The sequence below is a fragment of the Elgaria multicarinata genome, chromosome 10 (genome assembly GCF_023053635.1).
Source record: "Elgaria multicarinata webbii isolate HBS135686 ecotype San Diego chromosome 10, rElgMul1.1.pri, whole genome shotgun sequence".
Classification (NCBI taxonomy): Eukaryota; Metazoa; Chordata; class Lepidosauria; order Squamata; family Anguidae; genus Elgaria; species Elgaria multicarinata.
In genome coordinates, this window is record NC_086180.1 from 13,213,094 (window position 1) to 13,336,651 (window position 123,558).

General features: G+C 44.0%; 1 protein-coding gene across 2 annotated transcripts; it reads left to right on the top strand.

Moving 5' to 3' along the window:
- The first annotated feature begins 10,903 nt into the window (after positions 1-10,903).
- Positions 10,904-117,570, top strand: SEPTIN11 (septin 11). 2 transcript variants are annotated; one of them, XM_063135292.1, is made up of 10 exons: positions 10,904-11,066; positions 54,633-54,747; positions 65,003-65,198; positions 75,186-75,372; positions 78,789-78,950; positions 83,249-83,345; positions 84,043-84,211; positions 90,766-90,898; positions 91,440-91,627; positions 117,096-117,570. In XM_063135292.1, exons 1-10 carry the CDS (start codon positions 11,040-11,042, stop codon positions 117,109-117,111), a joined length of 1,290 nt encoding a protein of 429 aa, XP_062991362.1. In that variant the 5' UTR covers positions 10,904-11,039; the 3' UTR covers positions 117,112-117,570. The 2 variants fall into 2 exon arrangements, with proteins under 2 accessions (XP_062991362.1, XP_062991361.1); XM_063135291.1 differs by lacking the exon at positions 117,096-117,570 and adding an exon at positions 101,632-102,130.
- Positions 117,571-123,558: the final 5,988 nt, after the last annotated feature.

Sequence of the window (123,558 nt, forward strand, 5' to 3'; positions counted from 1 at the left end):
AGACATTTAGGCGGTGGAACCTTTCCAAGCATGGGGATGCAAGGTGGATGAGCTTTCCCGTGTTGCATTTCTGCCAGGCATGCAGATGTTAAACGCACAGGAGCCCTGCCTGGAAAATGGTGGCAACCCTCCTGGGTGAAAAAGATATAGTAGCTTGCAAGAGGAAAATTATCATTACTCCATGATGGGGAGACCCTGAGAATGGCTGTTTTGGAAGGCTCTTGGTCTTGCCAGAGGATCAAATTTACATGTGGGGTGTGTGTGTGCTGGGGATAGAATCATAGAATAGCAGAGTTGGAAGGGGCCTACAAGGCCATCGAGTCCAACCCCCTGCTCAATGCAGGAATCCACCCTAAAGGATTCCTGACAGATGGTTATCCAGCTGCCTCTTGAATGCCTCCAGTGTGGGAGAGCCCACAACCTCCTTAGGTAACTGATTCCATTGTCGTACTGCTCTAACAGTCAGGAAGTTTTTCCTGACGCCCAGCCGGAATCTGGCTTCCTTTAACTTGAGCCCATTATTCTGTGTCCTGCACTCTGGGAGGATTGAGAAGAGATGCTGGCCCTCCTCTGTGTGACAACCTTTCAAGTATTTGAAGAGTGTTATCATGTCTCCCCTCAATCTTCTCTTCTCCAGGCTAAACATGCCCAGTTCTTTCAGTCTCTCTTCATAGGGCTTTGTTTCCAGACCCCTGATCATCCTCATCGCCCTCCTCTGAACATGCTCCAGCTTGTCTGCACCCTTCTTGAAGTGTGGTGCCCAGATAGAACTGGATAGTAATGACAAGGACAGGGTTAATCCCATTGAGATCTGTAAGCATGTAGGCATAAAGTACTTGCAGGCAGAACTATATTGCCGGGTTAACCCTGAGATGATAAATACCTTTTGGCAAAGTTGCAATTAACATTTTTCTCCCCACATGCAGTTTAAATGTGATTTACTGTCTTGAAACCATTTCTGCATGCCAGTCAGGAAGAGCAGGTTAACCTGTTCTGCCTTAAAATGTCCCTTAGGGCGCTTAATGCAGACTAGGTCTTCCTTAAACCATTTTGTGTGTGCATAATCCTGGCACCAGAAGCATCGTTTTCCCTTTCCATTCTGTCAATGCATGTTTATGTGTTCAGTGGTGAATAAAACATACACCAGAGATTTCAAGCAGGCCCACAACAAAATGTCAGTCCGTTCCTGGCATAGTGATCTGGTTTGCATGGAACGGTGGGAAATCATGAGTACACACAATTTGCCCTGGAGTGTGCTAGCCCTGTTTATTTAAAATTATTTATTTAAAACATTTCTTGGCTGCCTTTCAGGGTAGAAGCCCTCCCAAGGTGGCTTACAGCAATAATCCTTGGCATAGTTATTCCATAGCCTTTTTGAATATTCATCCTCTGATCAGGCTGATCAAGGGTTGCTACATGACATCTGAACCTGGACACTGTAGGTTAATCATGGGTTAACACTCAACTAATCCATAGTTGTTAGGTCAATCCCCCAATTGCTCAATATATTAAAAATGTTGCATAAACAAAATGGTGCCCGAAACACACTGCAATTCACCGTGGGTTAAATAATCCCCAATGAGCCTGCCTTGTTGTGTAAACTAGGCCACTATATCTGGATTCAGACATCACGTAGCAACCTCCAATTAGCCTGATTAGGGGCTGAATATCCAAAAAGGCTTCAGAATGTGCTCTACAGGCATCATAGCAAATCATAGGATAATTTATCCACAATTTCCCACAATTACGTGCAAACAGGAAAACTTTGTGTTACCTGAGCCTGTGGCTGAAGAGGTTGAAAAAAAACAACCTCTTACATGTGGTTAGCATCAAAGACAGGAATTCCTGGTCTAACTTCAATCTTAGTTTAGAGACACCAATCTTCCATTGGCACCAATGGACACTCAGGGATTTGGGGAAACTATCCAGGGCCCTGGTAAATGGATTTCCCCCCATTTAATTTCATTCATTTATTACATTTCTACACTGCTCAATAGCCAAAGCTCTCTGGGCAGTTTGCAAAGATTAAAAACCATTAAAAATAGATTTTAAAACCATTTGCATACAGATATATACTCAAACAGCACACACCGAGACACATTATCTACCTAAAACAGTTTAAACAGCCAACAGCAAGAAACATCATCATCATCATCATCATCATCATCATCATCATCATCATCATCATATATTTATTTATTTCTTACCCGCCTCTCCCTTTGGATTGAGCAGACCCACTGAAATGAATGGGACCCAAGTTAGTTGTGAATCACTTAAAGGCTCATTCCTTTCAATGGGCCTATTCTGCATAGAGCTAACACGGAATCGTACACTTGGGTTCTTGGGTGGCTTAAAAGTTTAATTAATAAATACATTAAGCCACACCTAGACTGCGAGGGTAAACTGGCTTGAAACCCCAAAGGAAGGGACCTCCAGGGGTCTGCCTTGATCGTGCCAGCTTCCCCGCTTTTAGAAACAACCCTGCAGTGGGGTGGCATCAGGTAATCCTGATACAGGAGGCAGCATGGGCTTTCCGGTACCCATGCAGTTCGCTGGGCCCACCTTCTGCCCCTCGCCTTCCATCCAGGAACACCCCCGGAGTGACACCGGAGCTAGGTCAGATGGCGGAAGAGCCGTAGTGATGTCGCTCCAGCAGGAAAAGCCAGGGTATGTCCCAAGCTTGTCCAATGCGCAGCTTCGCAGGAAAGCCCCATGGTGGCTGTGGGGTGACTGTTGTGTCATATAACCATTGCAGGGCTTTTAACCCGTATGGTTGCCCAGAGAGGGGGCAAGGAGCTCCCTGCAGCTGGGCAAGGGGGGGAAACTTGCTCCTTTGGCAGGCAGCTCCCTAGGGAAGGAATGCAGGGGGGGACATCAGCTCTGTAGGGCAGGGAAGGGGGGATGGCAGCTCAGGCTCCTTAGACCTCTCCCCATAAGAAACTGTCCACTTGCTGGGTGTCTCCCCCACTGGGGCTTCTCCAACCCATGCGTCCACCCCCTTTCTCCCCCCTGCCACCCCGGGACTCCCAGCCCCCCCTAGAGCTAGACCCCCCCCTGCACAGGCTTAGTAATACCCCTGGGAATGACTTCTGTCTTAATTCGGGAGGAACTACTGTTGCCCACTCAAGAGCGTCACCAGATGGGTGGATTTTCATGTTTCCCTTGCTGCTGTCCCACAATAGCAATGGTCTCTTTACATGGGGAGAGAAAGAGGAAGTAAACAAAGACCACATGGCCCATTCAGGGGCAGTTTATATTGTGCTTCTTTTCCTGCACACAGCAGGAAACGGCGGCACATTCCATTATTATTTTTAAAAAGACAGATTAAATTTTGCGATGGAAAAACAAACAGAAGAAGAGGGAGGTGTGTGGGAGGTGGACGTCATCATCTAAAGGATGCACAAACATCCGTAAATGGGCAGTAGCGAGTGTGCAATAAAACACTCATCTGATGATGCTCTCAGTGCTGCAGACAATACGGAGCTCAATGGGCCCATGACGATTTCCTATGTTCCGCACTGTGGAATTTATTTTTGTAAATAAATAAGTTGCCATAGTTATAAAGGCTCTTCTCCTTGCAGCAGAGACATCCAGCTCTTATAAAGAAAGGGCACAGAGTAGCACCTAACTACCAGTGGATATTAATGGATTGGCACTGAGAGAGATTTCTTCAAGGGGCAGAAATGGAACACAACCAAGTTGGAAATGGAGGTATGTTTGTCAGGTAGCCAGGATCTATCAGTCAGGCTGCCCACATTTCAAGGGGTCTGCACAGCTGTGCTACTAACAGAGGCCATTTCTACACCTGCCTCCCCCCCCCCCCCCGGATCATCCCTGTGCATCCAAATGACACACAGGGGATCCCGCGAGCAAGCAGGAATGATCCCTCCATTTTCCTGGGATAATCCTTAGGTGTCGCAAGGGCTAGAAGTTTTGATGGGCAGGAATTGGGAGTTCTATGAGCAGCAGTTCTTATCCCAGCAATGTTGTCTGTTGTTAATATCTGCATATTGAGCTTCTCCACAAGAGCAGGACAGGGCTGGATTGGACCGGTCAGTTGCCAACCCTGTGAGTTAGTGGGAGCTTCAGCTGTGGCACCGTTTTCTCATGGCATCCTTCCTCATCAAACTGTCTTCTTCCGGCATCGATGGCTTCTATAAATAGCAGCAAACAAGAGCAACAGGATCCAGCGCACTCCTGACATCTTAGCATCACTTGGCAGAAACACTCTCATACCATGGCTATCAGCACTCTGATCTGTCTACCTGCATGAGGGACAGCTATGTTTTTATGTGAAACTACACAGGGGAAAAACCAGGGTTCTTTTCTTTTTCTGCTTCAGATGAGGCATGCTTTGGAAGCTCAGCCCATAATACTCCACTCCCTCCTCGCTGTCTTATTATGCAACATTAATCACAGCGAAACCTACATAAACCCTCACTGGCATTATGTAATCTCCTCTGCTAGACCCCATCGCAGCAAAGGAATTCCACTCCACCTCGGTGAGCTTATCACGGAAATGACTTTGGGTGTTATTTCAGCAGTGGCTTTAACTGTTTTCCTTGCGCTTATACATGATCATATATAAATGTGTAGATAGGTGCTCTAAAGGCAGAGAAAGACTTTAAATACAGGTGGGGATGGGTAGGTAATCCCTCCCCCCTCTAAATTAGAGCAAGGGGTGTACAAGGAATAAAAACAGAAAAGTAAAAATATGGAGTAAAAATAGCAAAATGCTTAAAGAAAAAGACTGAAGAACACAGGACAGCACATGCATATTAATAGGGAAAAGAGAGCCCTTACAATAGGATCCAATCCTTTTTTTTTTCTTTAAAAAAAGACAAGTCTTGCAATGTCATTTACATATTTGCATGCATGCATTAAATTTGGGTTGGGGAGGGAAGGAGAATCGCTGGCCAAGGCATTTTACAACTTTGGGGGCACAATGGAGAATGTCCTCTATTCACTAATAGAAGGCCAAACAGGAGATTGGTGATTTAAGAAAAAAGGTACCAAATAAACAGCGATGTATGTGTGTGTGTATGTTGGGGAGTGAGAATTTAGATCACAGAATTGATGCAGTGGGAAAAGGTTACCTCACCCCACCTCCCTATAGCACTGCTGCTCCCGTCAAATTCGAAGCCTCTCACAGCTGCCTTTCAGTGGAGCCTGGTTACATTTTTCATGCGCAGCTCGGCTTGGAAAGCACTTTGCCCAAGGTTCGGCCTGAGGATCATAAAACACAGGAGGCAGAAGCAGTCCGGATTGTTTCCTTCACGGATGTGCCTTGTGTCTTTTTGCTAAACACAACATACCTTTGAGGCCAACCTTCCTCGCCAACTCAGAGCCCCACAGCACGAGGGGCGGTTGACATGGAAGGCCTCCCTACCCCAAGAGAGGGGAAGCTTGGGAGATGGTGAACTTTGAGGCTCCACTCTCAGGCCGTGAATGTCTCGCCCGATAAAACAACGGCATGAGGACGGATTAGAGAAGATGCCCACTTAGGTTTACCCTTTCCGCAGACTTATTAATAAATGTGACCCTGTTTAAATCCCAGTCTTGTGTCCACCTTGTTATTTCCCACACTCCCCACAAAACACAGCAGAGAAAGGGGTTTTCCTGTTTTCACAGAATCAGGGGTTCATCAGATGAGTGTATTATCACATGCTCGCTACTGCCCACTCACAGTTTTTCACACGTCCTTTAGACGGTGCCGTCCACCTCCCACTCCTTTTTCCATCACAAAATGGATCCCTGTTAATCCAACTTTTTTTTTAGGAAACGGAATATGCTGCCATTTCCTGCTGTGCGCAGGAAAAGCAGCGCGATAAAAACAGCCTCTGAATGGGCCACGTGATCTTTGTTTACTTCCTCTTTCTTCTCCGGGAAGAAAGAGGAAGTATCATGGGACAGGAACGGGGACGGAGAAGCAACGGTAGGGAACCACGATTCCCCCCCTCCATCTAATGATGCTCTCTGTATCCCAGTAACAAATGTGGGACCATCTCAACACTATCTTAAAATGGGCTCTATATTCTCACAGGGCCAATTTAAGTTTAGTATATCTCCAAAATACTAATAACAACGCATTCAGTTTAGACTAAATTCCGGGTGAAATAACCACAGGTTAGCTTTTTATTCCACATACCCTCTTGCTACTTTTAAAGTAGTTTCTGATACCATTCCAGGAAGTGGCTTGGAAATGGAGCTGGAGTAAAGGAGACCAGTGCATTCTCCAATGTTAGGGAAATGCACAGGGAGTGGAAATACCTGTGCAGTAAAGTATTTACTTTTGCTGAGCACAATTGAACCATGGGAGACATGAGTTTATATATTGGGGGGAAATATATATCCTTTTGCTTGGCCACTAGGTGGCTTCCAGACATAAACTTCTCCAGTGACTCCTATGCCACAAAAAGAATTTGCTAGTCTTTAAAGTGCCACAGAACTTCTTTTTGATGTTTGCTACAACAGACATGGCCACCCCATTTCTGGTATTGTTTTTCAGTGATGGTAGTTGCACAACCAGAAAACAACAACAACAGGTACATCTCATAGAAAATGTACCTATGATCATGATGGGTTGAACGTAACCACCCTGGTTGGATGATAATTGCTGTGTTAACCTGCCTATGTGACAAACAAACAATCTTACACACAAATCAAGTAAAACAGACTAGTTTTATGGGTTCACTCCCAAAATTTATTCCTCTCCCCCTTTTTTTGGTACTTTTAACATGGAAGACAGTAGCATCATGTTGACTAAACCTTAACAATCATTATTAATATAAGGGTGTATTCATTCATCACAAAATTCCTTAGTCACATGATTTAAAAAATCATTTTGGAAAGAGTTGCAAAGCTGATTCAGGAATTGGGGACGTTGCTGGTACTAGCCAATAGGCACCTGAAGCTGGATTTCCCATTGTTGAAATTGATCCATAATGAAAAGCTGCAGGACTTCCTTTATTTCCCCCAGGGCTCACCTTGACAACAGAAGTATACATGTGTTTTTAGGGCAGTTTCTGTGCTATCAAATTAGTTCCTCTTCTCCTGAATCGTTATGTCTGTCTTCAGTGTTAGAAGCTTTGGTTTCTGAGACTTCATCAGATGTGACTGACCTGTGTCTGTAACCAAAGGACCTACATATCTAGTGTTTCTTTACATGAACACCCCAAACCATGGCAGCTTTCGGAAAACAGCCAGCTCTGACTGACATCCAACTATATCAACCTATGGCAATGCAGTTGTGAGTGTCTTCACATGCATGTCAGGATGCAGTCTGAATTAAGTTTCTGGAACTACTGAAAGTTTCAAAAGCAGAACATTTGCTACAAATACTTGTTACTTTAGCATCAGAGGCAGTAAGCCTATATGCAACAGTTGCTGGGGAACATGGGTGGGAGGGTGCTATTGCACTCACGTCCTGCTTGTGGGTTCCTGATCAATAGCGGGTTGGCCACTGTGTGAACAGAGTGCTAGACTAGATGGACCCTTGGTCTGATCCAGCAGGGCTCTGCTTATGTTCTTTAGATGCTACCAGATTGCTTCAGCTTGAAAGAAGAGAGGGATAGGGAATAGCTGATCAGATTTACCTTGCTAACCAAGCTCCAACTGATATGCACCATCACACCAAACTGCTTACAATTGTTCCATCTAGGGACACCTACAAAAAAAATGGCAGGGTATTTTCTGGTGACTGAAGACAGTTTGGGAGTGGGAAAGAGATTGTAAGGAGGGTGTAAAAGGAGTGGGATAAGTGAGGGGGCAGGATGAGGGAAGGAAGTGTTTTCTGTCTTTACGTGAGTGTATCTGAACTTTACAGACTTTCTTGCTTCCCTTTTCCCTCCCCCTCCCTCCTTCCTTTAGTGCCATGTGACGTCATTCTTTTAGATCGGTCCCTACCAGGACAGCTTAGTTTTTTCCTTCTTTGTAGAAGTCCTGGGTTTGAATCACATCCTGATGAATTTACATGTTTACCATATATTCGCCCCCTTGGGGGAAAAGTGAGTGGGAGAGTGATTTTGAGTTGAAAAAAATAGCCTCCTGCTGTTCTTCTACTTAAATCTGTGGTCTCCCACAGCTACTTTTGGTTTTTTTAAAAAGGTGTGTGTGTGTGTGTGTGTGTGTGCACGTTACACAGAATTACATGTGATATCTGCTTTGGACTTTAGACGGTCACCTACAAAAGTTTGTTTCATGAACATACAATTTTGTTGTTGTTCTTTTACAACATGTGACCTTTTACAGTTGGAAAAATTCAGGCAGAGGGTGATTTTGATGATCCACCCAGTGAATCAGCTAAATGTATGCAGGCTTCCCATAGGCTCAAGCCCAACATGTTCCAAATCCACTAAAGAGAAATGGCAAAAGTGGAAGAAAACCCACTTATTTCAGTACATCCATGAACATGCATCCTCCTATCAACACACATCAACAATCTCAATTTGAGCTTTATTTATGGTTGTTCACAATTATAGCGCTGAATTGACTATACCAAGAAGCTAAGCAGTGATCAAGACCATGAAGGAAAGTGACTTGGCAGTCTCAGGCAAAGGATTCTGGGTGACATAAAGAAACAGCAGAGCAATTTGATCTGGCCACCAGGGCATATTCCACCAGGAAGTTGTCGTGGAAAACTGAAATGAACGGGAGCAGCGGATGCCACTGCCTGGTTGCTCACTTGTGTTCTGCCACAACAAGTAAGCATGGTGCAAGTGTCAGACTGGGTCCACGAGGGCAGTGGACAACCCAACCCACCCCGTATCCGGCCCTCACGATGTGCTCGGTATGAGTGTGGACCCGCACCCGAGGGCTGGTGAGCCTCCCACAGGTGCTCAAGCATGGGTCTGCCCTGGCTTCTGGCCCTTCCACCCCCCAACTGTGTTAATGGTGGCCGTCATTAAAGCAGCAGCGGGTAATGGAGAGGAGAAGGAGGATTCTTTACACCGCCTTGGGTTCAGGTCCAGTGCCAAGACTATTTTGCACCCTAGGCAAGGCGAGCTACTTGCACTCCCCCCCGCAAATTGCCAACTTCGATTCAGCTGTTCAAGAAGAGTTTCTGAACTATTACATTTTCCTTTTATTATGTTTTTTTTTCTTAAAACAGCTAATTTGTATAAAACTGTGACTCTTAAAGGTCAGTACTGTGCCCCTCTGAGGTCTGCGCCCTAGGCGGCTGCCTAGTTGGCCTAATGGTAGCGCCGGCCCTGCTTGGGTTCCTTGGACGAAAAAAAGGTGGGATATAAATGTAATAAATAAATAAATAAATGCGTTCTTCCCCACTTCTGCCAATGGGGGTCTTAAAGGCCCTATCAATACAAGGCCCTCATTGGCGTGCGGGATGGGGGAAGCATGATTTCCAGAGGCTCTTTAATGGTGGCCACCATTAACGCAGTGGAGGTGGGGGTGTGGGAAGGGCCAGAAGCCAAGGTGGGCAGCTGTCGAGTGCTTGTGTGGCCCGGTTAGCAGGGGAGGGGAGGCAGGCGGTAGCAGCGATGAGGCGAGTTCTTGCCATTTTCGGCTATCCCTAATGTCAAGCAAACAAACGGTCCCAATGATGAGAAATAGGAGAATGAGGAGCAAGAGAAGTGGATGAGAAGATGGACTCCTTGAAGAAGGGGGCTGCCACTACTTGCCCCATGGTTAAACTTGCTGCCTCAGGCACCAGCCACCATCTGTGACTGGTTGCTTGAGAAGTCCGTTGTGTTTTGGACCAGCCCAGCGTGGAATCCACCTTGCAGAACTGTTGCACACATGAGAACTCCTGGGGCTCTTCTACACCAAGCAGAATATTCCACTATGAAAGCAGTATATAAAAGGCAGGAGCCACACTACTGCTTTATAGCGGTATGGAAGTGCACTGACAACTGTTGGGGCCCAATGACACGTACCATATAACAGTTGTCAGTGCACTTCAGTACTGCAATAGTGTAGATCCTGCAGTGCACTGCAATACTGCTATAAAGCAGCAGTGTGGCTCCTGCCTTTTATATACCGCTTTCATAGTGGAATATCCTGCTAGGTGTAGTTGAACTCCTGGAGGAGAAGCCCCGCAAAGGCTATAAAGGGAGCATCCATGTTCAGGGTCAGCACGGCCTCCCCCCAACCCCGAATACCCGCTGTGGGAGGGCTGTTGCAGTGGGGGCTCTTGTCAGCGGATCTCTGCTGGGGTGCGGGCCTTTAGCAAGGCCTTTAGCCATACCTACCCTTGACGCCGGTCCTGGATGCCGCAGCAAGAACTGTTCGTGTGAAGGAGGAACGCGTTTCGACAAGCTCCCTGTCCAAAGCGACACCAGAGAGAGGGCGAGAGAGGGAGCAAGGCCGCCTCTGCCAGCCCCGTTCGGCGAGAGCTCTTCCCCTCGGCGGCCTGCGCTGTCATCCCCATGCCCATCTCCAGCCGTTTTGTTTTGGTATTATTATATTTTTGCGCGCACTCGGCTAACTTCGCATAAGCCGGGGCATTCCACCTAGGCCACCCCACCCCGCGAGGACGAGCGAGCCGAGCCAAGCCGCCTGACCCCCACCCCCACCCCCACCCCCACGCGCAGCCCGGACTCGGGCATGAGCCATCCACGGAGTGGGGGGGGCGCCGCGCATCGCCCTCGAGCCCCGCCAGCCGAGGACGGAAGAAAGCGCCCGGCGCGCGCTCGCCTTCGGGCCCCGGGGCGCCAGGCGCCCACCCCGGGCGAGGTAGCGCCGCACGCCTGGCGAGGGGCTTGTGGGCTCCGGGCCCCACCAGCCAGCCAGCCAGCCAGCCAGCCATCCAAGCCCCCGCGCCGCCTCCCACCTCGCCGCCGCGCCACCTCTCCCCGCCCCTCGCCAGCGAATGGTCGCTTCCAGCCGGGTGGCCATGTTGCCGCTTATAATCGCGAGCGCAGGCGAAACCAGAGGCGGCTTTTCAGGCGAGAGGGGAGGACACCCAGAAGGAGTGGCTGCAGCGGCAGTCGCGTCGGGCGAGGGGGAAGGACGGGCAGAAGGCAGCCAGGCGAGGCCGCGTGAAGAGCTCCGTCGCCCTCGCAGGCTCCACCAGAAGCAGCATGGCCGTGGCGGTGGGAAGACCTTCGGTGAGTCTGCAATGCTCTCCCTCCGGGGGCTGTGGCGGTGGCGTGAGGGGGAGACCGTCGGGGCGGCCTTTCTCTCCCCTTCTTTCCCCCCCGTTGTTTGCCATTGCGGGACGCGGAGCTTTTCGGGCGTGCGGGCGTGCAGCTCCTGCGTGTCTGCGGTCCTGTCTGGGCTGAGATAACGGAGATGGGGATGCGCGCGAGCTTGCCCAAAGCTTCCGGGAGGCGGCGAGGAAAACGGCGGCAGCTTGTTGCTTCGCCTTGATTGAGAGAGAGAGAGAGAGAGCGCGAGAGCGCGGGAGAGAGCAGACGAAGCCCGCTCAGGTTCGGTGTTTGGAGCCTCAGGCGTTTCTCCCACCCCTCTTTCTCCCTCCATTCATTGCAAAGGGGGAGTCCCGCAAGGCTGGGCGCGCGTGGGATGGACGGACGGATGGATGGGAGGCCGGCTGGCTGTGGGGTTTGCCTCGGAGGCAGGTTCAGACGTTACGTTCCCGGGGGGACCTTGCCCTCATCCCCGGGCTTCTTTTCTCCCCAGGCCGAGTCACAAACAGACAGACAAAACCGGGAAAGGTTTTGAAAGTGGCCCATTCTGGCCCTGAGCATTTACCCCCGTTTCTCTAAAAATAGGGTATGCCGGAAGGAGGGGGGAAGTGGAGGCGGGCGAAGAGGTGCCCTCCGTGGTTACTCTCGGAAGGTGTGATTTGAAAAAGAAATGAGAGGTGTTTCTCTGGCTGCAGATTGTGAGTGGGTGGGGGGGGGGGAAGCAAACTTTCCCTCCTGGGTTGAGACACATGTTTGTGTTGCGGGGAAAATCTGTGGATCATAACCTGATGAAAGGTCGTCTCCCCACCATTCGCGTCCTGTGGTTTTGTTAATATACTTGAGCGGCTTCTTGATAGTTACAAATTAATCATCCCCCCCCCCCCGCTTTACAACCATATGCACACCTAGTCTTTGGATAAGGCTTATGCTCTAATAAATTTGTTATTCTTTAAAGAGGCACAAGGCTCTTCTGTTGTTTTGATGTGACACAGGAGGTGGTTTTATTTCTTTGTTTTTAGAATGGAAGCCTTGAACCTTTCCATACCAGAAAGATACCCCCCCTTAACCCCCCATAAAGGAACATGCTACCCTTTCTTTCTACCTTTTCTTCTCCTGTCTCTTTGGAGCTGGGCCGGGAAAGAGAACTCAGCCCTAGACAACAGTGAAAGCAACAATCCAGCTGTGAAGCAGAGCATTTTTGGTTCAAAACTTATCTCTGCCACGCTGGGGGCCTTCGACAACCCCCCCTCTGCCATTGTACCCCTGCCCCATCTACAATGTAGGGGGGGGGCAACAATACTGACCTGCCTTATAGGATTGTTATAAGAGTGTGAAACACTTTGAATACTCAAACAATGGAGCATACTTGCTTAATAAGAAGAATTAGACCAGGGTGGGGCTTCCCCATGTGGATCCTGACCCAGAAGTTGAAGAATACGTAGAAGAGAACAAAATCTTGCCCCTGGCCTTACATTTCTGGATTGATTTGTCCTCTCTGGTATTTATACAAGGAAGTGAAAAATCACTGGGGACTTAACACAGTTGAAATTGCAGGCTAAAAACTGCTGCTAAAACTGATGAGAAACAGGCCATATGTCTGTGTTGATTCCCATGTTTTGCTTTATAGGGAAATAATATTTCAGCCAACATTTTCAAGAATTTTTTTTTGGGGGGGGGAATGCTTTAGGTGCTTAGGACTGTGTCTATAGGGTTCTGGTGGCCCCTTTAGCATATTTCAAACAGGGGCAATCTGTTGCGTATAGTAGGAAGTCTGTCTTCCAGGACTGCATTCTTGGGTGGTTTCTCAAACATCCTCTGTTTAAGCAGCACTGATGGTAACGGAGTACCGGATGGAGATGCCTTAACCTAGCCCTCTCCTTCTCTGCCTCCTCCTCCCAGCCTTCCAAATTTCATGCAACAGTTGGGCAAAGAGTTATAATATTCTCTGGGGATCAGAGGCAGGGTTGTGTAGAAAAGCAGTACAGGCAGCTAGGAAAAGGACTGTAAAAACCTAAGTTAGTTTAATGTAAATGATAACTCCTTAAACATCTCTCTCTGGCTCCCTAAAGAATAAAGGCATTCTCTGGTGACTCAGTTAATTTGGCTTCTTAAGATTCTTAATGGCTTCTCAAGAGCAGTTTCCCACGTGCTGAAACATCCAGCTGCTGTACTTCCACTGTACAAACTGCTTTGCTAAGGCGAGAAAGCAACAAAAGTTCAGAATTCCAAGATCTGGATGAGAAGCCGCGTTTATTGTTGCAGCAAAGCTAACAAAGGCCATAGCTAGACCTAAGGTTTATCCCTGGATCGTCCAGGGGTCAAACCTGTTCATCTAGGTGACACACAGGGGATCCAGTGCTCAGGCAGGGGCGAACCCTGGATGATCCCAGGATAAACCTTAGGTCTAGCTGTGGCCAAAGAGTCCTGTAGCACCTTAAAGACCAATTAATGCTTCTTATGGCAAAAGCCTATTTCAGCAGATGCATGAAGTTGGCAGAGAAGGTGTTGGTGGTTGTAGACATGTATTTAGGGTTAGAGGAGAAATTCTTACACAAATGGAGGCTAAAAGAGTAAGGGACATATACTTTCAATGTGTGTCACTTGAGGATTTTAATTGTTACAAGTGGGGAGAGTGCCCTGGAGAAATGCTGAAATGAAATTAGATATCTGAAGGAGGCTTTTATTATATTTTGTAGTCTTTTGGAACTTTTTGAATAAATCTGTAATGTTTGAGAGAGTGTGGTGTTGGTTTTGCAGACTTGCCAGACGGCTTCACATAAAGCGATCTTTACCGAAAGAGAGAGAGAGAGACAGAGATCCTTTTTATTATGTCTATAATGTACAGAGATGTTGGTGAAAGTAAATGCCGACCATATGAAGAAACTCATATACATCACCAGAAGGCGGAAGGGGGTGTGGGGAAGAGGGGCTTGATTGACTTTTTCCTGTTCATTTTTAAAAAGTGCATGCCAGTAAAACAGATGTTGCAAATGACTTCAGTGTGGCTACTTTCAGTACGTGAAAAATAGTGTCTGCATTCAAGATGTGACCTGGATCTCTCGTCTAGTTTCTGTTACCGTCTTATAAGACAATTTGTGGTTCTGATAGATGCACTAATGCACTATATTTTTTTCGCAGCCATCCTCACTGCCCCAGAAAAAGCTGTGCTGAGGATATAAATGCAGAAGGGTGAAAGATACATGCATAAGTTAAATGAACAAAAATACCACTACTACTCCCATTGCTTTCCCTCTACAATGGGTACCAGTTATTAGGAATTAAACAAAGGGCTGCTTACTGTACAAACCATCATTTGGATTCTGAACTACTCTCAGTGCAAACCATGGTTTGGCATGATATCTGAATTGTACCTAAGGCAATCAGGGTGATTTGAAAAGTTTCACTACTTTGTGATATTGCAGAAGGGCTGCAGCTCAGAGGCACAGCCATTGCTTGCAGAAAGACCCAGGTTTATTCCCTAACATCTCCAGCTAAAGGTGGTAAAAAATCTTGCCTTTTGGCCCCCAGAGACTTGCTGCTTGCTAAAGGAAATAGTTGGAGAAATGGACTAGCTCAGATAAAGGCACTCTTTAGTTTTGTTCATTTGCTATTAAATATTTCCTTGACAAAGGGCAGTATATCACTGAGACTTTTGGGAACAGTGGTTGTCTTGGTGCAGTGCATTTTCTCTGCACATCTTAAGTGTGTGTGTGTGTGCGTGTGTGCGCGCGTGCGCATGCAATACACACACACATATAGAGTAGCAAGGAAATTGTTTCTGAACATGTACAGGATATCATCTATCACCAACTCATCACTGCCAATTACCACATCTCTAGAATTAGGGACCATCCATAAAGTCTGTTTCATGTTTAAGGGTGCCATGTTTAGACAGAAAAAAAGTCCTACAACTCCTGGCATTCCTCAGCCAGCCATGTTTGCTGGGGAATGCTGGGAGTTGTAGGACTTTTTATCAGTCTAAACATGCATTGGATTGCACCCTAAAATCTGCCCTCTTTTGCCCCATTGTTAAACAATACCAAATCCTTCCTTCCTTGCAACTTTCCTATTCCTCCCATGTGTTGACATATTTTTTTAATGGTTCTATAGAGTAGACAGTGTGAGTTTTGGGCACAGAAGCCAATTTTTTTTCCATTCTCCATCATAGCTGTTGGCAGGAGCAAACTGTGGCCTTGTAGCCCATGGAGGTCACTGTATACTTTCATGTCTTTTGTCTAACTTTGGCCGTTTCTACATCTGCCTTTTTTCTAGGGATCATCCCAGGATCATCCCTGTGCATGCAAATGACACACAGGGGATCCCGGGAGCAGGCAGGGACGATCCCTCCATTTTCCTGGGATAATCCTTAGGTGTAGAAAAGGGCCACTGTCTTACTGTACCTTTACAGGAATCTGGCTATTGTATTGCTAGTCTGATGAGCAGTTTAATTAGGTTAACCGTTAACAAACTGCTAGGTACAGGAGAGTAGAGAGTCCTCTTTTGCCTTTTATGTAGGTTGTGAGGAGGGGGTATGAACCCAATCCAGGAGCAATCAAACAACAGTCAGTTCAGCTTGATTAACAGAACTAAGATGACATTCTTGAGTCATAGAATTAGTCAGCTGAGATGGCTCTGGCAAGATGACAGTGCACTCATTATGAAAGCACACATATAAAGTAACGAGCATAAATGTTATCAAGGAAACCACTCATTTGCTCTAGTTACTTTTACGAGTAACATTATCTGAAGTATAACACTTTCTACATTTGTAACAGAACGATTACTATTTGGTAATTGTTCTGCAGTGAGTGTTCAGGCTATGGATTCTAGAAGACAAAAGCTTTGTTATTTTTATTGAAGTTTTAGTCTTCAGCCTTTTCAACCAGGGATCCACCATTCATTTCCAACCTGCCGCAGGAAATCCACTTCATATTTTTACCATATTGTCCTTCTTTCTCCCCCCTCCCTCTGCCTGCCTTTTACTTTTCTTTCTTTCCTCCTAATCCCCCCTTCTTAAAAAACAGCGATGGCTATGGTCAAGGCCGGCATCAAGAGTAGGCATAGTTAGGCACCTGCTAAGGCCCCACACCATGGTAGGGCCCCACTGACAAGAGCCTCCTGGAGTTGCTCCTCCTCTTCACCATTGCAGCCTCCTTGTTCGCTCTCACTCTGGCCCAGAGAAGGGTGGCAGCATCAATGAAGGAGGAGCAGTAGATGTCACGGCCTACTTGCTCACTGTTTTTCTACCTGTCAACAAGCAATTGGTAGCAATGATGAGAAAAAGGAGGAGGAAAAACAGTAGCTGGTGACAATAGTAGTGAGAAGGTAGACTCACTAACGGAGGGGCCCCATTGAGGATGTCTCACCCAAGAGCCCTCAGAAACATGGAGCCAGCATTGGCCATGGTGACTTTGTGTGCGTTAACTTTGGTCATGGGGCACTCCATAAACCACCACTTGAAGGCCAACATCTCTAGACGCTGTAAGCTGGGTAATGCTGCTAGCTAGTTAAGGTTCCTAAAAATTCTTACTATGTGTGAAGGAGGAACACCTGTTTGAGACTGAGGCCTTAGCTAGACCTAAAGTTTATCCCAGGATTGTCCTGGGGTCAAACCTGTTCATCTAACTGCCACACAGGGCATCCAGCGCTCAGGCAGGGCTGAACCCGGGATGATCCTGGGATAAACCTTAGGTCTAGCTACAGCCACTGGCTTTCTGTAGACCCCATTTCTAACTGGGATATGGATTTCTACTAGCATGCCCTGCAGTGTATTTTGCCTGATCCCAAGGGTTCTTCAGTTTCAAACATTACTGATCTTGAGTGCCTCTTCTTTCAGTAATTATATAATCACGTTGCTTGAGAATATGAGCCCTGAGCTCTAGTAACATGATGAGAATATGAGTGCCACAGGTTTGGAAGACTTACTTTCCAGAAGCCAAGTAAGCAGCTTCTCCACATTTATCACATTTCAAATCTCATGATTGTAATAATTTGGAATTTACAATATTTGGGATCACCGCAGTACTGTTGCTTGTTAAGGATGGATTGATAATACTGGAATTGTCCGATGCCAGTGATTCCTTTTTGTGTTATGTGCGTGCGTGCGCATTACATGCAAACTGCTAATCATGTAAAAATAGGCTATGCAAATTAGTTCTTTGAGCAGTGGGGTGCTTTGCAGCAATTGTTAGCACCGAGTATAACAACATAAGTGGAGCTATGCTTCATGAGGCTGAGGGCCCATCGAATCCAGCATTTTGTAGCTGATATTGGTCATCCAGATGCCTCGGAGAAGCGTAAAAGTAACAGTCCTCCTCTACTGTATGTCCTCAGCATCTGGCACTCAGAATTGTACTTCTTCTGGTCATGTTCCATTTTAGCTATCTGTCTAAACATGCGCAGGATTGTGCCCTAAACCTTTAAAAAGGTATTTAATTAGTGGCCAGCTACATCTTGTGGTGGCAAGTTCCACAACTTAATAAATAAATAAATAAATAAATAAATAAATAAAATGTTTGTGTGAAAATGTGACTTGCTTTTGTCCATTCTCCTTATTTATTTTTAATACTTTCATACTGCTTAATATACTAAAATCCCTAAGGGGTTCACGGTAAAGGATACTATGAAGCAATAGAAAACAAGATAAAAATAATAAATAATTAAAAATAAAAATTACAACATCATAATAAAACAAGATCAACTTCATGGGATGATCCTGAGTTTTGATATTATAAAAGAAGGGAGATTTCCACCACCACCACCCTAACCACTCTTCCCACACCATTTATATCATGTCCTGGTCACCTTTCTTCTTTCACTTAACTGAGCAATAACAATTTATCCTTTATTCATAGGGAAGGTACTCCAATGTCCTGATCATTTTATTCCTTCTCTAGTGCTATGCTATCCTTTTCAGGGCTGGGGCGACCAGATTGTATATCATATTCCAGAATTGGTTACAAAATATATATATTTTAAAAATAGGGTGATCATATGAAAAGGAGGACAGGGCTCCTGTATCTTTAACAGTTGTATTGAAAAGGGAATTTCAGCAGGTGTCATTTGTATATATGAAGAACCTGTTGAAATTTCCTCTTCATCACCACAGTTAAAGCTGCAGGTGCCCTGCCCTCTTTTAAATCTGGTCACTCTAGTATAGCTCCTGCACTTTAACTGTGGCGAAGAAGAGGGAATTTCACCAGGTTCTCCAGATATACAAATGACAACTGCTGAAATTCCCTTTTCAATACAACTATTAAAGATACAGGAGCACTGTCCTCCTTTTCACATAGTCACCCTAAGAACAATGGTGTCTTCTGCTATCAAGCAACATCTGTTTGTGCAGAAAGGAACTACCAGACCAAATTTGGGAATACGATACATGTTTTTCTTGATTGCAGAAAGACTCTTGCTTTATAGCAGCAATATACAATTGGCTTCTTGCAACATCTAGACAACTACTCTTTTACCGTGTGTATCTGGTTTCTAGCAAGCCTGTGACTTTGCAGAAGTTCTTTCAGTTGCTAACCCCAGAGAAGCTGTGTGAGAGTCAGGGAGCGTGGGAAGTTCTCAGACATCTTCCTTAGCATAAGCCGGGGGGAGATGCCAGATTTTGAGAGTGAATTAGACCCTTTAAATGCTGACAATTATTCTGCAGCATTGCTCTTTACAAGCCAACACATTTTGATTTTAACAATAATCCCCCCACCATATACATTTACTTCTGCAGAGCAAGACTTTCCTAACCCGCTGCTTGCTGTTGAAGCAATCTGATGTGCGTGTATGTGTGGCTTTGCCTTTAGTTCCTTCGCTGGAATTTATTTTTCTTCTCTTTACAAACTGTAGATTCAGGGTGTCTACAAAGAGTCTTTTTCTGAAGGGGGCACAGATCACATCATGTGAGATTTGGTGGGAACATGGAAGCTGACACCTTCTCTTGTGAATTGGTAGATAACTTGGCAGCGTTCAGTTTTTTAGAAGAATGCGTTTGCAGTTGGTCGCATTTGCTCTTTGGTCATTCCAGGAGCTGCACCCATTGGGCCTCTAGGCCTCTGAATAGCAGAAGGTTTCCAAAGGCTTTCATACAGAGTATGTTTGAATTGTTTTTTCGGATGGGGGGGGGGAGTTTACATTTTATTTGTTAGCCTTTGACTAACAAGGCTAAGCTCCACTCAACACTTGTACTGAACTCTTAGAATCTTGGTTTTTCAAATTCTTCTCCACACTCCTTAAGCGTAACATACTTTTATTTAAAACAGCAACAACCAAAAGCTGTCATTTTGTTAAGTTCAGCCCACTTTATTCCATGCACTGCACAGCCTGATCACGGCAGGGCCCTTTTCACATCATTCTGCCCATTGTGGTTTCAGCTGTAATGTAGGTACAACACTGTTTTAGAAAAGAAAATGAATGTAACAGCAGGACAGTATCAGGAGTCTGCTAGGAAGTCCTTATTTGTGATTACCAGCGGACGTCACCCTCCCTTCAGTCCCATGGTATACTGTATGCAGAGGAGGGGTGTTTGTCTGCCCTCATGTAATACTTCTACAGACTTCAAATTCCCTGCTTCTGTCTCCTGCAAAAACCATGTGTGCAGCAAACTTTGTAGGGTAGAGAGAAGAAAGGTGTCTGTCTCTGTATTCACATTGGCCCAGTTCACACATAATACTAAGCCGTGATGTGGTTTCTTGAAATCTAACTTGTTGCTGCGTTTTCCTGCAAACAAATAATGGTTTGTTAACCACCTGTATGAAGTTTGGCTTGTTTAAACCATGGCTTGTTGTGATGTCTGAACACAGAACCAAGGCTTATCCTTGGCTTGATTGCACTGCTGTCTGCCTTGAAACAGATGTGCCCAGCAAGAACAGCCTGAAAATGAAACCACTCTGAATGTTGACAAAGTGGGTGGATGAGAAAGAATCCAGAAATAGGGAAAACCCTCTGTGGTTTGATTGCTATTTTGCGAGACAATTCATGGCTAAAGCAACAAGCATGGTTAACCTAAACACAATTTACCGTTATGCGTGAACACAGCTAGTGCTTTCCTCAAGTTCTCTGCAAAGTGTGAGAACTTGGGGGAGGACAGAGAGGGGGGTCTTTGTACAGGGCATGTGAGGTGAAGTACTGTTCATAGCTGCAAGGGGTATTTGCTCCCAGCAAGGGGATTTATAGAACCAAGATGGAGCACTTGAGAACTTTCAACCAATGTCTGATCTGTAAACCCTGACTGATTGCTGCACAGATTATGTTGTGAAGATTGAAAGTTCTATGGATTCACTACTAGAAAAGGGGTGGAGTGGGGTAAAAGCCCAAAGGTTATTCTTGCAGTTTCAGCAGCAGTGTGCAGTATGCTGTCATGCGGTCCTCATTAGCTAGAATTGTAACTGGGAGCCCTTATCTGAAAATCTAAATAACCTCTCTGCCTGTAAAAGGAAGGAATTATCTTCATGTATGTGCCTTGCTGAAGCAAAGTTAGTGTGGGACTGTGAGATATGCATGCAGGATAGGGCTTTTTCTGTTGGGACTGCAATGAACCATGGGTTGTTGTTGTGTTAACCCAGCTGTGTTAGCAAACCATAGTTTGTTAACCATGTACAACCTACAGTTCACAGTTCAATAACACATCATGGGTTCACTTCAAAGGTTGTTCATGGTTAGCAAACCATGGATTGTTAGCATGGCTGGGTTCATGCAACACAACAACCCACAGTTCAGCAACAACCCATACTCAACCCATTCTCTAGCTTGCCGCGTTGTGTGAATCAAGCCATAGGGTGTAAAAAGTAAGGAGAGAGGACTCTCTCAATAATACTGTGAGAGACTCAGTGGAATTGGCCGGAGGTAGATTCAGGGCAGGTTAAAGCAGGACAATGTGATAGAATTCATTGTTGCAAGGTGTGGTGATGACCATGGGCAAAGGACACTTTAGAACAGGGATGGGGAAGCTCCAGCCTGCAGAGCCCCTTGGATTCCACAGAGGCTCCTAGCTCTGCCCCCTGGAGGAATCCCCACTGCCATGTCCGATTTGAGATAACAGCAGGGATGTGGGTGGTAGGAAACTCGATTGGTGCTGGTAAGAGTAGCTGCTTCCATGCCAATAGGTAGTATACCCCTGAATGCCAGTTGCTATGGGAGCTGTTTCCTTTGTGCCTTGTTAGTGGTCTTCCTGAAAGTATTTGGCTGTCCACTGTTGGAAACAGGATGCTAGACTAGATAAGACACCCTGGCCTTATCTTGCAGGGCTCCCTCTTATGTTTATTGTCAGTTTCCTTTTGGGGGGTGGGGTGGGGGAAGAGGAATTGAGAGAATGTTTAGTGTGTTGAGGATCAGCTCCCAGGCCCTGTGACTCCTTTCCACTCCTGCCAGCGACAAGCAGTCCCTTGGAGCAACACAAGGTTTGGCACTGAGAGTAGCAGTGGCTTTGTGCCAGGCAATTGCTTGTGCAGTGGCCGTGTGGGCAGGGAGAGAAGATGTGTCATCTAGTTCCCTTTCCAAGGCTGAGAGGGTAATATATAACAGCCTGTCGAGTAGTCCTTGCTTAGATCTCCACACCTTTTATATGGAAAGAAGTTCCATTGGAATGGATGGGTTCAGAATTGGGGTGTGGTGGGAGATGGGAGAGACCTGTTGGGACTGCAATAAAATGTTGCAGTATGAAGTGCTCCTGTTCAAGTGCCTGCCAGCCATGCCCTTTTCCAACATGCCATTCCATTTTTCCTCCCACCCAGTGTTATGTCACCCATCCACCCCCACTGATCAGGCTTTTTTTGGTCTCCCTAAAGCAGGGGTGCAAAGTATCTTTCAGCCTGAATTCCATTTAAGAGAAAGTTTGGAGGCTGCATTCTGTTGGGGACGGGATGAAAGGAGTGGAGCAAAAAGTCTATAATATTTCCGCTAAATAGACTTCCTGTCAGTAACTAAGTTTTAGGGTTAGGCCTGTCATTGAGTTAGGGCTTTCTTTGGAGCTGTTGTGTACATGGTGTTATTTGATATTATTATTATTATTATTATTATTATTATTATTATTATTATTATTATTATTTTCATATTATATCATTTCATTTCATTTCTATACCTCCCAGTAGCCAAAGCTTCTCTGAGCCATTCATAACAATTCACAAGATGAAATACAACATAAAGATTCAAAACAATTTAAACAGCTCAAAACAATTCTAGTAAAATACTAGACCTGTTCAAACAGTGGCATAAATGCCCCATCATATGCCATTAAATGCCTGGGAGTAGAGGACAGTCCTAACCTGGTGCTGAAAAGATGGCAGTGAGGAGAAGGAGCAGGATGATTACCTTGCAACCGACTAGACATAACAGTTACAGACAAAAAAGAAAAACACGTGTACCTTATTGACATAGCAATACCTAATGACAAAAATGTTGTAGAAAAGGAAGAGGAAAAGAGAGAAAATATATACACCACTGGCCATAGAAGTTAAAGAACTTTAGCAAAGGTCACAATTATTCCATTAGACACATCAGTCACTGGCATCACATCAAAAAACTATTCAGAAAACCTTCAGAAACTGGGCCTACCAAAATACATCCACACCAACATCCAGAAAGCAGTCATACTTAAAACATGCTCAATTGTCAGGACATTCCTGAGTCTGTAAAAGACAGCATGACTTGGCAGAGTCCATCATGTCCGTCTAGAAAAACCACCACAAGCTAGAAAAGAGATGATGATGATGATGACGATGATAATAATAATAATGATGATGATGATGATGATGTCAGTGTATTAGGCCTTTTTTGGGAGCTGTTATGTGTAGGATGTTAACTAGTTTTAATAGTTAAATTTATTTATATCATTTCATTGCATTTTGTGGTTTTTTTAAATTTTGTTGTATGTTACCTTGGGAGGGTTTACCCTAAAAGGCAGCTTATAAATGAATGAATGAATGAATGAATGCCCTTAGGGTTTCCCCCCTAAGAACCTATGCAAACCTTGGCATTTCCCTAAGCCAATTTATACCTGCCTCTAGAGCATGGATGGTGCCATTCTCACTATAAAAGAATCTACACTTGGAGAGTGAATCTGCTGTTAGGACATATGAAACATGCCACTGAATTGGCTGATATGATTGCTTATATGTACAAACCAGTCTTCTTGTTGGCAGCTGTTTTCTACACTCCTGTCTGTTGCTTGCTGCTTGGGCTTTAAACACGATTCTGCTGGAACTGGTGAGTTGCAAAATGTGCCAGAAAACTCAGTTGGGAATAGATCCAAGCCAGTGACCTTTCATGAGAAAAGCTTGGAGGCTAATTTACTATAGTCTTTCAGCCAGGCAAAAGTTGGTTGGTCCAGAAAATTGTAGCACTTGGTGAACTAGATGAGTGTTGTTTTGTTTTAAAAGTTAAGAGTTTGGGCATAGGTTCCATTTATTTTGGGGGCCACCACCATGAATGCAGTATTTTGAGGAGTAAGCACTTGGATCTGTTAGCAGGATATCCTGTCAAGCAGGTTTCTGATTTCTGTTCTGTCGATTTCATTTCCTGGGACTTAGATGTAAGCAAAGCAAACTTATTTAAATATAATAACTAATGTGAAGAACTTTTGCCACAGAAAGTTGTGATGGTCAACAGCTCAGACGGCTTAAAAATTGGTTAGAGAAAATTCGGAGGGGAATTCTATCAGTAGTTGTTAGCTTGCATAGCTAGGGATGGGACCTCTTCAAAACCAGTGGGTACTGGGAACAAAACTGGAGATGGGTATTTCCATTGTACTCTGCTTATGACCTTCTCATGGGCTATTATCAAGTGTTGGATTAGAGACAGAAATTTGTTCTGATCCAATAGGTTAATCCTTTGGTTTGATTTGGCTGCAGAATCTATTTCAGGTTGCATTTTTTCCCCAAACCATTGTTGAGTTGTTGGGGGCAAACATCTACCCCCTGGTAAACTTTTATTTGCAGAATTTACACAGAAGCAGACCTATGACATAGAATCATAGAATCATAGAATAGCAGAGTTGGAAGGGGCCTACAAGGCCATCGAGTCCAACCCCCTGCGCAATGCAGGAATCCACCCTAAAGCATCCCCAACAGATGCTTGTCCAGCTGCCTCTTGAAGGCCTCTAGTGTGGGAGAGCCCACAACCTCCCTAGGTAACTGATTCCATTGTCGCACTGCTCTACCAGTCAGGAAGTTTTTCCTGATGTCCAGCCGGAATCTGGCTTCCTTTAACTTGAGCCCATTATTCTGTGTCCTGCACTCTGGGAGGATCGAGAAGAGATCCTGGCCCTCCTCTGTGTGACAACCTTTTAAGTATTTGAAGAGTGCTATCATGTCTCCCCTCCATCTTCTCTTCTCCAGGCTAAACATGCCCAGTTCTTTCAGTCTCTCTTCATAGGGCTTTGTTTCCAGACAGGATCGGACATAAGTTCCCTTCTTTTGACATCACACATGGTTTTGTTTGGGGAAGCTTTGAGATATATGATAATAAAATGTCAGAATCGTAATTTGTGTTAGTTTTTAGTATTGGGCAAAGTTAAAATGTTTCTCTCAAGAGTTGGAAAGTTAAGGTTTAAAACCATTGGATGGGAGGTGATTGCCAGAGGGATAACAGAGCTCATGGAGTTTTCTGTATCCTTGCTTGAACAACATTGCCCAGATGACTTCCCATACTGCTGGCACCTAGTATGAGACCTTTCCATGTTGCTGCTGCTGCTATTATGATTAGAATCATCATCATCATCGTGATTATCCGCTCCCAACTATCACCACCACCAATCATTCCAGTGTGCTGAGCTCATGGAAAGCAGAGCCACTCCACCAGCCCTGCTATTTCCCCCCTCTTCCCTCCCCTTACTTTTTCCTTGTGTATCTTGTCTTTTTAGAGTGTAAGCCTGTGGGCAGGGAATGTCTTGTTTAATTGAGTTAATGTCAGCTGCTCTGGTGCCTTTTTGGTTGAGGAGCAGCATAACAAGAGAGCCAGTGTGGCGTAGTGGCTAAAGTGTTCGACTGGGAGTCGGGAGATCCGAGTTCTAGTCCCCACTCGGCCATGAAAGCTCACTGGGTGACTTTGGGCTAGTCACAGACTCTCAGCCAAACCCACCTCACAGGGTTATCATTGCCAACTCAAAAAATCACAAAAGAAATAAGCAGGCCCAGCACACGCTAACTTTTTGCCTGAGGCAAGAAGCCGCCACCACCTGCCTGTCACACTGCTGCCCTTCACACCACCACTTGCCTGCAGCGCCATCACCTTCCTTCTCAGCTATAGGGATCCAAAATCTTGCAAGCCTTTGCGTGAGCTCCCCATCACTGGAAAGGCAGACAGTGGCCCTGTAGGAAGGGTGGGTGGAGGTGATGGAAGTAGGGTGGTGGTGGCTTATTCTGCCGCTTCCTGGAACCTGCTGCCTGAGCGAGTGCTTCACCTTGCCTAATAGTAGGACCGGCCCTGGAAATGAGTCTTGAGCCATGTAATGTTGAGAACCCTAAATTCACTGCTGCCTTCCCATCACCACTACCCATCTTCTCCCTCCCCCCACACAGAAAAAGATTAGCAATTTTGGAAGTTGGCATTCTTAAGCCTTTTCTTTGTTTATATATTCTGTCAAGAACATATTCCAAAATATCGTATGCAATATTGAATCACAAGAAAGGCTAACATTTTGCATGTTAAGAATGTCTTTTTTTATTTCATTTCTTTTTTGCCACTGAGTGTCTTATATGATAAGCTTCAAGCTTCCTCTCACTGTGCTTCATCAGCCTCATTAATATTGAATACATGTCACTTTCATATGGCAGTTGAGGCAAAGCAGGAGTTTTCGGCACATATCTTGACAACTGCGGGTGTAGAATTACCCGTCATTCTGGAGCAAGCAGCTGCTATATATAAAAATAATTGCCATTTTTTGGTAGCATGCAACCCCCTTTACTTATTCTTTCCTTCAACTGCTTTTAAGAACCTAGGTTAAGACATAACACATGCAGATGTTATTGGTTGATTTCTCAAAGAAGTAGAAACCCTATTCAAACATTTCATCCGGATATGTGAGGGTTCAATGCGTGTGTGGAGAGGATGCATTCAGGCCCTGCCCTCAATGTCCCTGCATTGCACATTTGGTGCTTATCAAGGTTCCCAGTTGCTTGGAGGCTTTGATGTGCATCCAACTGAATGCTATTAGAAATCTTCTTCAGATTTTATCACTGAATGCACAAAGATCTGAAGAAGAGCATGCATGCCTGGGATATTGGGGGTGGGCTTGCGAGCACCCCCCTGCCCATATTGCATCCTTTAGTTCTTATATGTTCAGGTAAAAGCATGCAGCACCTGGTGAAATTCCCTCTTCATCACAACAGTTAAGGCTGTAGGAGCCCCATCCTCTTTTGTATCTGGTCACTTTAGCTAACCCAGCTTATCTGGGGGAAAATAACCTACAGTGTGTGTGTGTGTGTGTGTGTGTGTGTGTGTGTGTGTGCACGTGTGTCGGAACATCCCATGAACTACACACTAACCCATCAAGCCATCATGGGTTAGCGTGTTGTGTGAACCCAGTCAAAGAAAGTTGAGATTCTTAGGAATTCTGCGATAATGGCAATTTCACAGAGCAGCTGTGAGATGTACATGTTTTTAGCTGTGTACATTATTAATTGTTTTATACTGTTTGAATTGAATTTATCTGTATGTTCCCAGTGAAATAGGGCGGGATACAAATGTTTTAATAAATAAATAAATAAATGCACCCACACCTAGATGGACTTCATGTTTCACCTTGAAATTGCAGCCATGTTGGTAGCTAGGCCAAGAATGGGAGGCTTCATGTTCTGGAAAGCAGTTCTGCATATATAAATGGATAAAAGGGTTTTGATTGAACACAGTATGAGTTGAATCCCATCCTAAGGTCGAAGACTCCTGGCCTTGCTCCCCTTTTGAATCTTGGGACCGTTCCATGGAAGGTCTGAATCTTTGGCTGCCAGCCTCCTTTTGAGAAAGCAGCAATTCAGTCTCGTGGCTGTTGCAAATCCAAAAGAAAGCTTGAACTGAAAGATGAAATCTAACCGTTTCCCCTCTCAGATAATCAAATACCTTCCAGGCCCCATGCTGATGGAGCAAAGAGACCGCCGATGTACGAGTGAGCTTGTTTATTGTCTAATACCTTGGCCAAAAAAAGGTACTGCAGTCCAACTCCAGGACTCCAAATCTGCTATTTAAAATTCTTTCTCCCCTTGGATCCTCCTATTTACCTCAGCTGAAGCAACTGTCTAGTGCTTATTTAGAGACCGTTCCAGCTCCAAGCCGCGGTGGGAACCTTGCCACGCATAAATATATTTTACTAGACAATATTCTAATCCTTTTGTTGCACTATGCTGTACTACTGGCTTAAGAACTAAGCTGACACAAGTCCTGTGGAGCCAATTAGAACTAACTTCTAATTTAGGCTTGCTCCTTGTATACAACAGGACACTAACCAAGGAGAAACAATGGGTTTAAAAGCATTGAAAGGCAGATGTAGGATAAGCATTGGTGGTTAGGCCCGGGGCAGGGAGAGCAGATCAGCAACTAGCACACTGTGGAATCTTTGGTGGTTTCAAGCTAAAGGTTGGAGAGGCATCTTTCCAGCGGAGTACATAGAAAAGAGTACTATTGCAGCTACTCCCTTCTTCAACCATGCTTCCTATGATAACATAAGAAGAGCCCTGCTGGATCAGACCAAGGGTCCATCTAGTCCAGCACTCTGTTCACACAGTGGCCAACCAGCCATCGGCCAGGGACCAACAAAGCAGGACATGGTGCAACAGCACGTCCCACCCATGTTCCCCAGCAACTGGTGCACACAGGCTTACTGCCTCGAATACTGGAGTTAGCACCCAACCATCAGGGCTAGTAGCTATTGATAGCCTTCGCCTCCAGGAATTTATCCAACCCCCTTTGAAAGCCATCCAAATTGGTGGACATCTCTACATCTTGTGGTAGTGAGTTCCATAATTTAACTATGCGCTGTGTGAAGAAGCACTTTCTTTTATTTGTCCTGAATCTCCCACCAACCAGCTTCATGGGATGAGCCTGGATTCTAGTATTTTGTGAGAGGGAGAAAAAATGTCTCCCTATCCACATTCTCCACACCATGCATGGTTTTGTACACCTCCACCATGTCTCCCCTTAGCCTCCTTTTCCCCCCAAGCTAAACAATCCCAGTTGTTGTAACCTTTCCTCATAGGGGAGATGCTCCAGCCCCTTCATCATTTTAGTTGCCTTTTTCTTCATTTCTACCATCTAAAATTATTTCTAGCTTTGTTAATGTAAAAACTATCTAGTTACTTTCTCTTCTTTCTCCCAAGCAAGGAACTTGTGTACTTCACCCATAGATGGAGACATACCATATTTCTTCGATTCGAAGACACACCTTTTTCCCCATATAAACGTCTCCAAAAACGGGGTGCGTCTTAGAATCGCGGGAGTGTTTATTATTTCTTAGAATCAAAGCTTTTTTCTGTTGGTGGTACTGAAATTAGTGTGCGTCTTACAATTGATGGTGTCTTACAATCGAAGAAATACGGTAATTAACAGCTGGATTTCATTTTTTTTAAAAAAGAGTGATTGACCATTGTTGAGGGGTTTCTTCATCCCAAGAGTCCTACAGACACTCTTTGGTGCAATCTGAAACCTTCACTTGTAGAGTCTAATTTGAATGTCTGCAGCCTCCTCCCACATTCTATCCTCAGATTGTCTAAATGCAGACAACGTGGTTTCTGTACCAGTCACATTTTCCCTCCCATCTCCCTTCTTGCTTTGTTTATCTTCTTGCCTGATGAAGAGTTCTGGAGAACTCAAAAGCTTGCCTACTATTTTATGACCTTTGAGTTGGCTTCATAGGCCTTAGCTAAACCTACCTGAAAGTCCGGGGGAGAGGAGGGGAGACCTCGCGTTGCGATTAACGCGAGATCTCGCCCTCATTTACACGTAAGGCGCGACAGCCTCAGGAAGAGAGGTGTCACGCCCGCCATTTTTTATTTTTTAAAGGGGACGGAGCGCACGAATGCTCATGCGTAAAGGTAAGGGTTTTTATTTTATTTTAACTACTTTCCCTGCTCCCCCCACCCTACCTCCAATGGGTGCAGTGCTCCTCCTGGCTCCGTGCAAGTAAACCCGCAGAAACGGGCCACATGCTCCGTGGAAAAAATGGGCCCAAAGGGGAGGGCTGTATCCCGGGGCAAGGGAGGGATGATCCCTCTCTGATCCGGGGGTCCCCTGTGCGTCATCTGGATGCACAGGGACAATCCCGGGGTTCGCCCGGGGATATAGCCTGGTCTAGCTAAGGCCATAAAAGTATTATCTAATGTGGATTTTGGAATTTTTCCATGGCAATATTCTGGGAACACAGATAAAAAAAAGTGTGTGTTTTGTGCATGTGATAAAACTTCTAAAGCGTGTTGCTTATCATGACGGTCCCATTCCACTGCTAAACCTTCTGTTGGTACTTCGGGCTTGATTGTACCTGCTAACTTTCTTCACTGGGCATCTGGAGAGATGAATTTGAGAGAGGGAGATAGTTGCTCCCCCAATAAAAAATCCCAGAAAAGAAATTCTAGGCACTTCAGAACCCAGCCCAGCTATATCTTTGAAAGCCTGCAATTGAGTCTATGCTCTGAGTACCTTCCTTTAAGTATGTCCAAGAGCAGGACCTTCTCCATGATGGTTGCAGAATTTCGTATCCCTCTCCCTGGGAGGTCCATTTGTTGTCTTCACATCCAAGTGAAAACAACCTTACTCTGGAGGTTGATTTATTTGTTTATTTTATTTTGCTGATGCTGGTACTCGAGTTCTTTTTGTAGTCTTAATCTGTTAGGTGTTTTTTGGGTAATGTTTTTAAATCGCTGTCTTATAATGTAAACTGCTTTGAGAATGTGTGTGCAAATGTTCTAAATAACTGAGGATGTCCATATAACAAAGGAAGCTCTGTAGCAGGACGTCAATCAGCCCACGTGTCTCTGCATCGCCAACTTCAACTCAGCTATGTGCATGCAAGTTTCTCTTTTTGGCTACCGCTTCCAGAGAAGGCCAGCACTGACCAAGCACTGACTGTTTATCTAGCGGTTTCAAACTTCTGTCGGTTGTTGCTGCACAGGTAGACGTACCTCGAGGAGATGCTGCGACTCTTCTGAAAGGAAGGAAAGGTTCCATTGCCATGGCAACCAGAAATGGGACTTTCTTCTTTTTAAAAATCTGAGGTACGGAATTGGAATAGGCAGGCACAGTAGCTTTCTTCTGCTTCTTGCATAGTCCTGGTTCCTTGGACCCCTTGCCTGGCACATGTATGCGGTCAGCATTGGGCCACTGGCTCTAGCTTAGCTGCCTAACTTGATTACTTGCAGGATTTGGGTCTAGCGTTAAGCGCTATGGAGATCTACATGCATTCATCAGTATGTGCATTGGGCCCTTTCTCACAGCTGCTGAATGTGTGGCTGACCAGTGGGTCTGTCAGTGGTGTGATCATGTGAGGGGTCTTTGTTAGAATACTCCTAATGGCAGGGAATAATTAGTTCAAGGCTCAACCTAAAGCTAAGCAAGCCATATTGAGCCATAAGAAAAATGCTAAAATCCATGGACAATACATTAGTCAATGGTGGGTGGAGTAGTCAACTCATGGTTGGTTTTTTTTGTGGGTACTCCCCACACAACATGTTCCTACACAACTGTGGGTGGTTGGGGCTGGCGTTGAGTGGACTAATAGTCAACCCGGCATTTGACTGACATAGCTTCTGCCCCTCTCTCCACCCTCCTTCAGTCTTTCCAGTGCTATCCCAGCAGTCTCTGCGAGTCGTGCCGGCTGTAGCAGAGAAGCCAGCGCAATTTTGGCCACTCTTGCCCGGGAACTTTGTAGCCAGGTGAAAAAGTCCTTTCAACGGAGTGCAAACTAAACTGGCTCAGTTCAGACAACATAATAATCACAGCTTGTGCTCACTAGTCAATTCTGCATCTGGTTGTACTTCTCCAGTGGGTTTTGTTGTTGTTGAAAAAGCCAACCATGGAGTGGTTTTTGCCCGACAGATGACACAAATACCAACCATTCAACTGACAGTTGATGACTAGTGGTTATTGTGTTGTCCGAACTTAGCCATAGAGTTTTACGATCTCACCTGGAGGCAGTGACTGTAGCTTTACATGCTCTGAGGCAGAGTTCCCCAACCAGGTGCCTTCAGATGTGTTGGACTGCAACTCCCATAATTCCTAGTTATTATGGCCATGGCCATGAAGGCTGGGAATTGTGGGAGCTGTGGTCCAACATCTCAGAAGGACACCAGGTTAGGTCAGGCCATGCTGAGGTATTGGGACAGGTTGTAGCAGCAGCTTCCATTTATTCCTCTAACCTCCTCCCTTGCCAGATGTGGCCTTCAAATCCTCAATTTTGCCTTACAACTGGCAAGCAAAGAGGTGGACAGAAAAATCCAGTGGAAAAACTGGGTGAAAAGTACAGTGGTTGCAGCCTTTCTCAGTGCCTTGGAACAACGAAAGATATAATCCTGTTTCCAGGTTAAGATCTGGTAAAATCTACGTGCTGGAATAATATTTACAGAAAGTATAATTAAATTACTACAGGAGGAGGGTATATTTCAAATTGCTATTTGGAGGAAGTAAACTAGCCAAATCATGCAATGTGTTATGCAATGAATTGTGAGTGTTCGGGACAGTATGCAAGTGTCTAGCTGCATTTTGTGTTCTGTAACGTTTTCTCCTAATTTAATTTAAAATGATAATAATTCTTTTAAACACTGACAAAGCCAGATGTTTTCTTCTAAACCAAGTTACTCAGAAAAGTTGAAGAATAAATTTAGGAAAACTAAACAATGTAATTCCCACTTTAAAAACTGGCTAGTATACTTCTTTTAGGGGGGGAAAGTTCTTTTTCTTGCTTGTTTTCTTTCACTTTTTTTTAGTCTTTAAAATTTTAATTTAAGAACTAAGTTTCATGATAAGAAAGGATGTTGATCTGTACAAGTGCAATGCCACACCAGACTTGACATTGGCCATAGCTAGACCTAAGGTTTATCCCTGGATCGTCCAGGAGTCAAACCTGTTTATCTAGGTGACACACAGGGGATCCAGTGCTCAGGCAGGGGTGAACCCTGGATGATCCCAGGATAAACTTTAGGTCTAGCTGTGGCCATTAACTGTGTGAAGGGGTCAGAGAAGGACTGGAGACCCAGGGCAGATCTACACCAAGCAGGATATAGCACTATGAAAGCGGTATATAAGAGGCAGGAGCCACACTACTGCTTTACAGTAGTATTGAAGTGCACTGACAACTGTTGGTGCCCATTGGCACCTAACATATATTATTTATTTATTTATTTAATTACATTTATATACCGCCCCACAGCCGAAGCTCTCTGGGCGGTTTACAACATTTAAAAATAGTAAACATTAAAAGTATACAATTTAAACACACACACACACACACACACACACACACACACACACACACACACACAAAAACAGTATAAAAACAACAGTATCCATTTAAAAACAACAATTGTGGGGTCCATTAAAAACAAACTTAACGTTGTTAAATGCTGTTAAAATGCTGTTAAAAATGCCTGGGAGAAGAGAAAAGTCTTGACCTGGCGCCGAAAAGATAACAATGTTGGCGCCAGGCGAGCCTCATCGGGGAGATCATTCCACAGTCGGGGGGGGCTACCACTGAAAAGGCCCTCTCCCTTGTTGCCATCCTCCAAGCTTCCCTTGGAGTAGGCACTCGGAGGAGGACCTTAGATGTTGAGCGCAGTGTATGGGTAGGTTCATGTAGGTTCATATAACACTTTCATACCCCTTTACCTTGCTTGGTGTGGCTCCTGCCTTTTATATACTGCTTTCATACCATTTTCATAGTGCAATATTCTGCTTGGTGTAGATTAGACCTCAGATTCAAATCCTCATTTGGCCACAGAGCTCAATGGGCATGAATTTTTCTAGCCCTAATTGGAGATGCTGGTGATTGAACCTGGGACCTTCTGCATGCAGAGGTGGCATTTAAGTGAAAACAACAAATATGTGCTGTGATTTATTATGTGAATAGCAGTTGTGGAGCAGCCGGAGCAACCTCTGGACCATGGGAGTTGGGAAAGGGAAGTTGAACTCTTTCTCTTTCTGCTAGGGTCCCTGCAGAAATAGACTATCCAAAGCTGCTATTTATATGCTGATGGAGGCTTCCCTTGATGGCAGTTGAGGGAGAGAAAGGCCGGGTTTGCATGAACAAGCCATTGTGGCTTCTCCCCCTGCCCCTGTGCATGCTGCGTGTGCACCTCTTGTTTACATAATTACCTGTGCTGTGGTGCGGGTTGGCGTGTTGTCCAAACCCGGGGCACCATGATGTGCAGTAGAGGTTATAGGGTGGGTATGAAGCCACCCCTGTCTGGGTCGTGTGCTGGGTTTGGATGCCAATCTACACAACAACCAGATAATTATGTAAACAATGGCCATGCACATGGGGGCAGGGGGGAAAGCCATGATGGCTTCTTTTACCCCTGCAGTTGTGCAAACCCAGGGGCTGTCTTCACAACATGAGGTTAGGTGCCACCTTCCTCCTCAACCCTGCACTTTCCCTCTCCCAGGGCAGCATTGGGTAATCCTGACACTGAGGAGAGAGCACAAGGTTTCTGGGAGGCCAACTGGGTCCGGAGTCGTCCCCGCCCTCTTCCTGGTAGAAGGCGACCAATCGCTTGTTGCCTTCCACTGGGCTCCGCCCCCAGATTGTTGCGTAGTGATGTCACATGGCGGAAGTGCCTGTTAATGTCACTCCCTTGGAAAAAGTCAGGGTAAATCCCGACTGTTTCAAATCGGAGCATTGCAGGGAAAGCCCTGTGGTGGCTGTGAAGCTGTGCTTGTGTTGTCTAACTGATGGGGCACAGATCCACAGCCACCGCAGGGCTTTCCCTGTGTGTAGACAGCCCCCTAGTCAAAGAGTTCAACTTCTGGACCTGCTATATACAGAACAAAAAAGCATGCAGTTTAATTGTATTAATCCAATTAATGGCCTGGTTCAGTCAACACCCTAAACTATGCTGCTTAACCACAAAATGGTTACAGGAATGCATTAAGTTTAATGCATTCCCTTAACCATTTTGTGGTTAAGCAGCATGGTTTAGTGTGTTGTCTGAACCAGGCCAATGTCACACCTAGTTTGGTCCTTAGTTGAGGTGTGTTGGAATTCACCAGGCAAAACATCAGCCACTGTCAGTGAAGACAAATGCATTCTTATAGGATGGTTGTATTTTAATGGATAATTGTTGCTGCTGTTTAAAATTTTGTATGTTTTAATTGTGTTGTAAGTTGCCCCGAGTTCTGTTCTGTTCTCTTTTCTTTTCTTTTCCTTTCTTTTGAGACAGACTTCTGAGAAATTTAGGGCACAAATCCATGTATGTTTAGACAGAAATTAGTCCTATAACTCGCTGCATTCCCTTGCCCTCGTGGTTGGCAGGAGAATGTTGGGAGTTGTAAGACTTCTTTCTGCCTAAACATGCATAGGAGTGTACCCCTAATTAATTAATTAATTAATAATCAAAATAATAATCAGTTCATACAGCTGCTAATACTGCTCATCAATTCCTCAAAGCCAACAACTGTACCCAAGGGATGCTTCTGCTTCAAGGAAGCTTCAGCTAATTCACAGCTTTCACGTTCTCAAAGGGCGAAGTTCTTACTCCCAACTCTGTAGAGAGTGGTGTTAAGTACAAAGCCCAAAGTCTGGTATTCCCTCTTAACCTCTGCCAAAAATTGCCTGGTCATCCCACCATGGCTCAATTTACCCATGGGGGGCTATCATGTTGCTTTGGGAATTTGTGGGTGCCCAGCTTACTGTGTTGTGCACACCCAGGTGGCAGAGGTTGTTTGAGGGTTAGATAACCCTCAAACAAGCCACAGGTAATTTGAGGTTTGTCTAACGCTCAAACAACCGTAGGGTGACCATATGGAAAGGAGGACAGGGCTCCTGTATCTTTAACAGTTGCATAGAAAAGGGAATTTCAGCAGGTGTCATTTGTATGTATGCAGCACCTGGTGAAATCCCCTCTTTATTACAACAGTTAAAGCTGCAGGAGCCCTGCCCTCTTTTGTATCTGGTCACTCTATAAAAGTTGACAGGGCTCCTGCGGCTTTAACTGTTGTGATGAAGAGGGAATTTCACCAGGTGCTGCATGCATACAAATGACACCTGCTGAAATTCCTTTTTCTAGACAACCATTAAAGACACAGGAGCCATTTATTCCTTTTCATGTGGTCACCCTAAATAACCCTCTGCTGCCTGGGTTCGTATGACATGGCAAACCACAGCAAGCTGGACACCCACGGATGCCATGCAAAAGTAGTGCCCATGGGTGCCCAGTACAGTCCAACAGTCCCTGCAGGTAAATTAAGCCACAATGGGCTGTTGTGTCATGAAAACCAGGTTGATATCTTTATAGGAGACCCAGTGGGGGAGCATTGGCTGCTCCAAGGCTCTGGAACTCCCTTCCCAAGCAAGCTAGGTTGGCTCCCTCCTTGTTACACTTTCGGAGGTAGGCAAAACCTTTTTTTTGTTCTGGCAGGCCTTTGGGAATACTCCGTACCTGTGTTAATGTATTGGATTTTTTAAATTGTGATTTGCTTTTTAATTTTTTAAAATGTTTTTAATATTACAGGGGGTTAATTCTTCTTTAACTTTTGTAAATTTGTACTTACATGTTTTAATCTTGTAAGAGCCTCGTGTGGCGCAGAGTGGTAAAGCAGCAGTTTCTGCAGCCGAAACTCTCCCTACGGCCTGAGTTTGATCCCAGCGGAAGCTGGTTTCAGGCAGCCGGCTCAGGTCAACTCAGCCTTCTGTCCTCCCGAGGTCGGTAAAAGGAGTACCCAGTTAGCTGGGGGAAAGGTAATAACGGCCAGGGAAGGCAATGGCAAACCACCCCGCTATAAGGCCTGCCAAGAAAACGTCAGCGAAAGCTGGCGTCCCTCCAAGAGTCAGTAATGACTCAGTGCTTGCACGGGAGGTTCCTTTCCTTTCCTTTCATCTTGTAAACCGCCTTGAGTCCCTGTATTGGGGAAAAGGTGGGATATAAATAAATATAATAAAAATAAATAAATAAATAGCCTGTGGCAGCAAAATCAACAAAAAAGAAATATTTTGACTTCATTATATTATAAGAGCTATGTTGATGATGGTAATAAATCATATTTATGGGAATGTCATTTTAAGGCTTGGGGTGGTTTTACAAAGCTTGGGTTTTGTGGCACAAAACCATACAGATTGGCGCAAAACTTTGGTATAGGTTTGGAGGGCACATCAGATTTTTGGGGATGTAGTTCGAGCCAGACAATCCGTAATCATTAACTTCCACTGAAGGAATATTAATGGATTATCTCTGTCCATTAGCAAGCAATCAGCATTACAAAACCTGAGTCACCGATTTACAGTGATCAAAGCTGTAGTCTTGTATTATAACAATGCTTTTAGCCTGGCCACTGCTTTCTGGGAGGTGTTACAGGGTGTGAAAGTGTGGGGTATAACAACAGCAGGTCCCACAACTCTATCTATCTGCAGGCTACAAAGTGAGGTGAGAGAGATTACCACCCGACAAGTATAGGCACCCAAGAGGAGAAGCCTGCGATTTGAACATGTATCCTCTTGAACCACTTGATTGGAATGAATGAATCCTGGGATACATCTCGTAGAATCCTCCAGTTATGGCATTACTGTGACTGGATTACATTTGAATAGCTTTATCCTCTGGCCTTACGATACTGACTTACAGCATGATTTCACAATGATTGTGTATCCTTTGACCTTTAATAGACTGAAATTGTTATTCTGTTTTGCAAGATTTCGTTGTGTACAGACTATGTTTTTATAAAATCCATTTACATGGTTTATCTGTAGGAGCACCCCAGCCCTGCTTACCATGTAAGTATAACTTCACTCCAGGGATCAGCTCTGACGAGTGTGAATGACTGGATATTTTTTTCCAAGCAGGGAAGGAACTCTGGGCATAATGTACCCCAAGTCCATGGCCCACTAGATGACTGCCTAGCAATATAGCTGCCTGGACTGGGCCTTGGCATACTCTCCTTCCAGCCCTCTCTGCTCTCTCTCTCTCTCTCTTTGTTTTCTTTTTGTTTTCCAAGTGTATTTTAAGCCTGTCTGATGATGAGTCTCTAGGGCTTTTTTTTTTAACTGCACCCTTATAATACTGTATGCACAGAGTGCAGAATACATAGGACTTCGTTTTCTTTGCAAGATACTGAAAAATAACATTGTGACGTAGTTTGGGCTTTTATTGCTGCTTTGGTTCTGTATAGTGTCTCACTGCGTAGCTGTTGGGCAAAAGCCTTTGCTAGCTTTCTCTAGTTTTTGACATTTTTAGACCATTACAGTGAGCAGCTGTTTTAAGGCTTCTCATATTCTTGTCACTCGAGGGCACTGAGAAGGTAGCCTGTATATCTGTGCTGCAGTGTGTAACAATTCAAGGCATGGTTGCATGGGTCAACAAACAGTTGTTTGAATCACAGTTCCAGGGTGTGTTATTATGTGCGTGTGTTTTATGGCTGCTGTCTTTAAGCCATTTACTCCAGAATGCTCCCATTTCATTCGGTAACTTTACTCCCAAATTAAGATGTGTTAAAAACTACAGCTTTATGGATGCTAAACAAGGATTTTGAAATGCAACAGGGGTGTGACTGAAAAAATAAGAAGCCACAGCGAAATCATAACGCATCTCATGTTTTACAAAGTGCAGGAGATAAAATTATTGACGGAAACCTAATTCCACATCAGCCTTGAATTTACTGCCTCTATATAGAAGGAGATGACAACGTGTATAAATGCCTTGCCTTTCTTTTAATATGTTTGGCTTTTAGATATTTATATGTATGTCAGAATTTGGATACATAAATGTCTGTTAGCGCAGGGTAGAAATATTTTTAAAACTTCCCTTTGTTTTCACAAAATGAGAGTTTATTTACTCTGGCATAGGAAGTCCTTGCAAAGCCTTTTAAGCAGAATTTGTTAATGTAGCTTATTTTATTTATTTATTTAAAAAAAGGAATTGAACACCTTATGGCTCTTCTACACCAAGCAGGATATTCCACTATGAAAGTGGTATGAAAGTGGTATTTAAAAGGCAGGAGCCACTCTACTGCTTTCTAGTGATATTGAAGTGCACTGCAGGATCTACACTACTGCTTTATAGTGGTAATAAAGTGCACTGAAATATGTTGGGGCCCATGATGCATCTACACCAAGCAGGATATAACACTATGAAAGCAGTATGAAAGCAGTATATGGTATGTGTCATGGGCCCCAACAGTTGTCAGTGCATTTCAATACCACTATAAAGCAGTGGTGTGGCTCCTGCATTTTATATACCACTTTCATACCACTTTCATAGTGGAATATCTGCTTGGTGTAGATGAGCCCTTAGATGTCCAAATTACCTTGCTTCTTGGGAGTAGTGAAATTTGAAGCCAGTGGTGAATAGGAACAAGAAGAGATCATGGTGGATCATCTTGTGTGTGCAGATTTGTGTGTGTAAACCCATGGAAAAGCTGTGTGCTGTTGCTCCCAGCTCTTGTGTCCGTTGCACTACAAAACCTTGCCAGAATCTGTTGAAGAATGGGTGTGGTTTCATCAGCAAAACCTTGACCACCACATGTGGCCTGGAGTGTGCTGATGTAATTGGGTGTGGGGCAGCTATCTCCCAATGTAGCCCAGCTTACGAAGAGCAACCATTGCCCTTAGGTCACAAAATGTGATTCCATCACTCTGGGCTTGCAGCCAATGGCAGGTAAGCTTACAGCAGCAGGGGATGACATAATTGCTAAGAGGGCAGACAGATGCAAAGGAGGACTGGAATTATTATTATTATTATTATTATTATTATTATTATTATTATTATTTATTTATTTATTTATATAGCACCATCAATGTACATGGTGCTGTACAGAGTAAAACAGTAAATAGCAAGACCCTGCCGCATAGGCTTACATTTAGGAGAGGAGGGAATTTTGCCCAATGCAGCTTTTCTTGGCTCTATGATGCAGCTTCCAAAATTCTCTCTTTTACTTAACTCCTGTTAAAGAAGATGCTTTCTCTTTTGTTTCTGGTCACTCTTAACGATTAATCCTCCCACCGTCTATACTTTGAACTTCCTTTGGTATATTTTAATAAATTTCTTTTCCTTTCCTTTTCTTCAAAATAAAGGCGTGGATGACTGCCTGATAATTTTTAGGTGGATCTGGGAAGGAAAACTTCATAACTACTGGCCTTGTAAATGCATTTAAACCAATTATAAGAAAACTTGCTTCTTATTCGACAATTGCAGCAGCACAATTCCTGGGAAGTCCTGTCGTGGCTGACCTGTGGGATGTGAAGCATAAAGAGATTTTTTTTTCAGAGCAACTGTGCTGCAGATGGGGTTACTTGAAAGTGTTTTATGATGTGGCTTTGTGGGAAACAGAAAAACTTCATTTGGTACCGTTTATAAGGGACATGTGTAAATCCTGCTCAGGAACACAGCTTCCGACATTTCACAGTTGAAAACAGAGGCCCTCTCATAATACCTGATTCTCCTATTAAGAATTGATGTTCTACCTCTCACCATACCATTATTGCACACTGCTGAACCCTCTAAACCAGCCTTCCTCAACCTGGGGTGCTCCAGATGTGTTGGACTGCATCTCCCAGAATGCCCCAGCCAGCTCACCATACCATTATTGCACACTGCTGAACCCTCTAAACCAGCCTTCCTCAACCTGGGGTGCTCCAGATGTGTTGGACTGCATCTCCCAGAATGCCCCAGCCAGCTGGGGCATTCTGGGAGTTGTAGTCCAACACGTCTGGAGCGCCCCAGGTTGAGGAAGGCTGCTCTAAACTGTCTGCTCTATCCTGTGTTGCAATAGTCCTGGCCTCTGTTGTACTCATCAGTGGTTCCTCATCAATGTCCATCAAACTGGTTTTTAGTAGGGCGCTGCAGTGCTCTGTCCTGGGCCTGAAACTCTTTCACCTTAAAAAACAAACAAAACACAAGGACTTGGGTGAAAGTTAGAGGAATTTTCAACAAATTTGCAGATGACACAAAGGGATAGTTAATACCTTGGAAGAGGGGAATAAAATTAAGAATGACTTGATAGAATGGAAACTAATAAAATTAAATTCAACAGAGACAAATGCAAAGTTCTGCTTTTAGAGGGGGTGGAATCAAATGCAGAGGTATAAGATTAGGGATACCTGGCTTGACAGTAGTACGTCTGAAAAAGTTTGCACGACTGCAGCTGATCACCAGCTGAATTATGTGAGACGGCAGTATATTGCAGCAGCAAAAAAGGCTAATTTGCTAATAGCCTGCATGAATATAACCATCATTTCTAAGTCACGAGAAGTAGTATTTCCTCTTTATTCTGCGCTCGTTCAATCTCCCCTGGAGTATTGCATCCAAATATGGGTGCTACAGTTTAAGGAGTTAAACAGTTTGAGACAGTTTCAGAAGAAGGAGGCAGCAAAGTAGAGTAGGAATGTGGAAAACAAGTATTATGAGGAAAAATACAAGGAACTGGGTATGTTTAACCTGGGAAAGAGAAAGACTGAGCCAGCAAAGGACATGATGATGTTAGATCAATGTGGAATGGTGGAGTCGTGCTTAAGGGCTGTTTGGATCTCGTCCTTGGGTGAAAAGAACATTGATCTAACAATGACACTCTTCAAATGCCTTAATATCTTGCCATGTGGAAGAGGGCAAAGGTTTGTTTTCTGTGTAGGACTAGATCTAATGGGATAAGCTACAGGATGGTAGATTTTGGTTGAACATTAGGAGAAACTTAATGGTAAGAGCAATTTGAAAATAGAAATAATTACCTAGAGGGATGGTGGGTAGGGATGCTTTTCCCCAAGGTGCATATAACCAAGCACAATTGCAAGTTTGGAAATACGTGAGCTCTGCCCAAAAAATGTATTCGCATTTGGAGGACGTGAACAGGGCAAATGCTGATGCATAATGAACTTAAACAAAATTATCATAGATGTCTAGTGCTGGGCTCTCCTCCAATGGATACATTAGAGGCTGGTGGCTCCGATATCAGTGGGGAGGTGAATCCGTTCCGGGTTTCGGTCAGAACCAGTCAGAATTCTAAAGGAGCAATCTAAGGTGCTTGTGTGGCTCTTTTAGAGTTCTGACTGAAACCTGGAGTGGATTCACATCCCCACTGACATTGGCACCACCGGCCTCCATTGGCTGGAAATCTTCAACTGGGGATTGGACAGTACTCTGTTGTAGATGTTTGACCTCCAGATTCCCTGCATTAAGCAGGAACTAGATAGCCTAGAAAGTCCCCTCCACCTATGATTTTATTATAATAAATACGCAGATGTATATGAAGTTTGCTTTTTTATTTATGTTGATTCTCTGTTGATAACATTTATTTATTTATTTATTTATTTATTGCATTTCTATACCGCCCAATAGCCAAAGCTCCTTGGGTGATTCACATTTCTCATTCTCCTTTCCCCAAAGTGCTCAAATGTGAACCAGTTTTGTGGCCAGATTTTTTTTTAGGCCTTAGCTAGACCTAAGGTTTATCCCGGGATTGTCCCAGGGTCATCCCTGTTCATGTAAATGACACACAGGATATCCCAGGAGCAGGCAGGGACAACCCCGGAATGATCCCAGGATAAACCTTAGGTCTAGCTAAGGCCTTACTAGAGATAAACAAGACTACAATGGCCCCATTCAGAAGACACTATAAACTATGGCTTTGACCATGGTGGCTAAGTCAAACCATGTTCAGAAGACACCTTAAACCATGGCTTTAATCATGGTGAATAAGGCTTTTTGCCTCAGTCACTGTGGTTTAAGCCATGGTTTAAGGTGTCTTCTGAACACAGTTTGGCTTTCTGGTTTAACCACCATGGTTAAAGCCGTGGTTTAAGGTTTCTTCTGAATGGGGCCAATGAAAACCATTTTGTAATGGTCAGAGAATTTTGTGGATTGTCAGTTCAAAGGATCACTGGTGAATGATCCATGGTCAGTAGGTGCAAGCAGCATTACAAAAACCTTCCCCCAATCTGGGCCTAATGCTTTCTGGGATGATGGGATCTGACAGTCCAACCTGTGCTAGTCCAGGTTGGGGAAGGCTGGATTACAGCATAGATGGAGAGTGCGAAGTGTTTCTAAACACCCTGGAATGCTTCAAGATGAAAGGGTATCACTTGGGGGTCTTCTGCCACTCACCAGGTAGCGTGCAAGAATTGTGACTGGACTTTCTCACTTCTGAGAACTAGTTGACACAAGCTGTGAAGTGAGGTGGCAGAATCTTGAGATGGTAGAGTTTGCAGTGCCACTCCAGACTGCAGGTGGGGAGATGCTATGTTCATAATTTACCCCTACATTAAAAAAAAAGACTCCTATAAGCGGAAACCTAGTATATCAGGTGAAAGGTTCTAGCCCAGCTCACTCCTTGCTATGCTAGTTTTCTGTTAGTAGAGAGGGTTTTTAAATTTAGGGGAGCATTACATTGTGATCCCCCCTTACCTGCGGTAACTCTACCCTCTCATTTCTGCTGCATGTATATGCTAGGCCAAAGTATTTGTTTTGCCTGTATGCAGATATTTAATTATCAGCCTCATCATGATTCCTTTATGAGAATCTAACACCTCGGAGTGTCTCTTGGGCTTCTATACAGCCACTCTTGGTATCTTGTTTATAGTCTAAAATATGAGTGTGATACTTTAAGAGTAGTATAATCAAATGCATCCATGTTCCTCTCCCCTGTGGACACAGAATGTGGGGAAATTGTGGGAACATTCCTCTTTCTGTTAGCTGATGAAAAGAATGCTTTTTGTTTTTTGCTTTTGTGTGTGTTACTGGTGCTAGTGGAGTTCCAGAATGCTTATGCATTTATAGCCATTAATACAGTACCAAGGGAAAGGAGGAATGAGACGTATTAAATGCCATTGTGGGTTGATCTCCCCCTCCCAATCTATTTGAGCATTTAGTATGACTCTGCCTCACATGTGAGCAAAATTCACAGCTGGGAAAACTCTCTGATGTGCAGCTAATATATTTTTTCTCCTCCTGTCTGCAAAAGCTTAGCATTTTGCCTTCTATAGCTTAAAACACAATTTAGTGCACAATCAAAGATTTTAGCTAATGCTGACAGGTTGCTCCTACACATAATATCACTTTATTTAAAGAAGGGAAAGTAATTGTGATTATGACAGGTTTTTAAAATAGCCTATCACCCAGGATGAGTATGAATTGTCTGGAGGCTGCTTTTGTAAATTGGAAGAGAGCCATCTTCTTTAGTGTTTTCAAGTCACACAAAAAAATAAAAGAATTTTGCGACACCTTAAAGTCTAACAATTTTTTTTATGTCATAAATTTGATGTCACTAACCTAGGCATATGGGAGCAGGAGGCTAGTAGAAATGTTTGTGGGCTAGTAACCTTTGTCACTTACTTTAATGTCTGGATTGTGATACTCTTTTTTAAAATAAATATATACCATTGTGTAAGTCACGGCTATATTGTCTCATTGAAAAACACAGCTGCAACATTACGTGGTAAATCCCATTGATTTCAGTTGAACTTAATTCTAAGTAAGAGTGTTTAAGACCAGATTAGAGAAGTGTTTAAGACTTCCCCAATCTGGTCCCCTCTAGATTCTTTGGACTTCACTTCCCATTAGCCACAGCCAGCATAACCAAAGTTCAGGAATGTTGAGAGTTGTAGGCTATAGTATATTGTAGGGTGACCATATGAAAAGGAGGACAGGGCTCCTGTATCTTTAACTGTTGCATAGAAATGGGAATTTCAGCAGGTGTCATTTGTATATATGGAGAACCTGGTGAACTCCCTCTTCATCACAACAGTTAAAGTGCAGGAGCTATACTAGAGTGACCAGATTTAAAAGAGGGCAGGGCACCTGCAGCTTTAACTGTTGTGATGAAGAGGGAATTTCACCAGGTTCTCCATATATACAAATGACACCTGCTGAAATTCCCTTTTCAATACAACTGTTAAAGATACAGGAGCCCTGTCCCCCTTTTCATATGGTCACCCTAGTCTGCGTATTAATTTGGTTTGTACTTTGTAGGTTTTAAAAAATGTCTTTGTGAGCAATTTTACAGCAAAGCCTTACGGTATGAGGAAGTTGCCTTTAAATCTTCGTTGGGCAGCATTTCACTGTTCTATGGGGTATTTGTGAAATGTGGCAAAAGTGTTTCCTAGTTAGCGATTGCTGTGACTTGGAGCAAGCTGAGAAGCACAAATCTGAAAGTTACAAATGCAAGATGGATCGTTCTATTGCGTTTTCATGGATTGCAATCTGGAGTAGGTGTGCTTAAATGCAGGATAATAAGGGAGATGAGGTCATTGCAGCTGCTTTTGTCTTGTTCCTCCTTTGGTCATTCTGCCTACTCGTCTCCTTCCCAACAAACTAATGCTAGTAGTGCAGACACGAAATCCTGCCCACTTCTGCAGGGGAAGAATACAGGGAAGTAGCCATGCATACCATTGGGGAGGGGCGTTGAATATTTTGAATTCCATTTTGGAGAAGCTGTTGAGAGCCGCATCCCAGTGGTGGGTGAAGTTAAAGGTAAAAGGAGCAGGGCCAAAACCCAAATAATACTGGCATATTTTAGCTTAAAGCTCCTGTTACCAGTAATTAAGAGAGCAATCCCGTGGTCCTAGGGTGAACATCCAGGGGCCATAGGAAAGTTTGGATTCTCCCTATGAGGTTGGAGGTAGATCTTGTATGGGGAGTTGAAGATCTGACCTCCCTATCTCACTGCCTTACCACTGAGTGGAAAGAACCGTGTGGCTGCCTCTCTGAGGTGGGAAACTCTACCTTGGAGAGTGGGGAAAGGGGATGTTCCAGGGGAAGAGGAGGGGAGGAGACTGGAGCGGCCAGGATATGAATTATCCTGACCTCCTCCAGCTTCCTTCCCTCCTCCTCTGAAGCGCCTTCATTGGAAAGCTAAAAGAATGGAGATTGCCTCTGCTGTTCCTCCTGCACAGTCGACTTCAGCCTGGGAGGGTTTAGGAATATCAGGAGCCCTCTTTAAATTGGAGGTGCTTGACAATTCCCAGCTCCTTTGACCCCTGCCTTCCACCTATCCTTTAAGAATTTTCAAAGAGATTGTGACTCAGTTCACACAACACTTTTCTCTACTCAGTGGGAAAACTCCACTTAGTGGTGGAGTTTGTAGGGGGTACTCACCACACAACATGTCCCAACTCCACTGTTGCGTGGAGTGGAGTAAAGTCAATGCACTGTGGAGTGGAGTAAAGTCAATGCAGCATTTGATTTCCCTCCAGACAACATTTTTCTCAATGGTGGTGTAACAACCGTTGAGAAAAGCGTTGTGTGAACTGAGCCTCTGAGTACTACAACAGACAAGGCCTTCTCAGTGGTTTCCCTCTGGTTGTAGAACATGCTTCCTAAGGAAGCTCAACACCAAGGCTGGCTGTACGGTTAGACAGAGGGCATGGCTAGATGAGTGTTTATCCCGGGGATTGCCCCGGGATCATCCCTATGTGTCCACATGACGCTCAGGAGATCCTGGGGGCAGGGAGGGACAATCCCTCCTTTTCCTTGGGATAACAGGCACCACTTTTATCCCGACTTTTCCCATGGTCTTGGGATGATCCGGAGACCGCGGGAGGTGTGGGCTGTTGTCCCAGTTTCGTTCCAGCTCCTCGCGAGTAACTGCGAGGAGCTGGGAACCGGGCATGGGGCATGGAGCTCCTCAGGAGCGGGAGGTTTGGTTTTACCTATGGCGGCCGTGATGTCCTCTTCCTCCTGGGGCATCACGTGCCGCGTGCAGACTGAAGGGGAGGATCAGCATATTGTGAGATCCTCCCCCTCTACTCCCCTGGTCTAGACATGCCCATTGTGAGGCGGCTGTCTCAGGCAGCTCAGTTTGGGTGTTATGAAAGGGAAGCAAATTGTTAGTTATTTAATTTATTATTACTATTATTTTTCTGCTCCAAGTGAGAGGCGTTTTTGGGATTTTCTACTTTAGGTGCTAAAATAACCTGGCCAGCCTTGGGTAAGGCCATAAGAAGAACCCTGCTGGATCACACCAAGGGTCCGTCTAGTCCAGCACTCTGTTCACACTGTGGCCGACCAACTGTCGACCAGGGACCTACATGCAGGATACTATGCAGGTTGAATTGAGGAGGGGTAGAGTGCCATTTGCTGTCCTGCCTCTGGGCTTGCCCTGTCTTCAGGCTCATGCTTTGCCAAATCTTTAAAAACCAGGCTTTAAAAATAGGCATTTGCTGTTTAGTTAGGGTTTTCATTCATATATATGTGTGTGTGTTTATTTATTATATACACACACACACATTCACATATAAATACACACACAAATACATGACAACTAGGCTTACTGTGGCTTTTTAATTTTCATTATACTTGTAAGCCATTTTCAGAGCTTTCAGTTGATAAAGTGGGGTAGATCTTTTTGAAAATGTACACAGTTACAGTTCTCTGAGGGTTTTTTAGGGCGACGTTGTGACTGCTAAAATGCAGTTCAAAGCAGTGTTAGTCTTTCTTTGTGTCTTTGCATCTGAAGACCCATTAACTTAAATCAATAGAGCCACATCAATAAACAGGCAAGTAACAGCATCCTTTGCCCCTGAAATACTTGGCTTAACATTTCTTATTCCAATGCGTGGAGGAAAAAGCAGGAAGTGAACGGCCGTGCGAGCCGAGCGGAATGCAACCAGTTGCAACTCAAGAGCCTGCACTCTTGGCTTCCTCTGGTTCCCCTTGGCTCCTTAGGAGTCACAACTGGCGACGACGGAGGATAGGGAAAGAAGTAGTAATTTGGCATTCCCATGAGAAGTCTTGGAAATGACTGATTTACACTCTGCCTTATCGGCTTAAATGCATCAGTTCAGATTGGCAGTCCAAGACTGGATATGTAGAAGAGGAAGAGCATCTGTTTTTGATTGGATTGTGCCTTTGGAAATTCTTCATACTTGTTTGTCACATTGTGTGCACTCTCCTCTCTCTCTCTCTCTCTCTCTTTCTCTCTTTCCCCCTTTACTAGCTTTACAAGACTTGAAGGAATGCACACACATGGTTCTTATCTTCCGTCTTCCTGCCCCTTCCCCACCAGGAAAAAAAAATACCTTCAGCTTTCTGCTGGTTAGCAATTTGTGACAGGAGAACTGGTATATGCATTAGTCACTTCTACTCCAAATAGAAATGTTAGCGGTTTGGAGAAAAACCTTAAGGAAGGGAAATGGCCTTTTTTTAATGTTGTTTCTTGGCAGAAGTGGCGCTATTACTGCTTGGAGTTTGAACTGACCTTTTAGCCAAACAGTTTGCCTTGAAGATCTATGTTTGGCTGTAGAGAGCAAAGATGGATTGTCATATTGAGTTGAAGCGCACTTTAAAAAAAAATACAGTGTCTAAAGATGAAGTGGGGCAAAGGGCTATTAACCTCCCCTTTAGGCTACTTCAGAGGGAGGGGCTTAAAACTGTGGCTTTGCCCCGCCCTCTTTCCCCTCAAAACGTCTGGCCTGTGACAAATATTTTGGTGGGTCAGAGATACACCTTTTTCCTGCTCTATGTGAACATAAAAAGGTTTGCTGATCTCACCAGCCCACCCTCTGAATATGTTTGATACATTACATAAATTTCTTCAGAACGGTTCATTTGTTACTCTTTTGCTTCCCCTTTGCCACATCTTCAGAGTCAAAATAGAAATTGGGGATATGCAAAACTTGTCTATTTTTGTGAGTATTTTCCCCTTCCTAGGACATTTGGCACCGCGTGTTTGGGGCACCAATCCACAGAAGCAGATGCACGATTTTTGCAAAGTAAATGCAAAAAATTATTGTGTATTGCATGTGTATTATTATCCAAAATTAAGCCTCATGCTCCCTGTGCAAGATTACAGACAGCACTTCAGGTGTAAATCATTGTTGCACATTTTGTTTGGGTAAGAAACTTAATTTATAAAGTAACTAACTTAACTGTGCATCAAAGTACTATCAGTAAATAAATGCAAACCTGCATAGTTTTCTCTGAATTCAGACGCATAATAGTAGCAGGAGTGACTCTATCAGTTACAGATGGTGGCCTTAATGCGTTGTAGGATCCCTGGTTAATTTCCCGCCAGCTACAATTGGCTCACAATGTTACCATCAGTGAGTAAATTATTGTAACAGGTTTTCTTTAAGCTGAGGGTTTTAAGAAGAGGAATAAGCTTACAACTTTAAGATTTGCTTGGCAGCAGGAGGAGGCTGTAGAGGAAGAATGGGTTCTTTGGAGGGAAGGGAAGCACTTAAATCAAATCAAGAGCTTGGTCTGTTAGCTTTTTGTGTTGTGCTCACTGGCTGGCTTGGTAAACTTTGTCTATGTGGCATCTTTTAAAATTAGTACAAGCTGGAAGAAGGAGCCAGGAAAAGCAATGTGGGTTGACAAGTGTATAATCCCCGTATGGAAGTCTTTTGGGGATGTAAATAAGAATATGCATCATAGTCATGAAAATTAACTTTGTGAGTGAACAATCCCCTCTATCCTCCCTGTTTGACTGGGCTCTTGCTCTCATTGTGTGCCAATCCACTTTTTTTGCTAACTTTGCTACCAGCATCCATCTCTCATGCAAAAGACTCGGGCCAGATCTACACCAAGCAGGATATAGCACTATGAAAGCGGTATACAAGAGGCATGATCCACACTACTGCTTTATAGGGGTATTGAAGTGCACTGACAACTGTTGGGGCCTATGACACATATCATATACTGCTTTTATACCGCTATATCTTGCTTGGTGTAGATGTGTCATGGGCCCCAACAGTTATCACTGCTCTTCAATACCACTATAAAGCAGTAGTGTGGATCCTGCCTCTGACATAATGCTTTCATAGTGCTATATCCTGCTTGGTGTAGATCTGGTCTTGGTTATGATCTGAGAAATGGAACTCTGTATCATTGGATCCCCCCCATATGCACATTTATGTGATTATTATTATTATTTATTTATTTATTTATATAGCACCATCAATGTACATGGTGCTGTACAGATAACACAGTAAATAGCAAGACCCTGCCGCATAGGCTTACAATCTAATAAGTTGTAGTAAACAATAAAGAGGGAAGGAGAATGCAAACAGGCACAGGGAAGTGTAAACAGGCACCGGGTAGGGAGAAGCTAACAGTATAGAGTCAGAACAAACTCAATATTTGAAGGCTATAGGGAAAAGAAAAGTTTTTAGCTGAGTTTTAAAAGCAGTGATTGACTTTGTAGTTCTCAAGTGTTCTGGAAGAGCGTTCCAGGTGTAAGGGGCAGCAGAAGAAAAAGGACGAAGCCGAGTAAGGGAAGTGGAGGTCCTAGGGCAGGCGAGAAGCATGGCATCAGAGGAGCGGAGAGCACGAGCGGGGCGATAGTGTGAGATGAGAGAGGAGAGATAGGCAGGAGCTAGACCGTGAAGAGCTCCCTTAAGGGTTTCTAAAGATGTTGGGGAGGCAAGACTTCTTTCTTAAGAAACCATGCTGACACTTCCTCGACAAGGCTTGTTCTTCTGTATGCTGTTAAGCATTCTAGCCTCGAAATGCTTTCTGTCACTTTATTTTGAGCCAAAGTGGATTCTTATATGACTTCCTTTTGTGTTTCCTGTTTGTACAAGATTTGGAAAACCCTTTCAGTTTCCTGGCTGTGGACCCATAATTCTTGATTGCATCAGAAATTAATAGGTATTCCATCCTGTTGGAAGCACTGCCAACAACAATATTTTTTTTAAAAAAAATCCTGTTGGGATCATTTCAATTAAAATAAAATCTTATGCCACTTCTGGAAGATGCCCAGACTTTGGATTTGACATGTCCACAGGGGAAACATCAGTGATGAGAACACCCCATCACAATCCCTTAGTCCTGGCATGGTGCATAGATGCCAATCTGGCTTCCCTACTTGTTTGTGGCTAGTCAAAATTTCCTTCAGGCAGGCCAGGCCAGGAATGATTTTTAATCCAGAAGACACACGGTTCTTTATTTTCAAGCTGTCCACCTTGAATGACTAATATAGACAGTTTAAAAAGGATTTGTGGGCTAGCAACTTGTATAGAATTATTTTGCAAAGCTGACTTCAGAGGGCGTTCCTGGACTATATTAAAAGTCACAATGGAACAAGTGGAGCTGAGACCCTATGTGAAACCCAGCATTTATTGTAGTTATGAATGAGATTGGAAGTGGCATCTGTTGCTTAGGATAAATGTATCTCATCCGAGCTGAAAGTGTGAGTCAAGTTAATTGTTTTTCTAATACTGGAAATAGTCTTGTGTGCTGCTCCCCTGCTATGGCTTGAATCTAAGCTATGAGGACCCTCAAGGGCATTGGCAGAGGGTCTTCATTCTCTCTCAACTGGAGGAATTTTCTGTCCTTTCCATCTCCTTCAGGGCCTGCTGAAAGACAGCAGATGACTTGGGGCACAGTTGTGCCGTTTCAATTTATTAGCTCCGGTTAGCACAGCCTGCTTTGGTTTATAAATAGCAATCCAAAGTCGAGATAGTAATTCCAGAAGTGGCTGCCAGTCACATGGTCATCTTTCGTTCTGTGCATGTTGGATGGTTGCAAGGGAACCGTTTATTCCTGGCCCCCTCTCCATTTTTACTCCCTCGTGCCTATGGCCTGTCTGTCCAATTTCCCTCCCTTTCTTGTTGCCTTTACATATGTCCACATAACTTTGGGGTAGAGGAGAAAGAGAAGCTTTGGAATTCTAGCCATCCAGTTTGACTAAGGACCTCCCACTTCCAACATGTAATTGTGAAGCTGCCTCAAATTGCCACGGAGAAAGTACAAACCTCCAATCAATTAATTGCAGCCACTACAACAGTGAATTGCAGCCAGTTAGGAATAGTTTTCCCTGAATCACCATAATTTAGGGTGACCATATGCAAAGGAGGACAGGGCTCCTTTATCTTTAACAGTTGTATTGAAAAGGAAATTTCAGCAGGTGTCATTTGTATATATGGGGAACCTGGTGAAATTTCCTCTTCATCACCACAGTTAAAGTTGCAGGAGCCCTGCCCTATTTTAAACCTGGCCACTCTGCTGTGATGAAGAGGGAATTTCACCAGGTTCTCCATATATACAAAATATACCTGCTGAAATTCCCTTTTCTAGGCAACTGTTAAAGATACAGGAGACCTGTCCTCTTTTTCATAAGGTCACCCTACCATAATTCCACACCCACACACCCTAGTCCTTACAACTAACATAATGTAGGGTGACCATATTATTTTATTTATTTATTTATTTATTTATTTAGAATATTTATATACCGCTCCCCATTGAAAAATTTCAGAGCGGTGTACAAGGTAAAATGAAAATAAAAACAGAATAAAACAGTTAATACAAAATTTAAAAAGAAGCAAAAATCAGAAATCCAAGGCTGCATGTTAAAGAAAGGCTTCTTGGAATAAAGATGTTTTCAGGAGGCGCCGAAAGGAGTACAAGGTCGGAGCCTGCCTGACCTCCAGAGACAGGGAATTCCACAGGAGGGGCACCACCACGCTGAAGGCTCTTCCCCTGGTGGATTCCAATCAGAGGATGGATCTAGGTGGAACCACCAGGAGCAGGCCCTCGGATGACCTCAGTGACCGGGCAGGTTGGTAAGGGAGAAGGCGCTCTCTCAGGTATCCATATGAGAAGGAGGACAGGGCTTCTGTATCTTTAACAGTTGTAGAGAAAAGGGAATTTCAGCAGGTGTCATTTCTATGGATGCAGCACCCGGTGAAATTCTGTCTCCATCACAACCGTTAAAGCTGCAGGAGTCCTGCCCTCTTTTGTATCTGGTCATGTTAGACAGGGCTCCTACAGCTTTAACGGTTGTGATGGAGAGGGAACTTCATGAGGGAACAAATGACACCTGCTGAAATTCCATTTTCTATACAACTGTTAAAGATACAGGAGCCCAATCCTTCTTTCCATAGGGTCACTCTACATAACGTAACATAAGATAGGCCAACCTTTCCCAGTCTGGTTCCCTCTAGATGCCCTGGCTGTGGCTCCCATAATTCCCAGCCAACCTGGCCATTGGGGAAGGCTGACATGAGCTCTTGCGCTCTCTTGCACTAGCATAAAACCTGCTGCCTGCTGTGGCACAATCATTTAGTGCAGCCATTTTCTTTCAGGTTGTCTTCTTGATACCATGGGCCCAGAATCCACCTTTCCCTCATTCCAAAGGCCAGGGCCTTTTTAATCAGGTGGTGGCGTGATTGAATGGACTCAGGTGCTGGATTTAGGCTCCAGTCCTTTTAAAAGGGAGAGTCTGTAGCTCAGGGGCAGAGCACACACTTTCTGTCCCCAAGGTACTGGGTTCAGTTGCTACCATTTCCATTAGCAGGATTAGGAGAAGTTTCTGCCTGACACCCTGAAGAGCTGTTGCCATTCAGAAAGAAAAATATTGGCCTAGACCAAGAAATGGTGTGACTCTGTATAAGGCAGTTTCAGGTGTCCGCCTTACAGCTTTGTTTTTTTATTCCTAAAAAGCAGACTGATTAATCAGTGGCTGCATTTGAGGATTCTTCAGAATGAGCTGCATGCTGGTGCACATAGCCTGCTCACTTGTACTTAGATAAATGAACCAGAAACTGAAAGCTTGCCATGTCATCCAGACCTGGGAACCTGTCTTCTTTCTCCTAAACAAGCCAGGATTCATAAGCCAAGAACAAAACCTGGTTTGTGATCCTGACTCATAAAGGGAGCATCAAGCCAGGATCCTGGCTTTGGATGATGTAGTAATATTTTGATTTCCAGTTAGTTTGCCTGCTTGAGATAACAGGAGGAGTCAAGTGGGGGTGAGAAAATGGGCTCCTGCAGCTGTTTCACAATCCAGAACAGGGAGGTTTGAGCATATAACACTGATTCTGGCCCGCTTGCATTGGCTGCCTATATGTTTCCGAGCCCAATTCAAGGTGCTGGTTTTAACCTATAAAGCCCTACATGGCTTGGGACCACAATACCTGATGGAATGGCTCTCCCGACATGAACCTACCTGTACACTGCACTCAACATCTAAGGTCCTCCTCCGAGGGAAGCTTGGAGGATGGCAACAAGGGAGAGGGCCTTTTCAGTGGTGGCCCCCCGACTGTGGAATGATCTTCCCAATGAGGCTCGCCTGGCACCAACATTGTTATCTTTTCGGCGCCAGGTCAAGACTTTTCTCTTCTCCCAGGCATTTTAACAGCATTTAACAACGTTAAGTTTGTTTTTAATGGACCCCAGAATTGTTGTTTTTAAATGGATACTGTTGTTTTTATACTGTTTTTTATGTTTTTGATGGTTTTTAAATTTTGTATACTTTTAATGTTTACTATTTTTAATTGTTGTAAACCGCCCAGAGAGCTTTGGCTGTGGGGCGGTATATAAATGTAATAAAATAAATAAATAAATAAATAAATAAAAATCTTGGCTTACTCTCCAGTGTGAACACACTCCCATCCCCCTCTATATGTATAACTTGCTTGGTTTTGAAGATTTTTATACTACCCTTCATTCAAAGGAACACGTAACCATTTTAATAGTGTATTTAGGAACTTCGGGATCTGCTTTCAACTGGGTCAATTTGTCCATCTATCTCAACATTGTCTACTCTGACTGGGCACTCCCGGGTCTCAGTACACTTTTCGCATCATCTGCTCTCTTATCTTTCTAAGTAGAGACAGCTGGCATTGAACCTGGGACTTTTTGCCATGGAAAGCAGACACTCTCTACCACTGAGCTAAAGTCCCTCCCCAAATTATTTGCTGAATCAATAAATGTACATAAAGTTACCTATTTGAAAAGCAGTGCTATTTCTCTCTGTCTCCATGATGGGTGTGCATGTTGCTTCGAGTAAATCAGGTGAAATTTGGCTTTCTAAAAGACTTCAAACATTTCTCTTTGGAATTTCAGAATGATGACTTGAAAACGTCTGGGATTTACTGTGACTTTTTCAAAGGAAGCAACTTCAGCATGGAGCTTCTGCCATGTGATGTTGTTCCGGGGTCAACCCAGGGGCGGAGCCTGGTGGACGGCAACCAGTCAAAAAAACTCCCCCTCCCCCTCCCCGATGGGCACAGAGTTCCTGAGGAGCTCCGTGCCTCATGCCCGGTCCCCAGCTCCTCACAGTTACTTGCGAGGAGCTGGGACAAAACTGGGACAACAGTCCACACCTCCCACGGTCTCCAGATCATCCCAAGACCGTGGGAAAAGTCAGGATAAAAGTGGTGCCTGTTATCCGAGGGAAAAGGAGGGATCGTCCCTCCCTGCTCCCGGGGTCTCCTGTGCATCATGTGGACGTACAGGAATGATCCCGGGGCGATCCCCAGGATAAACACCCGTCTAGTTATGCCCTCTGTCTAACCATAGGGCCAGCCTTGGTGTTGAACTTCCTTAGGGAGCATGTTCTACAACCAGACGGAAACCACTGAGAAGGCCTTGTCTGTTGTAGTACTCTCTGTCTCCATGATGGGTGTGCATGTTGCTTCGAGTAAATCAGATGAAATTCGGCTTTCTAAAAGCCTTCAAACATTTCTCTTTGGAATTTCAGAATGATGACCTGCGAAACCTGTCCCTGTCAGGCCATGTGGGTTTTGACAGTCTCCCTGATCAGCTGGTCAACAAGTCAACTTCCCAGGGTTTCTGCTTCAACATCCTTTGTGTTGGTAAGTGATGCAACATGTAGGGCGTAGTGATGCAATATCCCTCCTCCTCCCTGCTAGCAGGCATAAGACTGGAATGTTTTAATAGGAAATGCTCAGCCTTTTACATATTTCTGTAGTGCTAAAAACCCAGCAAAGCTCTTTCTAGGTTTTAAGACTTGAAACTTTAAAAACTGAACTACAGCTGAGTGAAAAAAGTTGCTAGATTCTGAACTGGCTTTTCTCAGACTTTCCTGCAACAGTGTTCCAGTACACTGGGCAGGCATTCCCCTTCTTCCCCTGGGATAACTCTGTTGTTATTCCACTAGTATGCCTCCCAATCCTTTTGCCCCGTCAGTTAGGGATGGGTCATGCTTCCAAGGCCATTTTAATACTTCTGGGCTCCAGTATACTTGTTAGCCGCACTGGAAACTCTGTTTGGGGAATCCCATTCTGTCCTTGAGGCCCACATTCCAAATAGTTGATGCCATTGCTCATATATTGGCAAAGAAAAGGGAAGGATCAATGGAACATGGAGTTCCCTGCTCTAACAGGCATAGAGTGACAGAGGCCTTAGCTAGAATTAAGGTTTATCCCAGGATCGTCCCAGGGTTGTCCTTGCCTGCTCCCGGGATATCCTGTGTGTCATTTACATGAACAGGGATGACCCCGGGATAAACCTTAGGATAAACCCCAAGGCCATAGTGACTTAGGGCTCAATCCTATGCATGTTTAGACAGAAAAAAAGTCCCACAACTCCCAGCATGCTAGAAATTGTGGGACTTTCCCCCCCTGTCTAAACGTGCATAGGATTGAGCCCCTAATTATTTTAAATCATCCTCCAATCCCTAGCACTAGAGATCTCGCTTATATGCACAATTTTAGAAGATCACAGAATCATAGGATAGTATAAGGCCATCAAGCCCAACCGCCTGCTCGATACAGGATACCTGTATTAAAGGATACCTGTCCATCTGCATCTTGAATGCCTCTAGTGTGGGAGAGACCACCACCTCCCTAGGGAATTCTGCCCCCCAAAAAGTCAAATTCTATGACTGGGAGACTGATAAATATATATGGGGAAAACCGCACAGTCGCTGTGGATCGGCGCTGCATCTGTTAGATGATGCAAGCGCAGTTTCACGGCCACTGTGGGGCTTCCCTGCGATGCTGTGATTTGAAAACGTCTGAATTTACCATGACTTTTTCAAAGGAAGCAACTTCAGCATGGGGCTTCTGCCATGTGACGTCATTCCGGGGCCAATCCGGGGTCAACCCAGGGGCGGAGCCTGGTGGAAGTTGACCAGTCATTGGTTGCCTTCCACCAGGAAGAGGGCAGGGGTGGCTCTGGGACCAGGATGGCTGCCCAGAACCCCCGTGCTCCCTCCTCGGTGGTGGGAGTACCTGATGACACCCCAGGAGAGGGAAAACGTGGGGTTGAAGCCAAACCTGCATTGTGAAGGCAGCCCCCCTGTATAAATTATGCAAAGTTGCATGTTTTTTCTTCTGCAATGTTTGCTACTTCCCATGATTTAGAACACAGTCCTATGCATGCCTATTCAGAACTGAGTATCATTGAGTTCAATGGAACTTACGTCCAAGAAACTGGGGGCTCATGTACACCAAGCAGATATTCCACTATGAAAGTGGTATGAAAGCGGTATATAAAATGCAGGAGTCACACTACTGCTTTAAAGTGGTATAGAAGTGCACTGACCACTGTTGGGGCACATGACACATATCATATACTACAACTTCCAAACCACTTTCATAGGGTTATATCCTGCTTGGTGTAGCTGTGTAATGGGCCCCACCAGTTGACAGTGCACTTCAATACCACTAAAAAGTAGGGGTGTGCACGGACCCCCCGCTCCGCTTCACTTGCAGATCCGCCATTTTCCGGATCGGGCCGCTCCGCCCCGCCCCCGCTCCGCCCACTTCCGCTCCGCTCCGCCCGGAGCTCCGGATCCGGAGCTCCGTTTCCCCCCCCCATAGGCTTGCATTGAAAGCTAAAAAATTATACAACTTTTTTTCTGTTCAAGTTAGAAACCTCATGTTTGGCACCATGACACCTCATGGGGATATACACACGCACGCCAAGTTTCAAAGCAATCCCATCATCCCCTGATTTTTGGGGAATTTTTGAAAATCGGGCACCCCACACACAACATCCCTGCGAGGTGGGCAGGGGAGGAGGGAGGGAAGGCAGGCAGGCATGCAGCTGGCATTTCTGGGGGCATAAGGAAGTGAGCCAAGGATAAGCCAGTAATGCATATAAAATGGAATAAATCAATCAATAAACAAAGGAGGGGTGGAATTAAAAGCAGCAGTGTTGCTCAATAAACAGCAAGAAGAATTTTTTTAAAAAGGCTATATCTGTCTTTTACCAGCAATAGGGGGACGTGCCCATGGGGAGGGGGAAGTAGCTGCCAGTTCAAGACACTGACAGCCACCAACAGCTCTGAGAAGAAGTAAAACGCTCACTTCGACTCATAACAGGCATTGCTCCACCACTGAAAAGTGACCATTCACTTCAACTCATGATAGGCATTGCTCCACCGTTTTACTCTCTTTGGAAGGCTCTAATGGCCTTCCAGTGCAGGAGAGAGTGGGGGCACGTCCACGATGAGATGCCCTAGGGGAGCTCATCCCCTTGCACCACATCGATTCAGTTGTTCACCAAGGTTAGGGTGGGGAGCAGTGCTGTGTTTCTATCTCTTATTCTTGGCTTAGTATATGATTTCAGGTTGTGTTTGTGCATTTGGTGGGGCTACTGTGTTAAAAAACACGGGGAAAAGCCCGTTCAGATGAAGAAAGAGAAGTTTCCCAGAATCCCAAGTTACCTGTTTTGCCTATGCCCTCCTCCAACTTTGGGATCATCATGACCGGGAGCTGACTCTGCCCCTCAGCCCTTTGAAAAAGGTATTTTTCCCGCCGATTTTTTAAAAACGTCTAGCCCGCGACCCGTACGATGCAGAAAGTTGAGAGTGGTCTCAAAATGACCCCCATCCACGACTCTCTGTGCACAAGAATTTTCAGAATGATAGCTTAAACCCCCCCCAGTTATCCCCGATTCTTTCCCTCAATGCAATCCTATGGGCGAAACGCCGTTTGAGCCGCGCGGTTGACCCGATTTTTACAAAAATATAGCCCGCGACCCGTACGATGCAGAAAGTTGAGAGTGGTCTCAAAATGACCCCCATCCACGACTCTCTGTGCACAAGAATTTTCAGAATGATAGCTTAAACCCCCCCCAGTTATCCCCGATTCTTTCCCTCAATGCAATCCTATGGGCGAAAAGCCGAAAACGCCGTTTGAGCCGCGCGGTTGACCCGATTTTCACAAAAATATAGCACGCGACCCAGACAACGCAGAGAGGTGAGAGTGGTCTCAAAATGACCCCCATCCACGACTCTCTGTGCACAAGAATTTTCAGAATGATAGCTTCAAAAACAACGTAGTTATGCGCGATTATTTGCTGCAATGCAATCCTATGGCGAAATGTTTTCAAGATGGCGACCGGAGCGCTCCGCCTGAACTAGGAGCTCCGAAAAATGGGCGCTTCTCTTCGCCTTGCTTCTAGGGGGTCCGCGGTCCGCTCCTACTCCGCCTCTGGGTAAGGCGGAGCAGGCCAATCCGCTACTGCTTCTACGCTCCTAATCGGAGCGGAGCACATCCCTACTAAAAAGCAGTAGTGTGGCTCCTGCCTTTTATATACCGCTTTTATACCACTTTCATAGTGGAATATTCTGCTTGGTGTAGATGAGCCCTGGGTATAGGATTGCATCCTTATTTTGTTTTTGCTCATTCTGGGAGTGGCAGGGACACTGATTTGGCATCTGAGATTACAGCAGGCATTGCCTTCACACACACACACACACACCCTAACTTCTTTGGCTAGAAACTTGCTTTACTTTATTTTTAAAAGGAATTTCAACAAGCTGGTTCTTACATTAGCTATCACATCTTATGCTTTCCCCATGAAATACTGTGGGATCGTGGGATCCACACAGTTTTGCCTTTTGAGGCTCAGGAGTTAACTCTCTTGCAGAGTGCGTCCAAAGCTCTCCGGAGTCTCCAAATCAAATTTATCTGTGGAATGCAAAGGGGGGGGAGTCTGCCGCCTCTCCTTTGACTTCCCTTGAGGATTAATATTTTCATATCCCTCAAATTAAAAAAAAAGGGGATGGGGAGAATGATGCAGTGAAACCACAGCAAGCTGTGCAACAAAGTGGTTTCTAAAAAACGGTACAAGTGCGAGACCTTTCCTTTTGCACTGAAAGGCTTTTCTGTATGTGCGAAAATGAAACAGTTGATCTCTGCACTTACTTTGGCAGGGCCAAGCTATTCCCATTGCTGCCTGTTTATATGAAATCCAGCTTGTTTTTACAATGAAACTTTAGTAGGCAGCTTCATTTGTTTCTTTTTAAAGAGAAAATGTTGACGGGAGTTTTATTGTATTTTTTAAAAAAGGTAGCCTGCGGAGCACAAATTTCTCACTTGCTGATGTCCACAGCTGGTTCCCAAGGCTTGAATTCCATTTTCGCCCCCAAGTCGGGGTATGGAATGCTTCTGGTGGTTCTGCATAGATCTGTGTCCTGATTGGAGTCTACTAGGAGAAGAGCCTTCAGTGTGGTGGCCCCCTTTTTATGGAACTCCCTGCCTCTGGAGCTCAGTCAGGCACCAACACTGTGTTGTTTTCAGTGACTCCTGAAAACATCTTTATTTCTAGACTGACCAGCCACAGTTTTATCAGTGTTCTTTTTTTTAATAATATTTTTTTAATGTGGAGTTTTATTCTTTTATTTTCTTACCTATTTATTTATTTATTACATTTCTATACTGCCCAATAGCCGGAACTCTCTGGGCGGTTCACAAAAATTAAAAACATTCAAAGTATAAAACAACAGTATAAAACCATAATATAAAATACAATATCTTTTATTCAGTGCTCTGGAATCTGTCTAGATGTGGAGCAGTACATAAATGCTATAAATAAATAAATAGAATTAAAGAATCATAGTATAGTAGAGTTGGAAGGAGCCTATAAGGCCATCGAGTCCAACCCCCCACCCCTGCTCAATGCAGGAATCCACCTTAAAGCATCCCTGACAGATGGTTGTCCAGCTGCCTCTTGAATGCCTCTAGTGTGGGAGAGCCCACGACCTCTCTAGGTAACTGATTCCATTGTTATGCTGCTCTAACAGTCAGGGAGTTTTTCCTGATGTCCAGCTGGAATCTGGCTTCCTGTAACTTGAGCCCGTTATTCCGTGTCCTGCACTCTGGGATGATTGAGAAGAGATCCTGGCCCTCATCTGTGTGACAGCCTTTTAAGTATTTGAAGAGTGCTATCATGTATCCCCTCAATCTTCTCTTCTCCAGACTAAACCTGCCCAGTTCTTTCAGTCTCTCTCATAGGGCTTTGTTTCCAGACCCCTGACCATCCTCGTTGCCCTCCTCTGAACACGCTCCAGCTTGTCTGCATCCTTCTTGAAGTGTCCTTCTTGAATCTTTCTTGAATTGGGCTAGGGGAACTAGCAAGGCACATGACTTTCCATTTACTAGGAGGAAGCCATTTAAGACACAGCAGAAGACTTTTGGCTGAAGACAGCAAGCATCTTAAGAAGCAAGCTGGCATAAGTTAGTTGTTTTCTCTCTGCCATGGATAATTTATTTATTTATTTATTGACTTGATGCAAGTTCAGTAATGTAGCCATGGGGCATAGCTACATATGGGGCATAATTCAATGGCAGAAAGTTGCCATGCAGAGGTCCTAACTTCATTCCCTAGTATCCCTGTCATGTTAAATCAAGGGTGTGCAACTTGTGGCCATACAGATATTTGGCCTACAACTCACATCTGTCCTAGCCAGCAGAACCAAGGAAAAGAGATCATGGGAGTTGTAGGTCAGTACATTTGGGGGACTACAATTCCCCCCTCCCAAGTCTTAAAGGAGAGAGTCCTAGGTGGGCCAAGCCCAGCACCAGACAGCTTCCTATGCACTTTTCACTGCCTCCAAAAAATAAACTAGAGCTATCTGTCAATTACAGACTTCCCAATCATCTGTTCTTAGTTTGTTATGGCTGCAGTCTTAAGCACTCTTACTAGGGAGTAATCCCCATTGAATATAGTGGGACAGACTTCCTAGTAAATATGCATAGGGTTTCAGTGAAATAAATTTGCATAACCCTTTTTTATGAATGGCAACAGTGCCATACTGTTCCTTTCATGTCCTAATGGAAGACCTTCCAAAGACATCTGGCTAGCCATTGCTGGAATCATTCGATAGACCTTTGGTCTTATTCAGCAGGACTCCCCCTCCTCCTCTTAGCTTCTTGCCAAAACCTTGCTATCAGTGCCTTACTGAAGGAAACATGTGATGACTTCATGACTGAAGCAACAAAACCTACCACTTGTCATTAGAGGCGAAGGCCACCTTTTAATTGTTATTTTTCTTTATTCCCCTCTTTTAGGATAACACACCAAATAGCTGCAAAAAGTAAACCAATGTGCCTTTGCACTCTCAGTCCCACTGATTAAAATGTGCTTTTCTCTATTAAATTTGGAGCCCTCCCATCAATTACCAGCTAAACTGATTGAGGTTACAACCCCAGTGCTAATCAACAGATTTTTTCCTCTCTTGTCTAAAGGCAACAGAGTAGAACTAGCATGCCAGTTGATTTCCTTGTCCAAAAATGTGACTCTCCTGTGGGAAGGCAAGATGCACTGCATGACCTGGTTTGCACGTTAGGGTAGGTCATGGATTAATTAACCCATGAATTGCCAGGCATGAGTAGGAGCAAGTGAGCGAGCTGACCATTTTCATGTCCATTTTACAATCCATGATTGCCTCTGTCTCATGACATCCCAATTCAAACAAGCTGGGTTGTTTAGGGGTCAAATAATGATTTGTTCTTGGGTTAATTTTGGATTGTGTAATTTCTAAACAACCCAGTGGGCCTGGGTTTGGATGTCATGAGAGCAACCCATGATTGGGGCGATTGTAGGTTGTAAAATGAAAATGAGAGTGTGACAGAGGTCTGTCATTCCCACTCATACTTGGGAAAGCCATGAATTGTTGTCACATGTGAACCATGTGTGTGAGAATGAATGCAACACTCCAGACTATATCATATATTTCTGGAGTTCTCTTGGGCTGCAGAACCCAGTGTGCTAGGTTGTAGTGTTTGACTTAGCAGTTCTCTAACAAATTGTACTCTAGAGTTTGGGATATTTTTGTTTTGTTTTGTTCTATACTGCAGACTGTGTTGTCGATATAGCCACATTGGTAAATCTCTAAGCAATGCATCCCAACTGTTCCATGGCTCTATTATTAACGGGGAAGGCTGCACTCATGATATTTGCTAAACATCTGGCCCTTTAAAGCTGCTTCTTTGCTCTGGCAAGGGGAGAGCTGGCAGCTGCAAGCAGGCTTGGGAGGGGGAAAGTGTGGGAGGAAAGTGGAATCAAGGTGATAATTCAAGGAATATAGTGGAAAAAGGAAGCAAGCCTCTCTCTCTCTCTCTCTCTCTCTCTCTCTCTCTCTCGTTCTCTCTTTGTCTGTCTGTGCCAGTGACTAGGATAGAAAAATAGAAGCTGCACAACTACTTTGGATGTGACTATTTTATTTGCAGGCTTGTTATGCCAATTGTGTAGATGGCACTTTATGGCATAAGCAAAAAACAAATACTTGCCCTAAAGTAAAAATGCTCTAAAAGTTGTGACCATATAGATCAGACGCCACAACTTGGTTCCCTCCAGACTACAGTTACCATCATCCCTATTGGCTATGCTGGGCATTGCAGTCCGACACTTCTGGAGTGACCTAGGTTGGAGAAGGCTGATAGAGAGAGAACAGGGGGAGGAAAGATGAAAAAGGGCGCTCCTCTTTTATATGCGTGGGATGTGAGGTCAAAGAGAGCCCTATTAGCACTAAGTTGTAGTAGGAGGCCACAACTGAGTGGTAATATTTTGTCTGCATAACATCCTAGGTTTTATCCAGTGCTTAACTTTGAGGAAATGGTAAAAGGGCACACATATGTCTGGAAACCATCCCCTAATAATCACTGGTGTCTGGGGACAGACCTGATCTTAGGGTAACCCTATGGAAAGGAGGACAGGGCTCCTGTATCTTTAACAGTTGCATAGAAAAGGGAATTTCAGCAGGGGTCATTTGTATGCATGCAGCACCTGGTGAAATTTCCTCTTCATTACAACAGTTAAAACTGCAGGAGCCCTGCCCTCCTTTCTATCTGGTCACTCTAGTGTAGCTCCTGCAGCTTTAACTGTTGTGATGAAGAGCGAATTTCACCAGGTGCTGCATGCATACAAAAGATACCTGCTGAAATTTCCTTTTCAATACAACTGTTAAAGATACAGGAGCCCTGTCCTCCTATCCATATGGTCACCCTACCTGATCTACACAAGCAGTAGAATGAGGTGATCCAGGAATTTTTGTTTGGAAGGACTGTGAGCTCAGTACTGAAAAAAAAAGTTTTTCTGAGCCATATGCAGAGGGACACCCTGTTCCTCAATTCCACAAGGTGTATGTCTGCCCTAAGTCCATTTTTGCATCTGAATCTATTTGGTGGACCTTGTAGTTATAGTAAAAAACAAAGTAGTTCCCAGAAGCTGGAAATCTTGCCCTCTAGTGAGGGCTGGGTTTTGTTTAAGGGCACGGCTTATTTCTCTCTGATTTCCAAAGCACTCATTCGTTCCCTACACAAGACTGGCTTTCAGTTTGAGGATGTTTTGGTTAAACGACTTTTCGGTTTATGTTGAATTAAGATTCAGCAACAAAATGTTTACTCTGTAATGATCAGGCATGCTGCAATAGGGAGTTTAGCTGAAGTGCCTTTTGTTCCTAGCAGACTTTCCAAAGTACAATTTGTGTGTGGTTTTACAGTGATTGTGCAGAATGAATTTCTAGCAATTACATAACTTAGGTGGGTGCAATATTTGGCTGTAACTTAATTTAAGTTCTTAAGTTCAGAATGACATGACAGGAGCATGCAAATTATATGTGTCCATACATCCGTCTGTTGGTTCTAATCAAAGAGGTTTTGCAGGTTTTGGAAGCAGTACAAAAACCTTCACACCTGTTTACCAGATAGAAAGTAAGATGAGTGTGTATCCCGTAAACAGCAGCCTCTCTCTGAAAAAAAAAAAGGTGTCTCTCTCCAGCCTATAAGTATTTCTTTCCAATTTTATCTTTTGTAAGCCAAAAGTAAGCCCTACAAGTGAACACAGGTCAACACAGCTCATGGGGTGTGATTTCAGAAAGACTGTCATGCTATGTTTAGAATGAATGAATGTCGTGGGACATTTGGATGGAAGGTGGAATATGGGTAGCAGCCAAATAAGATAAAGGCAGGTAGTTATCTCTAAGTCGCTTGTTCTGGTAATTAGAATCTAACCTAGTAAACATAAGGCACAGTCTAAACATTGCACTCTAAGTTAACTATACTAGGTTAGTGCAGCCAAGTACAGCTTCCTGTGGTAAACTCACAAGTAGGACCTGAGTGCAATAGCACTCATGTTCCTCAGCAGTTGGTATACATAGGTATACTACTTCCACCTGGGAGGAGTTTCTAACTCTGCATAGCTAGCAATAGGTCCGGAGCCTTCTCTCTAAACCCCTCCAATTGAGGTGTGCGAAGGGTAAGTGTGAAGCAGCGTAATGGCCTCTTAGAAGAACTCACCTACAGAGGATGGGGCAAGGACCATTGAGGTTTTGTGGATGAGGTTTTCTGCTTGTGTAAGCACACATCTGTAGGGCATCTTTGCTTTATGTCCACAACTTGGGAGCAACCTTGGCATGCAATACCTGTAAAGGGATAATCATCCCTGATCCTGAGCCATGCTTGACAAAGAGGAGGTTAAAGTCATGAGACTTCGCTTAGGCCCTTTCTACACATAGGGTTTATCCCGGGAAAATGGAGGGATCATCCCTGCCTGCTCCCGGGAACCTCTGTGTGACATTTGGATGCACAGGGATGATCCCCGGACGATCCCAGGAAAAAAGGCAGGCGTAGAAACAGCCATAGTTAGTTCAGGATTTGATTGAGGGTCTGTCCTGAAAATACTATAAATTAATTTAGTAGACCGTGGAATCTCATTCCGAGGCAATTCTTGCCCTACCTGATCTTTGTAATTTTTGAATTCTTAGGTCTCCTTTTAAGTAAACAACCAGCTCTAAATACCAGGCAGAAAGTGAGAGTAGGAGGTTGCAGATGGCTGTGGGTTTCTCAGGCTCTTAATCTGGGTGTGTTTCTTCAGGGGAAACTGGCATTGGCAAATCAACGCTCATGGACACCCTGTTCAACACAAAGTTTGAAAGCGACCCGGCCACTCACAATGAGCCTGGTGTGCGGTTGAAAGCAAGAAGTTATGAACTTCAGGAGAGCAATGTCCGTCTGAAGCTGACGATTGTTGATACCGTGGGATTCGGAGACCAGATCAATAAAGATGACAGGTAACTACACTAAAGTTGCTCCATGCAAGCTATGCTTGGAAGGAATGCGAGGGATACCAAGTATCCTGCAGAAGAGAGACAAATGTGTAAGCTTTCCATGTGGTGGGAGAATGAGACGGAAATCTTGCATGTCTCATTTGTCTCTAACCTGCAAGAAGAGATGTGGCATTCCTTTCCAACAAGCGATTTCCCCATGTGCATCCTAAGATGGTACAGTCCTATGTGGGAACTATAACATGGTAGTAGTCTCAGGGTGCTTCTAAATGGATTGCTCTTAGTGCTACCAATTAGAAAACATTGTGGAACTATTCAATCTTTTCTTCTTTGACAGATGCTTTCGAGGCTTGACTTCTGCAATGCGCTGTACATTGGGCTACCTTTGTACCTAGTCTGGAAACTTCAACTAGTTCAAAATATGGCAGCCAGGTTGGTCACCGGTACACTTAGGGGGGCCCCACATTACTCCAGTTTTAAAATCACTTCACTGGCTGCCAATTAGTTTCTAGGTGAAATATAAAGTGTTGGTTATTGCCTTTAAAGTCTTAAATAGTTTGGGTCCAGGTTTCCTGCGGGATCGCCTTCTCTCGTACAATCCACCCCGCACACTCAGGTCCTCCGGGAAGGGTTTACTCCAGTCAGCCACAACTTGGCTGGCAACTGTTACCCAGAGGATCTTTTCTTCTGCCATCCCCAGACTGTGGAATGGCCTGCCGGAGGAGATTTGTTGCCTTGATACTGTCTCAGAGTTTAAGACAGCCGTAAAGACTAGTCTCTTCTGACAAGTCTACCCAGATGAATTTTAAACCTAAGAGTTTTAATATGATTGTTATGTTAATATTGTATTGGTTTTATATGCTCTTTTAACTAGTTGTATGTATTATATTGTATTTAATATATTGTATTTTGTGAACCGCCCAGAGAGCTTCGGCTATTGGGCGGTATAAAAATGTAATAAATAAATAAAATAAATAAATAAAAAATTAATGTTGTTCCCTGCCTCGATCCAGAGGGAGAGGTGGGTAATAAATTATTATTATTATTATTATTATTATTATTATTATTATTGTGAAGAAAAAACAAAAAGTAGTAGGAAAACATGGGAGGATTACAAGTGGAACGCTACATAAAATTGTCACTCTGGTAAAATTGGACACCCTGTAAAATTCCACGAATTAAGTTGGGTGATAATGTGATAAAAGCCTCATTTGGAAGCACACTTTGACTGATGTTTTTCATCTCTGTGATGAAATCCCACTTCTGTATTTCCTTTTCCCAACTTCCTGTTGTACTCCAGATCTTTTGGACTTCAACTCCCATCAGCGCTAACCAGCATGGGAAGTGTTCAGAAATCCTGGAATCGTAGTCCAAATAATTTGGAGGGCACCAGGTTGGGGAAGGCTGCCCTGCCTTCTAAAGTTCTTGACTTCTATACCTTTATTTTCTCCCATGTTCTTTTCTGTATCCCTTTTTGATACTGTTGCTCTACATAAGCTGTTCAATTTTCTTTGTGCTTTGTGCCTTGTCCCATGCTGCTTCTTATACCTGTAACATACTTACATGATTACATGTTGTTCATATGTGATGATGTATATGCATTGTGTATGCCTTTCCTCCGTAGAAGTGATTTTTCCAGTCATGTTGAAGTAGCCCATGGTATCGCTTATGAAAATATGCTGAATTTTTAGTTCTTTTTCTTAATGTTGTTTATTTTACATTTATGTTTAGGATTAATAAAACTCAAGGTCTTTATGAAATGTATAATATAAAGCTTTAAAATGCTATTTTTTTTTTTTTTTGTATGTATATATAATTTTAAATGTTTGGTAAGCTTAGCCAATTGGCTTCTAACGGTTTGCTAAACATGCGTTTGGGGAGTTAAATAGACACATATGAACTACTGCCCAAGTTTTATATTTTCAGGCATTTTAGACCCTTCTCTTGCATAGTTTTGAAAAGTTGATTATTAAAATTAGAGTTGAGAGCAGCCCTCAGGTGTAAAGGTGCCATGAAAATGACAGTGACCCGGTTTGTAAGTAATGGTGCCATGTGCATTCCACAGTCATTTTGAAAATTCAACCCTCGAGCAGTTCAATCTGGAGTTGCTGTGTGATATGCAAACCCAGACACTATGGATTAATCATGGGTTCAACAACCCACAGTTAATCCGCAATAAGTAATTAGGTTAACTGTGGGTTGTTTAACCCACAATTGACCTATAGAACTGGTTCGCATGTAACGTCAATCAAGAGTATGGGTTAGGTATGGATTATCTTTGAATACTGGGTCGTTGTTGCATGCGAACCCGATAGTTTAAATATGGGTTGTTAACAAACAGCACAGAGTTCACAACCCAATAACAAAACATGGGTTCTGTTCCTGAGTTGTTCATGGTTAACAACCCAGAATTAAACCATCGTGTAGGGTTCACACGTAATGACAACCCATGATTCAACAACCCATACTCAATCCATACTCTGAATGTGAACCATGCCATACTGTCTGGGTTTGGCCATCACGTAGCAACCTCTGATCAGTCCAATTGGGAGTTGAATATTCCAAAAGGGTGTGGAACATGTCTGGCACACACTGTGGCAAATCCTCCCTGCCAAAAATTTACACCTGCAGCCCTCATGGCAGGGGTCTTGGTATAGATAACAATTGCATTTTAAAGTTCAGGTATGCCATTTATAGAAAGTGTGGACCATCTGTTTCCCACTCCCCCTGCCTTTGAATTGGGATGATTGCTCAGGAACACCCATAGTTCTGGTTAAGGTGAGCTCTACACGGTTAACTATTGTTATAATGGGGCCAGTGTGCAGGCCAAAGGCGGAAATCCTATTAACTAAAAAAAGAAAGAAGGGGAAAAATGTTCTGTGTGAGGCTGACTGACCCATGTCAACTGTACTATAAGGGTACTAAATTGCATGAGAACCCTACACAATTATGATAGGGTCCCCACTGCATACTTTTAGCCCCAGCAAGTGCAGGGCTGCAGGGACTTGCTACTAGGAACCAGACAGATGGGGCGAGCGAGGCCAACATGCATGTTCCTGCACTCCCACATCACATGATGGGGAACAAGTGACTAGGGCTTATGGCATCTGAAAAAGTAACCACATCTCAGTTGTTAAAAACATTTTCACCTGCAGTTTCATCTTTAATATAAGCAAGAGCTACCCTTTAAACCTGGCTGTGAATCTTGCTTTTCCCTGCCAAAAAAATCCTCTCCTCACTCCTCCTAAAATGGCACCCTTCCAAACGGATCCTAGGGAATTCCTCCCATTTTGTTACAGTGACAGCCCAGTGTTCATGTATCCTCTTTTTTCTGTGTTCAAGCTTTTAAAAAACACATCAGAACTTTAAAGCAGTGAATGATATGTGTACGCTAGAAAAGCTCCATTCCCGAAGCAGCGCATGTGTTTCGAAGCCACATGCTTTGAAACACATGCGCTGTGTTTCAAAGAAAACAAAAAGCCCAAAGGGAGCAGGGGTTCCTAGTGGCAATGTGTTACCGCGTGTCGCCTGGGGCGCTTTGCATCTGATTTACTTCTGCAAGAACTGGCAGTATAGTTTCCATCATCTGTCGAGGCCTCCCTTGTAAAATAAAGTCCTTACAGAGGGGCTCATTCTGACCCACGATGTGAATAGGAGACCGTTTCATCTCCCTTGCGCCCCGTCACAACTGAAAGCTTGTTGTCCCAAGCAATCATAATTTAAGCGTAGCAACTGCAATTCGTCTCCTGTACTGGCTTTCAGTTTACTGTCTCCTTTTAGCAATTATTTTTCTTACAGGGGGGTTCTTTTCTAAGTTCAAACTATCAAATCTGAACTTGCAGTGCACTCTTGGTGGAGGCCTTTGTGGAACATCTGGATTAGTTCCAGCGGTTTTGGAGAAGGCAGGGCTGGAAAGAGGGCCAAACCACAAGACCCTCATACCAAGACCTTCTATGGAACTCTTTCAGTTTTATGCATGCTGACAGGTCTTCAACCATATAGCTTGTCCAGGGCTGTTTCACCCGGGCTTGTTACTGGGTCAGCCATAGATGTCTGGCTATTTTAGGAAGCCCGTAATATTCTCATCACACACGCACAGCTTGCCTCCAAAGTTACACTGAGATTAAAAGAGAAAGCCTGTCCATACCTTCTAAACTGTTGTTCCTCATAATTCTATAAACCTGGCTCTTGAATTGTGAGGCTGTCTTACTTCCCCATAAGCCTAGTTTTTTACAAGTATTTCTGACTGTCTATTGACAACGTATAGATTTGGCAGAGAAGGCTGAGTGCTGGCCCACCTATTCTGCCACTGGTCAATAGTTTGCCTTTGGTCCCCTGAGTTAATTGTATTGACTGGTGCTAGAGGCTGGTGGTGTTGGTTTTCATTCTGGGTGCTATATGTTGCTGCTTTCTGTTTCTTGTCCAGAGGTAGGGTAGACAGCAGGAAGGGACATAACCATGAGAATCACACCTGTGATTCTGACTCACGATGGAACTTCCTTTGCTGTCCTATCCCCCATCGGCTCTGTGTGGCCCAAGCCTCCAGTGCACGCCCTCTAGTCTCCAGTACAGATTTGGGGCACACAGGAGGTTGCAGTGAAGAAGGGAATCTATTCCGACAGCGATTTCTCTTCCACTAGCAGATAAACAGTTTGGATGCAACCCCAGTGTTCAAATAAGGTGATTAGGGACCAGAACACATGGGAGACCAGGAAGAAGGATGGCTTGAAAATCTCCAGCGATGGCTTTGGGCTCATCTACACCAAGCAGATACTCCACTATGAAAGTGGTATGAAAGCAGTATATAAAATGCAGGAGCCACACTGCCTACTAGCCCTGATGGTTGTGTGCTATCTCCAGTATTCAAGGCAGTAAGCCTGTGTGCACCGGTTGCTGGAGAACATGGGCGGGAGGGTGCTGTTGCACCATGTCCTGCTTGTTCACTCCTGGCCGATGGCTGGACTAGATGGACCCTTGGTCTGATCCAGCATGACACTTCTTATGTTCTTATGTTCTTACTGCTTTATAGTGGTATTGAAGTGCGCTGACAACTGTTGGGGCCCATGACATATACCATATACTTCTTTCATACCACTTTCATAGTGTTATATCCTGCTTGGTGCAGATGATAGGTCCCAACAGTTGTCAGTGCATTTCAGTACCACTATAAAGCAGTAGTGTAGATTCTGCAGTGCACTTCAGTATCACTTTAAAGCAGTAGTGTGGCCCCTGCCTTTTATATACCGCTTTCATACCGCTTTCATAGTGGAATATCCTGCTTGGTGTAGATGCACCCTTAATCTCTACCAGTGGTTTAGGTTGCTTGAAGTTTGAATTTATTAGCCAGCAAAACAGAATCAGAAACTGGGGTTTATACAACTATGGTTTGGCATGAGAGATGAATTTGCAAACCGTGTTTTACAGCCTCTCGTCATTACTACACCTTGGAAACAGGAATGCTGGCCAGTTGAATCTAAACCATGATTTTCCTGTATGCTTGGAAGTTTCACCCATAGCTTGAGTTCTTAACGAGCTTCCCCAACCTGGTAGCCTCCAGATGTTTTGGATTACAACTCCCTGAATTCCTGACCAGTGGCCATGCTGGTTGGGACTGATGGGAATTGAAGTCCAAAACATCTGGAGGGCACCAAGTAGGGGAAGGTTAGCAAAAAATACCTGTGAATTGAGCCAGCAACACAAGACACATTCACAAAAACCTGAGAATCCTGAATTTGTTTTAAATGGTTTTGGGAGATCATCGCTGTACCTATGGCCTTTAGTTTTCTGACTTGGCTCTAGCCAGCAGCAAAGCTATTTTAATGACTTCGTCTAATTTTTCCTAAATAGGGAATGAGACTTTAGTAAGGAATTCTTGGAATGTGTGGCTCATAGGGAAAAATTCCAAGGATGCCTGTTTTTCAACCCACACTGAAACTGAAACATGTTGGCATCTAATAAAGGTGGGTGGGATACTGTCATGAGTACAAGGAGAGGAGGCCATAGTTTTGTAGTCCCAGTCTCAACCCTTGGTATCTCCAGGTGGTAGCTGACATGTTTATTCCTCCAAGGAGAAAATGGTTCTCTTCTCCCACACTTTTATCCTAATAGCCATCTTGCATGGTTGTCTAGTCTGAAAGATAATGACTGCCCCAAATGCATGTCATGAGCTTCGTGTCTTCTGGGTTTTAACCCAGGTCACCTGACTTTTAGCCTGATGCTCTAACCACTACACCACCCTGGCGCTCTCTTTTAAAAGGATTTCAGGGATCTGGAAAGGCTAATACCTGACATCCTGAAGAGCTGCTGCTATTCAAAGTAGACCACACTGGGATAATAGATCAGTAGTCTGACTAGGTATAATGCAACTTCTCTAAGGCTGGGAGAAATTGCACCTGTGATTGCAGGCAAGTTCTAAGCACCGTCTTTATCCTGGGATGTTGATCCTAGGGCCTGTGGCCCACGTGAGATTGCAGTCAGGCCCTCCACAGTTTCCAGATGGCCACACCCCTTCCCTGGCCACCAATTGTGGTGGCCTGGCTTTTGCATGTCCCCCCCCCATTCTTAAATATTGAAATGCCTAGTCTAAGACTTAGTTACCGGCAGTAAGAGCGTTAAACTAAAATATGCTATTTGGTTCCACCTCTTTTTGCCTTTGGCTCCGCCCACCACTGGAATGCAGCCCCCAAAGCTCATCCAAAATTAAATTTGGCCCTCAGGCTGAAAGAGGCTAGGCACTACTGCAAGTACTGCATGATTTAACCAAAATTTCTACCAGTTATCTGTAGCCAGTCCATTTGCAGTTCAACTTTTGGATATTTCTGATCTTGTACAAAGAGGTGTTCCTGTTCTACTGCTTTAACCAGATCTGTCCGTGTACGTGTCATGATTTTGTGGGAATGCAGAAAAAGCACAGAATGTGGTAATGTGCACAAAATTCAGTGTCTTGAGAATCTCATGTTCTTAAATTATCTAGTTTCTAGTCCACTTGTCTGTGGATAAGCTTGAAAGTATATGAACTCTGATCCCAGAGCTTAGTAATTGGGGTTGAGACTTCAGTGCCCAATATAGCTCCTCATCTCTCCACATGAGAAGCAAAACCAGCATAAATTATGCAAATAATAACGTGTAGAATAAACTATACAAATTAATACAATCATGTAGATTTGTTTTATTTATTTATTTATTATTGATTTTATTGATTTATTTCATTTATATACCGCCCCATAGCCGAAGCTCTCTGAGCGGTTTACAAAAATTAAAAACAGTGAACATTAAAAAGTATACAAAATTTAATTCACGTAAGTCACAGAAATCAACATTTCTTTATGTGAAACCTAGGGCACATCTACACCAAGTAGGATATCCCACTATGAAAGCAGTATATAAAAGGCAGGAGCCACACTGCTGCTTTATAGTGGTATTGAAGTGCACTGACAACTGTTGGGGCCCATTGACACAGACCATATACTATTTTCATACCGCTATATCCTGCTTGGTGTGGCTCCTGCCTTTTATATACCACTTTCATAGTGCAATATCCTGCTTGGTGTAGATGAGCCCCTGGATTGTCTGGCCACATATATTTTTGAGGACCAAATATACTCAGTTCTTGCTGTAATATTATGGATGCTCAGACATGCTATTTCTTTTTCATGCTTGCCTCCTTATTGCTTTTTTGCCTCCAACTTCCCCCAACCACCATAACTGCTCTCCCTCCCCTCCCTACTTTTCTAATGTTTCATACCCATCCTATTTTCCTTCTTAGGTCAGCCTTTGCATTCCACAGCTATGCAAAAGACCACAAACATAGGGTGTCGACATTACAATGCCCTGCATCATCCCCACACATGAGGCCCTGACAGAAATTTGGCTATAGGTCTACTGCACAACTGTCTAGCACAAAGAATGGAATCTGGAACAGAATTTGGCCTCTTGAGAATCTCTGTTAAGATGGTAGGAATAGCCAAATTCCTGAGATTGTACATCAAACCATCTTGTGCTTAAGATCTATCAGGAACTCAGCCACTATCTCTTTACCTTTGTTCATGTTCCCTTAAATGTTCATGGTATTCTGGCCAGTTACAATTCGTAGGTGTATTTAGTGATGGAGATTCATGTCTACGTTCCATAGTAATTATCACTATGATTACTAATTACCAAGATGCATAGTGTACCTACAGGGCTCTTTGTGAGAAAGGGTGTGATATAAATATAATAAATAAATAACCCACCCAATCTATCTAATTGGAATTGGGTTGGATTGATGTAGTCCATCATAGTTAGTTTGTTGGGGGTGAAGGACATTTCCATAGTCAGATAAGACTTGGGGTGGAATTCTAATTCAAGAAGAAGGTGACATCTCAGATGATATGAGGCTACTCCAACAGTCTGCCATAATCCAGACTAGTACGGTATGCCACAAACTCAAAACAAGAAATATGAGTAATATTTTATTCAAATAAAATTTAAAAACTACCCTGACATTGGATTTTCTAAAGATTTCTATTATTTTATGGCAACCTAACATAAATATAGAGTTAACTATGGAGATCCCAAGATGATCATAACTAGGTAGGATGGGCCTGCCCTGAGTTTCACCCCTGAGTAAGAGGAAACAGGGATTAGTATCTGAGGAGTTCCCAAGGACAGGAGCAACATGAGATTGAATTGGTAGTAGAGTAGGCCAGGCCTTCCAGCCTCGTGAAGTGATTGTGTCCTCTGACTCGAGTCCTGAAGGCTATCTGGCTTTGGATTTATTTATTTATTTATTAATTTATTATATTTCTATACCGCCCAATAGCCGGAGCTCTCTGGGCGGTTCACAAAAATTATTGTGCTTGATTGTGCATGATTGTGCATGAGATTAGTTAATTATACTAATCTCATGCTGTGAGATTAGTATAATTAATATACTAATTATACTAATTAATATACTAATTAATTATATTAATTAATTAATTAATTAGTGTTTTCTGCATATGAGGCCTTAGACACTAAACTGCAAATGAGGCCTTCTTCCCAGAATGCAGCTGGTTGCCTAAGTTGATCACATTACGCAGTGGCAACTTCTTTTGTGACTCCAGTAGCACTGATGTATATCTTGCCAAACCTCTTTTCAAAGACTGGAATTCGCGATAAGTTTAATGCTGTTTAATGCTTCCCTCAACTTTAAAAACAACTAACAGGCCATTGAGAACAGCTTTTTAATTTAGCTTCCAGTATTCAAATGGGTTGTCCTGATAATCAGGCACTCAGTCAGAGCAACGCCTAGTACATTATGAACTGTTTTGATAAAGAAGGTTCATCTTCAGTTGAAAAGCCAGCTGTGACTAATATTTACTTTAAAAGCACAGAATTCAGAACTCGGTTGGTATGTAAGCATGTTCCTTTGCCGCAAGCCGATCTGTTACAAAAGGCTGCTTAGAGGCACTGGTGGGATGTTAGCATATAATTTAGAGTCATTTGCCCCTTGCTTTTCTTTGGGTGAGCAAGAACTACAGACCTAGAAAGAAGGACGAGTTGCATTTTTCAAGCGTGGCAATACCAGTCCTATGTGGGGTGCCAAGAGCCAACCGTGTGACATACAGAATAAAACATGAGTGAATTAGGCCAGCTTCCAACCATCTTGACATGTATTTGCCATCGTTATGCAAAATGGAAGACGGGTGATGGGTGGGCAGTCAAGGGAACAAACCTAGCCATTTGCCTCCCTCCTATTGACAGCTTGGCCCATGAGTGTATTTCGGTGGTGGGAGGGTGATGCAGGATGGATCTTGTGATTATATGATTGTACTGGGTGAGAATGAGAGGCTTGCAAATACAACGTAAGCACTCTGCCATTGAGTTCTGTTCCTCCTCTTCACCATGACTCATCGTAGGCTGGCCTTGGATGTGTCTCTGACTCAAGTTGAAATAATAACACCTCGACTCGAAGAAAACCTTGAAAACAATGGCAATTGCTACAGGATCTGAAATGGGATTTTTCTGTTTCAGCTACAAACCTATTGTGGAGTACATAGATGCCCAGTTTGAGGCCTACCTGCAGGAAGAGCTGAAGATCAAACGCTCCCTTTTTAATTATCATGACACCAGGATCCACGCCTGCTTATATTTCATTGCACCGACTGGACACTCGCTGAAATCTCTCGATCTGGTCACCATGAAGAAGCTCGATAGTAAGGTACACCACTACTCGCCTTGTTGAGATGGGACATCAGATCTTGCCTTGTCAGCCACACAGTTATACAAGGAAACAAGATTTCTGTTGTGGAGAGTAGTGGAGCCAAAAAAGTATTTTGTTTCTCATGAATGACAAGGAGTTAGTGGGTCTTTGAGATTGTGAGGTGGAGTTCTCATGGAGGGGCAAGATTTTGAAACTGTGGCTGAGGGCACTTCGTAGTATTCCTGGCAGGGCTGTGATGCAGGTTTTTATAAACAAGAATTTTAATACTGACACTTACAAAGAAGAAGAAGAAGAAGAAGAGGGCAGTAATTGCTAACTTAGAAGAAGCATCCCCCCTTTGCTTATACATAGGAGGGAATACATCTTCTAAGATGGAGCCTTTATGGCACAAACTTGCTTAACCTTCAGTTTTTTTCTATAATCCTGCAAAACCTTGTTTCTTTATTTGTTACCAAGGAAGTTCTGATTTTTCATAATTATGGAGATGAATTTGAAGCAGCACTTATTCCACCAAGAGTACTCCTTGATGATGATGATATCATCAGTGATAGTGATGGTACTAATCTCTTTTATCTGGGTTTTTCTTACTTTTCCTGCTAAAAGTAAGGCCTGTAATTTTGGCACAAGTTTTTGTTTTTAGTCCAAATAAGGATTAGCAGCCTCCTCAGGAAGGGATGAGTTTATATAATATAAGAGGATTTTCAAGCGCTGCCTGTAGTTAAAAACCTCTTCATTTCTAGGTCAATATTAACTTCAACTTTACTAGCGGCTTTAAAATATATATATATATAAACTGTTTTTGTAGAAGGAGATTGATTCTGCACAGCCCTTAACTATGTTGCTTATGTGTTGTTCCTTCTCCCCCCCCTTTCAAATGATAAAACTCTGAAAGAGATAGAGAAACAGAGATGATAGCCTTGGAAGTATATAATTAATCACATCTGTAGTGCTAATATAATGCTTTAAGATGCTTTACAAACCGTTGGCGAAATCCTGTGTGTTTATTTGGAAGAAAGTCTCACGGAGTTTACTGGGACTTTCTGCCTAGTAAGTGTACATAGCAGCTGCAGCCTTGATCTCCTGTATTTCACTGCAGCCCTGTGATTATTATTCCCACTGTATACATGGGAAATTAAACTAAAAGGTAAGTGATTTGCCAAAGGCCACTCAGTAGTCTTGTTCAGATGCAATGATAAATTAAGTTCTATGGCTATGTGAAAGAGTCTGTGCAACCCTCAGGTTCCCCATTACCCCCTGCTTCATTTGCCACAATGGTGAGGAGTTCATTGTTACCTAACTGCAGTTTAGCATTCTGTCCAAATCTGGACAAACTATGGTTAGTTTTAGCTTGTTTCAGTAAACTATAGGTAATTTCAAACCTTGGCTTCTGAAGCTGACTTGCTTCAATACACCGTAGCTAAAAAACGACCTCACTTTAAGGTTCGTATAATACTAAATTGAAATGAATCAGAAAGAAATGGAAGTTTCTGATCTCATTGTAGTGATGTTAGGAGCAGGGGCCGAGGGAAGATATGAGGCTGAGGCTTGTGCAGGCTCATTTGTACACCAATGCAGCATAGTTTATCATTACATCCAAAGAGGGCCACTGAGAGCTCATCTACCCCAAGCAGGATATTCCACTATGAAAGTGGTATATAAAAGGCAGGAGCCACACCAAGCAGCATGTAGCAGTATGAAAGCGGTATATAGTATGTCTCAATGGGCCCCAACAGTTGTCAGTGCACTTCAATACTGCTATAAATCAGTAGTGTGGCTCCTGCCTTTTATATACCGCTTTCATAGTGGAATATCCTGCTTGGTGTAGATGTGCCCTGAGTTTCCAGTAGATTTCAAAGTGGTTTCCGGATGCAACTGAGCTATCTTTCCCCCACAAATAGTACCCAAGGGGCCACCTATGAAAATGCTCTCTTGCAGTTTACTCTCACAAGGACTCTTACCTTATTTCTTTGAAATGGTTGCTATAGCCTGTGTGGTGTATTGGTATTTCCTGTTCACAGCCTCTATAGAAACAGGAGAGGAAGCAGTAGCTTGCCTGTGTGTGACTTCTATTTATGGCTATCTCCCCTACTCTGAAATGCAAATTAATGGATCTTAACTACTTTGCTGATGCATTGCTAATTTTAAAAAGAGTGAAGGGAAAGCAGGAAACAAAAAGAGGACTCTAGAAAGGTTTGCAGTTCACATACAAGTGCACTTGATAAGGTCTTCACTCACTGCAGTGTTTATAACCTAAATTCCATCATCTGGAAAGATAGCCTTTGCAAGTTCACCGTGAACAAAATAGATAATTCACATGACAGAAATTATGCATTGTTGTATCTGTCGGATTGGCAATTTAATGGAGAAGACCTGGGTTGAGGAGGACAAAGAATCACTTAGGGCCGCCAGAGGTGGCCATATAGGGCAGCAGAATGGAGGATGGATCTGGTGTATGGGGTGGTCTCTTTCACAGCCCAACTGAAAGCCTTCAACTGCAGTTCTTCCTTGAAAAATATGAGAGTACAAGATTAAAGAATGAGGGTCCTCTATGCTGAGCTATATGCTGGGCACCTCTGACTTTCAGCTGGAGCAGGAGTTGCTTTCAGATTCATTATAATGTGAAAAATTTCAGCATGCTTCGAATACTGTGTATGCTTCTGATCACTGCACCAAAAAAAGGGAAGAAAGATATTGTAGAGTTGAGAAAAATGCAGAAAAGGGCAACTAAAATGATCGAGGGGCTGGAGCAATTCCCCTATGAGGAAAGGTTACAACTGTTGAGATTGTGCAGCTTGGAAAAAAGGTGAGTAAGGGGAGACATGACATGTGTACAAAAATATACAAGGTGTGGAGAAAGTGAATAGGGAGGCATTTTTCTCCCTCTCCCGTAATACTAGAACCCAATGGGGTCATCCCATGAAGCTGATTGGTGGGAGATTCAGGACAGATAAAAAGGAAGAACTTTTTCAAAGAGTGCACAGTTCAGCTATGGAATTCACTTCCACAAGATGTAGTGAGGGCCACGAATTTGGATGGCTTTAAAAGGGGGTTAGATAAATTCCTGGAGGAGAAGACTATCAATGGCTCCTAGTCCTAATGGCTGTGTGCTACCTACAGTGTCAGAGGCAGCAAGCCTATGTACACCAGTAGGTGGGAAACATGAACAGGAGGGTGCCGTTGCACTCAGTTCCTGCTTGTGAGTTTCCCACAGGCGGCTGGTTGGCCACTGTGGGAACAGAATGCTGGACTAGATGGACCCTTGGTTTGATCCAGCAGGGCTCTTGTTATAATCTTATGAATGCAATCCAAACTCCTTGGTCTCTCCTGTTTGCGCTTGGAGAAGGCTGTAATTTCTCCTCCCCTATCACAAGCCACCAATACAGTATGATGACTATGTTGTGTTTACCTTGCAGGTGAACATTATCCCCATAATTGCTAAAGCTGACACCATTGCGAAAAACGAGCTGCATAAATTCAAGAGCAAAATCATGAGTGAGCTGGTCAGCAACGGGGTCCAGATCTACCAGTTCCCGACAGACGAAGAGACAGTGGCTGAGATTAATGCTACTATGAGTGTAAGTCTTATTTCCTTAGGTCCGGACATCCATGCCCTTGGAAGTGGCTGCACTGTGTCACTTCTTGGCTTTCCGATTAAAACCATAACATGCAACAGATCAAAACATATAAAAGTTTAAAAATACCACCTAAGACGAAAATAAACCTGACAGTTACAGCCCAGGGAAATGTGCTTATAAGAGCAGCCACAGTTTGTCTGGGTTTGGATGACGTGACAAGCTGTGGTTGGTCTGGAATGGAAGTCAAAGCGTCGGAGCTCCTCGCAGCCACGCTAGAGGAGCTGGTGCACAAACCATCTGGGCTCATTTCCATAGTAGGGGAGGGCCCGTAGCTCAGCGATAGAGCACCTGTTTTGCATACAGAAGGTCCTGAGTTCAATCCCAGGCATCTCCAGGTAGGGCTTGGAAAGAATCCTGCTGGAGAGGTTCTGCCAGTCAGTGTCAACAATACTGGACTAGATGGGCCAATGGTCTGATAAGGCAGGTTCCTATGTTGAACTGCACAAAAGCTGGGAAGCCACCCAACTATCAATGGTTGGAGGAAATGGGGTGGGCCAAGGAAAGAGAGCGTGACCTTCTGGGCTGGATTGGTACCCCAGGAGGGACAGATTTGTCCTCAGGGCCTGAGGTTTTGCACACCCCTGTTGTAAAGAGATAACTAAGACGTGTTTGGGATTGTTCCGGGTCCATCATGTTTGATCATTGTGTGGAGTGGAAGCTGAACCAGTGTTGGCCCTCTCAAAGAGAGAGACAGACAGACAGAGGGGAGAGGAATCCATTGTTTGTTACTCTGACCACAGGAATATCATAGCTGCGACTGTCCCACGCCCTGTACCCACGAGTCTCCACCCATCTGCCCAGTTCTTGGCCCAGCCCCCGAAACTCTGCATGGCCTCTGGTCTTTGTCCAAAATGCAAACCAGCCCATCAGAATTGCACACAGTGTAATGAAAACACCACCTGGACGGCTCCCGGGAGACAGAAACGCAGACCTAGCTTCCTCTTGGCTTTGGCTCTCACTTCGAAACACATAATATCCCGGATGGGGAAGGAACCCAAGTGCATCTTTCATGGCTGAGCGGGCTGGGCGAGAAGGCGCTTCTTTTTTTAGGCAGAAGTTCAGTTGCTGTTTACTGGTAAATTCCAAAAGCTCCAAAGTGGTTTTGTGGTTTTGGTTTGAAGCTTAGGAAATGCAGATGGAAATGAAGTGTTCTGTTCTTGCCAGGCCAGAGGCTCTCTCTCTCTCTCTCTCTCTCTCTCTCTCTCTCTCTCTGCGTGCGTGCGTGCGTGCGTGCGTGCAAGCAAGCAAAAGGCCTCCGTTAGGAGCTGTTGGGCCAAATCTGGCCACCTGAGGGGAACTACCTACACAGCTCTTTGCAAACTCCAGGGTCAAAAGTGGGGAGGGTGAAATGGCAGTGGCAATGGGATGTGACAGCAAACCGGGGGGAAGGGGTTCAGGGGAGCTGTGGCCTGCCATCCCATACTCTCTTCTCAGAGTGGCCTTCCAGCGAAATGTCCTGTGTGACATACAAACCTCTGCTTCTGTATCTGAAATGAACCTATGACCCTGTTCAGACAACACGCTAAGCCACGGTTAGGCCGCTAACCGTTTTGCAGCAAATGGTTTGTGAGCCTGTTTAAACCATGGTTATGTAGCCACCATGGTTAGGAATGGTTCACATAACATGCTAAGCCATAATGTTTAGCTCAAAATGCTTAACCACCGCGGCTTAGCATGTCGTCTGAAGAGGGTCATTATGGCTTAGCATGTCATGTGAACCATTCCTAACCATGGTGGCTACATAAACATGGTTTAAACATACTCACCAACTGTTTGCTGCCAAAGCCTCCTCCCATATGTACCTGCCCGGACGGACCCTAAGGTCATCCTCAGGGGTCCTTTTCCGCGAACCCCTGCCAAAGGAAGTGAGGCAGGTGGCTACCAGGTGGAGGGCCTTTTCTGCTGTGGCACCCCGGCTGTGGAATGAGCTCCCTAAGGAAGTTTGCTTGGCACCTACATTATATTCTTTTAGATATTCTCCCAGTATTTTAAGTCTATAAATTAATTTGAACTTGCTGTTTTAAATTTGTATTTTAAATTTGTATTTTTGCATTGCTGCTGTTTTTATCTTGGTTGTGCTTTTATATTGTATTTTATATTATGGTTTTATACTGTTTGTTTTATACTTGAATTGTCTTAATTTTGTAAACCGCCCAGAGAGCTTCGGCTATTGGGCGGTATAGAAATGCAATAAATAAATAAATAAATAAAGGGTTAGTGACCTAACTATGGCTTGGTGTGTTGTTTGAACAGGCCCTTTGATTCATTTCAGACATCACACTAAATCATGGTTTGCACTAACCTTACTTTAAATTGTGATTTAAAGCTGCGTTTCTGCTTCCTTTTTCTAGCACTGCCGATTCTCTAGTGCCGCTCCCTCCTGAAGCAGAGGTGTGGCTTTGACTTGACAAGCCACACAGTTAGATATTGTGCCAAACCATAATGTCTTTACCACTGAGAATAAGAGTAGAGGTGTTTTCCTTTTACCATTGGGTGGGTGCGGGCATTCATACGTATGGGAGTCCCGGCTTCTCCTATCACCACTAATATGACTGCTGCTATATTTTTCAAATTAATATTGCCGACGTTTTTGGAATGAGTGTCTATGAATCCTCCCTCCAAAGGTTACGTTGGCTGGCCCGTTTGCAAGCCTTGGAATGTAGACAGGCTGCCTGCCTCTTTTTATTACGTCCCCCTTTCCTTCCTCCTTTAGTCAAAGCTAATAAAACAGGGTGGAGAGTTGGTAGAACCTTGACTTCCTTCCATTCATCCTGCCCTACTCCCTAGGAAACGTCAGTGCTTGCTCTTGCTATGGACCATCAGTATTTAAATTGCACAAGTGTATACATACGGAACAAGGAAGAAGCAGGCTATGGGTACGGAGCTGCCTGAGTCATACCATACTCCCATGACCGCTCATTTCCCAGGGCAATTTATAACTCTGTCAGTCCCTTCATTACTCTCATGCCAGGAGACACTTCTGCTCAGTTCTCCAAGAAGGAATATTCTTCTACCTATTGTGTATTCCTGAGGGAGGAGTGTCCTTGGGCCCCATTTGGTGCTGTTTGTGATTTTTTAAATGAGGAATTGATAATCTACTCTGCATATCCGTGAAAAATGTAATGGGTAAATGGTTAGCAAGTGACTCTCATCCAGAGTTACAGAACACATGGCTCTGATAATATTTCCAGTACATGGGTCTGGTTGTGGGAAAGACTCATGGACTAACTGTATATGCTCTGAAGTTAAAAGTGTGTGGCCATTAAAAAACAGAAGTTACAGAATTCCTTTGGGGATGATAATAGTTTCTGCCATAAACATTAAATGCAAAAAACCCCACCTTTGTATATTCTTAAGTTCTTCCTCCCTCGGTCCTCCCGATGGTATCCCATCAGCCATTGCTGCAAAACCCCAGTCCTGGCCGCTCTCCTAGTGCAGCACTTGCTCCTTTCGCCGCTCTTGCCAGAGAACTCTGTAGCCAGTGGGAAAAGTCAATTCAACACAATGGAAAACTCCACAGAGCCCTCCACACAACACAGGAACAATCCTCTGCACAACATTGATATTCTACGTGGAGTGTTTTCCCAAAAAAATCTCCACCGTTGCATGGAGCTTTCCTGGCAGACAAAACATTTCTGAACGGTGGTATAAAATCTCCACTGTGGAGTTCTAAAACCACCATTGAGAAACATATTGTATGAACGGAGTCTGTATGTATGCCGCAGTGCCTCAGGAGCATGGAATATAGAATTGTACTCAAGATTCAACTACCCGAGAATCTCAGTTTTCGCTTTTAAAAAGATGGACTGAAAGCGTGCATGTGTAAAATGCCTGTTGAAATGTCAGACGTGAGAGAAGGGGCTGAATAAAATTTCCATTGGATAGGGACGTGCCTTCAGTGCTCTGCTTAGTTCCTTATCCCTTCCCATGTCAAGCACGTGAAATATCATGGGTAGTGAGCTATAATGACTGCCTCCAAATATCATTGCATAATGCAAGTGCTAATGAATTCCTGGGGAAGGGGGACTGTTTTGATCTAAAGCTTGCTGTCATTGAATTTCCCCTCTTCAAAGACATCGACTGCATTCCAGAGACACATGAATAACTTTAAATCAGCAAAAGCGAACACAGTTGCCATTAAAGAGTGTTCTTTTTCTCCTCCCCCACTTTTTTTTAAAAAAAAGTCTGGCAAAACAACAGACGACATCCATGATCTTTCTTTGTCTCTTGCATTGTAGGTCCACCTCCCATTCGCTGTTGTTGGCAGCACCGAAGAAGTGAAGATTGGGAATAAAATGGCCAAGGCCAGGCAATACCCCTGGGGAGTTGTACAGGGTATGTCCATGGGAGACAAATCTGCTTGTTCAGCTTTTCGTACCAGTGCAAAGAAAAGGTTCAGTTTAGTGAAATGGGGGTGATACATAGATGCTATAAGACCTGTTCCTTTAGCAGCAGGGGGGAAAAGTGAGGAGCGTTAGGATGGTGACTAGGACACAAACATGCACATGCACATGCACATGCAGTCACATGCACTGAAGAACTTGCGTGCATCCTGTGGCATTTTTCATCCTTTCTCCCAACCACCAATTGCTTTCAAAACTCCGTTCAGTTTTCAAAAGTAGTTATTTGTGCTGTGTGTGCAGCTGCTGTTCTAAAACGTGAGTTTTGACCTTCAAAAGTGCATGGTATTAGTGGTCCTTTAGATCCTAGTGCATAACTCTGATAAGTGCTAACGGACACATGGAGGTCATGCGTGTGGCTGGCGCTGATACTGGAGGTAAGACGCAGCCATCAGGACTAGTAGCCATTGGCAGACTTATCCTCCATGAATTTGTCTAATCCCATTTTAAAGACGTCTATGTTGGTGGCCATCGCTGTACGTAGCGAATCCTATAGCTGAACGCTTTGGGCTTTCATGTGCGGAATTTTTTTCTGGAGTTTTGGAGCAGGGTAGATTTCCTTCAGATTCTTGATTTACAATTTTGATGGCCCCTCCCTCTTCTGCATCCTCACCCCCCCCTTTATTTTGTAGTTGAAAATGAAAACCATTGTGACTTCGTAAAGTTGCGCGAAATGCTGATAAGGGTGAACATGGAGGACCTGAGGGAGCAGACTCACAGCCGACATTATGAACTCTACCGCCGCTGCAAGCTTGAAGAGATGGGATTCAAAGACACAGACCCTGACAGCAAACCATTCAGGTAAGATGGGGGTAGGTAAACTGCCAAGCCAACAAGGAAATCTCAGAGCATTGCTGGCGCAGATGCATAAAATAATGGGTCTGTTCAGGCAACACGCTAAGCCAAAGTTAGGCCACTATCCCATTTGCAGCAAATGGTTAGTGAGCACATTTAAACCACGGATATGTAGCCACCATGGTTCGGAATGGTTCACATGACATGCTAAGCCATGTTTAACTCAAAATACTTAACCATCGTGGCAATTATGTCATCTGAACAGGGCTGATGTCTTGTAAGGATTTCAGAGCTGATGTATCATGGTGGCTAAGAGATTGAGATAAGAACACCCCCGTTTTGAATGTTGCCGTTTCAAGAATTTAATTGGACATTAAGCTCATTAGGTGGCCTTAGACAAAGTGATCCCATCTGGAACAATAATACTGGCCTACCTTTTAAGTTTGTTGTGAAGATAAAGAACGCAAAACACTTTGAAGGCTTGAAAACCTTCTTCTTCTTAAGCTTTCACGCTTTGTCTGGGTCTGCGAATAGAGAAACTGAGTGAGACTGTAGCTCAGAGATGTTCTTAATGGAGGCCAGTGATTAGTACTAGGTGGCATTCATTTAGTCCTCTGCATAGCCAGGGCTTGGTGGGTTTTGTGCAGTTCCTAGCTGTCCCAAGCAGCAATGGAATTGGCTGCCTGGGATGGAGGTTTGCTGAGAAACTTGGTATTCTCTTTTTAAATCTCTTTCTCTCACACACACACGACTGTTCACGAATAGCACAATCTGTTTCCAAGGTTCCAGTTTTACATGTGATTGATTGCAGTAACTGAGAGAGGGATTCAGGGAATGATAGGAAGATTATGGATAGCTTTTCGAATTGTTACATAACAAGGTATAGCCTGCTTTTCAGACAAGATTGGCTCCCAAAGTACTTTACAGTTAAATCCACACTAAGGTACAATATATTTAATGATATGTAGGTGTATTTATGGAACAATCTTTTCTTTTTTGGGGGGGGGTAGTCATAACAGTCCAGGTTTCAGGCTCTCCCCCCCCCCCTTAGCAAAGGAGTAGAACGACTCTGGGGCTGGTTGATGATAAAGATGTCAACCCATAGAATCGCCCCTTGCATTGATCTGCTATGTAGGCTCCCTGAACACTGGAAATTATTCTCAGCATGTTGTAGCTTCTGAGAACTCACAAAACAGTACTCGTATCTTTTAAAATTTATCAACTCAGCTGTAAAGAGAAAGCAGCTGAGATATGCAAGGTGGTGAACTCTGCACCAGAGATCAAATTCTGTGCTTGCTTGGCAATTCCAGAGATGCAAGGAATGTATACAGTCCTCATTATATTTGATTAGCTCTGTGTGTGTGTGTGTGTGTGTGTGTGTGTGTGTGTGTGTGACAGCATTGCAAAGAATTCTGCAAAAATCATTAGGTTATAAAGTATCAAAGCCTTTCCTCAGACTATGGAAAAAAGACTAAATTTGGTGAAGAGTTATAAAGAAAAACTCCAAGCAGCCTGTAGATTCTACCTATAGCTTGTTTTTGAAGGTAAAGGGAAATGTACTATGTTAAACGTACTACTTTCTGTCAATAAGATTTTTATCCAAGTCTGCCCTCACTCCCCACAAAGTTGGTTGTTGTTAATTTACTAGTCTGCCAGCATACGGATGAGACAGAGATAATAATCTTTTCGTTTACAAAAAGGTTCTGTGCCTGGTCGGCTATAGGCGATGCTTACTTTTTTAAAAAAAAAATTATTGATTAACAATACATTAATACAATACTACAATATTCACAACACAAAACAACAACAAAAAAATAAAAAATACATGATAAAATCTTATTTATCCTTATAACATATCTAATTAATATTTTACAACATTACATAACATATAGTGCACACACCCCCACCCTGGGATCTATTCCTGTTTCCAAAATCTCATTGATTCTTCTGGAGGTGGTCTTCCACTTCCCCTAGATAATACATATTCTAGGAATTGATTCCAAATTCCCTCAAAATCATTTGTTTTTGTTAATAGGTGATGCTTACTAAACAACAGGCAACAGGGCAAGTGGCTATTTATTTATTACATTTATATACCGCCCCATAGCTGACGCTCTCTGAGCGGTTTACAACAGTTAAAAACAGTGAGCATTAAAAAGTATACAAAAATTTAAAACCATCAAAAACATAAAAACTACAGTATAAAAACAACGGCATCCATTTTAAAACAACATCTCTTGTTGTTGAGTCAACATCTCTTTTCTCAAGGTATAAGACAGCTTTGATTTGTCCCCTTCATCTCCACCAGACCCCATTTTTAAACAACTTATCTGTTGGATTATGCAAGTGGAGGAGTTAAGTGTTTGTATAAAATGTTGGGTCCCTTTTCTCCTGAACATGATGACTTACCGGCTTGGTCTGCTGAAGCAGAGCTTGGTGTCCTTTGCCAGTGTTGTGCACTAAGCAAGTGACAGATGGTGTTGGGTTCTCATTCCCCACCTACCTTCTCCTGGTTTTCCCCCTCGTCCATGTGGCTGAGCAGGTTCTCTTCAGTGCCTGCCAAGCTTAATTTGGCGATCCTGGTCTGGAGCCAAAAGCCTGGTTCCTGTTGAACTGCTGCTGAATCAGCCGGTGTCTGATCAGTTTCTTACAGGCATCGTATTTTTCAACACTTCTCCCATAATGAAGGTTGCTATGTTCTTTAATTGGGCAAAGGAGCATTCTGGGAATGCAAATGTTTCCTGGGATTGCAAATGGATTCGTTTGCTGGCATAGAGAGCTAGAGGCAGGTATGTCGCTATAAACAAAACTTTTCCGGCTGGCAGTTGCAGTCAGAGCTGGTCCAAGACATGTTTCTGCCTGAGGCAAAGGACAAGATGGCGCCCCCTCCATGTACAAAAGCGGACTGGACTGGCAGTTGAATCTTTCCTCAACACTGGCATTGGGACAGCATTTTCTACCACACCAAAAGGCAGCTTATGGGCCTAGGGCAGGCCATGTGGCTCACGGCTCTGTCTCCCAGCACTTTGCTGCCACCTCCCAACATCTGTTGCCTGAGGCGATTACCTCACTTTGTCTAATGCTAGGGCTGGCCCTGGTTGCAGTCCAACACATCTGGAAGGCACCAGGATGGGGAAGGCTGTTATAACACACACACACACACACAGAACATTTTAGTTTCCTGTCTGGAAATTCAGCTTTTTCGCCCTCTTGACTTCTGTGGGATTACTTCAACATTGAGGGCACATTGGGGCCCACGGCAAAGGGAAACAAGGTTGCCTTGGAGCAATGGGACTCTGAGCTAACTGGCTTAATTTCATCCAGGGATTTTTCCCCAGTGACAGCCATGGCCAAGTAGAAAAGCTTTACTTTATTCTTTCTCTGACATTAGCACCCGTTGCTATGTTAGATGTTCTCTGGAGGCAACAATTGTGGATATTGGTTTGTATGACTCACAAGAAACACAATGCATTGTCGGACTAGGAGCAAGATGAGTAGTGCTTGGACATTATTCCCCTCTAGTCTCTGGCACATGTGCCCCTTATAGGCCCCTTCCAACTCTACAGAACAGTAGAGTTGGAAGGGGCCTATAAGGCCATTGAATCCAATCCCCCTGCTCAATCCACCTTAAAGCATCCAAGACAGATGTTTGTCCAGCTGCCTCTTGAATGCCTCTAGTGTGGGAGAGCCCACAACTTCCGTGGGTAATTGCTTCCATTGTCGTACTGCTCTATGATGTCCAGCTTCCTGTAACTTGAGCCCATGATTCCTTGTCCTACACTCTGGGATGATTGAGAAAAGATCCAGACCCGCCTCTGTGCGACAACCTTTCAAGTACCTGAAGAGTGTCCCCGCCCCTTTTGCCTTTGCCCCGCCCACCACTGGATGCACCCACAAAGAGCTTTTCCAGAATGGAATTTGGCACCCGGGCTGAAAGAAGTTTAACATCCCTGGGGATAGAACCTAAAATAGTAGCGGGGTTTTGCCCAAAGAGATGACAGTTTCTGAAGAGGCAATGGAGAAAGCGAGGAGATAACAAGAAGTCATAGATTCGGATTTGTTCTTCTTGTTCCATTGTGCAAGTCAGCAAATAGAGATATCTCTCTCCCCCATTCTCCCTGTGAATGAACTGCAGGCGGTTAGTCATTTCAGACCAGCTTGGACTCTTCAGCAGGACTCTTTAGCTGACAGGGAGCAGTAAGCATTCTGTAAACTCCCAAACCAAGCTGGATAAGAAACCATTTCCTCTACGAAGGACGTGGCAAATAAGGAGCAACAGAAACTAGATGCTTCCTCAGTATCAAGAAAACTTAAGCAAACTCCTTAGCGAGTCTGGGATATGGTTGTCAGAAAGGGGTGGTTGCTTGTGATACTCTGAGTGGCTGGCTGGGCGGTGCTGGGAATTGTGTTGGAAGGGCACCAGATTGGGAAAGAAAAGCAAAAACTGAGGCAGTGTCAGGAGGCAGCACAGAGAACGTTTCTTGACTCAGTCTGTTAAGGAGGGAAGGATATCAAGGGGAAAGGGAGTTTTTTTCACCACAGAGAAACAGCGATATTGGGCCTTGTTTGCTTCTACCTTGCTTTGTATTCCTTTTAATGAATTGTGGAACCCATGCTGAGGTGGACTTACTGGTACCTCCATCTGCTTGGAAGTAAATGTAGCTGGGGTGGACATCTATCTGTCTACCCATCCCTCCATCCATTCCTTATCCTAGGGTGACCATAGGAAGAGGAGAACAGGGTTCCTGTATCTTTAACAGTTGCATAGAAAAGGGAATTTCAGCTGGTGTCATTTGTATATATGGAGAACCTAGTGAAATTCCCTCTTCATCACAACAGTTAAAGCTGCAGGAGCTATACTAGAGTGACCAGATTGAAAAGAGGGCAGGGCACCTGTAACTTTAACTGTTGTGATGAAGAGGAAATTTCAACAAGTTCCCCATATATACAAATAACACCTGATGAAATTCCCTTTCCAATACAACTGTTAAAGATACAGGAGTCCTGTCCTCCTTTTCATAGGGTCACCCTACTTATCCCGCCTAGAAACTCACAGCTCCATATATGGTGGCTCCAGGTTCAGTGCTTGGCACCACCAGTTAACAGGGGATGGAAAGGATAATCTGCCTGAGGCACTGCTGAGTTGCTCTTGCTAGACAGGATAAGCTGGGTTGGATGGACTCACTGTCCAGTTCTGTACAAGGCAGTTTCCTATATTCATGTCTGCATTTTCTCCTCGCAGTAACACTGCAAGGTATGTAACAGTTGAGTTAAAAGCAAAGGGTCACCCAGTGAGCATTGTGGCTGAGTAAGAGATTTGAATCCAGATGACTCAGACTTAGAGCTACACCACAGTGGGCCTGAAGAATTGGGCTGTTTTTAGTCTTAGCGTCCAGCCCCTGATAAATCAGTGCATGCCAGAATGTAAGAGAGAGTGTACGAGAGCACTTGTGTTGTGGTTATAATATCAAAGCCATTTCTACCAATACCAGTTGAATTCACTTCCTTGTAATGTGTGCATGCCAGGTGATACTTTCCCCTGACCTCCCCTGTATAGCTGTGATCATGACGGTGCTCCTCGTCACATGGTTGCTTATTCCAGGGCAAAATAAAAGGGGAAAGAGACTCTTATTATACTTGCAATTGCTTATGCAAACACATCAAAGTTTGAAATAAGCTTAATAGTTTGTCCATAGATGACTACCTTGAGAGTCCCTTGAACTGGAAGTAATATCTAGCAGTGCTTAAACATAGGACAAAATGAAGGTGGTACAATGGCAGCAGTAAACAAAACTTTAAACAGCTACTATGAACCGACACAACTGGAAAATGCTAGATAATAAAAATATTTAATTCCATTTAAAAAAATCTTGATGTATTTCAGGTGGAAAAACGCTTTATCTTTGGTCATTCATAAGTCACAAAATTAGGAAAAGTAGTTCACTATTCAATTTGGTGGTATGAAGATATGGGCCTAATTCAGATGTAACACTAAACCATAGTTCAACATTATGTGTGTGAGCCTGTTTCCTCCTGCCCTCTACTTCCCTATTGTGGCGAAGAGCAGGAGATTAAAAGCACCAGAAACTAGGGTTAGTTTTAAGTATGGTTTATCTAAACAAGCCAGAATCATAAACTGCAGTTTGAAGTTGTCTTTTTTGGACAAATCATAGTTAAAACTAACCAGTTTGTCCCAGTTTGAACGAAACAGCAAACTGTGATTAGTTGAAAATGGAAGTGGATTCTTCCAATCTCCACCTCTAAGACATGTCATGGGAAAAGAAGTTTAGGGTGCAACATTCTTATGCATGTCTGCATATGACTCCCTGGGAATTGTAGGAGTTTTTTCTGTCTAAACACACATAAGATTGTGCCCTAAGTAGTCCAAACACAGCCTTAATTGACTTAACAGGAGCTGTTGGTTTTAGTTTTGGTGTGTGTGTGTGTGTTATTATTCTACCGAAATTATTCACTCTTGGTGTTAACTTGAGGTTTGGCTTTCTTTTCCCACACCTGCTACCACCATCACATTTTCCTTGGGGCTGTGCTTTGATAACAAGTCTGCAAGAGACCTATGAAGCCAAGAGGAATGAATTCCTGGGTGAGCTCCAGAAAAAGGAAGAAGAAATGAGGCAAATGTTTGTCATGCGGGTGAAGGAGAAAGAAGCAGAGCTGAAAGAAGCTGAAAAGGATGTAAGTGGATCCTAGAAAGAAGGGCTGTAATTGGAGGTTTTGATTCGGAACCGAAGCAGAGGTCCCAAAGTGTTTTAGAAACACAAGCCAGGCTGTCAGCTTGATATTTAACACCTGGGCTCTTTTGGGAGAGACTGTTAGGCAGAGCCAAATCTGAATCTAGACCAGGGTCACTGAGGTCACTTGTTGGGAGTTTGAGCTTGTAGATTTAGCATGGGCAAGGGTTAGGTTATTGAGTTTAAAGAGGTAAGAGCTACTGCTCCACTAATAAGCAAGGCTAGGCCCCTAGTATTTATACTAGGCCCAGCCAATCCACAGGCTTTAAACTGATTGCCAATCAAAAGGGCTGATACTTCACATCTGTATTTCCTTCTGTGTCTGAAGAGGGTACGGAGGCCCAAGTGCACAAACTCACCCATAGCCACACGCCAGAAAGTTCCCACTTCAAGTTCGCCGAGTCCCTTCCCTCCTTTGACCCCTTGCTCTAGTTTTTGCATTAGAATGGTCTGTATGTAATTTCCGTACCCTTCTATCTGGGCAGCTTCATGAGAAGTTCGACCACCTAAAGCGGACTCACCAAGAGGAGAAGAAGAAGGTAGAGGACAAGAAGAAGGATCTTGAGGAAGAGCTGAACAACTTCCAGAAGAAGAAAGCAGCGGCCCAACTATTACAGTCACAGGGTCAACAGGCTGGCTCTCAACAAACCAAGAAAGACAAGGACAAGAAAAAGTAAGCCGTTGCCCCCCCAGGTTGAGTTCTGTGGGCTTCTGTTCCAGTGTGCTGTCTTCTGTTGCATGTCTGTATTTGCTTCTTCCCATTATCAGACTGGAAACTGGGCTTCCCTCCTCCACTTTTCCCCCCCTAAACCCAGACTGATTTTTTTTTTAAAAAAATATTTTTTTCCTAAGAGACAAAAGGGAGGGGAGGGGATATGACTTTGATTTTATTTTTTTATATGTAGGGTACCTAAATAATATTTTGCAAAGCTGACTAGTTTGTTCAAAGAAGCGAGAGAGCAATCGGAAGGCCGAGGAGACAGAAAGCGAGCCGTCCGGGAGTTGGCTGCACTGACTTCGCAGTAGTCATGGATCTCTGTTGCTGAAGCGAAACCCATAGCAGTCAAGCTCTCCCTGTCTTTCTCGCGGATGCTTTAAAAGTCTGTGCTTGTTGTGTAAAACCCAGGCCATGATGGGCGAATACAGATATGACATTACCTTGGGCATTCATTGGGAGAAAGGGCTAAGTATTGGGCCCCAGGATCATTCAGCTGGTTTCCCAAAGCCGAGTTTGGAGAATCCCCAAATTTGCCTCACCTGCAGCTAAGGAGGCACAGTGCAAATTACACATCAAAGACAGGAGCAGGGGAAGGGAGATCACGACCCTGGGGCCTAGTCCCTTAACTACATTTGATACCCAAGTTAATATTGCGTTCTTACCAGTCCAGAGGTATTTTCAGCGTGGATTGTGTTAGTGCCAAAAGCGAATATACAATAGTGGGTGTTATAGCTCGCAGTACTTTTAGTTATGTTGTGAACTTGCCTGTGCGGTGCCAATTCCATATCTTAAGCTAGCCAAAACAGCCAAATAATAGCCCTGGATGTGCTGCTATTGCATTATGACACCTACTGGAAAAATTCAACTTTCTGGCATCAGTGCAGTGAGACCGACCCAAGCAGTGAGACCTTTCCCACTGCTGGTTGCGGAAGGAGAGAAAAGTCTTAGTAAGCTCATCAGGCTGCCTGGCATTGTGAGGAATGGGAGTGCCATGCATTCACAGGGCTCCTGAGCGTCATGTGGATCTTACCCTTAGATGCAATAGAGCATCTAAGGGCAAGATGTTTCCCCCACTTAACCGTGGCCTTTTAGAAAACATTTGGACCATTGTTGCACACTCTCGGTCTTACCAAAAGAGAAAAACATTGCTGGCATGGCCTTGGTCTCTTAATAGGTATCCAGGCGTCTACAGCAAAACTGCTAAACCCTTCTTTTATCTTCATTGTTCTCTGGACCTACTCATTCTGGTGGCTGCCTGGTCTTCGGTCAGTTTCCTTACGATTCTGCACATGGGTATATGGTACTGCATGTACAGCACCCTAAGGAGACATGGCCGCCATGATTGGGCTACAAGTGGCCACTCGGCTCACCAAATATGTGGGATAGGATGATGGGCCTTGCACAGCCTTGCTTGCCACCAAAGAATTTGCCCATTTGTTCAGGGGCTGCCCTGTTACATTTTTGTGACATTGAGGACTCATGCAAGCCACTGCCAAGGTCTCAGTGGTATTGAAAAGGGTGAATTACAAAGGAAAAATCCAACTGAACATCGCGTTGAGGGCCCTGGTAGAGAGAAAAGTGATTTATAAATGCTCTAAATAAATAAATAGGTATACATATGCTTGCCTTTTGCATGCTACCTTTTTAAACACGTTGCAATCATGACAGTGACTTGAAGGAGCAATCTCCTATCATAAGAATGTAATGTGGGACATGGACCTTAAAAAGGTACCTATTTTGTACCAAAAGACATTGCTCTCTTCAGCAATGGTTGCTGGCAAACAGGAAGTGTAACAGGTAGCACCTAATTGAACAGGTACAGTTTGTTGCAGAGTTTAGAGCCAACATTACCCGATTGATGCAATGGTCCTTATCTTCCATGCTGTTGCTGATAGTCATCTGGGCTAACAGAGGTTGTGATGGGGTTCCCTCCCCTGCACATGTCTGTCAGTACGTCATCGTTGCTCTGGGTCAGAGACCCATTACTCACAGAATGTTTGGTGTGGAGAATTCTTTTAGCTACACGTCTGGCAAGAGAAGTTGATCCATCTTTATATCTATCCCTTCCTTCCTTAGTAGTCTTGAATACTGGCTAAGCTTGGTTCCTGCTGTAACTAAAACAAAGGAGTCATGTGGCACCTTCAAGGCTAACAGTTTTTGGGGTGGGGGGCATAAGCTTTCAGAAGCTCACTTTATCAGGTGTATAATACCTCACTGGGCATGTCTAGACCAGTGTTTATCCCGGGGATCGTCCCAGGATCATCCCTGTGCATCCACATGACGCACAGGGGATCCTGGGAGCAGGGAGGGATGATCACTCTATTTCCCCGGGATAACTGGGACCACTCGTAGCCCAATTTTTCCCACGGGAGGTGTGTGGACACCTGTCCCTGCTTTGTACCACCTCCTCGCAAATAACGCGAGGAGGTGGGAACCGGGCACGGAGCTCTTCATTGGGGCTGGGGTGGGGGTGGGGAGAGCGGGAGCATGTGCACTCATCTTCTGTAAAAAAAGAAAGAAAAGAAAATGGCGGGCGTGACATCTCTCCTTCCTCCCAGGATGTCGCACTTGCATATGGACAAAGGGGAGGATCTCACGAGCAGAATATCGTGAGATCCTCCCCCCTCCCTCCCCTGGCCTAGACATGCCCACTATATAGCCATATAGGCCCTTTCTACGCCTAAGGGTTATCCCAGGCAAATGGAGGGGTCGTCCCTTCCTGCTCCCGGGATCCCCTGCGTGTCATTTGGATGCACAGGAACGATCCCGGGATGATCCTGGGGGAAAAGGCAGGTGTAGAAACGGCCATAGAAGGGAGCAACAAAGGCTGTAAAACAGTGAGGCCAAATTTCACGAAATGCAAGGGATATAGCAGTAAATCTGCGATGTTTCTATGAAATACAGATATGTGCAAACTTATGCGTCTGTTGAAGTGGGCTCCAGCTTATGAAACTTCATGTTGCGAGAGGTACTCAACTTTAGGTTGAAGAGGTCTATCTTCAGATTCTGTGTTGTTTTTGCTAGAGCAGTCTAAGGACGCAATCACATGCATGTTTTGACAGGAAAAAAAAGTCCTACAACTCCCAGCATTCCCCACTGGCTGGGGAATGCTGGGAGTTGTAGGACTTTTTCCCTCTCAAAACATGCATAGGATTTCACTCTAATATGGCTGTCCTTCTGCTATGATTAAAGTTCGAATTTGTATTTTGCAAAAGGAGCAGGGTGTGATCCGTAATGATAGCTTTTGTGTCTGGCCGTGCTTCCCTCAGGGAAAAACAGGCAAACCAATATGTAGATTTTTAAATTATTTTTAAACGAAGGATTCTTTGAAAGAGTAACTATTTTTGATGAAGCTGCCTTTACATGGAAGAAACACTATTTTTTTATTTTACTTTTTGCTAGTAAAACTGTATCTCTTCTTAACATCCATGACAGCGATTGCTTGACCTAGCTGAGGAGGTCCATCTTCAGCCTCGGTCAAATGTGCAAATAAAAGCTTCAGTACTGGAGGAGGTTTCAGCCTGAAAAATGTTGACCCAACATTGCACATTTCCAGTATGCACTAGCTCATTTCACTTGGGTCCTTTTTCGGCCTGTTCACAATACCCCTTTTATTGTGGGGTCGTGAAGGAGCATGGATGCCATCCAACCAGACGTTATGCTATGCTCTCATACATCTCCATTTCATTTAAACGGGCTGACAGAGGAGAATTTCCGCATGGATTTAGTGTCAGGTAGGTGCTCAGTTTTTAGAATAGAAGGAGTTGCAGCTCAACCTTGCTTAGGGATCATTTCCTCAGGTTTGAGTCTCTTTTCCCCAAAGCCTAGATATGTGAGGCTGGTTGTGGTGATAAAGGGCAAGCACTCTGCACATGCTCAGGCTCCCTACTATCACATCACATCTTCCAGGGCCGAGCTGTGGCACTGCAAAGTTTGAGAATGTTACCTAGGCCAGATAAATCCGGGCTTGCTACACATTTTTTCTATGTAAACACAGTCTTTTATATAATATAACAATAGGGGGTTACCATATGAAAAGGAGGACAGGGCTCCTGTATCTTTAACAGTTGTATAGAAAAGGGAAATTCTGCAGGTGTCATTTGTACATATGGAGAACCTGGGGAAATTCCCTCTTCATCACAGCAGTTAAAGCTGCAGGAGCTATACTAGAGTGACCAGATTTAAAAGAGGGCAGGGCACCTGCAGCTTTAACTGTTGTGATGAAGAGGAAATTTCACCAGGTTCTCCATATATACAAATGACACCTGCAGAATTTCCCTTTTCTATGCAACTGTTAAAGATACAGGAGCCCTGTCCTCCTTTCCATATGGTCACCCTAATGCTATATAATCTAGCGGCACCTTCTCTCTTTCAAAATAAAAGTCATCTTCCTTTGACTATAGACTTTTAATCTATTGGTTAGATCTGCATTTTTATTTTCTTGTCATCATACATGTGAGAAATGTAGCGGTGAATTTTATAAAATGGATGATAACAAAAAATGAAAATCTGATTGGGTTTTCAAGCTTGCAACCCCAAATGGACATCTCCTACCTTTCATGTGCTATAAAGTAGGACCTGCGAGGGCAGTGCAGGTGTACTAAGGAAACCTGGCTGTTAAATCTGAATGTGTAATTTGAGTTAAGCTCCTTTGTATGTATCTTATTTGCATGGCCCGTCTGCCTTCAGGATCCAGCTCCTGAAAGAATTTGGTATTTTGAGTTTTAGGGAAAGTCTGCAGGCATGAGAGATGCATTCTTCACCTCAGAGAGAGCCTGGGATGGGGGTGGGTGGGTGGTGCTGAACCCTGAACATAGGAACTCTCACATTTCTGCACAAATTACCTTTTAACAAAGACACCCCAGAAATGCTTTCCAAGGGTTCTTCCAGATGGAGGACTCCTAGTGCTACCAATCAGAAGGCATTGTACAGCAGTTCCATCTCTTCCCCCCCCCCCCCCTTTAACTGATTTTCTGCTGTGAGGAAAAAGAAGAAACTGTGGGAAAACATGGGAGAGTTTTGCGTGGAAGACGTCATCCCGACCTCTTGTAAAATCCTGTGAATGAGGCAGGGCAGTGGTGTAATAAAAACCTCATCTGGAGGCATCTAGAGAAATAAAATTGGGGGGAATTCATAGCCTTAGCAGAGACCATGAAATTGGGGAGCCATCCTCATGAAATGGGGACTGCTGCAGCATATAATTCTGTCAGGCGCTGTTGACACATTCCGGGACTTTTCCCCCCCCTTTAGCAATAAGAAGTTTGGCTCCTTTTAAAATCAGGATGGAGGAAAGATGAGAGTATCAAGGCTATTTTTTGCAGCTTTTGTAGCAGGTTTAGAAAAGCTTTTGGCAAATGTGCGTTCTCTCTTTTATATGCCTGGAGTTCCCCCACATGGCTGTACGTTGTCATTGCACTTACCAAACAGGACGAACAATTGCTCCCTGGGTTTTGCACACTTATTATTAAGGGCTGCTTTAAGCGTGGCCAAATTTATACAAGCTTAAACTGCGGTGTCACAACCGTAACATACGTTTCACTGCATGTACGTTGTCTGGGAAGCTGAGATTAGGCACGGCTTTCTCACGCAGGCACACTTTGCATGCATGGGCGGAAGATACTGAGCTAAGGGAATGTGGCCAGCTTTCCTGATGTTTATGCTGTGCCTGAGCAATTCAGAGGCTTCTTCGTGCCTGCCAGTTACAAGAATCAGTGTCCTTTGTGCCTCAAGAGGGCTCCTGGCTTTAGCTCATGAGGTTTCAGTGCAGGTACAAGACTCCAGCAGAGTGTCTCTGATCACCACATGTCAGGAAAGAAGCCACAGATGAGTTGCATGAAGTTCCCTGCAGAGAATCGCCTTCTGTGCAGACAGCCCTTTTCTTTGAGAATCACCCAGTCTGCTTTAGGAGCTGACAGTGCTCAGAAGTACCTTCTAATCTTTCACTTGCTATCAGATGATTTACATGTTAAAGCTTAAAACAGAGAAGTAGGAAAAATGTGTGTGTGTCTTGCAGTCTGGGCTGGATTTCTGCTTTTAAAAAGGCTTTTCTGTTTGGTTTGTTTCTGCCCTCTAATGAAATGCTCCAGTTTGCCTAGGTAAGGGTTTGAATTTCTCCTAGTACCAAAACCACGATGGCATGAGTACAGTGTTATGTCGACTGATAGCAGACTAACTTGCGTGGTGCTTTCAGCGTGACTTCCCTCTTCAACCCAACGCCCTGGAATGCTCATCCATAATAGGAATTGGGCAGCTGAATCTTGATACAGCATGGAGCATAGAGGCAAAATATTTGTGCAGTGATTTCCAGGGTACCACATGGCTCATAGTTTTGACAGGAGGTCACATTGCTCAGTGGAAGCACATTTTCTTTGCATGCAGAACCTCCCAGTTAAAGGATTTCAGATAATGGGCCTAGGAAACACCTTGGAGAAGATGTTTGGAGTAAGCAGTATTGGTCTAACTGGACCAGTGGTGTAATTCAGGATGCTTCATACAATTATATATCCTCACAGGAATGCTGTGCAGTTGGAGCAGTCAACAACTCCCAACTAGGGAAGGGTCATAGCTCCAGTAGTAGAGCACCTGATTTGTATGCAGAACACTTCAGTTTCAAACTTTGGCATCTCCTAGTAGGGCTAGGAAACGTCCTTGCCTAAAAGCTTGGAGAACTGCTACCACTCAGGGTCAACGATACTAGGATAGACGGACCAGTAGTCTGATCCAGTATAAGGTAGCTTCTTATGTCATGTGTTCTATGACCCATAAGCCTGTGGTGGCCCAGGTTTGCCAGGAGAGGTGTAGACCTCTGGCTTGCACAGCAGAGAGGCCAGAATACAAGACAGTAAAGGTACAGGTAGTGATGGAGTTTAGGGGACACACCAGCATGGAGAGTACACATACTTTTAAGGTTTGACATAATTCAGGTTTCTGCTTCCTTGTTTTACTAAGCATAAAGTACCATTGTTTGGTAGATACAGTAAGTATAATATGCCAGCTCTACAATTTGGTTTGAGTGGGGAGAGGACACTGTAGGATTTAGGCTTGTATGTTCCTCTATTTTGATAGGAATTGAAATTGAGAAATGTAACAATGGAAAGAACGCAATATAGAACTTGCTTGTGAGGTTCCTGGAACAGAATTCTGGAGTAGATGGTTTGATCCAGTGAGGAATTTGATCTGATCCAGTGAGGATCTTATAGTTTTATGTACAGGCAGCAGGTCAGGGACTAGGATTAGGGAGAAGACCAAAGACCCGGCCTAAGTCAAGAAATCCTCATTTTTTGCTTAGTTCTTAGTTTGCTTCGTTTTTTGCTTCGTTTTTAGGCATTCGAACTATAGCAGATAATTTCACTTACAATATTGCTTATACATTTCTAAATTTTAACAACAAAATGTTCAAAGTGAGATCACGAATGTTTGAAAGCACAATGGTTATTCCTAAAATGTTCTGAAATACTTCACAAGACACCCAGGTATTATGAATAATGAAAACATTTCTGATTCGTGAAGAGGCGCACTACCAGCTCGTAGATTTTTAAAGGCTGGAAAAGATGAATTCACAGGTAATTCTGACCTGTTGCTACTTGCTTTTTCCTTACACATTTGATCAGATTTGCTTGTTGCAAGTATTTGTTTTTGAGCTCTGTTCATCCCATCCATCCATCCATCTGTTGTTTCCTGTGGAATAATGATTTAACACGAACAAACAAGTAGTGGCAATTTTTTGGCTTAGTGGCCCCATCAATGGAGTTTTGTCTCTAGGTTTTGAGAGTCCTTTATGATGAATTGGCCCAGCTACTTGCATGGTTGCCAGCCTTGCCAAACAACCACAAGGCTTCCAGGACCACAAGGAGTCTGCTTGGCCACTCTGTGACCAGAATGCTGGACTAGATAGACCTTGGTCTGATCCTGCATGGCTCTTCTTATGTTCTTATGTCTGCCGTCACTCGCAGATTTTCCTCCATGATTTGCAATCTTCCTAGGCCTCACAGGACATCTTCTGTTTGGCTCTGCTGGGAGGCTTCTGTTCCTTTAAGACAAGGGTGGGAAATCTGCAGCCCTCAGTCTAATTTCAAATGCCCTCTGCAAGTGATAAGTTCATACCTCTGGCAAGAGCAATCCGTCCCTATCATGGCAGAGAGACAGAGAGAAGTGCCAGCATCCAGCCCCCAGTAGATGCAGCCTTGACAGCAAAAAGGTTCCCTACATCTGCTTTAAGACCTTTACCTTGGGAGCTGTTCACACAACACACTAACCCACACTCGTTTTTTGAGTGTGGGTTCTTTTGAACCATGGGTTGTTTATTGAACCGTGAGTTATCGTGATGTCTGAACTCAAAGCAGGGTGACTTGTTAACCATGCAGCATGGCTTGTTAACCACCCTGAACAACTCAGGAGCAAACCATGGATTCTCAACATGGCTTGTTTGAGAAATAAGCCACACTGCACGGTTAACAAGCCACCGTGGCAGCATTCAGACAACATGATAACCCAAAGTTCAACAAACAACCCATGGTTCAAAACAACCCCCACTCAACTACTAAGTGTGGGTTGTGTGAACAGCTTTTTAGTCTCTTGGCTCACATTATATTTTTTAATGAGGAAACAAGTGGTTGGGTGGGGGAATCCCTGCACACAGAAAGCTAGCATATCAGGGAGATATGTTCCCTGGACTAGCTGACATGCAACTTTTCTATTTTCAAGGAGGTTTCCTCCCATAGATCATTGAAACCATGTACCTAGCATAGAAACCATATACCATCCTCTGACAACTGCATGTGAGACAGGCTCTTGCAGCATGTGTTCTTTGGCTATGATTTTAAATGCACTAGCTTGCTTAATTCTGGGAGTTGTATAGCTTGTTCATTAAATGAGCATCATAGAGTCATAGAATAGCAGAGTTGGAAGGGGCCTACAAGGCCATCGAGTCTTCCCAAAGCACTTGGTGGCTGAGTTGTCCAATGTTATCTGAGCTCTCAAGTAAGGTATTTGATTAAATAATACAGTATGTTGCACCATATGCTTTCTACATCGCCATTATATGTTTATATTCCAATCTGTCCAAGGTATGTCCGGACTTCCACTGTCTGCAGCAGCTTTTGCATTCGACCCAATAGAGGGAACCAATATGCAGATGTGTTTTGTCGCACATAAGGCTCTTTTTCCCTTTTTCTGAATGAGTGGTGTGGCCCGTGCGCAAGAGGCCTCGGTGCTCATTTAAGGAGGACCCGTAGCTCAGTAGATCATGTGGTTTGCATGGAGAAGGCTTTCCCAGCTTTGATCCCTGGCACCCCCAACTAAAAGGCTCTCCAGTAGCAAAGCTGGGAAAGGCCTCTCCATGAGAACGTGGAGGAACGTAGGAAGCGGCCTAATTCAGACCATTTCACTGGCAGTGGCTCTCTGGGTTTCAGATTAAGGGTTTTTCCCAACCTTACCAGGAGTTGCCAGGGATTGAACCATGACTTTTTTTTAAGCATGTAAAACATGTGCTCCACCATGGAACTGTGGCTGTTCCCTGAGCCAGAGTAGACAGATAGATGGACCAGAGGACTGACAATTATGAGGTCTTCTGTCAACCTCAAGATTGGAGCATTAATGGGTGAAATGCATTTAAAGGCCAGTCAAAGTGTGCCACTCGTACTCTTAAGTCATCCCGTTTTGTCAGACGAATCCCTACATTTAAAAATGCGGTGTAGCTTTGGTTTGACTTTTGTGTCTCTGCTGCTGCATTTTCCTGCTTTAAGCGCAGTGTAGATTGGCATGGATTTTAAGTGTTAAGGGGTGTTCCCCCCCATTCCATAATCACCCCTCTGCATGAGCCTCCGCCATGGAGCAAGCAGCTGTAATCAGCTTGCTTGTCTCCCCCTTCCCCCCGCTCTCCCTTCTTTAATTTTCTCCCTCTTTTTGAGTTGCTATTATTTCTAACATTTCTGTTCTCATTTTTGTTTTTTAATTTGCAGTTCAAGCTTCACATAAAGCCTGCCAAGTCAAAGGATGTTCCTGCATTCACCTGCTTTTGCAGTAATGTGTTTCAGCCATCTTATATATATATTTCTTTTAAACACAAATCCTTATTATTAACTCAATAATAATGGGGCGGGTGGGTGAAGCAGGGGGCATCTGGCACTGGGCTTTATTGGGTTGTTCCCTTCTTTGTTTCTCAGGAGAACAGAAATGGTAAAATTCTTTGAAATGGGAACAAGAACTCCATTGCAACCGTTTTAACTTGGGTCTTGTTCACATATTACACTTGGGTTCATGGTTGGGCCATGATCCAGTTAACCCCTTGAGCTGCATGAAACTAGGGCTGCTCACACTCCATTTTTCTAATTTTGGAATGGCAAGTTCCACATTACACCTGCAACAATGCACTGCAAAGTGGGAACCTCATCCAGATACAATGAAGCCCTTTAACGTTCCAGTGATTTTAATGGGAGAATTGGGCTGCAATCCTCTACACTGGGGCTGTGGGCGGGTGGGTGGGGGCATCTGCAGGAGGGCCAGGGGCCATTTTTGCCTCCTGGACACCTCTCCCCCCCCACACACACACATACATACACTGCCCACAGTTGGCGGAAAATAAATTATTTTTTTACAAATGTAAAACTACCATCTGTAAAGGCTACGGAGTGCCAAGATAACACTCCCCCCTCCCATTTTTTAAAAAAATTAAAAATAGAATTTGGGAAGTGTTGGGAGCTCCCCACCCCTGCTGTATACATTTACCTGGGAGAAAGCCCCATTGAAATTAATGGGGATTACTGCTGAACAGATACGTAGAGGATTGCACTGTAAAGCACATGCCCTTTCTTTTCTACCATTGAAATGGATGAGAGTTTTGTTTTTTGTTTTTAATGCCTGCATCATGCCTTGATTATCTTTCGAAATAGGTCTTATTACAGAGGGACTGCTATTTAGGTTTGAAGCATCAAAAGTCCCACTGCATGCATATTACTGTGTGGCTCTTTGGATGAGGCTTACAATCACATTTGTACGGGGAGGGTTATAACCACAAATAACCACGATCAAGAATTTTAACTGTGTTCAGTGCAGTCCATTTATACTGCACTGCCTTACTGTGGATAGCATTTTGCATCAAATCTTGTAATGATTTTCTAGAGCTAGCAGTAATGGAGGCAACACCAGTCCAGGATTCGACAGGAATGCACAGTTGTATAAATGAAGCTTTCTGAAAAACCACAAAGGTAATGTGAAGATCCAGCAGAGAAGAACTGTAGGCTTTCTTTGGAGATATCCATGGTTGCCTCTTTCACAAACTTAGCCTTTATTCCCAAACAAAATTCCAAATAAATGTGCAAGCTTTTGAGTTCTCCAGGCTAGGTGACTTCTCTCATCCCTTGTTTTTTGGCCAACGTACCCTGAATTCTGAAGAATTCTGGAAAACTCAACAGTTTGCACATTTTTGTGAAATTTTTGGTTGCTCCAAATAAAGGTATCACCCAACTGTAGTTTTGGGATTTTCTTTCCTCCTCATGGGCCAGCATGGTTGGGTGGTGGTTCTATAGCCTTTATTGTTGCTTTAGAGAAGATTGGGTCAGGTGGAAATTGAGTTAGGGTTGCTAAGTCCTGACCCAAAGACTGCGCCCATTACTTTAAAATCCCAGAGTCAACGAGGGAGTCTGTAACAAGGAGGACCGTATTTGAGTCCTGGAGCAAAAAGAAGAGAAGGTTGACCAGAGGGACCTTTGGAGCACCACTGCAGCCTACTGTTTTGCCGTTCCCAGACTCTTAGGGCGTGTCTACACCGGGCGATATCCCAGATATCGACCTTGTGCGTCCACAGGGGATCCCGGGAGCAGGGAGGGATGATCCCTGCATTTCCCCAGGTATATTGCTATACCCTTTTTTCTCGTTTTTTCCTGTGGGCCCGGGATGATCCCATGGGTGGTGTGGCTGGCTGGCCCAGCTTCTTCCCTCTTCACTGCGATTAGCGGGGGGTCATCTGAGGGAAGGAGCCGGAACAGGAAGAGTCCAGGGCCATTGGGGATGGGGTGGGGAGCAGGGTCGGGCCTTTTTTTTTTTTACTTACTTTTTCACTGAAGCGTAGATGCGCTCCAGCTCCTGTGTTCTTAAAAAAAAAATGGTGGGCGCAACATCCTCCTTCCTCCCTGGACGTCGCGCACCATGTGTGAATGCAGGGGGAGAATTTTCGAGATCCTGCCCCTCCCTCCCTCCTGGATCGCCGGCAGGTGTAGACATGCCCTTAGAGACAGGACGTCTCTGATTTGAACCCTGGCCTAAACATTATTTTGACGTGGCTTGCTTTAATGGGCAGTGGAAGAGATTGGAGGAGCTGGCCATCTGCAAGGGCCCAGGAGAGCTGGGCTGCCATCTTGGTTCTTTCACCAGGCCAGACAAGCCTTGGCATGATCAGAGGCAGTGCGCCATTTCTGACCTTGCAGCATCCCGTTTGAGGGGTGTCCCAGGATCCTCTCTGATGTTGCAAAAAATTCCGGGATGTTTTTGCGCATCTTATTCTCCTCTGCTTCCCAGCAAGCATGCTTCCACCATCCTGCGACAACTTTGCAGCCCTCAAATGTGCCTGTAGGCCAGCAAAAAAGGGGGTCTGGCTGTGTTTATTCTCAAAGGGTTTGATTGTCCTCCTCCTGCTCCCACCTTGTAGTAGCAGTCTAAGTAATCCCGTGGGACCCCCTTTCTAGCAAAGGGTCTTTCAACAGTCCCTTTGTGTCCTAACCCCACTAGTTGCACACAATCTAGGGGTCCTTCTAGAATTGATTGCTAATTCATTCATTGCTATTTATTACGGTCACAGACCAGCAAAATCAACACCAAAACATACAAAGGATAGATAAAAAGTGACATAAAAACAAAATACAGCTTGGTGAGTTGCTTCTCTCAGAAGGATTGCAGCGTTATTTTTCTAATTTGCATTGAGCTCATGAGAAACTTAGAGACCCTTTCAGTAATATGGGAGGACACATCCCTTAAACAGATTAATACCAACGTTGTGGGGCTACATCCAGAAAAGGCTGTTAATAAAGGAAAGATTAACTTTTTTTTTTGCATTCCTCATACATGTTACAGTGCAAAATGACATGTTCAACAGATTCTATTGCTCCAGAACCACAGGGACAGATCCGTTCATTAACTGGGATCTTACTAAATTGTCCTTCTAGTAATGCTGATGGCAACACATTAAATTGAGCAAGGGTAAATGCTCTCCTATACTTGGGAATGGTCAAAGCATACAGATATGAAGTTGCTGTGAGTCCATAGTTAAAATTATTGTAGAGCAGTGGAGAGCAAGATTTGTTAGCAGCAGTTCTTAAATGATCTATTAGTCTTTGAACAACAAGAGATTGGGCCTTCTGGAGCCCATAGTTGCCCACAGCTTCCACAGAGAAGCCCAGCCTAAGTAGCTTCTTCTCCATCTTTCTCATGCAATGAGTGACATAGGAATCTGAGAGCAGTAAAAAGGGATAGCTACCGGGAGCTGCAAGGAAGTGTAGCCGTAGCCACCATTTAAAGGCCTCGATCCATGCCTTGCATTCAGCTGATCTAATACCCACTTCCAGATAAATAGCTGCGTTCCCCACACAGGAAGGGAGGCCCAGTAGTTTTTTAAGAAATACAGATTGGACTCTTTCAATTTGGGCATTAAATCCCAGTATCCAAATAGGAATACCGTAAGTAAGTTGGGCCAGAGTCTTAGCTTTGTAAATTTGAATTGCAGAAGGGTTGAATTGACCACCTTGCATGAAAAAGAATCTTAGGATCAGCTGCTGATTAGAATTTGCTGAATTAATTGTCTGCCTTCTTTGTTCAGAACAAGCTCCAGTGCTCTGCATTTGTATGCCTAGATATTTTATATGGGCAACTTGCTCAATGATAATTTGTAATTCATAGAAGTCCTACTGCTGAGGGCTTCTTGCATGGCATCCACTGACCTTGCTTGGTTTTCCTCGTGCACAATGGCTTTCGTCTCTCCCCAAGTGTTTTCTTTCTTTTTTTAACATGCCCCTGACACGCTCGATTTCTGTCTAACCAAACTTCTCTGCAAAGCTAATGTAACTAACAAATGCAGCATGTGTCCAAACCAGAGCAGCAAACGTTTGATTGATGGAGGATATTCCACCCTAAGTGTCTTGACGCGTAGAAGGCCAAACAGGCACCAAATAGCACAGTAGAAAACTCACCAGAATGTTAATAAGCTTCCCATAGCCGAGGAATTACTTAAGGAATTAGTGACTTGCTTATTCTGACATGGGGAAGTGAAATCCATTCACTTAGGGCTCAACCTTATGAATGATAATGACTGTATCTTGTTGCCTGATCTTAAATAAATAGTACTGTGCATCTTCCTAAAGGAGCGTGGGGTGAAGATTTAGCTTTCATTTGTCTGCTCCTACCAGCCTTACCCAGCCTGGTGCCTTCCAGCTGTATTGGACTGATAATTGGTGAAACTCCGATGGGGTTCAGGATTTGGCCATTCCTGCTGTAAAGGTGGGCCTTGTCTGACTCTCAGCTGAGCAACTCAAACATCTGGGGAGTGGTGTAGGCTGATGGAGTGAGGAATTGGCAGACTAGAGCTCACACCCACTGCCTGGGTGAGGGCCTCCTCAGACAGTTTTAGAGGTACACCTGAGGTTTTTCCTCTTTCTAAGTGTACACCCAGAAATGTAAATTGTGTAGTTGACAAAGGGTTGTTTGGAAGTATACACGGCATAGAGGAGCACTCATCAGAGAGCCAGGCCTGGGTGCAGGTGTCCTGCCTCGTATCCCCCCGTGTGTACTGGGTGCAAGAGGCAAAATCATTTTTCTGTAAAATGGGAAATGGCCTTTGCAGGATCTTCACAATGAAAACATGACAGGTAGAAAGTGAGTGTGGTGTGAGTGGGAATGTGCAGGACCTAGAGGAAAGTGATCTAATTACAGTAGCCTGTCTGTCTGTGGAGACATACGTTTTTTGGGGAGGGTTGCAGCAACATTTGACCAGCCAGATCAACAATTAATACTAAAATTGGTGTACAGCTCATTCGGTACTATGTGACAGGCTAAGACCAATGCTAGGGTGGGGTCAGAAAGAATGTGTCCTGCCATTCTCGTGGCTTTCAGATCAGTTTTTAAAAACCTCATTAAGGGCACATTTTCACAAGATTGATCTCATCGTTGTGGCTTCCCAAACCCCTGGAGAACTTCGGGAGTTGCAGTTTAGCAGATGGGAACACATTTCTTCCCAAAGTCTCACTCGGCAGCCTTGTTAAAACTACATTTCCCAGGGTTCCTGGAGGATGGAGGAGCCGTAACAGTTGCAGTAGTTTAAAACTTGCTTAAACTAGTAGAGTTGTGAGGGAAGAGAACTGACTTTTACTTTCAACATTTTTAGACCGCACGTGCCAGCAACCAAGACAAATACACAAATACAAGATCACCAGTTAAGGCCTCCTCCTTCATGTTTTTTTCTTTCCCTGCTGTGAAACTGACTAAAGTGTTTAATTGTTTGTATTTTTCTGTGCTGGACAGAATCTTTTCCTTTCTGATCCATTCCAAGAGGTGGGGATCTGTGTTAACCCTTTGATTCCCGGATCACTTTTTCTACTGCTGATGTCTTGCCAACTTCCCCTCTTCTCCTGCCTAGGTAGTCTCTCTCTCTCTCTCTCTCTCTCTCACACACACACACACACCTTTTAAAGCACTCTTTGAAATCACACCAGTCACCTGAGTCTCTGCCCGCCTTTCACATTCCAGCCTTGCTTGCTCCTGCCAAACCTGCTGAGGTGGATTTTTCTTTTTCCTTCCTGTGCTCTTGATTTAATACAAAGGCTGATCTGTGAGGGTTGACCCTCTTCTGCCTAAACATGGTTCACAGGGAGACTTCGAGATGGCTGACACCTGCCCAGTTGTGGAGGCAAAGCAGCAAAACACAGAACTGGGCTACGTTGTAATACCAAGTGTGAGAGCTGATAGAAGGGGCCACCACAAAGCAGGCCAGATAAAACGCAGCCGTCTAGGCAGATAACCTTAAACTTCCCTGGCCTTGAACAGAAGAAGCCAGTTTCCTCACCATGTGCTGCTTCAGCTCATTGTGCAAATATATGTTCAAGTTTTCTGAAGCTTGAATGCGTGTATGGTGTGCTTCCACCAGCCGTGTCTGTACATGTCCTATTTTTAATCGGCTTTTGTGCCTGCTTAATTTGTCAACTTTGTTTTTCCTGCTTAGTTTAAGAGTCCCCTCCTGAGAGATGCTCACGATGCTTTCAGGTTACGCCCAATTCCCATGTTAATTCTGGTTGGGGGAAAGAGATGGACAGGCATTTACCCAGTATTAACTTATCACCGTGTGTAACTAGTTGGCCAGTTGGTCATTTGTGACATCCTGCTAAGTTGCAAGGAGAACTTGACCGTAGTTCTGCATCTGATAAGACATTCAAAATGAACAGGGGGTGGTGAAATTCTCCTCCCCTGCTTGGAGAGGAGACAGTACAGACAACCGACTTGCCAGATAATGACAGGCTTGCAAATAAGTCCACCTGCCCACATAGACCAGGGTAAGCCATTTGTGGGACATCAAAAACCGGACCTCCCCACCGACTCCCACCCACAAAAGAACCCCTTTGTATTCACTTTACAAAAGCTTCCCTACCTGCTCACCTGGAGACAATTCATAGTTGCTGCTGGTGAGTAGGCAAGTGGCTATTATGTGCAAACCATGGTAAGTTAGCAGTTAGTAGCCAGCTGTGTACAACCATGCTAAAGCAGTTGCTTTTGTCAATTCTCAGATGTTGAGTATGGCCCTATTCAGGCTACTAATGCAATTTGTGCAGTGGAGGGACAGGTAAAAGCCTTTCCCAGTCTCCATACCCCTAAAATAATGTGTGACATGGACACTGTGTGGAAACCTGTACACACAAAGGCATTCCTACTCTAAAAAAAGAAGTGAAGAATGATTGTGCATATTGGGCCACATGTAACAAATTTAAAAAATAATTCTGGATTGTGAACAAGGCAGTGTACTGGTGCACACTGCCGATTGCTCCCGATGCAAGCAGGAGGTGCTAAACAACTGAGGGACCTTCGATCCATGGTTTGTTAAGGTTATATGCAAACCAGGGACTCTGGCTTGTTGCAGAAGAAACAAGTCAGAAACATAACCCAAGAACGAACCATGTTTTTTCTCTCTGGCTTGTTGCAGGAGAACCAAGCCAGAGTTCCTGGCTTGTATATCATGGAGGATTCCCCTTGGGTTGTTTAGCTGCTCCCGCGTGGGTTGTCATTGTGTGCGAACCAGGCCAGCGTGTGGTGGATGGGAGAGGCCCACAACTGCTCTGTCGCATGAATTGCATAGCTGGCCCGCAAAGTCAGGCCTCTATTTCACGAATGTGACCCCATGTGGTAATAATCAGTGACACTGGGAGAGGGGCCTGTTCTCAAGGCTTTAACTGGAAATGGTGTAATCCAGCTGTCACTGTGTGATGGCTTATTTATAAGAAGTATGCCTTATGGACAAGCTATAAGAAATAAATATTTCTTATGGACAAGCCGGAAGCTGGTGGGGTTTGTGGGAAAGGAAAGTGAAGGAAAAAGTGTATCTTGATGAAGATTCTGTCAACAACCCCTGTTCTAAGAAGCAACTGCTGAGGCCGATTGGGTAGCTGAAGAGTAAAGGGTACCCTCCCGCCCCTGCCAGTCATTAGAATATCAGTCCAGTTCCTCTTTATGGCTGAATTTGCACCATCAGGAACATCCCTTAAGGGGGATGTGGGGCTCTTGTCCCAAAGAATATCTGTTCCCAGTGTTTGTAGGTTTAGAAACAGTAGAATCTGGGAATGGTATAACGAAGAAATTGTCCACACAGTGCCTGTGTGCTGCCAGGGCAAAAATGGAAGACAGGGCCTGGCTGCATCAAACACCCTCTTTGCAGCCATTAAATCTTGCTGCCTATCTCAGATTTTATTTATTTATTTAATTACATTTATATACCGCCCCTCAGCCGAAGCTCTCGGGGCGGTTTACAACAATTAAAAATAGTAAACATTAAAAGTATACAAAAATTTAAAAAACATAAAAACAGTATAAAAACAACAGTATCCATTTAAAAACAACAATTCTTGGGTCCATTAAAAACAAACTTAACGTTGTTAAATGCTGTTAAAATGCTGTTAAAATGCCTGGGAGAAGAAAAAAGTCTTGACCTGGCGCCGAAAAGATAACAACGTTGGTGCCAGGCGAGCCTCATCGGGAAGATCATTCCACAGTCGGGGGGCCACCACTGAGAAGGCCCTCTCCCTTGTTGCCATCCTCCGAGCTTCCCTCGGAGTAGGCACTCGGAGGAGGACCTTAGATGTTGAGCGCAGTGTACAGGTAGGTTCATGTCGGGAGAGGCGTTCCATCAGGTATTGTGGTCCCAAGCCATGTAGGGCTTTATAGGTTAAGACCAGCACCTTGAATTGGGCTCGGAAACATATAGGCAGCCAATGCAAGCCCTCTTTGCAAAATTATCTTCTGTAACCATTTCTTTTATGATTTTTTTTTCTTCCTGGCCCGTTTATATAGGGGATAACACACACACACACCAAACCTATAAATAATTTCCCTACCAAAACTCCAATCCAACTCAAATCATTTTTTTTTAAAAAAATGTCCCATTGTGCCTGAATGTGGGTGTGCATCTGAATTCATGTCCCATTGTCATGTCAGCACCATGTACATTGATGGTGCTATATAAATAAATTATAATAATAATTGTACAGATAGACGTCGTCCACGCTTGAATGCAAATTCCAGTGTGCATTTGGGTGTGCATCAGGTCCACAGTCGTAGGTCCTGATGCAGCAAGTGAAATATGCACGGAATATTGATCTTCAGAAAGGGTTAATAACGGACCCAAAAAAGGTTAACCTGGCCTGCTCCGGTGCCTTTTACAGCAGTGTGATTTGCAAAAACAAAAAGAAGACAGCTTAAGTGCGTGGATCCCTTTAGCTGTGTCAGGGGCACTAATGAATAGTCCACGAAGCCAGGATCTCACCCGGCTTTTAGCCACTCCCTGGACCATGTTTAGTTTGCTTACTGCTGCACTTGCTTTTCCTTTCTGTATCTATGCCTTTCTTCACAGTAATCCTTGGCTCTGCACGGAATAATGTCTCTCCTCAAAGCTTTTTGGATGTGCTTTCACCTTTGCATGTAAGTATAGCTGCAAAAGACTGTTTTGCCCACCTTTGGAATTAATTGGGAAGGCTTTTTTACAAACTGCTGTGCTTGTGATGAGCAGGGCTGCAGAGAAGGGTCATTTCTACACCTGCCTTTTCCCCTGGGATCATCCCAAGATCATTCCTGTGCATACAAATGACACACAGGGGATCCCAGGAACAGGCAGGGACGATCCCTCCATTTTCCTGGGATAACCCTTAGGTGTAGAAAGGGCTACGGTCTCAGATTATTTTGGCAAAATAGTTCATTGTCCAGTGCAGACTAAAGGGATTAACAACCAGATCCGAAGTACACTTATTTCAATCCAGCAACAGTTAGACAAACTTAATTTCCTTTGAGATCGATGGACAATCAAGTCAGAAATAACTTTCATCCCATTGCTTCCAATGGGGAACATAAGCGCAACTAGCTTTTCTCTGGATCAGGGCCATGCACTTGCATGTAGGTGCATTAAGTATGCTTAGAGTGGAAGGATGACCTCCTGGTCATAAAAACTCTTTAACTTGGAAATAAGTCCAATTTATTTGAATTGCTGCCTGATCCTGTCCATTTTCAGTCAGAAATCCCATCCAGTTCAATGGGAGTTACTTCCAAGTAAGTGTACATAGGCTTGTAGTGTATGGTTGCGATCCTAAACATACTTAGAATATAATGGCCTAGTTTAGGGGCTATGCAATCCAGTGGTTAACCCATAATTCATTGTTCGGTTATTTAGCCTCTATGTGCAAACTGGGCCAATGAGTCCAATTGAAGGACAATCCTTTAGGATTGTGCTGTTAATCTGACCTTCCAAACAGGCTTCGTTAAGAGATCTTTGGGACATACTTCCAAGTAAAGATGCTTGGTATTCAGATGTTGAAAACTGAGTTCACTTCCAATGGTGACAGTTATCCAAGAGTGAGTTACTCCACTCACTGTTTAGGAGGCAGAGCTATGCAGATAATTTTTGGCTTGGTCCTTCACTGGGAGCAGCCTCTCCCAATTTCAGTCCAGCAAAAAAACTTTCATAGTGCTCTAACTCTGAACTTTTTTTTTTTACTTCAACTTCTGTTTACCTGCTGATTTACCTGGCCTGAACACCCAGGCCATTTCTACACCTGCCTTCTTCCCCAGGATCATCCCTGTGCATCCAAATGCCACACAGGGCATCCCGGAAGCAGGCAGGGATGATCCCTCCATTTTCCTGGGATAATCCTTAGGTGTATAAAGGGCCCCAGGCTTCATTAATAGATTCTTAACTCCCTTTACAAAAAACAACCGCAGCTTAGAGGTTCAAGCCCTATTTTAATATGCATGCATCCATTTATTTCCTACTTTATATATGTTTTAATGTATTGATACCTGCCTTGAGACTTGGAGAATGGGCAGGATTTTTTTTAAAAAAACAGGAACACAACCTTTCTGAATCAGAAGAACTATCCCCCTAGCTCAGTATCTTGCCTTTGAAACTAATGAGTGGAGAAATAATGACTGACCCCTGTGTAAATCCTAAATCTTGAATTTTGCTGTTTCTAACAGGTTTAGACAGAAAAGTCCAAAGCGTTGAGAATGCCGCCATTCGCTTATTTTGGCAAAAATGCTTGATATAAAAGGAGAAGGAAAACAAGATGCAAATGTTTACCCAACTATTTTTGGGCTAAAATCATGGAACTAAGACATCAATGACAGTCCAAGTGCCAGGGTATTGTAGTGTTGCAGCCTTAGACATATTTGCATTGGATGCAAAACGGCAAAATGCCCTTGCTCTGCACTAGAGTTCTCTCATTAATAAAAATGACACAGGGCATGGCTAGACGGGGCGATATCCCAGGGATCATTCCTGTGCATCCACATGATGCACAGGGGATCCCAGGAGCAGGGAGGGATGATCCCTCCCTTTCCCCGGGATATGGCCCACTATGACAACTATCCCAACTTTTCCCGCAGTCTTGGGATGATCCTGAGGCCACAGGAGGTATGGGCCGCTGTCTCAGCTCCTCGCGAGTAAATGTGAGGAGCTGGGCATGGGGCTCTTCAGGAGCTCCGTGCCCATCAGGGGTGGGAGGGGGCAGGGGGATTTAAAAATAAAACTCCTCACTTTTGCGCTGGAGCGCTTCTGCACTCTTTTTCAATAAAAACAAAAAACAAAATGGCGGACACGATGTCCTCTTCCTCCCAGGACGTCGCGCGCAGTGTGTAGACACCCTGGGACAATCCCGGAAGCAAGTAAGTCTAGGATCGTCCCACCTCCCTCCCTCTACATCATATGGTGTAGATATGCCCATACAGAGAAAGGGATTGGGGACAGCACAATGGTACCCTCCCTCTAAAACCTGGTGCTTGAAGCAGCTACTCCACGTGGATTCACGGCCTTGGTTTCCACCTTGTCAGATGTGATTGGTATTTCATGAAGGGCAGGGCTTTGACAAGCTGTCAGCATTGGCCGGTCTTCTTCTGTTGAAGCCAGTGGAGATATGCCAATTGGCCACAGTGGAGAAATAGCTCCTTCAGCATGCTGAGCCTTTGGAAAACTTATCCTGAATATCAAAAGGCAAGAATGACAACAGCAACAAAAAACGCTTCACCCGCTACATGTTTACCTAGCTTGTTTCTTTCTCGTGGGTGTTTTCAGACCACTATCGCCACAAGATGGCTGTATCCTTTGGGAGGGTCTCTACCATCTGACCCTACAGAGGGGTTGACCTCACTTCAGAAACGTGGGAGTAGTGAGGGCACAGGGGGGCTGTTTTTGCCAGTCATGTCAGGCAACTAACTTCCCCAGTTGAGGTTCATGGATTGATCGTGAGATTATAAATGTTCATCATCCCAGATGATCTGTAAGTGACTTTATATTTCCCTTGTTAAGAGGTGAATATAAGCAGCTGTGGCCTTGCTTACTTGTCACTCTGCCAACTTGCCAACGTCCTCCAAAATCCCCTTCTAAATCCCCTTCTAAAATGGTAATAACACACCACTTCAACTCCCAGATGCTAAACACAAATCAGTCATCTCCAAACATGGATCTGTTCGTGAGGGCAACTCCCAAAGTCCCCATGAAGGCACATTGAACATTTGAAATGTGGCAGAAGTGGCTTGCACACACACTTGCATGCTTACACAGGCATTCGTTTTTAGGGCAGTGTGTTCAGACTGCTTACGTCACCTTTTATAAAATGTTCTGTCTGCTGTCATCAGGAACCAGCTGGAATTTATCTAATGAAGGAAGCTAGGGCTCTTAATACTTTTTTTAAAAAGATAAAAGCTGGAGCCAAACATAGGCTGGGGAGGAAAGAGAGGACATCAGCAGAGCACTGGAGCTGTAGTTGTGGTACATCTAGCACAGACCTTGGGCTCATCTACACTAAGCAGATATTCCACTATGAAAGTGGTATGAAAGCAGTATATAAAAGGCAGGAGCCACACTGCTGCTTTATAGCGGTATTGAAGTGCACTGACAACTGTTGGGGCCCATTGACACAAACCATATACCACTTTCATAGTGTTATATCCTGCTTGGTGTAGATGTGTCATGGATCTCACTAGTTGTCAGTGCACTTCATTACCGCTATAAAGCAGTAGTGTGGCTCCTGCCTTTTATATACCGCTTTCATGCTTTTTTCATAGTGGAATATCCTGCTTGGTGTAGATGAGCCCCTTGAATAGGATCTCAGCAACAGTTGATGAACAAAGAACATCGCTAAGAGCAACTTGATGTTTACATGTTAGCACAGGCTTCCCATTCTGGCGTCTTGCAGCTGTGTTGGAGTACAACTCCCATGCTCCCCCAGCCAGCTATTTTATATTTCATCACATCTGAAGGGTGCCAAGCTGGGGAAGGCTATGTTTGTGGGATCAAATAGACCGGGATACATGAACTTTAGCTAGTTTGGTGATCTCAAAATTAATAGGGTCCAAAGGCAAATAAACACGTGGGACAGCAAAAACGATGGCAGGACTGGGTTGGTAGTAGGGATACTGGAAAAATGCACAACAGAATCAAATGAGTTAGAATTTCTATGAATCTGACCTGCAGATTCCACAGTGGACCATCTTTTCCTGAGTCGCATGAATTCCACAGACCCTATCTGGAATTTCACACAAATTTAGTCATAGGGAAATACGTAAACAAATTCTTAAAAACACCTGCAGAAAATGTGTATTTTCCCCATAGGCTAAAGCATGAGAATATGCAAGGGGTGTGTGCATTTTTACAAGTGTGAATTTGTGCAAATTCAGTGAGTGGAGAACAGAGCGAAAGGCACCTGATGATGTGCAAAACGCAGACAGAATGGAGCTTACAAAATCTGTACACCCTTAGTTGATAGTCCATTGTTGCTTTGGGCAGCGGTACGTTTCGCTGTCTGAAGTGGTTTTCATATTGTACTGTTATAGCCCAAACATCATCTTTTGGCTGGCCACGATGTTTATATTGTTATCCGGTAGATGGTTACATTATATTTGTTTTAAAGTGAATAACAGGCAGCCACCCGCATGAATGAAGCCAAAGTTTGTAAATGGAAGCCATGGAGTTGCTCCAACCTTGTGATCTATTGTGCGTGCGTTCTCTCCTTCAAGGGCTGTCCTGCTTGCTTTAGTGGAAAGGGCACGCCATATTAAATGTTTCCCTCCCTTGAAGCGAATAGGGAAACCCACATGGTAGGAGATCCCTGTGGGACTCTGAACCCAGGCAGATGTCCTCAGTGGAGCTGAAATCCTACAGCGAAGCCCTTTGTTTAATTGGGTGGTAGATCAGTTTGTAAATGTTTTGTTTTGTGACGTTACAAAAACTGACACACTTGTGCACATTCATCATACCTGCCCATATGAGTTGTATCTTTATGACTTGCCATTCGTTGAAGCCAAACTGTTTCCTTTTTACTACATCTTTTTATCAAAAGGAGAAGAAAACCCACAGTTGCACTCACAGTACTATCTATATCTGTCTAGCTGAAGCTGTCTGGAAACATATATGAAGGATTCTATTTTCTCTCTCCTAACTCCCCAATTAATTGAAAATAAAACTGTGAACAGCCGTAGGAATACTTTGTTTGTATACTTCTGTTTTGTGGGGTTTCATGATTTGTTTTTTAAAATGTTTGCTGACTGCCTTAAAACTTTTTAGGTGTAGCTTGTTTATTACCTTCCTATTTTTAAAGTATCCTATGTTTTTAACAGAATGCCTTTGTAACCAACTTACCGTGTTAATATAGCATTATATGTAATGTATCCGTCCATTAGACTTTTGTTAACACTTTTCAATGTTAAAAATGGTTTCACTTTTCCAAGTACACCAATAATTGGAATATTGTACATTTGATGGACATGTTTTCTTGTATATGTTTTTGAATGTTCACTTCCCAAGAGTCTGAATACACAAAGTGGGAAGGAGAAAATACATTTTTTTAAAAACCCAAACATTGTTTTTATGTGTGTGGCATTCATTTTTTTAAAAATGTATTTATTTTGGTTTGTCACTTGATGTTTATAGGACTGGGGAGAAATCAAGGGCAGAATAATATGAGACCCAGTGGGTTTGTGGCATTTAGTTTTTCCATAATTTCTTTGAACATGCACCATGCCTTTTTGTTTTGCTCTCTAGTTTTGGGAACGGGGGTGATCCACAGCTCTGAGAAATAGCCAGTGCCATTTGAAATGTTCATTCTGTGCTCTTTCGTTCAGTTAACAGCGTCTTGGCAAGGTCCAAATTTCTTTATGCTTCATTTTTGCATATTTCTGGTTCTTTATACTCATGGCTGTATATTTGGCATTTCTGCATTCAGTGCACAGGTAGAAGTTGGTATCCGACATGGGCATTTGTATCCTGGGAATTCCAGATTTCAGTTTAGAAAACAAGAATTTCCTAACCTCCCAGGTAGTGAAAGTATGTTTAGCAGCATGAGTTGCCTGGTGAAATTTTGACGGCCCAGAGTAGGACTTGACCATGACTTCACTTTTGAGAATAACTGCTTATACTTCTCCCAATGGGAAACCAAATACAATATTGAACAGCAATAAAATACAAAATAATAGAATAAAATGTGGTGGAGTGGGAAGATTCAGGTTGCCAAATTTGGTTTCTTTTGGTGAAAAATTTCAACTGGCAAAGGGTTGCAGATGCCAAACAGTCCTGACTATACCAACCACTTTCCTTTTCACATTTCCTTCACAATTTCCTTTTTAAAAAGACAGTAGTTTGTTTTTTTGCTTCCCCCACTGTGGATTCTGAACCTCTTTTCTTTTCTTCTCTTTCCTGTAGCTTCTTCTTTATGTAGCTGTCAGTCACCTTGCCAAGTTCCACCTTCCCTCTCTCCTAATGGACGGTAGCGCATTAGAAGAGGCTGGCAGGTCATGCCACACGCCCCCATTGGGAGACGAGTTACCTCATTCTTCCACCACCTCCGCCTTTCTGTCTTTTGAAAACTGTGACTCACTGAGGTGTGTGTGTGTGTGTGTGTGTGTGTGTGTGAGAGAGAGAGAGAGAGAGAGAGAGAGAGAGAGAGAGAGACTCTGTGCATGTGTCTTTTCTGAGTGTCAGTATGCTCACCGCGGGCCAACGATGTGACTTTCACACTGCCTAGCTTAATAGACACAAGGTGAAGGAGAGAACTTGGGTGATGTCCAAGCTATTGCACTGGGAGGTTTCTTCCTTTCCTTTTGATACAATAGCCTTGTGCCAGTCAACATGAAGATAAGGAGCCTGTGGACTGCGTGTGTGTGTGTGTGTGTGTGTGTGTGTGTGTGTGTGTGTGTGTGTGTGCAAAAACCCAGAGATGGTTGTTCAAGTGTTCCAAGACCCTACGCAGATCTAATCTAGCACTGAATCTAATTCTCTACAAGAGATATGGTAACCTGGTTACTCTGAAAGCCATATGAACTCATAAGGGTTCCCAGTACTTGTCTTCGTAACACTCCATAAATTGAGGGTGAGGGGAAAATATACAGAAACATAAGGATTTGTTTCAAATCAAACTTAATTAGCCTGGCTTCTCCCACCTGTAACTCTGGATATTGCAGCTTTGGACAGGTGTTGAGAATACCTTCAGTTTCCTTCTCCCCTGTGGCCCTTCCGAACATTACACAACAACAACACCATGTTTGCCACCGCACATAGTATACAAGCTTGATACTACAAGCTTGTATACGCAAGGGCTGTAGTTGATCGTGACTCTTTCATGACACAGATTTGTCTCATTCACACATATTTTGAGGTGTATGCTTAAGGGTTGTTCTTTTTAAGTGTACCCTTAAAACGCAATGGGGTAAAGTGGCCTGACAGCAATAATTCCAAGAGTTTCTCCGGTGGCAGGGATTACTGTGGCGGCTCCAACCAGATTCCTTTAATTTCAAAGTGGACAATAGATAACAAAACCCTGGAAAGTCATCACGTTATGTTCACAATCATCCCAGTTCTGGAGACTGGACGGTTACTGGTTTGTCTGAATTGTAGCTCTCGAAACACCTGAGGTTTTGGTTCCATGGGCTTGAACTGTATTATGGATCTGACTGTCTGTTCGTTTACGTCCGCTGCTGGATTTGAATTTATTTAGGTTTAAATATTTCTAAGCCAAAGTTTGGCGCAAAGGCTCTCAAGGCAGCTTACATAAAAAGGATAAAACAGAAGTCTAATACAATACAATAAATAACAAAAAGTTAAAAAGAATTCTGACGCTATCCTGAGATCAAACACATGTAAACATCCAAGGCTGTGTATATTCCATGAGTCTTATGTAGAATCCTGAGATGCTTGCTTTCATTTCCTTTTAAAGGTTTCTAGTCCCTATATCTGCAACAAGGATAGGCTTGAAAATGTATGTATTGTCTCTGGCGAAATCTTGAAAGGCAGAGGGGTGGCTGAGCAGGCTTTCCACTGTGCAAGTCTTTGCATTTCCCTATGACTAGCAAAGATGGAATAAGCAAAGCAAATCGACAACAACGTACCCAGATTGTGAAATTTCGCAGCGTTTTGCAGCCCTCCATAAATCCCATTAAGATTAGAGCTTCAATAGTTATCGGTCCCAGTGATTTATTTATTTATTTTTTGGGGAAAAAAACACATTTAAAATGTGCTCCTGATGGAATGGGTGGCAGTTTATTTTTAAAAGGTATTTATTTTAAATTTTTGTACTTGCGATTGCTGCAGACAGGAGCAATTTTAGCAGACTCCAGTTCCTTCTCTCTCAGAGGAAGGGATGCTTTTTCTGAAGGTTGTGCCTGCTGTGACACCTGCAGGGATTATCTAAAGACAAAAGAGTATAGTCTTCCCCCACTGCAGAAGTGTTTATTCATATGCAGATTTATGCGGAGGGAATCATTCTTGAATCAAGTGACAGCCCTGCAGTTAAAATCAATGAAATGCAAACAGTGCTTTCCTATACGTATCTGCTCTGAAGTAAGTCCTGTTGAGTTCAGTGGGGCTTATTCTCAAGTAACTATATAAAAGGTAACTACATTGTATAGAACTGAAGCAAAAATGTCCCAATTAAGTCTTTAACAGTGGAATCCAATATATCTACTCAGAAGACAAAGAGATTTGTGGCATCTTCAAGTTTAACAAATTTATGTTGGCATAAAGTGGACAGTGGCCATGAAAGCTTACTGGTTTTGCTATAATAGACTAACATAGCTGCCCCTCTTGTTACTGAGAAGCTCAGTGGGCCTTATTCCCAGGTAACTGAGCTCAGTGGGCCTTATTCCCAGATAATTGGGTATAGGATTGCTACCTAGGTACCATTCATTTCAAAGGAAATTAAGCACTCTAATTAGGCTGCTTTGGGTAATCCTCCATTGCCCTTGTCTTGAGTGTGGGTTGTTGTTGAACCATGAGCTGTTATTGAAACATTGGTTATTGTATTGTCTGAACGCAATGTGTTTTCCGCAGGGTGGATTATCATGTTGTCTGAACGTAGCGTGTTTTTCGCAGGATGGTTTGTTAACCACCCTGAACAACCCAACAACAAACCATGGGTTCTCAAGGTGGCTTATTCGAGAAAGATACATGCTGCGTTCAGACAACATCATTACCCATGGTTCAGTCACAACCCACACTCAACCACTGAGTGTGGATTAGCGTATTGTGTGAACTCAGTCAATACTGGCTAGATAGATAAATTGTCTGACCTGGTATATATGGCAGCTTCTTATGTTCAAAGCCTTGGGATAGCTTTGGTAAAGACGTGCCCTTGACCCAAGCACTTATAAAAACCGTAGCTCTAGGCTATAAACCAGAGCAGCACCCTTTGTGCACAGTGGAAGCTACATCCCCAGCCACCAAACCAACACCCTCCCCAAGATGCTCCATTGCAAAGAAGGTAAGGAAGAGCCCCTTTGACTGTGTACAATCTCTTGCCCCAAGAGACTTTTTGGATCATAGCTTTAAAGCATCTGAAAGAAAGAAATTAAAACAGGCCCTGGATTTGGGGTGATGTCTTTCTTTCATTCAGTGTTGCATGAATGGAGATGGCCCCATTTAAGTATCTTATATTGAGATGGCCATTTCTCCCATTTCACTGAAAGAATACTCAACAAGAAGGCTGGAGTTACAGCCCAGGCTGATGTCGTCCTAACTAATGTTTATATGTGATGTACATATTTGTAGGCATATACTTGTGACCACTTAAAACATCTTAAGTACACACCTAAAAAAGGGTGTCTGAATAGGCCCTTATTTTTCAGCTTATCTTGGAGCAACCTGGGTTTCATTTGCAAACTCTTACATTTGTGTTTTCATGGGGGAGGGGGGACCTCCCCCCTTTTTAAAGTTGTGTGACACCTTTGGATTCTTTCCATGTTCTATTTTTGCTTAATGGTTTACTGTAGCCTCTGTATGGAACATATGCAAAATGATTTATCCTTGGGAGCGGATGGAGTTAAGTCTGGAACGTGCCAAAATCTTGCTAGCAAGGTAAGCATGGGACAATGATGTATTAACGTTGTTTAGTGGGTCTCTTCAGTGTAATCTGCTTTTTATGTATGTTATAGGGTTTTCCCCCTTTTGTCTGGGAAGATGTACATTTTTGCCATATGGTGAGGTTCACCTACCTTATTTCAATTCTTTGCCTACCTTAATATCTGAAACACACTGCCATGTTCCTGCAATTGTAGCGCCCTCTCCAAGGGGTCAGTTCACACACTACATTTTTAAGTGTACACGTGCACCATGCATCATACAGGGAGCCTCAGTTGATCGCAGCTCCCTGCTCAGTGTATACTGGTGGGCAAACCCAGGTTTGTCTCATGTGTGAAATGGCCTTAACCCTTTTCTCTCCTTGGAGCACAAACCAACACAGCTACCTTTTGTACGGATTCTTAACAGAATTTTCAAGCACTGTACAGGGAAGAGCAGCTTAAATGGAGCTTCCCTCAAGGGATACGTAGTGGTGCCCAAGTCATCTTTCAAGGATTCCTAACTGATCTATTGAGTTTGTGTAAGTTTTTGTGCAAGTTGTGTGCAAATAAAACACAAACTGGCCTTGCGTATTTGTGATGCAACTATGTGACTCGCATTTGGTTTGTTCCCTTGTTCAATCGTCATCGTTCAAAGTGTTTACAGGTGCGTAGAGACAGTCCGGGCTGTACGATGAAGTCCTGTTCAAAGATGACCCTGAGACGCTGCGTTTATGCAAAATGGCCATTTTCCACTGTGTCAGAAGGAAGTTGGGTTGTGAACAGTTTTCCATTTTATGTCAAATAAGGAAGGGTGCTATTCACAGGGGAAATTACATGCATAAAGCAAACGTCCTGCAAATCAAAAGGCATATCATGTCAAAAGAGACGACGCTTGGTTCCTGCCTGCCCAATAGCTGTTGACGTGGAAGTGTTGATGCTCTCTTACAAAGCAAGTATTGCTAAGAGGGGCATCATACACAAATGTGCCCGTTCAGACAGTGCACTAAGCCATGGTTAGGCCACTAACATTTTTACACCAAGTGGTTAATGAGCATGTTTAAACCATGGTTGCGTAGCCACCATGCTTAGGAATAGTTTACACGACACACTAAGTCATGGTTCACACAACACGCTAAGTAAGCTATGATGTTTAGCTCAAAATGCTTAACCATCGTGGTTTAGCGTGTCGTCTGAACTTGGCCCAGCAAGTGTGGACATGTATGTGAGAAGTAGTCATTAAAGGCCAAGCACCACAAACAAATAATAGAATCTTAGATGGGAGAGGCCTTAGGGTGGTATGCACTGTTACCCATTTTAAATGGATAGAACTTAAGCTAGTTAAGATTACCTTAATCTATGTCTCATTCATTTCAATAGCTCGATTCTAAGTAGGGCCAATGTTCCTTAGGAAAAAACCCAAGCCCGACCCCCTGCTCTATGCAGGCATAGAATGGTAGAATCACTGCAGATGATCCTGCATTGACTAAGGATATGTTGTATGTCAGCTGGTTGGGGAAGTGCAAACCGGTGCAACAGGCACAAGTCCTGCCAGCCCACCCTTTCACAACTACACATGTGTTTCCCGAGTCAAAAATGCCAGCTTTAACATTAGTCAGTGCTGATGAGCCCTTCAGGAAGGGGATTGGGGACTCTTGACGTCCCAACTACTCCTGCCTGGAATTGCAGCGTCAATGGCTGTGGTGCCACCGAGGCGTCTCGCTTCTAAAGAAGCCAAGGCAGGAAATGCCCCCTCTCCCCTCGCTGCTATCTCTGCTGCCTGTTTGCTTGCCCATTCTTCCTGGGCCCATCTACACCACCATCCAGGGTGAGCAAAGGCTGCTGGTGCCTTCAGAGAAGCAGCAAAGGTGAGAAGCAACAGCAAGGCTAAAAGTGGGTCGCTTAGTCATTGCACTTTAGCTGCAAAGATGAGTGTGTTACCGCCATCACATTTCAACAAACGCCTCCTTCGTTGCCTTGTTACAACAACGGTTCAAAAGTTTCCCATGGTTTTCTTCAGCTTTGATGCATGACGGACATTAACGACTCTGGATTTCTTAACACTGGCTAGCTGCGTTGAGGCACTGGCTTATTATAAATGCTTCTCACAAAGATTTATGATTCCTCCCTCGCCTTCCTTTTAAGCAGTGGAGGCGGGTGGCTCTGATGTCAGTGGGGCGATGAATCTGCTCCAGGTTCCAATTAGAACTGTGAAAGAGCTTTCCAAGGTGCTCAGCACCTCGGATAGCAAATTTAGAATTCCAGCTGAAAACTGGAGCGGATTCCCCACCCCACTGACATCGGAGCCACCTGCCTCCACTGCTTAAATGTAATGTGATTTTAACTGTTCTAGTTTTCTTGCATGCCTTTTTGCTGCTACAATGTCAAACATTAAAAAAAACCAGTACTTTAAATAGCATTGCCTCCCATTTCTGGTAGTTTATTAATAGGATTCTCTATGACTGTGTCCTAACAGCTTGAATCATCCTATATCGAATCAGAAGGGGGAATGCAGTCGTCTTACAGGTAACCCAGAGGACCCCGCCCTTGAAACAGGCCAGGGATTATTCAGTGTTTTTACTGACGTAGGGCACTCCTGTGAGTTACACCCAGGAGAATTTGATCAAGGTTTGTGTTGCTGTGAAGAGGGCAAAGCAGATTCTGATTTCACTTGGTGGGTCAGCTGGAGGCAGGAGTTATTCTGGGTAAATGAATACAGCGTACAAATATGTCAGCTCCTATGTGTAGTAACTATGGAACTGACCCCCAGAGATAAGGCAGGGAACCCACCCTCTCTATCATTCCACAGGGCCATTTGTCCCATCACCTCTCCCCCC

Excerpts from the sequence above, each read along its gene's own strand:
- SEPTIN11 (XM_063135292.1), top strand. The coding sequence starts at position 11,040 with ATGGCCGTGGCGGTGGGAAGACCTTCG. Across the intron at positions 83,346-84,042 it reads CCCCTGGGGAGTTGTACAGG|TTGAAAATGAAAACCATTGT; the intron begins GTATGTCCATGG and ends TTTATTTTGTAG. Across the intron at positions 90,899-91,439 it reads TGAAAGAAGCTGAAAAGGAT|CTTCATGAGAAGTTCGACCA; the intron begins GTAAGTGGATCC and ends CTATCTGGGCAG.